The 144,179-nt window shown below is 43.4% G+C and overlaps 1 protein-coding gene across 2 annotated transcripts; it reads left to right on the top strand.

Annotated features, from left to right (window-relative positions):
- The first annotated feature begins 47,565 nt into the window (after window positions 1–47,565).
- Window positions 47,566–135,602, top strand: LOC143788576 (uncharacterized). 2 transcript variants are annotated; one of them, XR_013218671.1, is made up of 4 exons: window positions 47,566–47,829; window positions 55,530–55,635; window positions 102,773–102,921; window positions 135,466–135,602. XR_013218671.1 is itself a non-coding variant. In XM_077278355.1 (4 exons), the coding sequence occupies exons 1-4, from the start codon at window positions 55,375–55,377 to the stop codon at window positions 135,521–135,523; spliced, it is 318 nt and encodes a 105-aa protein (XP_077134470.1). In that variant the 5' UTR covers window positions 55,277–55,374; the 3' UTR covers window positions 135,524–135,602. The 2 variants fall into 2 exon arrangements, 1 of the variants encoding a protein (XP_077134470.1); XM_077278355.1 differs by lacking the exon at window positions 47,566–47,829 and adding an exon at window positions 55,277–55,379.
- Window positions 135,603–144,179: the final 8,577 nt, after the last annotated feature.

Raw genomic sequence — 144,179 nt, 5'->3', positions numbered from 1 at the left:
GCCCGCAGAGCATTCCATCAAAGTCTGCATTTCAAAACGTCACTACTTCCCTTCCGAACCCCGACGTGTGCCAAAACAGTGGTTTACCCCCACATATGGGGTATCATCGTACTCAGGAGAAACTGGACAACAACTTTTGGGGTCCAATTTCTCCTATTACCCTTGGGAAAATAAAAAATTGTGGGCTAAAAAATCATTTTTGAGAAAAGAAAAATTATTTTTTATTTTCATGGCTCTGCGTTATAAACTTCTGTGAAGCACTTGGGGGTTCAAAGTGCTCATCACACATCTAGATTAGTTCCTTGGGAGGTCTAGTTTCCAAAATGGGGTCACTTGTGGAGGAGCTCCAATGTTTAGGCACACAGGGGCTTTCCAAACGCGACATGGTGTCCGCTAACGATGGAGATAATTTTTCATTCAAAAAGTCAAATGGCGCTCCTTCCCTTCCGAGCCTTACCATGTGCCCAAACAGTGGTTTACCCCCATATGTGAGGTATCGGTGTACTCAGGAGAAATTGCCCAACAAAATTTAGGATCCATTTTATCCTGTTGCCCATGTGAAAATGAAAAAATTGAGGCTAAAATAATTTTTTTGTGAAAAAAAAGTACTTTTTCATTTTTACGGATCAATTTGTGAAGCACCTGGGGGTTTAAAGTGCTCACTATGCTTCTAGATAAGTTCCTTGGGGGGTCTAGTTTCCAAAATGTGGTCACTTGTGGGGGAGCTCCAATGTTTAGGCACACGGGGGCTCTCCAAACGCGACATGGTGTCTGCTAAAGATTGGAGCCAATTTTTCATTCAAAAAGTCAAATGGCGCTCCTTCCCTTCCGAGCCCTGCCGTGCGCCCAAACAGTGGTTTACCCCCACATATGAGGTACCAGCGTACTCAGGACAATTTGGACAACAATGTTCGTGGTCCAGTTTCTCCTTTTACCCTTGGGAAAATAAAAAATTGTTGCTAAAAGATCATTTTTGTGACTAAAAAGTTAAATGTTCATTTCTTCCTTCCATGTTGCTTCTGCTGCTGTGAAACACCTGAAGGGTTAATAAACGTCTTGAATGTGGTTTTGAGCACCTTGAGGGGTGCAGTTTTTAGAATGGTGTCACTTTTGGGTATTTTCAGCCATATAGAACCCTCAAACTGACTTCAAATGTGAGGTGGTCCCTAAAAAAATGGTTTTGTAAATTTTGTTGTAAAAATGAGAAATCACTGGTCAAATTTTAACCCTTATAACTTCCTAGCAAAAAAAAAATTTGGTTCCAAAATTGTGCTGATGTAAAGTAGACATGTGGGAAATGTTATTTATTAACTATTTTGTGTCACATAACTCTCTGGTTTAACAGAATAAAAATTCAAAATGTGAAAATTGCGAAATTTTCAAACTTTTTGCCAAATTTCCGTTTTTTTCACAAATAAACTCAGAAATTATCGACCTAAATTTACCACTAACATGAAGCCCAATATGTCACAAAAAAACAATCTCAGAATCGCTAGGATCCGTTGAAGCGTTCCTGAGTTATTACCTCATAAAGGGACACTGGTCAGAATTGCAAAAAACGGCAAGGTCATGAAGGGGTTAAATATTTTGGAAAATTAGTTTTTCATGATATTTTGCAATGAAAGAGATAAGAAAAATATTTCTAAATATTTTAAGGTAAATATAGTATTATAGCCTTTAGAGCAAACATGCATGTATGACCAGCCAGGCTACTAAAGTGTGCATGTTTATGGTTTAGAGATTTGTTGTATAAGTATTGGTTTATTATGGCATGTGTGACATTTTATGCTGGGAATCACTTATGACATTTGTAGGGCTACTGAGAACATAAATTTAGTGAGAAACAGACATGGACCACCAGCTAGTATCTGCTGTTCACAAAGCATCTGAGACCCTTCCACATGGAAGTAATTTCTTGGTCAGTGCTGACCTCATGTGAACTCGGAGGACAGAGGTGTGGAGCTCTGCGCTATCACCCTGATCGTTAGCACTCCAGACAAACACTTCCAGCTGTTCCCCGGCCTAGACAGACATTGGGCTGCCATGAGAAATATGTACAGATGACTGTTCCAATGGGAAAATGTACTCAGAGATGGGTTACACCTGAATAATAAATGTTGTAGTTTGGAATGAATTGATAGTGAGGCAGATGACTCATGGATGGATGGATGGATATGAAAGTCAAAAAAGGAGGAGCACTACAAAATTAGCTAACAAAAATACAGACTTTAATTAGCCCATGTGGCAAACTTTTGGATCAAAGTGAAACCCATAAAATCAGAGGTTTTCACATCTACCCAGGAATTCAGACTTCAGTCTTAGAGAGGTATTCACACTAGACACGTTAGCACCCATCAGTTTTGAGACCACCTTGTCGTTAGTTGATGGTCAGGCATGAATTGGACAAATTATGTGCTAAGCGTCTCACTTTTTTCTAGTATCGAGAAGCAGTATTGTTATTCATATTTCATATATTTCACATTGACATGCTGTAGCACTACAGAGTGCAACGTTTTTTGTTTATTGATGACGAGGAGGGCGTTTTGGAGCAGACGCCTCTTAATGAATCAGGCTAGGTGTGTAGTGGTGTGCGTCACTGTGCGCGCCTCGTCACAAGTCTTACTTCAGCCCCTACTAAAGTAAGATTTATGGCATAGTAAACGCCACTGCTCGTCATGAATTTGACAAGCTGGATTCTCCATGTCCCACCCCTGTTCTGCCCCTGCTCTGCATACTTTATCAAAGCTGGGACCAGAATAGCGTGAAGACACCGTAAGTTACACCAAGAGTTTGCACAAAAAATGTGACTTTTCAAAGCTTTTTTCATCCACTACTTTATCATTGATGACCTATCCTTAGGTCAGCAATGATTGATGACCTAATTGGTCGGGGTCTGACACACGGCACCCCCAATAATCAGCTATTCTTGGTGTCAGCAGCAGGATACACCGGCTGGAAATGATTATTATTACTATTATTATTATTAATTATTTTAGCGCCATTTATTCCATGGCGCTTTACATGTGAGGAGGGGTATACATAATAAAAACAAGTACAATAAGGAGGAGAGAGGACCCTGCCCGCGAGGGCTCACAATCTACAAGGGATGGGTGAGGATACAGTAGGTGAGGATAGAGCTGGTCATGCAGCAGTTTGGTGGATCGGTGGTTACTGCAGGTTGTAGACTTGTTGGAAGAGGTAGGTCTTCAGGTTTTTTTTATGGTTTCTATGGTAGGCGAGAGTCTGATATGTTGTGGTAGAGAGTTCCAGAGAAGGGGTGATGTGCAGGAAAAATCGGAAATTATGAAAGTGGGCCACTCTTCTGATTCAGGTTCCTCCTTCATCTGCTCAATAATGGAGCTGCTCCGTCTTCTAATATTGGCTGTGGCACGGTACTGCAATCCACCTACTATTGATTTGAAAAGGGCCGTATGTGCAGTACCTTGCCGTGGCCGCTATCAAAAGACGGAGCAGCTGCGCAATTGAGCGTTTCTGGACTGTGGCATCCACCACCGACACGGAGAACAGTTGATCGGCGGGGGGTGCCGGGTGTCCGGAGCCCAACCGATCAGACACTGATGACCTATCCTGAGGATATTTCATCAATGAAAAATAGTGGACAACCTCTTTACAAGTCTGTATGTTTGTTATTCAATTTAAAGTGCTATATCTCTTTTTTGGATTGTTATTTATGCAGAGGCTTTTGGTGACAGCCTTGGAGGCCTTGCATCCATTTCTGTTTTTAAGAATGCTGCTCCATTATTTTTCTATTTTCTTTCTAGATAGATATATAGATAGATAATAGATAGATAGATGATAGATAGATAGATAGATAGATAGATAGATAGATAGATGATAGATAGATGATAGATAGATAGATAGATAGATAGATAGATAGATAGATAGATGATAGATAGATAGATAGATAGATAGATAGATAGATAGATAGATAGATAGATAATAGATAGATAGATACCGGTAGATGATAGATAGATAGATAAATAATAGATAGATGATAGATAGATAGATAGATAGATAGATAGATAATAGACAGATGATAGATAGATAATATATAGATAGCTGATAGATAAATAATAGATAGATAGATAGATAGATAGATAGATAGATAGATAGATAGATAGATAATAGATAGATGAAAGATAGATAATAGATGATAGATAGATAGATAGATAAGATAGATAGATAGATAGATAGATAGATAGATAGATAGATAGATAGATAGATAGATAGATAGATAGATAGATGATAAACGGAATATCTCAGTCGGTAACTCGGGGTCCAGACTGGATCGTACAATCTATTTTAGTAATATATAATACCATTTTTCGTCACATAATACAACATGCCGCGCTCTTCTCCCCAATATCTGAAACCCCCCAGATATGAGGAACTCCATGAATGGCTACACTGTAACATGTACAGTCCCAGTATTCCTTCATGTATTTCTGAAATTACAGGGGTCAGGGGTCTGGGAGATCCCAATCTGTTCCCGTTCTGTCGTCTGGGTTTCTGCAGCTTTAACTGCAGCCTCGTAATTATTAAAAACAAATGAAAGTCTTTATAACGCCAGTTAAAATCCAGACACCGTTCCATAATTAGAAAATCATTTGCACCTTTGTTTAATGCAAGGAAAACTCTGCTGACTTTATTGCATAAGCATGGAAAAGTTTATATAATCGCAAAGCAAGAAATCACATTGGAAGGAAATGTCGTAAAGAATAAAAAGTAATCTTCTGGAGGAAAAATAAATTATCCACACTGTAACCAAGAAAAAGAAACTTTTCTCAATCACTGCTCTCCCGTGTTGGTATTGGCGAGCCGCTTAATCCTTTCAAGCAAACTGTAATTTCCAAATTAGATTACACATTATGTCATATTAGGTTTATATTAGAAAAGCAAATGGCGGTAACCCCTTCAGTGCCAACCACTTTCCTAAGGTACGGTAATGTCACTGGGTAGGGGGTGTAATGCTGAAAGCTTCAAGAAATGTGACTCCCCGCTGACCGAGCCGCCACTGAGGACCTGGCATTCTAGACCGGCTACCGCCATGAATTCTCTAGCACTGTTATTAGCTTACTTGGCGGATTTAGCGGTATTATTTCAGCACTGTATGGTGGTATGTACGTATATAGTGTGCCACTTAGTATTAGTTTTATTTGTGTCTGGCTGTGGCAGCAGAATTTTTTTAAAGCAATTTGTATGGCACTGTTATTTGGGCACCATAATGTCGTTCTTACTTGTAGCCAAATTAGCTTTCATGGGGTTCCTTCTTTGTATTCGGTATTGTTAAATTGAAGGCTTATCTTTATGATAGCTTTATGATCAGATCAATGGGGTCCGAATCCAGCACCTTCACTGATCAATGTGTCCTAAAATCAAACAATGCAGAAAGCAAAACAGCACCATGTAGTGGCCATTTTAGGTAGTGCAGCTCAGCCCCTATTCATTTCAATGGGAGCTGAGCTACAGTGTCCAAGAACAGCCACTACAAAGTGTACGGAAAGGCGATTTTCCTACTCTATGCAATGTTTAATTCTAACCAACGGCAGGACCTTCAAGCAGCTGGCGTATCGGACCCGCACTGATCTGATATCGATTACCTATTCTTCGGCTAGGCCATCAATATACAAGTTCTGTACAACCCCAATAATTATCATTAAAATGGTGTTAGTTTAGTTTATAAAATGCACCCTCTTGATTTTAAAGAGAAACTTTCACCAAATTTTTCATGTTGAACAGGACCTACGATGTAATAACGGAATAAAACTTTTCCTGTTGTGAAATTGGATTTTGGGCTCCCCCGGTGGCCACTGGTGGAATTGAACTGGTGTGCATCATCCTCTCTGTTCACCTGTTTCCATCAGGATGTGGGAGTCGCTATTTAGCCTTGCTCCTCTGTCACTTCCATGCCGGTCAACATCGTAATCAGAAGCCTTTCTGTGCATGTTCCTGCTGCTAGACAACTCCCAGCTAAGTTGGACTTAGTCCTTGTTTGTTTTTGCATTTTGTTCCAGTTCACAGCTGTAGTTTCGTTTCTGTGTCTGGAAAGCTCTTGTGATCTGAAATTGCCACTCTGATGTTATGAGTTAATACTAGAGTCTTAAAGTAATTTCAGGATGGTATTTTGATAGGGCTTTCAGCTGACCATGAAAGTGCCCTTTCTGTCTTCCTGCTATCTAGTAAGCGGACCTCAATTTTGCTAAACCTATTTTCATACTACGTTTGTCATTTCATCTAAAATCACCGCCAATATTTGTGGGGGCCTCTGTCTGCCTTTCGGGGAAATTTCTCTAGAGGTGAGCCAGGACTATATTTTCCTCTGCCAGGATTAGTTAGTCCTCCGGCCGGCGCTGGGCGTCTAGGGATAAAACGCAGGCTACGCTACCCGGCTACTGTTAGTTGTGCGGCAGGTTTAGTTCATGGTCAGTTTAGTTTCCATCCTTCCAAGAGCTAGTTCTTATGTTTGCTGGGCTATGTTCTCTTGCCATTGAGAACCATAACATTTTCCATTTTTATTTCTCTAATTTCGCCTCTCCGTTGCGGAGATATTAGCAATCAAAGCATTTAGCACTTAATGGGTTAACTTTTGTGAAGTCCAAGTTAGTGTTATTAGATAGGAATTCATACAAGGAGGAGAAGTACACGCCCCCAGTAAAAGCTATCTGATAACACCCACTTAGACTTAACTAAAGTTAACTCATTAGGTGCCGAACACTTTGATTGCTAATATCTCTGCAACAGGAGGCAAAATAAAAGAAGCAAAACAAAAAAATTTGATTCCGTTCTGCAGCAGCTATTACATTGAGTGTCCAGCTCAGCGTGAAACATTTTGAAAAAAAGTCCTCTTTAAGCGTTCATTAGGCAGCTGCCTACTTTGCCTCCCCTTCATATACTGTAGCCTGTTCGATACCACTGAGGAAGGAATCAATGTAGATTAATTCATCCCGTTAGTTAAATATTAGTAAAGAATACAATGTTACATATACAACACTGTATATTATTACATATTGCATATACGATACTGTGCAAAAGTCTTAGGCAGGCGTGGAAACAATTCTGCAGAGTAAGAATGATTTAAAAATAGAAGTGTTAATAGTTTATATTTATCAATTACCAAAATACAAAGAGAATGAACAAAATGCATAAATCCCATCCATATTTGGTGACCACCCTTTGCCTTCATCAATTCTTCTAGGTTCTTGTCACTTGCACAAAGTTTTTGTAGGACCTCGGCAGGGAGCTTGTTCCAAACATCTTGGAGAAACGACCCCAGATCTTCTGTGTATGAGGCTCGTGCAGATCCTTCTGTCTCTTCATGTGATCCCAGAGAGAATAGATGATGTGAGATCAGGGCTCTATGGGGGCCGGAGCACCACTTCCAGGACTCCTTGTTCTTAATGACATTGGCTGGATGTTTGGGGTCATTGTCTGGCTGCAGAATAAATTTGGAGCCAATAAGACGCCAATGTCATTAAGAAGAAAGTGGAGTCCTGGAAGTGATGGGCCAACCTCTGCAGAGTCCTGATCTCACATCATCCAGTCTATCTGGGATCACGTGCAGAAACTGAAGAATTTGCACAAGGGACATTCACAGAAGATCTGTGGTCGGTTCTCCAAGATGTTTGGAACAACCTCCTGTCGAGTTCTATCAAAATCCATGAAAGTGAAAAGACCGGTGAAGAATCGATGAAGAATTTGCATAAGGAACTTTCACAAAAGATCTGTGGTCGGTTCTCCATGATGTTTGGAACTACCTCCTGTCGAGTTCTATCAAAAACCATGAAAGTGACAAGACCGGTGAAGAACCGATGAAGAATTTGCCCAAGGAACTTTCACAAAAGATCTGTGGTCGGTTCTCCATGATGTTTGGAACAACCTCCTGTCGAGTTCCATCAAAAACCATGCAAGTGACAAGACCGGTGAAGAACCGATGAAGAATTTGCACAAGGAACTTTCACAAAAGATCTGTGGTTGGTTCTCCATGATGTTTGGAACAACCTCCTGTCAAGTTCCATAAAAAACTGTGCAAGTGACAAGTACCGATAAGAACTAATGAAGGCAAAGAGTGGTCACCAAATATTGTTGTGACTTAGATTTCTCCTTAGTTCATTCTTCATTTTGTTAATTGATAATAAACATTTTTTTCCGCACGTGCGTGAAGCTTTTCCATCACAATACTGTTCATATTATAGATTAATATTTTTTATTGTTCTTTTCTCTTTTTTTTTACTACATATAAATTCTGTAATAGTGAAACACACCCAGTTTAAATTTCCTATTTTCCTTGAAGGAAGCCCCGGCTTTCGTAAGTCTATGGACCGCAGAGTGTTACTCTTTTGAAATCACTTTTTTTATATTTATTTCTATTTTCCATCAATTAAAGCAATTCCTAAACACCACTCCACAATCCTGGGCAGACTTCACTTGCGGTCTGCTTTATGAAATCCCAAGTACTGTTTACTTAAATCACCATTTAATGCCAGACGTGGAGTTGGCCCACAACTCCTTTTCTTGCCTACAAAAGAGCCACAGAGTAGGAGATCCAGAGGGTTTTTCTGCTTAGCAACTGGAGCTTAAAGATATATATTTGTTTAGCATTAACACCAAGAAAATTAAGCTGTATTAACCGTCGAGTGGAAGGGAAGTATTACAGCAAGCATGACTTAACAATGCGCCTTATAAACAGCTCCACGTAGGGAGACGGACGGGGAGGGGAGAGAATGGAGTGTCAACCCGCAAGATTTTGGAGCAAAATGGAAATATTCGCCTCTCTTTTCCTGGCCGTTGGATTTCGTGATTTTTTTCTTTTTTTTTTTTCATTTTTTTATTTTTATTAATAATATAATACTGTAATTTACCAAGGAAAAAGTATAACTCAAACTGAAAATAGTCTGGGAAGGATATGACATAACACACAACACTATATTAACTGCAAGCTGAGAAGCTGATGTATTTTAGGAAAATCTAACACACTCTAGACTCATAAACATTTTACTGTATTATTGCACATGTTCGGCTCACTTTGTGCAAATAACCATTCCCTTCACATCTAATAAGTCTGCTTTACACGTATCTGGCCTTATAAAAACACTTAAAAGGCTCTTGTTTTGGATGCATTGATTAGCGGCTTTTTTTTTTTTTACGTGCGGCTGCCAATGTGCGGCGGAGTCAGGCCTTAATAGATTCTGTGTATTATTCCTGCCATGCATTAAATCAGCAGGTTGTACAGGTAGTCCCCGTATAACTTATGTTTCCTATATAATGTAGGGGCCAATTACACAAATCTTGTTTTAATGCCTCTTCTTGTGCGATGATGGAGCCTGGGCCACAGGGAGACAGACTGAGAAGCATACGGGTCATAGTTTTATCGGTTGAGTGCCAGGAGCTGCCCACTTTCTTATGGGTGCTTGATGGTGCGGATTAACTTATACCTGCATGAGGGTCTCTGGTTAAGGAGATATGCAAATAGCCTCTTTTAAGGAGACTTATTGCCCTACACTGGGAAATTAAATATGAAAAAACTCCTAGAAGAACATTGTATGGCCTATAAGTCTCCTTACTCTATCATGTCATGCATGTCACCCTCCACGAGGCTATTTTTTTATTAGGTTGAATACAAATTTGCCACTGTTTACTTTTTATAGCTTTATTGATGCACTGTTTATTGCTGGCTGCAGACTAAGTTCACTGAGAATCCATCAATTAACCCGTTAAAGCACCAAACATCAACATTCTGGGAGATAGAGACCAATACTGGGGGACCAGGACCCAAGATAAAGAGTGATGGGCAACTTGCACCAGGGTAGGAGTTCACTACTTGTGTTGAATGCATCTATCAAGGTCATTAATTCACCTAATGTCAATGAGATAATGGATCACTGGTGACTTTAAGTTTCATCAAGGCGACTGTTATGACCCCAATGGCGAGGGTCTCAGAGATATCAGCAAGTCTGCAAAGTACAAAAATCCAGCTCATAGGGCAGTGGTAACTGGGTTGACCATATATCTACTCCTAACGCCAACCCTAGAAGTAGCCGGAAAACATGCCTACGTTGGTCGCTAGATGTCTCGCGCCAGCCGGAGAGCTAACTACCCCTAGAAGAGGAAAACAAAGACCTCTCTTGCCTCCAGAGAAAGGACCCCAAAAGTAGGATACAAGCCCCCCACAAATAATAACGGTGAGGTAAGAGGAAATGACAAACACAGAGATGAACTAGGTTTAGCACAGAGAGGCCCACTTACTAATAGCAGAATATAGTAAGATAACTTATATGGTCAACAAAAACCCTATCAAAAATCCACGCTGGAGATTCAAGAACCCCCGAACCGTCTAACGGCCCGGGGGGAGAACACCAGCCACCCTAGAGCTTCCAGCAAGGTCAGGATACAGATAATATACAAGCTGGACAAAAATGCAAACAAAAACAAATAGCAAAAAGCAAGAAAGCAGACTTAGCTTAATCAAACAGGAACCAGGATAAGAAGACAAGAGCACTACAGATTAGCTCTGATATCAATGTTGCCAGGCATTGAACTGAAGGTCCAGGGAGCTTATATAGCAACACCCCTGACCTAACGACCCAGGTGAGCATAAAAGGAATGACTGACAAACCCAGAGTCAAATCACTAGTAGCCACTAGAGGGAGCCAAAAAGTAAATTCACAACAGTACCCCCCCCTTAGTGAGGGGTCACCGAACCCTCACCAAGACCACCAGGGCGATCAGGATGAGCGGCGTGAAAGGCACAAACTAAATCGGCCGCATGCACATCAGAGGCGACCACCCAGGAATTATCCTCCTGACCATAGCCCTTCCACTTGACCAGGTACTGAAGCCTCCGCCTGGAGAGACGAGAATCTAAGATCTTCTCCACCACGTACTCCAACTCGCCCTCAACCAACACCGGAGCAGGAGGCTCAGCAGAAGGAAACACAGGCACAACGTACCGCCGCAACAAGGACCTATGAAATACGTTGTGAATGGCAAACGACACCGGAAGATCCAGGCGAAAGGATACAGGATTAAGGATCTCCAATATCTTGTAAGGACCAATGAATCGAGGCTTAAATTTGGGAGAGGAGACCTTCATAGGAACAAATCGAGAAGACAGCCATACCAAATCCCCAACACGAAGTCGGGGACCCACACCGCGGCGGCGGTTGGCAAAACGCTGAGCCTTCTCCTGTGACAACTTCAAGTTGTCCACCACATGATTCCAGATCCGCTGCAACCTATCCACCACAGAATCCACCCCAGGACAGTCAGAAGGCTCCACATGTCCCGAGGAAAAACGAGGGTGGAAACCAGAGTTGCAGAAAAATGGCGAAACCAAGGTGGCAGAACTAGCCCGATTATTAAGGGCAAATTCAGCCAACGGCAAGAAGGTCACCCAATCATCCTGATCAGAAGAGACAAAACACCTCAAATACGCCTCCAGAGTCTGATTAGTTCGTTGCGTTTGTCCGTTAGTCTGTGGATGAAAAGCGAACGAAAACGACAAATCTATGCCCATCCTACCACAAAAGGATCGCCAGAACCTGGAAACAAACTGGGATCCTCTGTCCGACACAATATTCTCAGGAATGCCGTGCAAACGAACCACGTTCTGGAAGAACACAGGAACCAGATCAGAAGAGGAAGGCAGTTTGGGCAAAGGAACCAGATGGACCATCTTGGAGAAACGATCACATATCACCCAGATGACAGACATGCCCTGAGACACCGGAAGATCCGAAATGAAATCCATAGAGATGTGTGTCCAAGGTCTCTTCGGGACAGGCAAGGGCAAGAGCAACCCGCTGGCACGAGAACAGCAAGGCTTAGCTCGAGCACAAGTACCACAGGACTGCACAAATGACCGCACATCTCTTGACAAGGAAGGCCACCAAAAGGACCTGGCCACCAGATCTCTGGTGCCAAAAATTCCCGGGTGCCCTGCCAACACTGAGGAATGAACCTCAGAAATGACTCTGCTGGTCCATTTAGCAGGCACAAACAATCTGTCAGGTGGACAAGAGTCAGGCCTAGCAGCCTGAAATCTCTGCAACACACGTCGCAGATCTGGAGAAATAGCTGACAGGATAACTCCTTCCTTAAGAATACCCACAGGTTCAGCGACTCCAGGAGCATCAGGCACAAAGCTCCTAGACAGAGCATCGGCCTTCACATTCTTAGAACCTGGTAAATACGAAACCACAAAGTCAAAACGGGAGAAAAACAATGACCAGCGGGCCTGTCTAGGATTCAGGCGTTTAGCAGACTCGAGGTACATCAGATTTTTGTGATCAGTCAAGACCACCACACGATGCTTAGCACCCTCGAGCCAATGACGCCACTCCTCAAATGCCCACTTCATGGCCAACAACTCCCGATTGCCCACATCATAATTTCGCTCTGCCGGCGAAAACTTCCTAGAGAAAAAGGCACAAGGTCTCATAGTAGAGCAACCAGGGCCTCTCTGCGACAAAACGGCCCCTGCCCCAATCTCCGAAGCATCCACTTCAACCTGAAAGGGAAGTGAGACATCAGGCTGGCACAAAACAGGCGCTGAAGTAAACCGGCGCTTCAACTCCTGGAAAGCCTCCACGGCAGCAGGAGCCCAGTTAGCCACATCAGAGCCTTTCTTGGTCATATCCGTCAACGGTTTAACAACGCTAGAAAAATTTGCGATAAAACGACGGTAGAAGTTAGCAAAACCCAAGAACTTCTGAAGACTCTTAACTGACGAGGGTTGAGTCCAATCATGAATAGCTCGAACCTTGACTGGGTCCATCTCCACAGCAGAAGGGGAAAAAATGAACCCTAAAAAGGGAACCTTCTGTACACCAAAGAGACACTTTGAGCCTTTAACAAACAAAGAATTTTCACGCAAAATCTTGAAAACCATCCTGACCTGTTCCACATGCGAGTCCCAATCATCAGAAAAAACCAGAATATCATCCAGATAAACGATCAAAAATTTATCCAGATACTTCCGGAAAATGTCATGCATAAAGGACTGAAAAACTGAAGGTGCATTAGAGAGCCCAAATGGCATCACCAAGTACTCAAAATGACCTTCGGGCGTATTGAATGCGGTTTTCCATTCATCTCCTTGCTTAATGCGCACAAGGTTGTACGCACCACGAAGGTCTATCTTGGTGAACCACTTGGCACCTTTAATCCGGGCAAACAAGTCTGACAACAACGGCAAAGGATACTGAAATTTGACAGTGATCTTATTCAAAAGCCGATAGTCAATACAAGGCCTCAAAGATCCGTCCTTTTTAGCCACAAAAAAGAATCCCGCACCAAGAGGGGAAGAAGAAGGACGGATATGCCCCTTCTCCAGAGACTCCTTGATATATGAACGCATCGCGGTATGTTCAGGTACCGACAGATTAAACAGTCTTCCCTTAGGAAACTTACTGCCTGGAATCAAATTTATTGCACAGTCACATTCCCTATGAGGAGGCAATGCACATGACCTAGACTCGCTGAAGACATCCTGATAATCAGACAAATACGCCGGAACTTCCGAAGGCGTAGAAGTAGCAATAGACACGGGCAGGGAATCTCCATGAATTCCATGACAGCCCCAACTTGACACTGACATTGCCTTCCAGTCCAAGACTGGATTATGGGTCTGTAACCATGGCAACCCCAAAACAACCAAATCATGCATCTTATGCAGAACAAGAAAACGTATCACCTCCCGATGTTCAGGAGTCATGCACATGGTAACCTGTGTCCAAAACTGCGGCTTATTTTCTGCCAATGGCGTAGCGTCAATACCCCTAAGAGGGATAGGATTTTCTAATGGCTCAAGAACAAAACCGCAACGCTTGGCAAATGACAGATCCATAAGACTCAGGGCAGCACCTGAATCTACAAACGCCACGACAGGATACGATGACAGTGAGCAAATCAAAGTTACAGATAGAATGAACTTAGGTTGCAAATTACCAATGGCGACAGGACTAACAACCTTAGTAAGACGCTTAGAGCATGCTGAGATAACATGTGCAGAATCACCACAGTAGTAACACAAGCCATTCTGGCGTCTATGAATTTTCCGCTCATTTCTAGTCAGAATTCTATCACATTGCATTAAATCAGGTGCCTGTTCAGATAACACCATGAGGGAATTTGCGGTTTTGCGCTCCCGCAACCGCCGGTCAATTTGAATCGGCCAGGGCCATGGAATCATTCAGACCTGTGGGAATGGGAAAACCCACCATCACATTCTTAATGGCTTCAGAAAGGCCATTTCTAAAATTTGCAGCCAATGCACACTCGTTCCACTGGGTCAGCACGGACCATTTCCGAAATTTTTGGCAATACACCTCAGCCTCGTCCTGGCCCTGAGACATAGCCAGCAAGGCTTTTTCTGCCTGAATCTCAAGATTGGGTTCCTCATAAAGCAAACCGAGCGCCAGAAAAAACGCATCAATATCAGCCAATGCCGGATCTCCTGGCGCCAGCGAGAAAGCCCAATCCTGAGGGTCGCCCCGTAAAAAAGAAATAACAATTTTCACTTGCTGAGCGGAGTCTCCAGAGGAACAGGGTCTCAGGGACAAAAACAATTTACAATTATTCCTGAAATTTCTAAACTTAAATCGGTCTCCGGAAAACAGTTCAGGAATCGGTATCTTAGGTTCTGACATAGGATTTCTGGTAACATAATCTTGTATGCCCTGCACACGAGCAGCAAGCTGGTCCACACTTGTAATCAAGGTCTGGACATTCATGTCTGCAGCAATCACAAGCCACTCAAAGGTAAAGGGGAAAAGAAAAAAAAAAAAAAAATTGAGAGAGAGAAAAAAAACTCAGAACTTTCTTTCTTATAATCCCACTTCTGCAATGCATTTAACATTTAGTACTGGCCTGGCAAACTGTTATGACCCCAATGGCGAGGGTCTCAGAGATATCAGCAAGTCTGCAAAGTACAAAAATCCAGCTCATAGGGCAGTGGTAACTGGGTTGACCATATATCTACTCCTAACGCCAACCCTAGAAGTAGCCGGGGAACATGCCTACGTTGGTCGCTAGATGTCTCGCGCCAGCCGGAGAGCTAACTACCCCTAGAAGAGGAAAACAAAGACCTCTCTTGCCTCCAGAGAAAGGACCCCAAAAGTAGGATACAAGCCCCCCACAAATAATAACGGTGAGGTAAGAGGAAATGACAAACACAGAGATGAACTAGGTTTAGCACAGAGAGGCCCACTTACTAATAGCAGAATATAGTAAGATAACTTATATGGTCAACAAAAACCCTATCAAAAATCCACGCTGGAGATTCAAGAACCCCCGAACCGTCTAACGGCCCGGGGGGAGAACACCAGCCGCCCTAGAGCTTCCAGCAAGGTCAGGATACAGATAATATACAAGCTGGACAAAAATGCAAACAAAAACAAATAGCAAAAAGCAAGAAAGCAGACTTAGCTTAATCAAACAGGAACCAGGATAAGAAGACAAGAGCACTACAGATTAGCTCTGATATCAACGTTGCCAGGCATTGAACTGAAGGTCCAGGGAGCTTATATAGCAACACCCCTGACCTAACGACCCAGGTGAGCATAAAAGGAATGACTGACAAACCCAGAGTCAAATCACTAGTAGCCACTAGAGGGAGCCAAAAAGTAAATTCACAACAGGCGACCTTCTTACCCTTTAGTGCACCGTGACTCCACCTGAAATATTTACAATTGTTAGCCTAACAATCGCACCTGGGCTTTAGAGTCACATTGCATGGCCCACTCTTCCTAAGGGCAAAAGCACTGGATTGCATCCATTAATTTAAAGAGAAGTTGCCCCTCTACTGACATGTCTGTATTAGTAAGTGACTCTGTGATATAACAATTCTGGATCACCTTGTCTTAGAACTCTGTGCTGCACTCTTCCTTTGCTGTTCCTAAGAGAAAGTGATAAATATTTTGTAGACATGCGCAAATCAATTTGCAGGACCCTGGTCTTGTAGCTCCGTCAGTACTCTGTGGCAGCTGGGCGGGAACCATGCAAAACACTCACTTCCTCAGGGCCTCTTCGACTGCTATTTTGATAAGTCAATTTGGCACAACACGGCATATCACGTCAGGCCACAACAATGATGTCATGCCAGGCAGGCAAAAAAAAGGTCGGGTCCGAGATACCCGCAGGGACAATTAATTTTCCCAAGAGGCCGCATGAGAAGTGGTGGACGTGTGAGCTTAATTTTGCTTAATATTAATTCATGTTGATACCATTCCCACTATCCCCCCAGTTTATATACAGATGCAATGGTCAACCTTGGAGATTAGAAGGAGAGAACCATCACTACAATGCTGCTTAGCTTCATTTGATTTCTGTGGCCAGACAGGGATAGCCAGAGGGCTGGATGTGACTCGAGGGACACAGTTTCCTCAGGTCTGTTCTAAAGCAGTGATTGTTAAAATGGCACTATAATTTTAGTGCAACTCACAATAGTGCACCAGTGCAACAGGAAAACTTCACTTAGGACTTCATGTGAAGAACTTCACTTAGGACTTCATGTGAAGAACATTGTGATGGGCAGCAGCCTTAGCCTCAGGTACTAATCTTAACTCATGTGGCAGCAAAGTCTTAGGGGCTCTTAGGCCACGATCCCACGTTATGTAATTGGTCAGTATTTTACGTTTGTAAGCCAAAATCAAGAGTGAAGCAGTCAGAGGGAAAGTATAATAGAAACATGTTACCACTTCAGCATTTTTCAGCCACTCCTGGTTATGTCTTATGAATACCGATGTAAAATACTGAACAAGTATTCAATGTGTGAACTTGGCCTTATAGCTCCAAAACTTTGTTGTACATCCAACCAATGAGGAGTAATTACTAATCCCTGCGCCTCTTAAATACCATTAAAACTAATCACTATTAATCCTCTAGATGTCTACATCTTCTGGAAATAGGACTTTGTCGTTACTAGAGATGAGTGAATATATTCGACTGGAATTGAATAGTATTTGAATATTCCATCATTTGCATTCATCAAAATATGGAATTTTTGCAATTTGCTTCTTGGCCTAAAGCATTCATTTTTCTCGACCGTAAGAGACTTTCAAAAGGTTAAAAAATAAAATATTCCTTATGCTTAGGGCATACTTTTCCAGCCCCTCACCATCACTCATCCGGTCCTCATTGCATCATCTCATCCCCACTAGGGTTGAGCGAAACGGGTCGTTCATTTTCAAAAGTCGCCGACTTTTGGCTAAGTCGGCGTCTCATGAAACCCGATCCGACCCCTGTGCTTGTCGGCCATGCGGTACGCGACTTTCGCGCCAAAGTCGCGTTTCAATGACGCGAAAAGCGCCATTTCTCAGCCAATGAAGGTGAACGCAGAGTGTGGGCAGCGTGATGACATAGGTCCTGGTCCCCACCATCTTAGAGAAGGGCATTGCAGTGATTGGCTTGCTGTCTGCGGCGTCACAGGGGCTATAAAGGGGCGTTCCCGCCGACCGCCATCTTACTGCTGCTGATCTGAGCTTAGGGAGAGGTTGCTGCCGCTTCGTCAGAAGCAGGGATAGCGTTAGGCAGGGTCCACTAACCACCAAACCGCTTGTGCTGTAGCGATTTCCACTGTCCAACACCACCTTCGGTGTGCAGGGACAGTGGAAGCTATTTTTTTTTTTTTTTCCCTCAGCGCTGTAGCTCATTGGGCTGCCCTAGAAGGCTCCGTGATAGCTGTATTGCTGTGTGTACGCCACTGTGGAAACCAACTGCTTTTTTCAAAGCACATATCCTCTTGTTCCTTCCTTTCTGCACAGCTATCTTTTTTGTTTGTCCACACTTTTTATTTAATTTGTGCATCAGTCCACTCCTATTGCTGCCTGCCATACCTGGCTGAGATTACTGCAGGGAGATATTAATTGTAGGACAGTCCCTATTTTTTTTTTTGTTTTTTTTTGTGGAAGATTAAGATTGGCATTTGTGCTACAGTGCCATCCCTGTGTGTGCCATCTCTCACTGAGTGGGCCATAGAAAGCCTATTTATTTTTTTCCTTGATTTGTGTTCTAAAATCTACCTCAACACAAAAACACTACATCAATCAGTGGGAGAAAAATATTGGCCTCAGTCAGGGCTTGTGTGCCACTCCTGTGTGTGCCATCTCTCATTCAGTGGGCCATACAAAGCCTATTTATTTTTTTGGTTTTTTTTAATATTATTGGGTTTCTAAAGTCTCCGTGAAAAAAAAAAAAATACATAAAAAAACAGTGGGAGAGTAATATTGCCCTTTCAGCTTGTGTGCCAGTCTTGACTCCTGGGTGTGCCACCTCTCTCTCTCTAATTGTGGGCCATAGAAAGGCTATTTATTTTTTTGCTTTTTTTAATATTATTTGGTTTCTAAAGTCTCCCTGAAAAAAAAAAAAAATACATAAAAAAACAGTGGGAGAGTAATATTGCCCTTTCAGCTTGTGTGCCAGTCTTGACTCCTGGGTGTGCCACCTCTCTCTCTCTAATTGTGGGCCATAGAAAGCTTATTTATTTTTTTGCTTTTTTTAATATTATTTGGTTTCTAAAGTCTCCCTGAAAAAAAAAAAATACATAAAAAAACAGTGGGAGAGTAATATTGCCCTTTCAGCTTGTGTGCCAGTCTTGACTCCTGGGTGTGACACCTCTCTCTCTCTAATTGTGGGCCATAGAAAGCCTATTTATTTTTTTGCTTTGTTTAATATTATTTGGTTTCTAAAGTCTCCCTGAAAAAAAAAAAATACATAAAAAAACAGTGGGAGAGTAATATTGCCCTTTCAGCTTGTGTGCCAGTCTTGACTCCTGGGTGTGCCACCTCTCTCTCTCTAATTGTGGGCCATAGAAAGCCTATTTATTTTTTTGCTTTTTTTAATATTATTTGGTTTCTAAAGTCTCCCTGAAAAAAAAAAAAATACATAAAAAAACAGTGGGAGAGTAATATTGCCCTTTCAGCTTGTGTGCCAGTCTTGACTCCTGGGTGTGACACCTCTCTCTCTCTAATTGTGGGCCATAGAAAGCCTATTTATTTTTTTGCTTTGTTTAATATTATTTGGTTTCTAAAGTCTCCCTGAAAAAAAAAAAATACATAAAAAAACAGTGGGAGAGTAATATTGCCCTTTCAGCTTGTGTGCCAGTCTTGACTCCTGGGTGTGCCACCTCTCTCTCTCTAATTGTGGGCCATAGAAAGCCTATTTATTTTTTTGCTTTTTTTAATATTATTTGGTTTCTAAAGTCTCCCTGAAAAAAAAACCAATACATAAAAAAACAGTGGGAGAGTAATATTGCCCTTTCAGCTTGTGTGCCAGTCTTGACTCCTGGGTGTGCCACCTCTCTCTCTCTAATTGTGGGCCATAGAAAGCCTATTTATTTTTTTCCTAGATTTGTGTTCTAAAATCTACCTCAACACAAAAACACTACATCGATCAGTGGGAGAAAAATATTGGCCTCAGTCAGGGCTTGTGTGCCACTCCTGTGTGTGCCATCTCTCATTCAGTGGGCCATAGAAAGCCTATTTATTTTTTTGCTTTTTTTAATATTATTTGGTTTCTAAAGTCTCCCTGAAAAAAAAAATACATAAAAAAACAGTGGGAGAGTAATATTGCCCTTTCAGCTTGTGTGCCAGTCTTGACTCCTGGGTGTGCCACCTCTCTCTCTCTAATTGTGGGCCATAGAAAGCCTATTTATTTTTTTGCTTTGTTTAATATTATTTGGTTTCTAAAGTCTCCCTGAAAAAAAAAAAAAACATAAAAAAACAGTGGGAGAGTAATATTGCCCTTTCAGCTTGTGTGCCAGTCTTGACTCCTGGGTGTGCCACCTCTCTCTCTCTAATTGTGGGCCATAGAAAGCCTATTTATTTTTTTCCTAGATTTGTGTTCTAAAATCTACCTCAACACAAAAACAGTACATCAATCAGGGCGAGAAAAATATTGGCCTCAGTAAGGGCTTGTGTGCCACTCCTGTGTGTGCCATCTCTCATTCAGTGGGCCATACAAAGCCTATTTATTTTTTTGTTTTTTTTAATATTATTGGGTTTCTAAAGTCTCCCTGAAAAAAAAAAATACATAAAAAAACAGTGGGAGAGTAATATTGCCCTTTCAGCTTGTGTGCCAGTCTTGACTCCTGGGTGTGCCACCTCTCTCTCTCTAATTGTGGGCCATACAAAGGCTATTTTTTTTTTTTTTTATTATTATTATTAGTATTTGGTTTCTAAATTGTCCCTGAAAAAAACATTTTATCTTATTTGGTTTCTAAAGTCTCCCTGAGAAAAAAAAAAAAAAAATTAGGTGGGAGAATAATATTGACATTAGTGCTTGAGTGACAGTCCTGCGTGTGTGTCATCTCTGTGATTTTGTGCCACAGAAAACAGAGTGTGTAACATTGTGCCTGATTTTCCTTGTGGTCTCACCAACCTGTTAAGGGATATAGAAATCATACTGAAGTTATAGCTCACCGTGTAAGTTGTTTGACAGCAACAAATAAAGTTACTTTGGTTAATTTTTTAAAACAATGAGGAAGTCTGGTGCAAGAGGTCGTGGCCGTGGGCGTTCATTGTCAGCTGGTAATGATGGTAGTGGTAGTGGAGCATCAGGTGGTCGTGGGGATAAAAATATTCCACCTAAGTCTGGAGCTGTGGAGCCAGTTTCGTCGTCTGGCTACACAAGGCCTCGAACGCTCTCTTTTCTGGGAGTAGGAAAAACGCTTTTAAAGCCGGAGCAGCAACAGCATGTTTTGGCTTACATTGCAGACTCAGCCTCTAGCTCTTTTGCCTCCTCTTCTGAAACTGGTAAATGTAAAAGCAGCGCGTCGCTTGTGGATGTTCACGGTCAGGGACAAGTCGCTTCCTTGTCCTCCTCAGCAAAAACTACAACAAGAGAGAAGGATGCAGCAGGCGACACAACGGGTCACTCCATGGAGCTCTTTACACATACCGTCCCTGGCTTAGAAAGTGAAACACTTAACAGGCCATGCCCATTACAAGTAGATTCTGACATGGAGTGCACTGATGCACAGCCACAGCCAGAGTACTATGCTGCTCCTTTGACTCAGACCACCACATTGCCCTCTCAGGGTACTGATCCACAATCAGACCCTGATGAGACTATGTTGCCCCGCCACGAACGCTATACCACAGACCGACACAGTGACACAGACGAAGTTGCACACGAGCTCGAAGAGGAGGTAATAGATGACCCGGTTGTTGACCCCGATTGGCAGCCATTGGGGGAACAGGGTGCAGGCAGCAGTAGTTCAGAAGCGGAGGTGGAGGAGGGGCCGCAGCAGGAATCAACATCGCAACAGGTTCCATCTGCCGGGCCCATATCTGGCCCAAAACGCGTGTCAAAGCCAAAACCTGTTGGAGCACAGCGTTGCCATCCGGTTAAAGCTCAGTCTGCAATCCCTGAAAAGGGATCCGATGCTAGGAAGAGTGCAGTCTGGCATTTTTTTAAACAACATCCAATTGATCAGCGCAAAGTCATCTGTCAAAAATGTTCTACTAGCTTAAGCAGAGGTCAGAATCTGAAAAGTCTCAATACTAGTTGCATGCATAGACACTTAACCACCATGCATTTTCAAGCCTGGACTAACTACCAAACGTCCCTTAAGGTTGTAGCACCCTCGGCCAATGAAGCTAGTCATCAACGCAACATCCCTTCCGTCACTGTAAGGCCACCATTTTCCGCACCACCGGCAGTATCTGTGCAGGTTTCTTTGCCAGCCAAAAGCAGTCAGGGTCAGGGAATCACCAGTTTTGTAGGCGGAAATATTGCATCTAGGGCACCGGCGGAAACAATACCGTCTCCAACCGTCTCTCAGTCTGCCATGTCCACCGGCACACCCGCAAGTTCCACGATCTCCATCTCTCCAGTTCAGCTCACACTACATGAGACTCTGGTTAGAAAAAGGAAGTACTTATCCTCGCATCCGCGTACACAGGGTTTTAATGCCCACATAGCTAGACTAATCTCGTTAGAGATGATGCCCTACCGGTTAGTTGAAAGCGAAGCTTTCAAAGCCCTGATGGAGTACGCTGAACCACGATACGAGCTACCCAGTCGACACTTTTTTTCCAGAAAAGCCATCCCAGCCCTGCACCAGCATGTTAAACAGTGCATCGTCCATGCACTCAGGCAATCTGTGAGTACAAAGGTGCACCTGACTACAGATGCATGGACCAGTAGGCATGGCCAGGGACGTTATGTGTCCATCACGGCACACTGGGTGAATGTGGTGGATGCAGGGTCCACAGGGGACATCAATTTCGGGACAGTTGTGCCTAGCCCACGGTCTAGGAAACAGTTGGCTGTAGGCGTTCGCACCCCCTCCTCCTCCTCCTCCTCGTCCTCCTGCAGAAGCTACAGCTCTTCCACAGACCGCAGTCGGCCAACCACTCCATCGGCAGATGACACTGTTGCACACCAGTTGTCCCATTATGGGCCAGCTACTGGCAAGCGTCAGCAGGCTGTATTGGCTATGAAGTGTTTGGGCGACAACAGACACACCGCGGAAGTTCTGTCCGAGTTCTTGCAACAAGAAACGCAGTCGTGGCTGGGCACAGTAGATCTTGAGGCAGGCAAGGTAGTTAGTGATAACGGAAGGAATTTCATGGCTGCCATCTCCCTTTCCCAACTGAAACACATTCCTTGCCTGGCTCACACCTTAAACCTGGTGGTGCAGTGCTTATTGAAAACTTATCCTGGGTTCTCCGACCTGCTCCTCAAAGTGCGTGGACTTTGCTCACATATCCGACGTTCGCCTGTACACGCCAGCCGTATGCAGACCTATCAGCGGTCTTTGAACCTTCCCCAGCATCGCCTAATCATAGACGTTGCAACAAGGTGGAACTCAACACTGCACATGCTTCAGAGACTGTGCCAACAGAGGCGGGCTGTTATGTTTTTGTGGGAGGATACACATACACGGGCAGGCAGTAGGATGGCAGACATGGAGTTGTCAGGTGTGCAGTGGTCGAAGATACAAGACATGTGTCAAGTCCTTCAGTGTTTTGAGGAATGCACACGGCTGGTTAGTGCAGACAACGCCGTAATAAGCATGAGCATCCCCCTAATGCGTCTGCTGATGCAAAGTTTGATGCACATAAAGGAGCAGGCGTCTGCACCAGAGGAAGAGGAAAGCCTTGATGACAGTCAGCCATTGTCTGGTCAGGGCAGTGTACAGGACGAGGTAGCGGGCGAAGAGGAGGTGGAGGACGAGGAGGATGATGGGGATGAGTATATTTTTAATGCGGAACCTTTCCAGGGGGCACTGGAAATTGGTTGCGTGTCAAGGCCGGGTTCTGGTTTTTTGAGGGACACAAGTGACGTAGATTTGCCTGCAACTGCCCCTCACCCAATCACAACCGGAGATTTGACAACTGGAACTTTGGCCCACATGGCGGATTATGCCTTACGTATCCTAAAAAGGGACACACGCATTACGAAAATGATGAACGATGACGATTACTGGTTGGCCTGCCTCCTTGATCCATGCTATAAAGGCAAATTGCAAAATATTATGCCACATGAGAACTTGGAACTAATATTAGCAACCAAACAATCAACTCTTGTTGACCGTTTGCTTCAGGCATTCCCAGCACACAGCGCACGTGATCGTTCTCACACGAGCTCAAGGGGGCAACAGACTAGGAGTGTTAGGGGTGCACACATCAGAAGTGGCGTTGGACAGAGGGGTTTTCTGACCAGGTTGTGGAGTGATTTTGCTATGACCGCAGACAGGACAGGTACTGCTGCATCAATTGAAAGTGACAGGAGACAACATTTGTCCAGTATGGTTACTAACTATTTTTCATCCCTTATCGATGTTCTCCCTCAACCGTCATTCCCATTTGATTACTGGGCCTCAAAATTAGACACCTGGCCAGAATTGGCAGAATATGCATTGCAGGAGCTTGCTTGCCCGGCAGCAAGTGTCCTATCAGAAAGAGTATTCAGTGCTGCAGGTTCAATATTAACCGAAAAAAGGACTCGTCTGGCTACCCAAAATGTTGACGATCTAACATTCATTAAAATGAACCACAACTGGATTTCGAAATCTTTTGCCCCACCTTGCCCGGCCGACACCTAGCTTTCCTATGAAAAGCTCTTGCCTGTGGACTACTGTGAATTACTTTTCTAATGTCTAACTTGCTGCAGCTGATTGTCCAGCATACGACATGTTTACACCTCCCTAAATGGCCAAACTCCCCACACGGGGCCGTGGTATCGCGACTTGGCGCAAGCACCCGTGAGACTGCTGTTTGTCTGAAGAGGTGGGTGTACTCGCTTTTGGTCGACGGCATTGCTACTGGGTTCCTCATAGTACAATAAAGTGTCTCTGGCGGTGGTGGTGCGCACCCAACGTCAGACACACTGTTGTAACATGAGGGGCCTTGGGCCTGTAACGCCGGCCACAAGAGAGTTCACCCACCCCCAGGTCAAACATTGCTCTACCACTTCCACAGTTATCTCTCACACTTCCACCAATGTTAAGTCTATGCGCTGACATCCTTCCATACCTGCCACTGACAATACCATTGTGTTGACATGTATGATGGTACTTAACATAGTCAGGGGCAGTGTCCTCTATTTACCACAGTAAATACTTTGCGGAAAATTAGTAGGTCTGAAACAACGCAGAGGATCCCACCCCTGAACCTAATGATTGCACCCTTTAGTGTTTTTGTTTTGTTTTAATGCGAGACATTCACATTTAGTTGTTGTTTTGGACTACTAACTGGCAGACACTCATTACAATCGGCCTCCGTTGACCAGACCACTGCTGCCCGTGTACCCCTGTAACTAATAATAAAGTGCCTACAGCCAGCCCAATTTAATTATGTTAAGCCTTCGAAGCCTGTCTGCGGTCCCTCCTTCCACAAGGCCTCCACTGACCAGACCACTGCTGCCCGTGTACCCCTGTAACTAATAATAAAGTGCCTACAGCCAGCCCAATTTAATTATGTTAGGCCTTCGAAGCCTGTCTGCGGTCCCTCCTTCCACTAGGCCTCCACTGACCAGACCACTGCTGCCCGTGTACCCCTGTAACTAATAATAAAGTGCCTACAGCCAGCCCAATTTAATTATGTTAGGCCTTCGAAGCCTGTCTGCGGTCCCTCCTTCCACAAGGCCTCCACTGACCAGACCACTGCTGCCCGTGTACCCCTGTAACTAATAATAAAGTGCCTACAGCCAGCCCAATTTAATTATGTTAGGCCTTCGAAGCCTGTCTGCAGTCCCTCCTTCCACTAGGCCTCCACTGACCAGACCACTGCTGCCCGTGTACCCCTGTAACTAATAATAAAGTGCCTACAGCCAGCCCAATTTAATTATGTTAGGCCTTCGAAGCCTGTCTGCGGTCCCTCCTTCCACAAGGCCTCCACTGACCAGACCACTGCTGCCCGTGTACCCCTGTAACTAATAATAAAGTGCCTACAGCCAGCCCAATTTAATTATGTTAGGCCTTCGAAGCCTGTCTGCGGTCCCTCCTTCCACTAGGCCTCCACTGACCAGACCACTGCTGCCCGTGTACCCCTGTAACTAATAATAAAGTGCCTACAGCCAGCCCAATTTAATTATGTTAGGCCTTCGAAGCCTGTCTGCGGTCCCTCCTTCCACAAGGCCTCCACTGACCAGACCACTGCTGCCCGTGTACCCCTGTAACTAATAATAAAGTGCCTACAGCCAGCCCAATTTAATTATGTTAGGCCTTCGAAGCCTGTCTGCGGTCCCTCCTTCCACTAGGCCTCCACTGACCAGACCACTGCTGCCCGTGTACCCCTGTAACTAATAATAAAGTGCCTACAGCCAGCCCAATTTAATTATGTTAGGCCTTCGAAGCCTGTCTGCGGTCCCTCCTTCCACAAGGCCTCCACTGACCAGACCACTGCTGCCCGTGTACCCCTGTAACTAATAATAAAGTGCCTACAGCCAGCCCAATTTAATTATGTTAGGCCTTCGAAGCCTGTCTGCGGTCCCTCCTTCCACTAGGCCTCCACTGACCAGACCACTGCTGCCCGTGTACCCCTGTAACTAATAATAAAGTGCCTACAGCCAGCCCAATTTAATTATGTTAGGCCTTCGAAGCCTGTCGCGGGCCCTCCTTCCACAAGGCCTCCACTGACCAGACCACTGCTGCCCGTGTACCCCTGTAACTAATAATAAAGTGCCTACAGCCAGCCCAATTTAATTATGTTAGGCCTTCGAAGCCTGTCTGCGGTCCCTCCTTCCACTAGGCCTCCACTGACCAGACCACTGCTGCCCGTGTACCCCTGTAACTAATAATAAAGTGCCTACAGCCAGCCCAATTTAATTATGTTAGGCCTTCGAAGCCTGTCTGCGGTCCCTCCTTCCACAAGGCCTCCACTGACCAGACCACTGCTGCCCGTGTACCCCTGTAACTAATAATAAAGTGCCTACAGCCAGCCCAATTTAATTATGTTAGGCCTTCGAAGCCTGTCTGCGGTCCCTCCTTCCACTAGGCCTCCACTGACCAGACCACTGCTGCCCGTGTACCCCTGTAACTAATAATAAAGTGCCTACAGCCAGCCCAATTTAATTATGTTAGGCCTTCGAAGCCTGTCTGCGGTCCCTCCTTCCACAAGGCCTCCACTGACCAGACCACTGCTGCCCGTGTACCCCTGTAACTAATAATAAAGTGCCTACAGCCAGCCCAATTTAATTATGTTAGGCCTTCGAAGCCTGTCTGCGGTCCCTCCTTCCACTAGGCCTCCACTGACCAGACCACTGCTGCCCGTGTACCCCTGTAACTAATAATAAAGTGCCTACAGCCAGCCCAATTTAATTATGTTAGGCCTTCGAAGCCTGTCTGCGGTCCCTCCTTCCACAAGGCCTCCACTGACCAGACCACTGCTGCCCGTGTACCCCTGTAACTAATAATAAAGTGCCTACAGCCAGCCCAATTTAATTATGTTAGGCCTTCGAAGCCTGTCTGCGGTCCCTCCTTCCACTAGGCCTCCACTGACCAGACCACTGCTGCCCGTGTACCCCTGTAACTAATAATAAAGTGCCTACAGCCAGCCCAATTTAATTATGTTAGGCCTTCGAAGCCTGTCTGCGGTCCCTCCTTCCACAAGGCCTCCACTGACCAGACCACTGCTGCCCGTGTACCCCTGTAACTAATAATAAAGTGCCTACAGCCAGCCCAATTTAATTATGTTAGGCCTTCGAAGCCTGTCTGCGGTCCCTCCTTCCACTAGGCCTCCACTGACCAGACCACTGCTGCCCGTGTACCCCTGTAACTAATAATAAAGTGCCTACAGCCAGCCCAATTTAATTATGTTAGGCCTTCGAAGCCTGTCTGCGGTCCCTCCTTCCACAAGGCCTCCACTGACCAGACCACTGCTGCCCGTGTACCCCTGTAACTAATAATAAAGTGCCTACAGCCAGCCCAATTTAATTATGTTAGGCTTTCGAAGCCTGTCTGCGGTCCCTCCTTCCACTAGGCCTCCACTGACCAGACCACTGCTGCCCGTGTACCCCTGTAACTAATAATAAAGTGCCTACAGCCAGCCCAATTTAATTATGTTAGGCCTTCGAAGCCTGTCTGCGGTCCCTCCTTCCACTAGGCCTCCACTGACCAGACCACTGCTGCCCGTGTACCCCTGTAACTAATAATAAAGTGCCTACAGCCAGCCCAATTTAATTATGTTAGGCCTTCGAAGCCTGTCTGCGGTCCCTCCTTCCACTAGGCCTCCACTGACCAGACCACTGCTGCCCGTGTACCCCTGTAACTAATAATAAAGTGCCTACAGCCAGCCCAATTTAATTATGTTAGGCCTTCGAAGCCTGTCTGCGGTCCCTCCTTCCACAAGGCCTCCACTGACCAGACCACTGCTGCCCGTGTACCCCTGTAACTAATAATAAAGTGCCTACAGCCAGCCCAATTTAATTATGTTAGGCCTTCGAAGCCTGTCTGCGGTCCCTCCTTCCACTAGGCCTCCACTGACCAGACCACTGCTGCCCGTGTACCCCTGTAACTAATAATAAAGTGCCTACAGCCAGCCCAATTTAATTATGTTAGGCCTTCGAAGCCTGTCTGCGGTCCCTCCTTCCACAAGGCCTCCACTGACCAGACCACTGCTGCCCGTGTACCCCTGTAACTAATAATAAAGTGCCTACAGCCAGCCCAATTTAATTATGTTAGGCCTTCGAAGCCTGTCTGCGGTCCCTCCTTCCACTAGGCCTCCACTGACCAGACCACTGCTGCCCGTGTACCCCTGTAACTAATAATAAAGTGCCTACAGCCAGCCCAATTTAATTATGTTAGGCCTTCGAAGCCTGTCTGCGGTCCCTCCTTCCACAAGGCCTCCACTGACCAGACCACTGCTGCCCGTGTACCCCTGTAACTAATAATAAAGTGCCTACAGCCAGCCCAATTTAATTATGTTAGGCCTTCGAAGCCTGTCTGCGGTCCCTCCTTCCACTAGGCCTCCACTGACCAGACCACTGCTGCCCGTGTACCCCTGTAACTAATAATAAAGTGCCTACAGCCAGCCCAATTTAATTATGTTAGGCCTTCGAAGCCTGTCTGCGGTCCCTCCTTCCACAAGGCCTCCACTGACCAGACCACTGCTGCCCGTGTACCCCTGTAACTAATAATAAAGTGCCTACAGCCAGCCCAATTTAATTATGTTAGGCCTTCGAAGCCTGTCTGCGGTCCCTCCTTCCACAAGGCCTCCACTGACCAGACCACTGCTGCCCGTGTACCCCTGGAACCAATTATAAAGTGCATAGAGCCTATTTTTTAATTTAATTTAATATTAATAAAGCCAGGATGAACTACGATATACCACGCTATGAGCTACCCAGTTGACAATTCTTTTGCGAGAAAAGCCATCCCACCCCTCCACCTGCATGTTAAAGACCGCATTGTCCTTGCATTCTGTCAATTTGTCAGTCCAAAGGTATACCTGACAACAGACACATGGACCTGTAGGCCTGGCCACGGAAGGTTACGTGTCCTTTGTGGCTCAATGGGTTAATGTATTGGATGCATGGTCCACACAGGGGACAGCCTGCAAAGTCTGTCTGCAGTCCCTAATTCAAGTTGGCCTCAACTGAATAAAGCTGAGCTTCTACCTTCTGATTCTGATTAACTGCTGTTTTTAAAAAAATTGGCTTTTCCGTCCTTCTAAAGGTGTCTGCCCCTGCCTGGTGTTGTCCTCAACTGAATAAAGCTGAGCTTCAACCTTCAGTTCCAAACATACAACCAAAAACTGGTACAATACAAAAAGTGGCCTCCAGCTACAAAAACTTTCTCCTACAAGTAGTTAAATGACAGTTTTTTTTCCAGTGAAAACACAGATATGGCATCCAACGAGTGTTGTCCTGTCTCGTCTTCTTTATATTATTGCCAAGAAGCTGCAACTGAATAAAGCTGTGCTTCAACCTTCAGTTCCAAATTACCATTTTTAAAAATGCAATTGGCTGTTCCGGCCTACTAAAGGTGTCTGTCTGCCCCTGCCTGGTGTTGTCCTCAACTGAATAAAGCTGTGCTTCAACCTTCTGTTCCAAATTACCATTTTTAAAAATGCCATTGGCTGTTCCGGCCTACTAAAGGTGTCTGTCTGCCCCTGCCTGGTGTTGTCCTCAACTGAATAAAGCTGAGCTTCAACCTTCAGTTCCAAATTACCATTTTTAAAAATGCAATTGGCTGTTCCAGCCTACTAAAGGTGTCTGTCTGCCCCTGCCTGGTGTTGTCCTCAACTGAATAAAGCTGAGCTTCAACCTTCAGTTCCAAATTACCATTTTTAAAAATGCAATTGGCTGTTCCGGCCTACTAAAGGTGTCTGTCTGCCCCTGCCTGGTGTTGTCCTCAACTGAATAAAGCTGAGCTTCAACCTTCAGTTCCAAATTACCATTTTTAAAAATGCAATTGGCTGTTCCGGCCTACTAAAGGTGTCTGTCTGCCCCTGCCTGGTGTTGTCCTCAACTGAATAAAGCTGAGCTTCAACCTTCAGTTCCAAACATACAACAAAAAACTGGTACAATACAAAAAGTGGCCTCCAGCTACAAAAACTTTCTCCTACAAGTAGTTAACTGACAGTTTTTTTTCCAGTGAAAACACAGATATGGCATCCAACGAGTGTTGTCCTGTCTCATCTTCTTTATATTATTGCCAAGAAGCTGCAACTGAATAAAGCTGTGCTTCAACCTTCTGTTCCAAATTACCATTTTTAAAAATGCAATTGGCTGTTCCGGCCTACTAAAGGGGTCTGCCCCTGCCTGGTGTTGTCCTCAACTGAATAAAGCTGAGCTTCAACCTTCTGTTCCAAATTACCATTTTTAAAAATGCAATTGGCTGTTCCGGCCTACTAAAGGGGTCTGCCCCTGCCTGGTGTTGTCCTCAACTGAATAAAGCTGAGCTTCAACCTTCAGTTCCAAATTACCATTTTTAAAAATGCAATTGGCTGTTCCGGCCTACTAAAGGTGTCTGTCTGCCCCTGCCTGGTGTTGTCCTCAACTGAATAAAGCTGTGCTTCAACCTTCTGTTCCAAATTACCATTTTTAAAAATGCCATTGGCTGTTCCGGCCTACTAAAGGTGTCTGTCTGCCCCTGCCTGGTGTTGTCCTCAACTGAATAAAGCTGAGCTTCAACCTTCAGTTCCAAATTACCATTTTTAAAAATGCAATTGGCTGTTCCGGCCTACTAAAGGTGTCTGTCTGCCCCTGCCTGGTGTTGTCCTCAACTGAATAAAGCTGAGCTTCAACCTTCAGTTCCAAATTACCATTTTTAAAAATGCAATTGGCTGTTCCGGCCTACTAAAGGTGTCTGTCTGCCCCTGCCTGGTGTTGTCCTCAACTGAATTAAGCTGAGCTTCAACCTTCTGTTCCAAATTACCATTTTTAAAAATGCCATTGGCTGTTCCGGCCTACTAAAGGTGTCTGTCTGCCCCTGCCTGGTGTTGTCCTCAACTGAATAAAGCTGAGCTTCAACCTTCAGTTCCAAATTACCATTTTTAAAAATGCAATTGGCTGTTCCGGCCTACTAAAGGTGTCTGTCTGCCCCTGCCTGGTGTTGTCCTCAACTGAATAAAGCTGTGCTTCAACCTTCTGTTCCAAATTACCATTTTTAAAAATGCCAATGGCTGTTCCGGCCTACTAAAGGTGTCTGTCTGCCCCTGCCTGGTGTTGTCCTCAACTGAATAAAGCTGAGCTTCAACCTTCAGTTCCAAATTACCATTTTTAAAAATGCAATTGGCTGTTCCGGCCTACTAAAGGTGTCTGTCTGCCCCTGCCTGGTGTTGTCCTCAACTGAATAAAGCTGAGCTTTAACCTTCAGTTCCAAACATACAACAAAAAACTGGTACAATACAAAAAGTGGCCTCCAGCTACAAAAACTTTCTCCTACAAGTAGTTAACTGACAGTTTTTTTTCCAGTGAAAACACAGATATGGCATCCAACGAGTGTTGTCCTGTCTCGTCTTCTTTATATTATTGCCAAGAAGCTGCAACTGAATAAAGCTGTGCTTCAACCTTCTGTTCCAAATTACCATTTTTAAAAATGCAATTGGCTGTTCCGGCCTACTAAAGGTGTCTGTCTGCCCCTGCCTGGTGTTGTCCTCAACTGAATAAAGCTGAGCTTCAACCTTCAGTTCCAAATTACCATTTTTAAAAATGCAATTGGCTGTTCCGGCCTACTAAAGGTGTCTGTCTGCCCCTGCCTGGTGTTGTCCTCAACTGAATAAAGCTGAGCTTCAACCTTCAGTTCCAAATTACCATTTTTAAAAATGCAATTGGCTGTTCCGGCCTACTAAAGGTGTCTGTCTGCCCCTGCCTGGTGTTGTCCTCAACTGAATAAAGCTGAGCTTCAACCTTCTGTTCCAAATTACCATTTTTAAAAATGCAATTGGCTGTTCCGGCCTACTAAAGGGGTCTGCCCCTGCCTGGTGTTGTCCTCAACTGAATAAAGCTGAGCTTCAACCTTCAGTTCCAAATTACCATTTTTAAAAATGCAATTGGCTGTTCCGGCCTACTAAAGGTGTCTGTCTGCCCCTGCCTGGTGTTGTCCTCAACTGAATAAAGCTGTGCTTCAACCTTCTGTTCCAAATTACCATTTTTAAAAATGCCATTGGCTGTTCCGGCCTACTAAAGGTGTCTGTCTGCCCCTGCCTGGTGTTGTCCTCAACTGAATAAAGCTGAGCTTCAACCTTCAGTTCCAAATTACCATTTTTAAAAATGCAATTGGCTGTTCCGGCCTACTGAAGGTGTCTGTCTGCCCCTGCCTGGTGTTGTCCTCAACTGAATAAAGCTGAGCTTCAACCTTCAGTTCCAAATTACCATTTTTAAAAATGCAATTGGCTGTTCCGGCCTACTAAAGGGGTCTGCCCCTGCCTGGTGTTGTCCTCAACTGAATAAAGCTGAGCTTCAACCTTCAGTTCCAAATTACCATTTTTAAAAATGCAATTGGCTGTTCCGGCCTACTAAAGGTGTCTGTCTGCCCCTGCCTGGTGTTGTCCTCAACTGAATAAAGCTGTGCTTCAACCTTCTGTTCCAAATTACCATTTTTAAAAATGCCATTGGCTGTTCCGGCCTACTAAAGGTGTCTGTCTGCCCCTGCCTGGTGTTGTCCTCAACTGAATAAAGCTGAGCTTCAACCTTCAGTTCCAAATTACCATTTTTAAAAATGCAATTGGCTGTTCCGGCCTACTAAAGGTGTCTGTCTGCCCCTGCCTGGTGTTGTCCTCAACTGAATAAAGCTGAGCTTCAACCTTCAGTTCCAAATTACCATTTTTAAAAATGCAATTGGCTGTTCCGGCCTACTAAAGGTGTCTGCCCCTGCCTGGTGTTGTCCTCAACTGAATAAAGCTGAGCTTCTACCTTCTGCCTCTTATTAACTGCTGTTTTTTAAAAAAATTGGCTGTTCCGGCCTACTAAAGGTGTCTGTCTGCCCCTGCCTGGTGTTGTCCTCAACTGAACAAAGCTGAGCTTCCACATTCTGGCTTTCGCCCTATACTATCAGATATTAAACTGCATTTGGCCTACTAGTGTGGTTAGGCCCTTGAAACAGTGTCTGCTGCTCTTGGGTTTGCTACTCCACTGAACAAAGCAATGCCGCCTGTTTAGTCCTGTTACCAATTTTGAACTGCATTTAGCCTACTTTATTCTTTGGCCCTATATCTGTTTCCTCCTCATCCTGCCCATTGCCCAGCCACTGCTAGATGAGTCTGCTGGTACATTGACCTAGACCACTACATTCCCCTTATACTCTACACAGCCAGAATCTGACCCTGCTGAAAGTAAGGTTCCCCTTCCCGCATGTTATACCACCTTACACAGGGACAGAGAGGAAGGTGCAGATGAAAGTGCAGGTTCCTTCATCAGGTGGGGGGGCATACTCGTTGGCGACGTCACTGGCACAGGGCCCCTCAGAGTACGCAAAAGTGTCGCTGCTGGTGGGAGGCGCCCCCGCCATGCAAACACACCGCCGTACTTTGAGGGGCCCTGTGCCAGTGCCAATGCGAACGAGTGGGCCCCCCCTGCTTGCTCAGGATCACAGCACTTGCAACGTTGAAATACTTACCTTTCCCTTCAACACCGCCGTGACGTAGTCCGCATTTCCTGGGCCCACGAAAAACTTGAGCCAGCCCTACTCCCCCCACAACTTTTGCCAAATGACCCCCAATTCCCTATGCCCAACTATTATTATAAAGTTAATTAAGATTGACAAGCTTCAGAAACAAGAATGGATGTTTTTGGCATTAAAATGGGCACTGTAGGTGTTTTCCTGGCCTCCACTCACTGCCGACTATGCTTCCCCATTGACTTGCATTGGGTTTCGTGTTTCGGTCGATCCCCGACTTTTAGCGATAATCGGCCGACTGCACTCGACTCGACTCTGGACAAAATCGGGTTTCACAAAACCCGACTCGATCTTAAAAAAATGAAAGTCGCTCAACTCTAATCCCCACCGTAAGCGCTGAAATCGCTGGGCGTCTCACACTGAGCCTGAACTTCCAGCTCTGATGAAGCTCGAGGTGGTTCTGCGTATATGTGCGCAAGGTGACAGAGCAGAACCCTCCTTGAACTCAGAGTCAGATGTCCCAGTGTGAGAAGCTCGGAGATTTCAGCGCTTGCGGTGGGGATGAGATGATGCGACAAGGACCGGACTGGTGCTGGTGAGGAGCAGAGAGACCGGCGATTTGAGCAATGAGGTGAGCATATGGATTTTTTTGCTTCTTACAACTTATGCTTATGATGCTTTGAGGTCTATAGAGAGCCTAAAGGATATAAAAGGACATTACATTTTTGGAAAATGACTTGTCTACAAATCGGATTTACCGGAAAAAATCTGCAAAAACAGGCGAACTCGAATGTTTTCCATCCAAGAAAATGCAGAATACACACCCACGTTGATACCCATGAATTGACCTTCTTGGAGCATGTTTTTTTAGCAGCGTACAACTTCCAATTCTCCATTGAAGAAGTCTTGAAGAAAAGATAAGCAGCTACAACTAGTCTTCATGTGTGATCTAAAAAGAGACTGATAGAAACATTAACACTTTCCAACTTTTATAAGTAGTCAAGGGTTCAGATACTGTAGCATGGCATATAAAGTGTGGACTTGAACATTTTTTGCACAACCCCTTTTAATAGGTGACGCTCCACTTTCTGCCTCTGGAATGTGCATCTGGAGACCATGGCTTTATCTGAGATCCATGTTTAGGGAGGCTTTGGTGGTACCAGGGAGATGGAGACTTGGTAAATGAGCCACAAAGTAACAGGCTTTATCTCTGTCCATCTCCTTGAATGAAAACACTGGAAGTCATCCTGTCTTGCTGCAGATTCTGCTTACCGAAAATGACCCCATTGATATCCTAATAAAGAATTAAAATGATTAAAAAGTGCCAGCTAAATTATCTCTCTATCAGAAAAGGTATTCCCACTTTGCGAACAAACTTCGCACCTTTTTGGAAAATCACTAATGTTTAAAAATCTGCACATAAAAGTTCATCATAATTGGGTCCGAAAGGTTAGATCCATTATCAGTAAATATGGGTGACTGCAATTTAGCTCAATAGCAGGGAAAGTAATAAGCAGATATAACTTTAGGAAACTGCCTTTAATCTTCCAAAATTAAATAGCCAGAAGTGTAAATGCAGTACACACAACATCATGTGAGCGACCATCCGCCCTATGTCAGCTAATTAGCAGCTTTGTGAGATGTTCCATGGCTGAAAGGAAAGACTGAACTGTGGTGTGCAGAGGGGCAATTGTATCGACCATATTGACGGGCCGAATGAGAAGTGGAATCTAATTTATTATATATTGGAGAAAGTAAAATCTGTGACACCATCAAGCCAAGTGGCACAATAGAGAAAAAAAAACCTAATCAAAGTTGAGACCTCTGGGCAAGTACAGAGCAGGTTATGCCCTAAAATGACCAGCAAAATAAAAACATCAGCCTTACTGTTCAGTATCTGCCCATGGTGAATTTAGCATGCCTGAAACAGTGAAAGCGATTGTAGCTGTATCCGGAATCGGTGATCTCGGCAGTGGTCTGAGGCAGTGAAGGTAATTGTCATCCTCAAGTTCTGTTGTGCCCTGCATGTACAGGACACATTGTCCTGTGAGTGAGAAATAGTGGACAAATTAGGGTATGGTAACCTACAGTAAGAGGTGTATCGAATTAACTGCCTTGAACCCAAAGCTGAAGAGGTGTGCCATTTGTCGGGATGAGTTTCATAAAGAGACTGTTTTTGTTGTTTATTGTAACCATCAAGCTCAGAGCTTCAATAATAAAGTGTAAGTGCCAAGCTCATTGCCTAAGTAACGAAGTGAGTGTAACTGCCAAGCTCAGTGCCTCAGTAATAAAGGATAACTGCCAAGCTCATTGCCTAAGTAACGAAGTGAGTGTAACTGCCAAGCTCAGTGCCTCAGTAATAAAAGATAACTGCCAAGCTCATTGCCTAAGTAACAAAGTGAGTGTAACTGCCAAGCTCAGTGCCTCAGTAATAAAGGATAACTGCCAAGCTCATTGCCTAAGTAACGAAGTGAGTGTAACTGCCAAGCTCAGTGCCTCAGTAATAAAAGATAACTGCCAAGCTCATTGCCTAAGTAACAAAGTGAGTGTAACTGCCAAGCTCAGTGCCTCAGTAATAAAGTGTAACTGCCAAGCTCATTGCCTAAGTAATACAGTGAGTGTAACTGCCAAGCTCAGTGCCTCAGTAATAAAGGATAACTGCCAAGCTCATTGCCTAACTAATGAAGTGAGTGTAACTGCCAAGCTCAGTGCCTCAGTAATAAAGGATAACTGCCAAGCTCATTGCCTAAGTAACAAAGTGAGTGTAACTGCCAAGCTCAGTGCCTCAGTAATAAAGGATAACTGCCAAGCTCATTGCCTAAGTAACAAAGTGAGTGTAACCGCCAAGCTCAGTGCCTCAGTAATAAAGGATAACTGCCAAGCTCATTGCCTAAGTAACAAAGTGAGTGTAACTGCAAAGCTCAGTGCCTCAGTAATAAAGTGTAACTGCCAAGCTCATTGCCTAACTAATGAAGTGAGTGTAACTGCCAAGCTCAGTGCCTCAGTAACAAAGGATAACTGCCAAGCTCATTGCTTAAGTAACAAAGTGATTGTAATTGCCAAGCTCAGTGCCTCAGTAATAAAGTGTAACTGCTAAGCTCATTACCTAACTAACGAAGTGAGTGTAACTGCCAAGCTCAGTGCCTCAGTAATAAAGGATAACTGCCAAGCTCATTGCCTCAGTAATAAAGGATAGCTGCCAAGCTCATTGCCTCAGTAATAAAGGATAACTGCCAAGCTCAGTGCCTCAGTAATAAAGGATAACTACCAAGCTTATTGCCTCAGTAATAAAGGATAACTGCCAAGCTCATTGCCTAAGTAACAAAGTGAGTGTAACTGCCAAGCTCAGTGCCTCAGTAATAAAGGATAACTGCCAAGCTCATTGCCTAAGTAATGAAGTGAGTGTAACTGCAAAGCTCAGTGCCTCAGTAATAAAGTGTAAACTCGGTGTCTTAGACAATAAGCTTGACAGTTACACTTTATTACTGAGGCACAGAACTTGGAAGTTACACTTACTTCATTACTTAGTAATAATGTGTAACTGCCAAGCCCATTACCTAAGTAACGAACTAAGCGTAACTTCCAAGTTCAGTGCTTCAGTAATAAAGTGTAGCATGAATAATTATTGCTTATTCCAATGCAAATCGAATTAGGTTGTTTCAGCGCATTCCAGGCTTTTTTCAACAACATTGTTGAAAAATGCTGGGATGGGCCGAAATGTTCTAATTAGATTTGCATTGGAATAAATGATAACTATTCATTCAACACATGAGTGCTGGGATTTGCTTCCTTTTGAAATGCCTTTTCTTCATGAGTACCACACTTCAACACAGAGTGTCAACCTGCTATTTTCCATTTTTATATTAGTAATAAAGTGCAACTGCTAAGCTTATTGTCTGGACACTGAGTTTACACTTTATTACTGAGGCATTGAGCTTGGCAGTTACACTTACTTCGTTTGTTAGGCAATGAGCTTGTCAGTTACACTTTATTACTGAGAAATTGAGCTTGGCAGCTACCTTCACTTTGTTACTTAGTAATAAAGTGTAACTGACAAGCTCATTGCCTAAGTAGCAAAGTGAGTGTAGCTGCCAAGCTCAGTGCTTCAAGAATAAAGTGTAACTGGCAAGCTCATTGTCTAGGTAATTAAATAATTGTAACATCCAAGTTCAGCGCCTCAGTAATAAAGTGTAACTGCCAGGCTCAATGTCTAAGTAACATATTCGAACCTACATATAAATTGCCGAAAGAAGAGATCCAGAATATAATTAAAATATCCAATGCTTTATTAAATAGAATGTTATAAAAACCATAAATGTACAATACAATAAAGTGCAAGAGCACCCTAAGGCTACTTTCACACTAGCGTCGGGCTCGGCCCGTCGCAGTGCGTCGGGCCGAGGTCACCGACGCTAGCGTTGTCTCCGCCGCACAACGGGGGCAGCGTATGCATTTTTCCAGCGCATCCGCTGCCCCATTGTGAGGTGCGGGGAAGTGCGGGGAGGTGGGGGCGGAGTTCCGGCCTCGCATGCGCGGTCGGAAAAAGCGGACCGTCGGGAGCAAAAAACATTACAATGCAATGCGTCGCTAATGTTAGTCAATGGAGAAAAAACGCATCCTGCAAGCATTTTTGCAGGATGCGTTTTTTCTGCAAAACGACACATTGTGATGGATTGCAGTTAACGCTAGTGTGAAAGTAGCCTTACTAGGGAGGATGCTGGGTTATGACATGTAATACATAATTTTAAAGACCCGTGTCATTTATAAATCCATCACTCACCCACCCCAGACACGCCCCCGGGAAGAAGCTGGATGCGAAACACGCGTTGGGGTGAGGAAGGATGCTGTGGTGTGTGGCAACCATCTTTTCTGCCTCTGGTAATATGTATTATTTATTTCTTATACTACTGCATACTTAGGTAGCTTCTATTGAGCCAGATAGGTTGGATATGTTTGCCTGCCCACTTTCTCATGTCTTATCATTGAATAGTGAATACACTTGTCGCTGACACGGGTCTTTAAAATTATGTACTACATGTCATAACCCAGCATCCCCCCCAGTTTGGGCGCTCTTGCACTTTATTATTTTGTACATTTCTGGGTTTTATAACATTCTATTTAATAAAGCATTGGATATTTTAATTATATTCTGGATCTCTTTATATGTAAGTCCGAATATGTCGATTGTGTAATAAAGTCAGTGTAACTGCCAAGCTCAGTGCTGAAGCGTAACCTCCAAGCTCTGTATCATTGTTGTGTAACCAACAAGCTCTCTGCCTTTACATAGTGTGTAACAAGTGCTTAAAAGGTATCTTGATAACAAGGAAGCTATCACTTATACTACAGATAGGTGATGATAACTTCTAGACCAGTAGGAGTACAACCATTGAAACCCTCACCAGTCGCCAGTATGGGTGACTTTTAGCCTCCATCTAAATGGAGCCGCACTATGCATACTCAACTGTCGCTCCATTCATTATGTATGGAATGTCAGGAGATACCGTATTTTTCCGACTATAAGACGCACTTTTTTTCCGCCAAATTTGGGAGGAAAGTGTGGGTGCGTCTTATAGTACGGATATAGCATGTGGGGAGGGGGGCAGCAGCGAGTGGGATCGCACTGTTATCCCACTTCAGGATGTCCCCGCTGCCCGGAATCAGCTGCTGTGGAAACCACGTGGCCCCGCTGATTAAGTGCAGTGAATATTTATTAGCTGCTCCCCGCCCACCGATCAGCTGAGCGGTGAGCCGGGAGCAGCAAATGAATACTGCACTTAAGCAGCGACACACAGTTTCCCCAGCACTGATTCCGGGGAGAATCTGTGTGTCCGGGGGAGGAGGAGGCAGCAGCAGGGGCCAGGAGATCGCTGCCTACCTGCCTGTGCTGGACGCTGAGCTGTTTGTGGTGCACAGGGAGGACCTGTGTGCTGTCAGAAGTGGGCGGGCTGGAGCATCACATGGCAGCTCAGAGCCCTCCCTCTTCTGACATCATCACAGGTCCTTCAGACTCCCCACTAGAATCTGCAGCTTCCTCTTATGTCCTGCGCTGTGGAAAGGCAACAACAACAGGGAGGGCTCTGTGTGTGCAGCCATGGGAAGCTCCAGCTTTTACCTCACCACAGTGTGGCTAGCTGCCACAATTAAGAGGTCAGTCTTTACAAAACACAATAAAGCACTCTGCCACTCCTTTGGTGAACTATGACTCCCAGCATGTCATAGGATCTGCAGGACATGCAGGGAGTTATAGTTCTCCCATGGGATTTTAAAGCAGCACTCCAGTGTTATTTTGCAGTGCTGGAGTGGTGCTTTCACTATAAGCCCTGTGCACCCATTCTTAGGGCTCATTTCCACATGCGAGGCACACGTCCGTATCTCGCATGTGGAAACCAAGCTGTGGAGCCGGCACTCCAGAGCGGAGCGTGCGGCCGCATAGGAACACATGGAGCTGCACAGCTCCGCTCCAAAGTGCACTGCCGGCGCCAGAGCTTGGTTTCCACATGCGAGATATGGACGTATACTGGTCCCGCAGCTTCCAACATAATAACATACTATTATATATAATAACACCACATATAATGGTATGTTATTTATGTTATTAAATATTTTACCACATTTTTTTGCTTCAAATATTTTTTTCCCTATTTTCCACCTCTAAAACCTGGGTGCGCCTTATAGTCCGGTGCGTCCTATAGTCCGAAAAATACGGTAGATGATAATTAGTGGATAAGTAGGAACTTCTGTTTCCTTAATATCCGTTTAAGGAAAAAGTGCTGAAAAGAAAGAAGATACCTCCTGTAGATGTACTGTATATATTAACAACGCCATAGATGCCGCATTGTAAAACATTCCTGCAATTTCAGGCATTTAAAGATGAAGTAAGAATCTATCAAGACCGATTTCAAGCAGTAGACTGACATGTTAATGTACATATTCAGACCACGCTCACATCCATGTCTCACCTTTCCTGCATATGTTGTTTTAAGCAGATTAGTAGGAAAGTCTGCCCTGAAGACTTGCCCGTGTAATGAATGCCCACCTTCTGATGTTTGCAATCAGACTGCATAATATTATACAAAATATTCATCCGCCAGGCTGTAATTTGTATTTGATTAAAGGAAACCTGCCAGATGCCAGGAAAACACGTCTCACTTTGAATTGATTTTCTAGAGAAACTGTGGCACAATGCTTTTTTTTTTTCATCTGCGTAATGGAAAAAAAACTTTCCACAATGAAGAATAGCGTTTTGTTTATAGACAGTATATAGCGAGACTACTCTGTATAATAGGCTAATACCAGCAAGTAGCTTGAAGCTTGTGATACAGAACAAATGGGAATTTTACCTCCCACCCAAGGTCCGGGTTAAACTTCAACCTTTGCACTTCTACCGTTTGATTCCTATTAAAACTATATCAGTATGTCCTACATTTAGTGACTGCCATAAGGGCCGACTTCCAGCAAGGTGCTCGCAGCAGCCGAGAGAACTGACACTTTGGGCTCGTGCAGACCGCGATATTTTCGGTCCAAGGGCAATCCTAATAAACACACACTGATCGCACTCAGACCAATGTTATGATATGAGGCCGTTCACAGGTCCAATTTTTTCCAAGGAAGATGTCATACCATGCACAATTTGCATCGCAAGTCAATGAGTCCATGGAAAACATCGGAGCGCACTCAGATCACATCCGAGTGCAGTGCAATTTTCACAGACTGACACAATGGAGAAGATGGAGAAATATTTTGTGCATCTTTTATTATGCTTTGTTTATATACTGCTATCATATTCTGCAGCACTTTACAGACATTATCATCGCTGTCCCCGATGGGGCTCACAATCTATATTTCCTATCAGTATGTCTTTGGAATGTGGGAGGAAACCGGAGAACACGGAGGAAATCCACGCAAGCACGGGGAGAACATACAAACTCCTTGCACATGTTGTACTTGGTGGGATTTGAACCCAGGTCCCCAGCGCTGCAAGGCTACAATGCCAACCACTGAGCCACCGTGCTGCTCTTCATCCGAGAAAATCAGATCATACTATGATGCAAGTATGATTAGCATACTCAACCCAATTTTCTTGAATGAGAGAAAAAAATAGACTTATTGAAAGTGGTTGTGCTGATTTTCTTAACCAGCTCATGACCAGCATATTTTCACCTTTAAAAGGAACCTGTCACCCTCAAAATCGAAGGTGAGCTAAGCCCACCAGCTTCAGAGGATTATCTACAGCATTCTGTAATGCTGTAGATAAGCCCCCAATGTATCCTGTGAGATGAGAAAAAAAGAGGTTAGATTATATTCACCCAGGGGCGGTCCCCGTCCGGTTCTGGTCCGATGGGCGTCGCGGTCCGGTCTGGGGCCTCCAATCTTCTTACGATGACATCCTCCTCTTGTATTCACGCTGCGGCTCTGGCGCAGGCGTACTTTGTCTGCCCTGTTGAGGGCAGAGCAAAGTACTGCAGTGCGCAGGCGACGGGCCTCTCTGACCTTTCCCGGCACCTGCACACTGCAGTACTTTGCTCTGCCCTCAACAGGGCAAAGTACGCCTGCGCCGGAACCGGAGCATGAAGAGAAGAAGGGGACGTCATCGTAAGAAGATGGGAGGCGCCGGACCGAACCGCGACACCCATCGGACCATAACCGGACCCGGACTGCCCCTGGGTGAGTATAATCTAACCTCTTTTTCTCATCTTTCAGGATACATCGGGGGCTTATCTACAGCATTCCAGAATGCTGTAGATAAGCCCCTGATACTGGTGGGCTTAGCTCACCTTCGATTTTGGGGGAGACAGGTTCCCTTCAAGGCCCAAACCTATTAACGACATGTCACATAATTATACACTTTCTATTACCAGGCATAAATGTATTTTAAATTTGAGATTTTTTTTACTTAATACATTTTTCTAAAAGTTGTTGGACAGTCCCGCCTGGCACACCATATTCAAAGTATCAACTTCTGATAAGATGGATGAAAAAAAGCAAAAAATATCGCAAAGTGTGTAACTTTAACAACTTGTGCAAGTGAGCTAAATATCGCAATGTTCTATAAAATGCATATTACATTTTCTCATATTATTAACAAAGTTTGTAACTAAGACTTGGAAAATAAAAAATACAAGTCCATCCTGTTCAACCTTGTATTGTGGAAATTATTGAGGTTTGTCATAATTGGGAAAATTCTTTTTAAAAAAAATAAAATTTGAGGATAAAGTGTTAAATTTCCAGAAAGCCAAAGTCAAACGAGGTCTCCTTTACAGTCTTATAGTAGATACAATGCAGATAAGTAATTTTGTACACATCGTAATATACTCCAGCTGGACCAAACCATTTTTAAAGCTTTGTAAAAACTTATGAAAATTGGTTGAATTGTGATACTTGTGTTTAGTCATTGCCCGAAAAGTATGTGAGATGATAAAAGTTTGATAAAGAAGACTAAAAAAATGTGTACAATCTTATTAATATTTCTTTTTTATTCATCAGAGATTGAAACTTTTCTACTCATAAAATTGTATAGTACATTTTAGGTGTTCACCGTCAGGCACCTGAACTAACTCACTAATCAGCAACCCTAATATCTAGATGCTAAGAGGAATGTAGTGTCACGGAAAAGGTGGCCGGGAGCATTGTCTGTCTGGTCAGATCTATGTCATTAAAGTCATGGTATAATTTGCCGCAGAGTTTTCATCGGGACTGTTGGCTGGTGTTCATTAGTCGGATGTGTGCTTAAAATCATTGTCCCATAGCATGATCCAATTTCAAAGAGGTGGCCTCACATGACCTTTCTTAAATACCCTGATATTCACAGAAGTGCGTGAAGGATGAGTGTGAGGCATCGGGGTCAGGTGGCAAGAAAACAACCCCAAATCATCACCCCTTCACTAGATTTCTTGATGACCGGTATGAAGTTCTTGTGGTGATTCATTGTGTTTGGTTTGAGCCAAAGATTCCAAAACTTTGTTTTCTCAATGCAAAAAATATAATTTGAAAAGTCAAAATTTTCATTAAGTCATCCAAAAGAATGCTCGTTATTATTTGCTTTTCCATGATATTCATGATTAGAGATGAAAGAACCCGAGCTTAAACGTTCGGGGTTCACGCAAGACAGTTAGTGTCCAGTGCTAAATGCCGAATACTGACTTCTTCCGGAAGTCCGTTCCAATTTTCGGAGTTCTGGGGAAGTCCAGGAGGAGAGAGAGAGAGAATTTTCCAGCTCAAAGGCTAGGATCTTCTTTGTTTTCATTGGAGTTTGGATTCTGGTTCAAGTTCGGGTAAGGTTCAGGTACCCAAACTGAACTTTGAAAAAACGTTTGGGTATGGGACCAAAACCCGAACTTCCACGGGTCTGATTTTGATCATGATCAATGACAGCATTCACCACCTTTGACTGATGCCGGTCGGTCAGTGGCTGTAACTTGTATCCTATGTCTACTAAGTTTTTTGATCATCGTCTTATCTTTGAATACACATTGAATGGAAGTATGGTATCTAGAAGTGTTTTTGTAATAAAATATTAGATTTTAAGTTATATATTTAATGTTTAGGGCAGTGTCATTTACTTCAGCTTATATTTAATTTTCCAATTATTACATTTTTGTTTAGTTTGAAATATCAAAATCGAGCAACAATATTTGCCTTTACTCTCAACATGTCCATACAATTTGGATCTTTTGGCCAACTGCAATTTCTCCAGATTTTCCCATGTGCATGCATAAGCCGGCCAGTCAAAGTAAGCCTCTGCCAGTTACCACTGATTAGGCACTGCAATTCAACATGCAACTGATCTTTCTCCCACGACAGGGAGGATTTGTGATGTTCCTATATCTTAACCTCTTCCCGAAATGCTATTTTCCATTTTTTTTGTGATTTTCATTTCTTCCTTTCCTTCTTCCTAGAGTCATAACTTTTTAATTCTTTAATCTACATAGGCATATCAGTGCTTGTTTATTGCGGAAGAAATTGTACTTTTAAATGACGACATTCATTTTATCATGTGTAATGGAAAGTGGGAAAAAAATCCAAGTGGGGCAGAATTACAAGAAAAGCGCAATTCTACAGTTGTTTGTTTTTTATTTACAGTGTTCACTATACAATAAAAATTACTCAGCATTATGATTCTACAGGTCAGTACGATTAAGATGGTACAAAACATGCAGCACAACTTAGTTTAGCTGTGTCACATTCCAAACCCTTCTATCAGCTCAACTTATAAGCCAGGATGAACAATGTCGTAGATCCTACCAGATAAGGTGGTGATGCCCTACACAATTACATTCATAATTGTAACCATAGACAACGATTTGATTATAAATGTACCTTGATAGATGGCAATATATGTGTTTTAGTCTATTTTATGTCTGGCATTTTATACAGGAACCAAAAAGCTCAGGATGCACTGAGAAAGCTCAGTCCTTTTACACAACATTACCATACTCCGGCAGACATACTCCTCTGCCTCCACCCATTGACGTCCAGCCTTGTCTCCCACCCGGTTCACACATTGATAATTTAATGTTTTCTTTATAGTATATAGTTTTCTTGATTATTTTATGTAAATAAATTTCTGAAATGATTTCTATTTTTGTGATTCTACTCAAATTGAAAACAGAAGTAAACTTGTTTGTTTAGAATTTAAAGCAGTCTTTTGCCTTTTATTTTTCATCTACTCTACAGTAGATTTTTTGGGACAAAGAGGACAAATGTTTTGACCTTTGCACCAGCAATGTAATACTAGTGTCCACTTTCACCAAAAAAAGATTTACATTACTTTAAAGGGCTTGATAGGTATGTTCATAGGGCTATCTTTAGGACTCCATATATTTTGAACAATCCTAAAAACAGACGAATGATTTAGAACTTACCGGGCAAGCTCTTTAATGATATTGCAAATAAAAGAAGTATATTTTGCTTTTACACTAGTACCAGGTACCTCTCCATAATTTACAAATTACAAATAGCTGTCCATTACCATTTTGAATAATATTTTGATGTATGAATCGAATTTGAAACTAATAAAATTGTATGTAAGTTAGGCACACTATAAAATGTAACTACGGTACATAAAAAAAATGTGTATTCTAACAGCCAACAAACATATACAAGTGTCAAGCAAACATTTAATTGACCAGAAAACTATCTGGAACAGACGCTGAAAAATCTAAATTTCACAAAACAAAATAACTAGTTTCCCTTCAAACAGATGACAATGGTAAAAAGGCGATGTCACGCACATACCTAAAATAGGAAAACAAACGCAGGAAAACAGAAGCACACGAGGAACTCAAATCCAAGAACAATGGTCATCCAAAAGGGAAAGTGGTGGCTGCTTAATTACTATTGAGATTGGCTGGGTACAGCACCATCAGCATCTCCCATGAAAAACATGGTGAAGGCATCTCACCTGTGCTGGATCACTGGATGTGCGGCCAAGCCCAAATAGACAGGGTGACAATCAAAGTTTCTCCACTTCCAGGTTCATATTCTCCACTTCCAGGTCAGGATTCTCCACTTTTCCACATCCAGGTCCGGATTATCCACTTCTCAGCTTCCAGGTTCGGGTTCTCCACTTCTCCACTTCCAGGTCAGGATTCTCCACTTCTCCACTTCCAGGTCTGGGATCTCCACTTCTCAGCATCTAGGTCTGGGTTCTCATACCCATGAACATAGTTGTGGAGAACATAGGCAGCTTTGATGAACAGGTCTACTGTTGCACCACCCAACTGGCCCTCCACTTAATCACCAAGATCCCAAATTTGCACTCCACCAAGCAACGTACCCGGCTGAGTGATGGTTAGATGCTCTTTCCTGTGCATCTAATCTCACATGGGTATGGGCACAGCAGATAGGACAAAACTGTGAGAGCTTCATCCCCTAGCATGACCTAAGAGGTAAGATGTGTGAACCCTGGAAGAGGCTTGGGATGAGTAAGAGTCACCTGGTCTGAATTCTGATGTGAGTAGCACTATGGAGTCTCCAGTCCTCCCATAGCACCCAACATCGACAGCTACAAGCTTGCAAGTTTTATCATCCATGATTAAGGACTGGTTTACAGTCTGGAACGCGTAAGATCGCATATTACTGTCGGATGTACCTGGAGATGTCAATTTCCATTTCAATCGTCTTGGAATAAAGGTTATATTAGGATTTTCAGGATTTTTCTATTGGACGTTGCATCATCCACAGTGCTTGGATGATCCCTAGGTTTCACCTTCAATTTTCGTTTTTGCGCTTTTGTTTTATGCTCCTCTCTTACCAAAAGTAATTCTTCCTCCACAAGTAAGCATAATAAATAAATAAAACCTCTTTAGGAAAAAAATTGGTCAAAAAACTCCTAATGGGTACAGCAAAGTGGATGTCCCATAGATAGGAATAGGAAGAGTTCTTTGAGCATTTTAGGATACGTGCTCACGGCATCTTTTTCAGACAAATTCCCGAATTAGCGCAAAACCACTGCAATGAAAAAACGGCATTGCTGTCCACGTGTTTAAACTTTTGCAACTTTTTTAACCAATTCAGGGTTCAAAAACTTTTTAGCAGTTAAAGAGGACCTTTCACCCAACTTTTCATACTGAACGGGACTCGCGATATAACAGCGGCTGCAGAGCGGAATAAAATGTGTTTGTTTGTTTTTCTGTATCGTTTCGCCTTTACGTTGTGGAAATATTAGCAATCAAAGTATTGGCACGTAAGCCACAGCCACACACCGGTTAGGCCCAAATCATGTTAAATAAATACTTTTTTGGACGGGACTGTGTGTGGCTGCACTTTTGAACAGAACTGTTTCCTCGCACAGCTGTGACAAATATTTAAGAAACCTGATACCTCCAAGTCTAAAAATTATTCATCTGCAGGCCTCGCTGACTTTGATGGTCAACTGTTTTATTTGTAATTCTTTGACATTTTCCTTGTTTCCTTGCTTGGCCTGTGAACGTGAAATGGTTGTAAACACATGCAGCCTCGCTGGCCGCCTCGGGCACCGTCAGTTGTCAGACCTCCAACCATATTATGCTGGTGGGTCCTACTAAAGCACAGCGCTCTGGAAATGCCTGCGAACAGATTATTTGTTTGTTTTCGTTTCATCTGGCTTTGAATCGGCCGGAGCAGAGTTTCCCCCTCAGGGAAAAGCAAACTTTTGAAATAAATGCTTCAAGATTGTGCAAATGCCGCAGTAGTCCGTAAGATCTGTGTGTTCTGGGTCAAGGAAGGAAGAATATACACGTCAGTCAAGCAGGAGGTGCAAGATGCGTGGAAAATCCAAAATAACCATTTCACTGAACTACTTTGGAAATCTTCCGGGAAAACGTCAGGTATGAGCTCACAAAATCATCAAATGCCTGAAGATGGTGAAATAGGGATAATTAGTAATTTAATTACAAAAAAGATAGATAGATAGATAGATAGATAGATAGATAGATAGATGATAGATAGATAGATAGATAGATAGATAGATAGATAGATAGATAGATAGATGGATAGATATATATAGATAGATAATAGATAGATAGATAGATAGATAGATAGATAGATAGATAGATAGATAGATAATAGGTAGATAATGGATAGATAGATAGATAGATGGATGGATAGATATATAGATATATAATAGATAGATAGATAGATAGATAGATAGATAATAGATAGATAGATAGATAGATAGATATATAATAGATAGATAGATGATAGATAATAGATAGATAATAGGTAGATAATGGATAGATAGATAGATAGATAGATAGATAGATAGATAGATAGATAGATAATGGATAGATAATAGATAGATAATAGGTAGATAATGGATAGATAGATAGATAGATAGATAGATAGATAGATAGATAGATAGATAAATAGATAGATAGATAATAGATAGATAGATAGATAGATAGATAGATAGATAGATAATAGGTAGATAGATGATAGATGATAGATAGATAGATAGATAGATAGATAGATAGATAGATAGATAGATATAGATAGATAATGGATAGATAGATAATAGATATATACATAGATAATAGATAGATACATAGATAGATGATAGATAGATGATAGATAGATACATAGATAGATAATAGATAGATACTAGATAGATAGATAATAGATAATAGATAGATAATAGATAGACAATAGATAGATGATAGATAATAGGTAGATAGATAATAGATAGATAATAGATAGAAGATAGATAGATAGATAGATAGATAGATAGATAGATAGATAGATAATAGGTAGATAGATAGATAGATAGATAGATAGATATAGATAGATAATGGATAGATAGATAATAGATATATACATAGATAATAGATAGATACATAGATAGATGATAGATAGATGATAGATAGATACATAGATAGATAATAGATAGATACTAGATAGATAGATAATAGATAATAGATAGATAATAGATAGACAATAGATAGATGATAGATAATAGGTAGATAGATAATAGATAGATAATAGATAGATGATAGATAGATAGATAGATAGATAGATAGATAGATAGATAGATAGATAGATAGATAATAGGTAGATACCTAAATGTGAGTTATTACCGTACTAAATAAAGGAAATACAATTTATCAGTCAATTTTTGTACATTTTGGTTTCCTGAAGAGGTTTTACTTTTGACTGTAAAAACTCAAAAGTCTAAGAGTTGCATTGTGCACATAACCTTAGATCGGTTTATTCACAAAAAGCAGGAGTTATTCCGTTTTTATTGGATAGGGGATAAATTGCTGATCGCTAGGGGTCCAACTACTGGGACCATCCACAATCCCAAGAATGAAGTTCTAGAACTGTGAAAATGGAGCCATGCAGAATCTCATCTTAAGCCCCTTTTTTAGCCTCCTTTCTATTTCTTGTCCGTAGGACTGCTGGAGAGAGAAGACCACAGCACTCTACTTCTGACAGTCCCATGGACAATTAATGGAGAGGAGGACAAGCACGCGCAGCTCCTCTCCACTCGGGACCGGGCTCAGCAGAGCGTCGCTCTCGGGCTCTGGATCCCCGTTCTCACGATCCCTGGAGCTCTATGAGCAATCAGAGAGTTTCCCCCTATCCTATGAACCATGAATAGGGAGAAACGTGCAATGTTGTGAATATTCATACATGACTGTTTTAGAAATTGTAATTGCCATTCTTTAAATGCAATGCTAACAAGTTTCTAATTCATGATGGCCTATCCACAGGCCAGGGTCACTCCAACATATTTTCTCTCATCTGAGAGAATCAGGACAATTATGCTGGTCACACTCTGATCCAATTCTCTTGCATGAAGAGAAGATGGAAGAAAACCAATTCTCCATCTTCTCTATTCAACCAGTCCATGGAAACTGGACTGCAGTCAGATGTCATCCGAGTGCAGTCTGATGATTTACAGGGACTCATTGACTTGTAGGGAAAAGTGCGATCCTATAATCAGATCCAACTCGGTCATGCAGCAATTTTTTTTCCTAGGACAGCTCATTCTAAAGAAAATATCAGACATGTGCACGGCCCCATAAAATAACATTGGTCCGAGTGTGATCCCATGTTTTGTTGGACCGTATGGTCATGAGCACGAGCCCATAGGATAAGTAAAAGTCTGCTAGTCGATGCAGCAAAATAAAAACCTGACCCTCCATAGAGGCAGAGTCCGACAGATTAATCAGATTCCGACCTCCATGCCTTATTAGTCGTATCATGGACGTCTGCGTGAACATTAGTCCTTTTTAGTAGTAAAAGGCTGAGAAAATAAGGCAATCACTGAGCCGCATGAAGAAGCTGAATTCGCTCCAGCGGCCTCTGCAAAATAACAATATTTTTTTTATTATGGAAACCTAAATAAGTTTGTTTTTCAAATTAAACGTCAAAGATTTTCTCTTTTGTTCTTAAAAAAGTTTAATTAAATCCAAATATATCAGTCAACATGTGCGCTACACACAGCGGCCCTATTGTGGAGACAGGCTGTAATTATTTCTTATTATTTATATGGGGGGGGGGGAAGTTTCCTACATGAGGGATACAGGATTGTAATCATATTGCTACTCAAAAGTTACCCTACTCTTAGAGATCAAGGTGGCCATGTTTTTTAGATCTCTGTCCTCTTGGCAGACAGCAATGTCTCCTGACCTCTCAATACACAGGTACGCTCAACTTCTACAAGTGGAGGGAGGGTAATAAGCTGCTGTCACACATCTCCATCAGCGGTTGTCTCCTGTGAGAACAATGGATTGGGCATGTAGAAATTCAACATGCCTGATCCTTCTTTATCCCAACATCTGCTGCCAGTGGTAAAGTTAAAGGGGTTATCCTGGACTATATCTTTTTAACCATGGACATAAAATTAAGAGTCGGTTAGTTGCTATCTACCTGCCTGTTCTGCCAGAGCTGATCACGCCCCCTGACGAAGCCGACGCGAAACGCGCGTTGGGGCAACGGTGTGGATCCCTGTCTGACGCCAGTATATGGGTAAGAACTTGGAGGGTAATTTGTGACATTCATGACACTTTTGAGCCTGTGTACAGGGCTCACCAACTGTCTCCTACTTTTTTACTATACCCCCGGTTAATACCCTCTTACATCTGCACTGTGCACTTTATGGCGGTATAGGACGTCTTTTGTGATCCACACTAGTTCTTGGTTTGTGCTACCCGGTTTCTCTCTATCTGAATGAGTTGTATTTGCGTATTTATTGACTTGTATATATTTGAATTTTTGTGACCTTGTGATCTAATAAAATTGTGATTTATTTATCTATGGACATGTACTCCATTATTTTTTCTTGTTTATGGATCCAGAGCTGATCACTGCCCAGGACAATAACCTAACCAACTGCGGCTTCCAATGACATCACACCATCAGAGCAGTGGATTCTCTTCCTCTCTCCGCTTTTGATGGGGTGTGACTGCCGATGTCATGCTGATTGACTACCAGCTCCCCACTGCCTAACTGCGGGGAGCCATCAATCAGCATGACGTCGGCAGTCACGGCTCATCAACAGAGTGGCCCAGAACATCTCTGTTATCGTTGAGCAACTGAATTGCCATCTTGTGCGGTCAATAACCGATCTGTGCCGTCACCGGATAGACTAACCTGCCTGTTAGTCCTTAATAAACCCTTTAAGACACCCTCATACATATTATGGTGGGTTCAGCCTAAGTTTATCCCACATGTGTAGGAACGATTAGTTACTATATGGACCTGGCCACTGGCGGACGCAGACAGAAAAGGGCCCCTGTGTAAAAAAAAATATATGGGCCCCTTACAGTCCAAGAGCTCCCAAAAATGCTAAATTTAACTTGCTTTGGAGGTACAAATGGGCCCCTTACCTCTTGGGCCCTTGGTCGGCCGCACAGGTTGCACCAATGATATGTCCGTCCCTGGACCTGGCTTTATTTGGGAGATCCCAAATTATGGAAACTTTCATTAGGGTCTGTGATTAGGGTGGGTTCCCAGCATTGGGACCACCTTGTTTAGAAAAATAGCAATTCAGAACAAGAATAACCACTCAGCCTTTGCAGACCAGAATTTCCCCAACTCAGCAAAAAATTTACCAAAATTCTCTAGAGAATTTTTTTTAATCGAAAAGAAAAATCAAAGTTACCACTTTGATTTCTTACAGCAGTGAGGGACAATAAGCCAATTCCTTTAGTACTTTCCACTTTCCGTTTTCCCTCTAGTATGTATGGAAAAGAGGAGCAAGAATTCTAAAAAAGAAGATTAGGAGTTGGTGAGGAAAATTGTCAATGGGCAATAAAGGGGTTCTCCACCTAGGACAATCCCTACTTTTAGCCACATTCATCGACAATGAGTTGGTCACAAAGTATCAACATCCTGGGACCTTCAATATTCAGTTGAAGTCCATGGGAAATCTTGGTAGTGTTTGATTTCTCTGCAGCGCCACCACAGGAGAAATGAAGAATTACACAGCACTCATTTAAATCAATAGGGTTGTTTTTGAAAGGCTGGGCAGGATGGGTCCTCCAGAGTGAGATACTATCTTTGTTACTCTTTTCTCCAAGCTCAGTAGATGAAGGTCCTGAAGAGGGAACCTCCCCTCTCCCCATTAGGGTACATGAGCACAAATTCAACATTTCTTATCCTGATCCTCAAGGGCTTATGGGGCAATCTGAAACCCCGATCAAATGCGCCAAGGAAGCTTGCCCACCCTTAAACAACACAGGGTACAACTAGTGTAGCGTGAAAACTCTACAGATTTCTATAGAAACAGATTTCACAATACAAACTGCATACATTATTACATAAATCTCTTTGACCTGATGAGGCTGGTGTACTTGCAATAAAACATTATGTCAGAATAGCTGTATAATTCTTTACAATGAAGTACAGCCGTCTGACTGAAAGCACAGCTACTTGGAGAATATCAACTGAATTTCTTCCAGTAGCCGCCGGCTTTCAGTCAATGGGACATGCGTGGAGCGGCTATTGTCACCGCTCAGTACACAGTCTGTGGTAGCTGTAACCACGCTGCAGCACTTTGATTGACAGCTCGCTCTGCAGCGCATCTGTGCAGAGACAGCTGTCAACTAACGCGTCTGAGGGTGATTACAGCTGCCGCTCACAGTTCTGTCAGGATGACTGTAGCCACTGCAGGAACATCTCTATGACTGAAAGCCGGCGGCTCCTGGGAAGAATAAAGTTTATTTTCTCCTTTTTTAGTAAACAGCATTGTAACACTATGGCCCTGCAAGTTAACAGTATGAATAGTTTGGGGTATTTAATATTTAGATTTACTCTCAACCTAAATAGATGTACCCCTAAAGGTAGATAAATAGCATTTGGGGACGTGACATTTATTTTTTACAATTTTTTTTTCAGGCTCCCCAGAGAAACCTACAGAGGAAAAAATTACCCCAAAAAATCACTGTCCAACAGCGTCTTTAACCATAAGTTTTCATGCCATCACATCCACTTTGCTTGAACTGTTAAATGCAGAAGATTTTTTTGCAAAAAAAACTGCACTAGGGAAAAAAAAAAAATTACGCTATGTAGGGACATGACCACAGTAAAAGAAAAAAAACTGCTCCAAAAACGCATAAAAAAAGATGCAGCAAAAATCAGAGCAGATTGCTATTGCATATTTTGGTGCAAAAATAAATAGCAGGAAAAAACGCAGCATTTGGGGGGGAGTTTGCATCGAGGTCCTTGAGTTTCGCTGCCGCTGTTTTTCTTTTTCTTTTTTTCCCAAATTATATAAAATAAATGCATGCATCAAAAACTAACCTGCATCACAATACAGACGACCTACAATTTTCATAGAAAAAAAAGGCAAAAAGTTAGACTGGGCAGCACCTGGAGCATTACAATCACACACCGGGCTTATGGGATTAATTATTTTGCCTTTCCCCTTTATCTCTGTGTGCATCACATTATTCCATTTCAAAGAATTTGCAGCGAAACTTATACTTCATCCTTTAACAGCAAGAAAAAACACAGCTGAAGCTAATTACAGGCCGACCATATGCACCGGGTTAGGTAATAAATATGGGAGCACTGATATATGTAATGCTTTATTAAGCTATCTTTGATACAACAGCATGCATGGCAATTATGCCTGCAGGCTACCGAAGGCTACTCCGCATTTATCTGAGACCACCCAAAGAGCAAGACATGAGGGTCTCTGTACAAGAAAGTATATCTCTGGTTTAACACAGCCGGGGAACGGCAGAGCTTTGAGATCCCATCTTCTCAGTTCACAACCCTGGGAAAACCAAAGCGTCTTTATGCCGCAGCCCGTGTTTAGAGCCTTGTAAAACCCAATATTTTTATGCTAACAGATTCTAATGAACTTTTAATAAAATCATTATGTGGGATTTTTGACCCTAAACATTTATTTTACCGAGGAAAAGTAAAAAAAAAAAAGAAAAGTTGAAGAACTTCCATGAGTTATGAGGGCTGCAGTATAATAAAAGCCACAAAGGCCATTATGGGGGTTATTAGTGTAGAGCGGAGATGTCGAAGAAGTGGAGGAACCCAGCAGACCAGGGGAACAGTACAAAACGGTCATAAAACTCCAGTAAGGAAATGTACTAAGGCTGCAAGAAATGTTTCTGCAACAGATATCTCTTCGTTCTGCGGGGCTGACATGTGGACATTGCTAAAATGTTATTAGTGTAGAGCGGGGATGTCGAAGATGTGGAAGAACCCAGCAGACCAGGAGAACAGTACGAAACGGTCATAAAACTCCAGTAAGGAAATGTAGTAAGGCTGCAAGAAATGTAATTGCAACAGATATCTCTTCGTTCTGCGGGGCTGACATGTGGACATTGCTAAAATGTTATTAGTGTAGAGCGGGGATGTAGAAGACGTGGAGGAACCTAGCAGACCAGGAGAACAGTACAAAACGTCATAAAACTCCAGTAAGGGAATGTACTAAGATGGGCCCAGCAAAGCCTCGTTCCTGGGTTCCAGATCCCTGATCTCAGGATTGACGTAATATTTTAGGAGCAACCCTTAAGGACTCATGCCATACCCTTTAGAGCTGCACACAAATGACAGCTAATTTTAATGAAAACTAAAACCACAGCCGTGTATAGTGGCATTATTTGTATAATTGGGTAAAAAGATTGGAAAGACCTTGGTCTGTCATCCATGTCATTCCTCTGTGGCAGCCTTCCGGGGCCCTGTGACCTTCCTTTGTCGGCACACAAATGCCCCAGGGTTTCATGATGTCACTATGCGTTGAATGTCATAATGTTCCATCAGGCCCAGCCAGAGGTGCCCAGTATGTCAGCAGGCTGACTGAGGAAGCTGGCGAAACCCTGATGTGGCTGCTATGGAGTATTGACTTTTCCTCAACTACAATAATGTGAAATTGTAATTGCAGTATCACGTGGAAACTATTTGGCAGCATGATGTAAGCTTTTAATAACGAATAATAAGCAGATGGAGTAATATTTAGATACAACCGGATGGGGTTTTTTTTTCAGTAGGAGCAGATGTACGGAACAAACCTGTCTCGTCATAATAGCTATTGTCTTTCCCCACCCCTCATGATTTATTTCAGATTTTTAATTGGCTGGTACATTATTTATAAGGTGGCTTCTTCCCCCCTCCCCAAAACACCGCCTGATGAAGCAGGGCGAAACAGGCATCTGTCGAAAGCTGACCACGTAAGACTATATCTTCTTTTTGTAACTTATTTATTATTTGGCTTGGACTGTTATATATAAATTCTACCCGAACTGATATATTTATTTTTTCCAAATTTTGGTCTTCATAATATGGGTATAATATGAATAGTGTTTTATCTATAATGCTGTTTTATTTGAAAATGCTGGATAAGACCCACTGTGTCTAGGTGGCACCATATGTAATGTTATTTACCATTTACACTATATAGTTTTTAATAAATTCAATAATGTGTTTTTTTTAAACACTCTGGTTTGCTCTTTTATTTTGGGCTCGTATTCTTTATTGCCCTAGTCTATGTTACAGTTATTATTTTGATAGTGTATATTTTCCATCCCTACAGAGGCATGTTACTAAATATACATAGCATGGCAGTGGTAAAGTTAGCAGATGCTACATCTGTACTTTATATGACGGTATTACGTTGGTTGTATATGGCATTATTATCTTCTAACTATATGGCGATAACATATGGGCTTAATTTATGAGCAAAATTTAAATATCCCAAGAAGACAGGGATTATTTTGCTTGTTTCACAGTCTCCCAGTTTTGTAAAGCCGGTCTTGCCTATAGGTTTACAATGCAAACTTATAGTAAGCGCCTATAGGTCCATTGTACGGTGCCACGCTTCCTTCCTGCTGCAGAAAGTTTTCATCCTTGTGCCTTTTTCTTCTCTTCCCCTTCTTCCAAGAACTTATAACCCCCAGATATGCAATTACGAAGAGCTGATGTGTTCCAATGACAGCCAAGGAGATGTTGAAGGCCTCCATGGCTGCCATATTGGTACTCTTGTGTACCATGGGTCAGGCTTCATAGGAGATCATCGATATAGCTATATATTGCATTAATGTACAAGAAGCAATCACACAATTGGAAAGTTACATTCTCTAAGGGGACTAAAAAAAAAGGAAAGAGTAAAAAAAAACCTTAAAAAAATTTACAAATTTTAAAACAAACAAAATTTTGTATTACCCCTTTTTCTCAATACAAAAAAAAAGACATTAAAAATTCATATTTGATATTCACTTTGGTAAAAGTCTGATGTATCATAATATAAATTATGTATTCCGCAAAGCAAAAAAAATAAACATTTGGAACCCCCGGAATTGCTGCATTTCCACCCAAAAATAATGCAATAAAAATTGATCAAAACTTTGTAGCTACCCAAAAAAATTAGTAAAAAATAGAAGTTGTCACGCAAAAAGAAAACAAGCTGTCAATGGAAAAAATAAAACATTATGACTCCTGGAAGAAGAGGGAACACGAAAGTATGAAAATAAAAATTATCTGAAGCAAGAAAAAAAAATCACTGAGCAAATGTAACAATGAGTGACAATGTTATTGCAGCCTGTGACAGTAACAAGATAGTGCGGGGATGATGAGTGTGAATGGAGCTAAATATTGGAACAACACAAGAACCAAACTATGTGGACGTATTGTCGCCCCCTCATGTGAGTGTACATCGCAGCAGCTCTCGTCCAATCAGAATCCACAACTGGTGCGACTGTTACAACCAATAAACTGCCAGCGCCGGTCAATGATTAGCCTCATAAACCAGTATCTATTATTTTACAGCTTTTTCCACATTTCACTGGCAGTGAGTGTGACCTTGGATATTCAGCACATAGCTGAGCAGCCATATAACACTGAAGGCAGCACGTACTAGAGCAGATTACACCTATACATTGTACTGCGCTACACAAATAGATCACAGAAGGATAGATAAATGGGCAGACAGTGGCGCAACTAGAGTCTGATGGGCCCCAGTCCAAAAATTGGACCTGCGCCCCAATTGCATGTTGGTCAGATGTATGGGCCCTTGTATTTATTATTATACATTTATATAACGCCATTTATTCCATGGTCCTTTACATGTGAAAGGGGAAAATATAGACAAGCACAATAAACATGAGCAATACAAGGCACACACAAGTACAAAAGGAGAGAGGACCCTGTTATGTTGGGCTGGTGGTTAGGAGCACTAGAAATGACCAGATGAGCAAACTAGCAATACAGGACGAGCTCTGGGAAGTGGGAGCTCTGCTGACCGCAACCCCTAATCCTATCACAACAACTAGAAATAGCCGTGGAGCGTTCCTGACTCTGCCTAGACGCCTCTTCACAACCTAAGAGCTAACTACCCCTAAAGATAGAAAATACAGCCTACCTTGCCTCAGAGAAATTTCCCAAAGAAATAGGCAGCCCCCACATATATTGACTGTGAGTTAAGATGGAAGTCACAAACACAGGAATGAAATAGGTTTCAGCATAGGAGGCCAGACTTAACTAAAGGTATCTTTGCGGTCAGCATAAAAAACTAACAAAAAACCACGCAGAGTGTGCAAAAGAAACCACCGCACCGACTCACGGCGCGGTGGTGCCACTCTGCATCCCAGAGCTTCCAGCTAACAAGATTAAATCATAATAGCAAGCTGGACAAAAACACAGTGGTAACAAATAAGCTAGCAGGGACTTAGCTTTTGCTGAAGTAGACAGGTCATCTGAAAGATCCAAGAGAACTGAACCAGTACTAGGACATTGACAGCTGGCATCAAGTAACGATCTAAGTGGAGTTAAATAGAGCAGCCAGCCAAGGCCTGAACGAGATCAGCTGGAGAAGGAATCTCAGAACCAGCAGCTCCACTCACAGCCACCAGAGGGAGTTCATGAACAGAAGTCGCCGAAGTACCATTCATAACCACAGGAGGGAGCTCGAGAACAGAATTCACAACAGTACCCCCCCCTTGAGGAGGGGTCACCGAACCCTCACCAGAGCCCCCAGGCCGATCAGGACGAGCCAAATGAAAGGCATGAACAAGATCGGCAGCATGAACATCAGAGGCAACTACCCAGGAATTATCCTCCTGACCATAACCTTTCCACTTGACTAGGTACTGAAGTTTCCATCTCGAGATACGAGAATCCAAAATCTTCTCCACCACATACTCCAACTCCCCCTCAACCAACACCGGGGCAGGAGGATCAACGGAGGGAACCATAGGAGCCACATATCTCCGCAACAACGACCTATGGAACACATTATGGATGCCGAAAGAAGCTGGAAGGTCCAAACGAAATGACACAGGATTAATAATTTTAGAAATCTTATAAGGACCAATGAAATGAGGCTTAAACTTAGGAGACGAAACCTTCATAGGAACAAAAGGAGACGACAACCAAACCAAATCCCCAACACGAAGTCGGGGACCAACACAGCGACGGCGGTTAGCGAAACATTGAGCCTTCTCCTGGGACAATGTCAAATTGTCCACTACGTGAGTCCAAATTTGCTGCAACCTGTCCACCACAGAATCCACCCCAGGACAGTCCGAATGCTCAACCTGCCCTGAAGAAAAATGAGGGTGGAAACCAGAATTACAGAAAAAAGGCGAAACCAAAGTGGCCGAGTTGGCCCGATTATTAAGGGCGAACTCAGCCAAAGGCAAGAAGGACACCCAATCATCCTGATCAGCAGAAACAAAGCATCTCAGATATGTTTCCAAAGTCTGATTGGTTCGTTCGGTTTGGCCATTTGTCTGAGGATGGAAAGTTGAAGAAAAAGACAAATCAATGCCCATCTTAGCACAAAAGGACCGCCAAAATCTTGAAACAAACTGGGAACCTCTGTCCGACACAATGTTCTCCGGAATGCCATGTAAACGAACCACATGCTGGAAAAACAATGGAACCAAATCAGAGGAGGAAGGCAATTTAGGCAAAGGTACCAAATGGACCATCTTAGAGAAGCGATCACAAACCACCCAGATAACTGACATCCTCTGAGAGACAGGGAGATCTGAAATAAAATCCATGGAAATATGCGTCCAGGGCCTTTTCGGGACCGGCAAGGGCAAAAGCAACCCACTGGCACGAGAACAGCAGGGCTTAGCCCGAGCACAAGTCCCACAGGACTGCACAAAAGAACGCACATCTCGTGACAAGGAAGGCCACCAAAAGAATCTAGCCACCAAATCTCTGGTACCAAAGATTCCAGGATGACCAGCCAACACCGAACAATGAACCTCAGAGATAACTCTACTAGTCCATCTATCAGGGACAAACAGCTTCTCCGCTGGGCAACGGTCAGGTCTATCAGCCTGAAACTCCTGCAGCACCCGCCGCAAATCAGGGGAGATGGCAGACAAAATTACCCCCTCTTTGAGAATACCAGCCGGCTCAGAAACTCCCGGAGAATCAGGCACAAAACTCCTTGAAAGGGCATCAGCCTTCGCATTCTTAGAACCCGGAAGGTACGAAACCACAAAATTGAAGCGGGAGAAAAACAGCGACCATCGAGCCTGTCTAGGATTCAACCGCTTGGCAGACTCGAGATAAGTCAGATTCTTGTGATCCGTCAAGACCACCATGCGATGTTTGGCTCCCTCAAGCCAATGTCGCCACTCCTCAAACGCCCACTTCATAGCTAACAACTCTCGATTAGCCACATCATAATTGCGCTCAGCAGGCGAAAACTTTCTAGAAAAGAAAGCACATGGTTTCATCACAGAGCCATCAGAACCTCTTTGAGACAAAACAGCCCCTGCTCCAATCTCAGAAGCATCCACCTCAACCTGAAACGGGAGCGAAACATCTGGCTGACACAACACAGGAGCAGAAGAAAAATGACGCTTCAGCTCCTGAAAAGCCTCAACGGCCGAAGAGGACCAATTGACCACATCAGCACCTTTCTTGGTCAAATCAGTCAATGGTTTAACAACACTAGAAAAATTAGCGATGAAGCGATGGTAAAAATTAGCAAAGCCCAGAAATTTCTGAAGGCTCTTCACAGAAGTAGGCTGAGTCCAATCATAAATGGCCTGAACTTTAACAGGGTCCATCTCGATAGTAGAAGGGGAAAAAATGAAGCCCAAAAATAAAACCTTCTGAACTCCAAAGAGACATTTAGACCCCTTCACAAACAAGGAATGAGCACGAAGGACCTGGAACACCATTCTGACCTGCTTCACATGAGACTCCCAATCGTCCGAAAAGACCAAAATATCATCCAAATATACAATCATGAATCTCTCCAGGTACTTTCGGAAGATGTCATGCATAAAGGACTGAAACACAGATGGAGCATTAGAAAGCCCGAATGGCATCACCAAGTACTCAAAATGGCCCTCGGGCGTATTAAATGCTGTTTTCCATTCGTCGCCCCGTTTAATACGCATAAGATTATACGCCCCTCAAAGATCTATCTTGGTGAACCAGCTAGCTCCCTTAATCCGAGCAAACAAATCAGACAGTAGCGGCAAAGGGTACTGAAATTTGACGGTGATTTTATTAAGAAGGCGGTAATCTATACAAGGTCTCAGAGAACCATCCTTCTTGGCCACAAAAAAGAACCCTGCTCCCAACGGTGACGACGACGGGCGAATATGCCCTTTCTCCAAGGACTCCTTTATATAACTCCGCATTGCAGCGTGTTCTGGCACAGATAAATTGAACAGTCGGCCCTTCGGAAACTTACTACCAGGAATCAAATTAATAGCACAATCACAATCCCTATGAGGAGGTAGGGCACTGGATTTGGGCTCATCAAATACATCCCGGTAATCTGACAAGAACTCAGGGACTTCTGAAGGATGGGAAGACGAAATAGACAACAATGGGACATCCCCATGTACCCCTTGACAACCCCAACTGGATACAGACATTGATTTCCAATCCAATACAGGATTATGGACCTGTAGCCATGGCAAACCCAAAACGACTACATCATGCAGATTATGCAACACCAAAAAGCGAATATCCTCCTGATGTGCAGGAGCCATGCACATGGTCAATTGAGTCCAGTACTGAGGCTTATTCTTGGCCAAAGGTGTAGCATCAATTCCTCTCAATGGAATAGGACACTGCAAGGGCTCCAAGAAAAAACCACAGCGCCTGGCAAACTCCAAGTCCATCAAATTCAGGGCAGCGCCTGAATCCACAAATGCCATAACAGAATAGGACGACAAAGAGCAAATCAGAGTAACGGACAAAAGAAATTTTGGCTGTACCGTACCAATGGTGGCAGACCTAGCGAACCGTTAAGTGCGCTTAGGACAATCAGAGATAGCATGAGTGGAGTCACCACAGTAAAAACACAGCCCATTCTGACGTCTGTATTCTTGCCGTTCAGCTCTGGTCAAGGTCCTATCACATTGCATAGGCTCAGGCTTCTGCTCAGAAAACACCGCCAAATGGTGCACATTTTTGCGCTCACGTAAGCGTCGATCGATCTGAATGGCCAAGGACATAGACTCATTCAGACCAGCAGGCGTGGGAAATCCCACCATAACATCCTTAAGGGCTTCAGAAAGACCCTTTCTGAAAATTGCCGCCAGGGCACACTCATTCCACTGAGTAAGCACAGACCACTTTCTGAACTTCTGACAATATACCTCCACTTCATCCTGACCCTGACACAAAGCCAGCAAAATTTTCTCTGCCTGATCCACTGAATCTGGTTCATCATATAGCAATCCAAGCGCCAGAAAAAACGCATCAACATTACGCAATGCAGGATCTCCTGGCGCAAGGGAAAATGCCCAGTCTTGAGGGTCGCCACGTAGCAAAGAAATAATGATTTTAACTTGCTGAATGGGGTCACCAGAGGAGCGGGGTTTCAAAGCAAAAAACAGTCTACAATTATTTTTGAAATTCAGGAACTTAGATCTATCCCCAGAAAACAAATCAGGAATTGGAATTCTGGGTTCTAACATCGGGTTCTGAACTACATAATCTTGAATGCTTTGTACCCTTGCAGTGAGTTGATCCACACAAGAGGACAGACCTTGAATGTCCATATCAACACCTGTGTCCTGAACCACCCAGAGGTTAAGGGGAAAAGAAATACAAAACACACTGCAGAGAAAAAAAAATGGTCTCAGAACTTCTCTTATCCCTCTATTGAGATGCATTAACACTTTGTAGGCCAGCTGTACTGTTATGTTGGGCTGGTGGTTAGGAGCACTAGAAATGACCAGATGAGCAAACTAGCAATACAGGACGAGCTCTGGGAAGTGGGAGCTCTGCTGACCGCAACCCCTAATCCTATCACAACAACTAGAAATAGCCGTGGAGCGTTCCTGACTCTGCCTAGACGCCTCTACACAGCCTAAGAGCTAACTACCCCTAAAGATAGAAAATACAGCCTACCTTGCCTCAGAGAAATTTCCCAAAGAAATAGGCAGCCCCCACATATATTGACTGTGAGTTAAGATGGAAGTCACAAACACAGGAATGAAATAGGTTTCAGCATAGGAGGCCAGACTTAACTAAACAGACTGAAGATAGAAAAGGTATCTTTGCGGTCAGCATAAAAAACTAACAAAAAACCACGCAGAGTGTGCAAAAGAAACCACCGCACCGACTCACGGCACGGTGGTGCCACTCTGCATCCCAGAGCTTCCAGCTAACAAGATTAAATCATAATAGCAAGCTGGACAAAAACACAGTGGTAACAAATAAGCTAGCAGGGACTTAGCTTTTGCTGAAGTAGACAGGTCATCTGAAAGATCCAAGAGAACTGAACCAGTACTAGGACATTGACAGCTGGCATCAAGTAACGATCTAAGTGGAGTTAAATAGAGCAGCCAGCCAAGGCCTGAACGAGATCAGCTGGAGAAGGAATCTCAGAACCAGCAGCTCCACTCACAGCCACCAGAGGGAGTTCATGAACAGAACTCGCCGAAGTACCATTCATAACCACAGGAGGGAGCTCGAGAACAGAATTCACAACAGGACCCTGCCCGCGAGGGCTCACAGTCTGCAGGGGATGGGTGAGGATACACTAGGAGAGGGTAGAGCTGGTCGTGCGACGGTTCAGTAGACTGGGGATCACTGCAGGTTGTATGCTTGTCGGAAGAGGTGGGTCTTCAGGTTGCTTTTGAAGGTTTCTATGGTAGGTGAGAGTCTGATGTATTGGGGTAGAGAGTTCCAGAGTATGGGGGAAGCACGGGAGAAATCTTGTATGCGGTTGTGGGAAGAAGAGATGAGAGGGGAGTAGAGAAAGAGATCTTGTGAGGATCGAAGGTTGTGTGTGGGTAAGTACCGGGAGACGAGGTCACAGATGTATGGAGGAGACAAGTTGTGGATGGCTTTGTATGTCATAGTAAGGGTTTTGAACTGGAGTCTCTGGACAATAGGAAGCCAGTGAAGGGCTTGGCAGAGAGAGGCTGGGGAATAGTGGGGAGACAGGTGGATTAGTCAGGCAGCAGAGTGTAGGATGGATTGGAGTGGTGCCAGAGTGCTAGAGGGGAGGCCAGAGAGTAGGAGGTTGCAGTAATCGAGGCGAGAGATGATAAGGGCATGCAGTAGCGTTTTTGTGGTTTCATGGTCAAGGAATGCGCGGATCCAGGAAATATTTTTGAGTTTGAGATGGCAGGAGAAGGCAAGGGCTTGGATATGTGGCTTGAAAGATAGGGCAGAGTCGAGGATCACCCAGAGGCACCGAGCGTGCCGGACTGGGGAAAGTGGGCAGCCATTGACATTGATGGATAGGTCTGGTGGAAGGGTAGATTGAGATGGGGGAAAGATGATGAATTCTGTTTTGTCCATGTTCAGTTTTAGAAAGCGAGCAGAAAAGAAAGATGAAATAGCCGAGAGACATTGTGGGATTTTGATCAGTAAGGAGGTGAGGTCAGGTCCGGATAGGTAGAGCTGCGTGTCATCGGCGTAGAGGTGATACTGCAAACCGTGGGATTCTATGAGCTGTCCCAGGCCGAAGGTGTAGATGGAGAAGAGCAGGGGCCCTAGGACTGAGCCTTGGGGAACACCGACAGACAGGGGGGGAGGTGAGGAGTTGGTGTGGGGGAGGGAGACACTGAATGTTCAGTCTGCTAGATATGACGAGATCCAGGATAGGGCCAAGTCTGTGATGCCAAGAGATGAGAGAATCTGTAGCAGGAGGGAGTGGTCCACAGTGTCGAAGGCAGAAGACAGGTCCAGGAGAAGGAGGACAGAGTAGTGTCACTGTATCATTTTATATCCTATAAAGGTATGCCGCTATGTAATGATGTCCACATCCTGGTCCCTTTGTGTAATTATGTCCTCCCTCCTGGCTCCTTTATGTAAAAGTTTCCATCATCCTAACCCCTTCCTATATTAATGTCCCCCAACATGGGCCCCTTGCTGTAATAATGTCTCCCATCCTGGCTACTTTATTTAATAATGTCCATCATCCTGGGCCCCTTCTTGCATTAATGTTCCCCATTCTGGGCCCCTTGCTGTATTAAAGGGAACCTGTCACCTCGTTTTTTCGATATGAGATAAAAATATGGTTCAATAGAGCCTGAGATCTGCTTTACATCAGTACCTTTCATATCCCCCGATTCCCCACCTTTGCGGAGAAAATACCTTAGTAATCTCTCCGTTTTCGTATGTCAATCACCCCAGTCCGGTCCGATGGGCGTGGCCTATTCACCGTCTCTCTCCCCGCTCCTCGGCGTGTTTGACGTAACTAGATCTGTGAATAGCACAGATCCCGTTCAGTTTCTGCGTGTGCGCATTGAATTTGCCTCTAGCGCCTGCGCAGTATGCTTTGACCAACTGTGGGCAAAGCATGAAATCATTATAGCGCATGCGCAATAATGAGTTGTATGCTTTGCCCACTGTTGGGCAAAACATACTGCGCACGCGCGAGACGCCACTTGATTGCGCAGGCGCAGAAAACAACGCCAAAGCAGGAAAGATGATTCATAGAGCAAGGCAGGAGGTGGGGAGAAACGGCGATTAGGCCCCACCCATTGGACAGGACCGGGTGGGTGAATGACATAAGAAAACGGAGAGATTACTAAGGCATTTTCTCAGCAAAGGTGGGGAATCGGGGGATATGAAAGGTACTGATGTAAAGCAGAGCTCAGACCCTATTGAACCATATTTTTATCTCATATCGAAAAAACAGGGTGACAGGTTCCCTTTAATGTCCCCCATCCTGGCTCCTTTATTTAATAATGTCCACCATCCTGGGCCCCTTCCTGTATTAATGTCCCCCATTTTGGGCCCCTTGCTGTGTTAATGTCTTCCATCCTGGATCTTTTATTTAATTATGGCCTCCATCCTGGCCCCTTCCTGTATTAATGTCCCCCATCTTGAGCCCCTTCTTGTATTAATGTCCCCATCTTGGGCCTCTTTATTTAATGTCTCCTGTTATAATCTGGTGGCCTAGGAGCAGCATGAGACGTACTCTGGAAAAGGTGGTACCTGTACTGACCGCAGACCCTGAACTTAACACCGCAACTAGAAGTAGCCGTGGAATGTACCTATCACTCCCTAGACATCTCGACACAGCCGGAGGACTAATTACCCCTAGAGATAGAAAAGGGAAAACTATCTTGCCTCAGAGAAAATCCCCAAAGGATAGACAGCCCCCCACAAATATTGACTGTGAGAGGAGAGGGAAAAAACATACACAGACTGAAATCAGGATTTAGCAAAGGAGGCCACTTCTAGCTAAATAGAAAGGAAAGGACAGAGTACTATGTGGTCAGTATTAAAACACTAGAAAATCCACCACAGAAAATACAAAATCTCCACATCTAACTAAAGACATGGAGGGTATATCTGCATCTCCAGAGATACCAGCTTGGCTAACAAATCCTTATACAGACCAAGCTGGACAAGACAAAACATGGAAAATAACTTGAACGATCAGGCCCACAGCATGTGGACTGCAAAAAACAAAGCAGAACTTATCTTTGTTGAAATGAACAGCAAGCAAGAGAGACCAGGCAGGGAAGTGAATCCTCCAGGAAACAATGGACAACTGGCACTAACCAAAGGGTCTAGCAAGACTAAATAGCCCAGTCAGATTTGCAATAAGTGGACACACCTGATGAATGCTGCGATCCAAAGACAGCAGCGCTACCACTTATAACCACCGGAGGGAGCCCAAGAGAAGAATTCACAACAGTCTCCCACCTGGTCGCCTTTCTGGTATAAAGTCCCACATCCTGGGCCCTTCCTGAACATCACTAATTAAAATTATTATGGTGTCATCACTACCTAATATTATTAAGATGAAATAATGAGTGAATCAATTCAAGGCAAATTGAATTTCATCAGAATATCAAGCACAGCCATATCCTTATTGCTGCTTTGATTCATTCTTTGTAAGGCTGTGACGCTGATAAAAAAAAATGATGTATATATATTTTGCTGCTAATGGATCAGTAAAGCCACGGTTTTTCATTTTGATTTTTGGAGTGCTGCCCGTTTTTTTTATATATATATATATATATATATATATATATATATATATATATATATATATATATATGTTTTAAACTCACCTGTCCATCAGGGTCTGGTTTTCTCTCCTATCTTCAATCTTTGGCGCCATTGCCTCTAACTAGACTGTAGATGCTCAAGAGTGAATGAAGATGGAACAGAAGACCAGAACTTGAGAGAGTGAGCGAGCCAGCGGAGTTCTGAGCGGAGAACTTAAGGACAAAATTATGAGCAAAGTAATCATAATGTTTTCTTATTTTTTAACCCCTTCAATTATTATGTTCTGGGGTCTCAGAATACTGCATAATCGGCTACTAGCAGCAATTACACAAAGTATACGCAAATTGCATTTTTTTTACCAAATTTGAGTAAATCTGGATCATTAAATTACGGCAGATTCGCTCATCTCTAGTGACATCATATCCTAATTTAATTGTTTATTGTCTCCCCCTTTAAGCGTTTATATCTGATTGCCAAAGACTTTCTCACACTGGCCATAGGTATTGAATGATTGCAATAATCACAAAGTTAGACTTTTGGGGTAGGCAAGGAAAGTCAAGGAAGCCTAATACTTTGGTTAAAAGTTTTAAAAAGTTATTTGGCCTCTTCCTTTCTTCTCTTCAACATCAGAACAAACCATCGGTATATCATCCAAAACATGTATTATTGTGGCTAGTTGAAGGAATTCCTCCTTAGAATAACATCTTCCATCTATATGGTTTTGCCATTCTTACTCACTTGGCACAAAACTTTTATGAGTTGTGGGTTGAGCCCTTGATTGGCGCAATGTTGACATCTACCGTTTTATAATTCTCTTCTTATAATGTTTTTGTACTTTAGAACAACATGATAAAACAGGTGAGTCACTGTGCCAGGGTTATAAGCATGGGTTTCTTTCAGATCTGCTGAAATCATTCAGTTTCTCAGCAACTGTGATTGCCAGGAGTATGCACCAGCAAGTGCTTGATTTCCCTGCAGTGCCACCACAGGACAAATGAAGTATTACATGGTGGAATTTGTGCTGTCTGTTTGTCATCTCCTTCCACAGTCATTTTTCCAGCTTCCAAAAATGCTTCTATTATACCATATTTTTCGGACTATAAGATGCACCGGACCATAAGATGCACCCCAAATTTTCAGAAGGAAAGAAAAATAATATGTCAAAAAGTGGGGCCATCTTACAGCCATAATTCAACTTACCAGGGAAGGGATCGGCACAGGTGGAGGAGTGGTCACAGGGGTCGTTTGGTGGACCAGGCTAGTGCAGTGGCCTCCATGAAATCCCATCCCAGGCTGGTGTAGTGGTGGTGCTCTGTATTGCGGCGGTGCTTTGTGCAGTGGTGGTGCTCTGAAGGGTGACTGGGCTCTATGGGGTGGCTGCGCTCTATGGGGTGGCTGGGCTCTGTGGAGTGGCTTTGTTCTGTGGGGTGGCGCGGCTCTGTGGGGCGGCAGGGCTCTGTGGGGCGGCAACGCTCTTGGTGTGGTGGTGGTGGGGCTCCGCTGGAATTTTGTCAAAGCCCCCACAGCTCCGTTGCTGTGATGCGGTGGCTCCGGCAAAATAGCCGCCATGGGCAGCACATGCTCAGATTCAGATCTTGGCAACAAGATCTGAATTTGAGCATGCACTGCCCCTGCGGCCATTTTGCCGGAGGCCACCGCACCGCATCGCAGCAACGGATGTGCGGGGAGCCTCCAGGCTTTGACAAAATGCCGGCAGTGCCCCGCCACCCTCACAGAGCCCTGCCACCATCACCACACCACAGAGCGCCACCACACCATCCTGGGAAGGGAGGCTGCATCGGGACTGCCGTCACAGGGACTGCAGTCACAAGATTTGTAAGCATATTCGCACCATAAGACACACCCCCATTTGGGGGAAAAAAGTGCATCTTATGGTCCGGAAAATACAGCAGCACAATTTGGAAATTGAGATTTTGCACAATGATGTTGGTTTGTGTGAGTAAATTGTGTGTAACTGTACATTTTTCTAATGTGTCCGTGTTTGGTGTTGTTTAATAGGGATGAGCGAATCATCTGAAATTTGTTTTGGGCAGATTAGCTGGACTCAAAACAGTCTGAATCGAGAGTGGATCGATTTCCATCAAAATATGTGTATTGGGCCCTGAGGCCTCTCCGGATAAACATGGGGGTATAAAAAATATTAAAAAACACCTTATGCTCATTTGAGATGACCATTACCTGACTACTTACACCACTTCTGCTCTTGTACCTCTGAGCAGGTTCATTTCTTCTGCATTAAGATCTTTGGTTGCCCTTATACTGTCATGTGGGGCGACGCATGTCATTAGTGTCAATTACATACGTCTCCCATTGGGCCAAATGTTGCTCGGTCTGACATTGACTCCATATATTAGATCCGATCCATAGATCTCATAAAGGAAGGAATTGTAAGAAGTGGAAGGAATTCCGAAGATCTTCTCCAATATGATACATTTAGTCCGTTTTGACCTTCTTCTGAACTAAACCTGGAAGACAATGACTGCATTTACGTCTTGAGTTTTGCTCTTTGCTGACATGTGCTTGTTATGTGAACCACCACCCCCTGTAAGAAACACAAAATTAGCACCTGTTTGGTCAACTTAACCTTCAGTTTAACAGGACAAACATTCTTCCAATTTACGTGCTCAATGACAGTGCCATAAAGCATGCAGACAGAGTGTCTTGCCTGTCACTGATCTATTTACAGGCTGAAACAGAAAATGGACCCTACACCGCCTTTCAGTATTTCAGTAAGATAATCTGTTTTATGACCATCATTTCGCCATTCAATGGAGGTATATAACACATAACAGTATACTTAAAGTATATTATGCACGGCCAAACTGCTCGTAATATCCATATGTGTAATACAAACATAGACCTATAACTAAGTGTGTCCTGATCTTCTAACCGATGTCCATGCATTCAAATGGCGGCTCTTCTGCATACTTTTTTATTATGGGTGGATATACAGGGCTATAGTGTAGAAAATACCACTGAGGTTTTTGGGGGAGAGGATGGAGGCATGTAGTGAACACATGGTGGCCATCTAGTATGGAGTCATCCATAAAGGAAAGCACCATAGCCAATGAGATGTCACGAGATGCTGAGCTCAGTCATTGGCTGCAGCGGTGATACGCACCGTAAGTCATGACGTCGCCAATGCAGCAAGTAAGCACAACCTGGAGCAGAGATGAAAAGGCAGTTTTGTTTGTTTTTTCCTGAAATCTATTTTGTAGACTTTTGATTGAAAAGTACCTAGTTTAGAGCAGATTCCATCAGGAGCTGAGTTAAAGAAGTATAATAAATGCTCAAAAAACTAATCGTCTGACCGGCAAAGTGGGTTTCCCATAAATGTAATTAGGAAGAGTTTACCACAGAGGTTTTGAAGCAGTTTTTGAGGAGGATTTTGGAACGGATAGACTCATAAAAACTCATCAACTCCTGAAAAAAATGGGTATACATTGCTTTAAAGTGGACCAGTAATAAAGGTCCAGATTACTCATAGCCAAAGCAACATAATAATATAGTGCCAAAAGGCTAGTAAGAAAACAGCAGTTGCATCAGTTCAGTGATTGATCATGATTTTACTACCGATGGTGCAGGTGAGGATAGGCTGGGAAGCAATATCCCCATCAATACACCAGACTTATACACTACGCCCATGAAAAATTGGAGTAATTTTATGTACTCCTCAATTTTTGGAGTAAATGTTGTGAGACTTTTTTTGTGGTAAAAAAAGTTAGTGAATTGTTAAAGTGGACCTTTCACCAAATTGAATTGGATACACAATGTAAAAATGGACGCAGAACAGAAAACATTTTTTTTTTGTTATTTTGCCTGTCTGTTGCGAAGATATTAGCTTTTGAACTATTTGGCACCTAATGAGTTAACTTTTCTTAAGTCCAAGTGGGTGTTATCAGATAGCTTTCACTGGGGGAGGGAAGTGCACTTCTCCCTGTATGAGTTGCTATCTGATAACACCCACAAATGTTAAGTCATTAGCTGCCAAATACTTTGAGTGCTAACATCCCCGCAACGGAGAGATGAAATTAAAAAATAACAAAAATGTTTTATTACGCTCTGCAGCTGCTTTTACACCCTGTGTCCAGTTCAACATGGAAAATTTAGTGAAACATTCTTTTGTAAAAGCAAAAAGGAGGTTTTTTTAATATTGTTCAAACTTCATGAACCATGTGCCCCATTTTGAAGAATTTGTCGCCGAAAAAAAAAAATGAAAAGTGACTTTAAAAAAAATGAAAATCATAAATCAGGCCTTTAGTTCTTATAAATGCCACACGAGGGCAGCTTGGAAAGGTAATTCTGAACCAGCTCCTAGGAGTAGGATTCACGCAACCTGAGCAATCGCATTGCTACTTAGTATAAACTCTGTATAATTGTCCTTGAAATTGTTGTAATTCCTCAAAAATGCCGGATTCTAGCCGCCTGTGTCATTGTAATAGATTTGCATAAATGCAGAAAAGAAAGCATAAAAAAATGTAATGATACAGTAAAAAATGCACAAAGGACGAATGGTAGTCTCATCTGAGAATGGAGATTTCTTGGATAATAGTTTAGTATCAACAGTCTGAGATCAGTGACGAGCTTTACCAGATCAGTTCTGGGGTAGTATCAACCTTCAGGAAGGAACAACCATTTTTAGTTTTTGACAATACATTTTTTTTATTTCTTGGATTATTGATGTTAACTTTGCTGCTTTTCTGGGTTGAATTTCTTTTTTGTATAATTATTATTGACAGAATTTTCCCACTTTGCTAGAATTCTTCTTCATTTAAATTATCTAAAACAGTAATCCAATAGAGAGATAGAACAGTGGAAAGGAGACTTATGGGCCATGAAATTCTCCTCTGGGAAAGGCCTATACGTCTCCTTATGCACTCTCCACAATGACAAACATTCCCCCTTGGGTCCCTGGTTAAAGGCCTCTCACCTAGCTAAATCCGATCTCCTGCTTTGCACTGAAGAGAGGCAAACACCTCGAAACACATGCCTGCAAATGGAATTTCTGGTTTCACTTCTTATACTAAGTCATGTGGCCTGGGTCGTTAAAGTGTTGATATTGACAATTAGGATTGCTACAGCCAATAGATTGCACTAGAAATTAATTTCTCTGTCTCTCCGAATAATCTATTTGCGAAAAAAAACATATTGTTAGATTTTTATTAATTTTTCCATTACTGGTGCCAATAGTCTCATTATATTTTCATATCATTTTCCTTATTTTAAGGTAAAGTGGTCAAAGCTAGCACTGAAAGCCATACGCCAATCTATTTAGGGGGACAGCTGCCTTTATGTTTATTTTTTATTACATTTCCATTTTTTTACTGGTATTTTATTTTTGGCTTCTACCTTCAAGGTCAAAAATATTATTGAAGGACTTTATTAATGATGAAACACTATATAAAACTGCATATTAGCAGTAGAGATGAGTGGATTGGTTTGCAGGTAATCAAGTTGCAGTCGAATTTCTTAAAATTTGTCGTTCTCAAAAAAAAAAAACACTTGCCTATTTCCATGGCATCATTTCCCACACTGCTGAATAATCATAGAGCCGACAAATATCTTTTTTTGCTTGGCCAAGCGAGCCTCTCTATAATGGACTGCAGCTATGAAATATTACGGATTATCACACCTTGTACAGTGGTGGTCAATACTGGGGTCAACACAGATCAGTGGTTCCCTGTGCAGCACAGTTTGTAGGAGAGTCATTTTCCATTTTCAAAGTTAATGGATAAGTCTCTTTTTCTTCTATAGAGTGTAAGTTCTTATGGTCAGCAGGGTCCGCTCTCTCCTGTAGAGTATAAGCTCTTATGGTCAGTGGGGTCCTCTCTCTTCTGTAGAATGTAAGCTCTTATGGTCAGCATGGTCCTCTCTCTTCTGTAGAATGTAAGCTCTTATGGTCAGCGGGGTCCTCTCTCTCCTGTAGAGTGTAAGCTCTTATGGTCAGCGGGGTCCTCTCTCTCCTGTAGAGTGTAAGCTCTTATGGTCAGTGGGGTCCTCTCTCTCCTGTAGAGTGTAAGCTCTTATGGTCAGTGGGGTCCTCTCTCTCCTGTAGAGTGTAAGCTCTTATGGTCAGCGGGGTCCTCTCTCTTCTGTAGAGTGTAAGCTCTTATGGTCAGTGGAGTGTCCTCTCTCTCCTGTAGAGTGTAAGCTCTTATGGTCAGTGGGGTCCTCTCTCTCCTGTAGAGTGTAAGCTCTTATGGTCAGTGGGGTCCTCTCTCTCCTGTAGAGTGTAAGCTCTTATGGTCAGTGGGGTCCTCTCTCTCCTGTAGAGTGTAAGCTCTTATGGTCAGTGGGGTCCTCTCTCTCCTGTAGAGTGTAAGCTCTTATGGTCTGTGGGGTCCTCTCTCTCCTGTAGAGTGTAAGTTCTTATGGTCAGCGGGGTCCTCTCTCTCCTGTAGAGTGTAAGCTCTTATGGTCAGTGGGGTCCTCTCTCTCCTGTAGAGTGTAAGCTCTTATGGTCAGTGGGGTCCTCTCTCTCCTGTAGAGTGTAAGCTCTTATGGTCAGTGAGGTCCTCTGTCTCCTGTAGAGTGTAAGCTCTTATGGTCTGTGGGGTCCTCTCTCTCCTGTAGAGTGTAAGCTCTTATGGTCAGTGGGGTCCTCTCTCTCCTGTAGAGTGTAAGCTCTTATGGTCAGTGGGGTCCTCTCTCTCCTGTAGAGTGTAAGCTCTTATGGTCAGTGGGGTCCTCTCTCTCCTGTAGAGTGTAAGCTCTTATGGTCAGCGGGGTCCTCTCTCTCCTGTAGAGTGTAAGCTCTTATGGTCAGTGGAGTGTCCTCTCTCTCCTGTAGAGTGTAAGCTGTTATGGTCAGTGGGGTCCTCTCTCTCCTGTAGAGTGTAAGCTCTTATGGTCAGTGGGGTCCTCTCTCTCCTGTAGAGTGTAAGCTCTTATGGTCAGTGGGGTCCTCTCTCTCCTGTAGAGTGTAAGCTCTTATGGTCAGTGGGGTCCTCTCTCTCCTGTAGAGTGTAAGCTCTTATGGTCTGTGGGGTCCTCTCTCTCCTGTAGAGTGTAAGTTCTTATGGTCAGCGGGGTCCTCTCTCTCCTGTAGAGTGTAAGCTCTTATGGTCAGTGGGGTCCTCTCTCTCCTGTAGAGTGTAAGCTCTTATGGTCAGTGGGGTCCTCTCTCTCCTGTAGAGTGTAAGCTCTTATGGTCAGTGAGGTCCTCTGTCTCCTGTAGAGTGTAAGCTCTTATGGTCAGTGGGGTCCTCTCTCTCCTGTAGAGTGTAAGCTCTTATGGTCAGTGGGGTCCTCTCTCTCCTGTAGAGTGTAAGCTCTTATGGTCAGCGGGGTCCTCTCTCTTCTGTAGAGTGTAAGCTCTTATGGTCAGCGGGGTCCTCTCTCTCCTGTAGAGTGTAAGCTCTTATGGTCAGTGGAGTGTCCTCTCTCTCCTGTAGAGTGTAAGCTCTTATGGTCAGTGGGGTCCTTTCTCTCCTGTAGAGTGTAAGCTCTTTGGTCAGCAGGGTCCTCTCTCTCCTATAGAGTGTAAGCGTGTATGGTCCGCCTGGTCCTCTTCCCCCTGTAGAGTGTAAGATCACAACAGAACAACTTTTATCCAGCTCTTATTTCCTCTTTTTTCCTCTGCTCTCCCTGAACTGTAAACACTTTCTTCCCTCTCCACAATGTGAAGTTCTGGTACAACTCTCCCTTTCCCTGAAAAATTACAAAAATTTTGCAAATCTCTCATCAACAAAATGGATTTACAGATATATTGCAGCATTAATATTTTAGAAAACGTTTAATAAAGACTATTTAGAAAGTTGCTTAACTTTGCATTTAGGAAGCAAATGCAAAAAAAATAATTTCTGTGATAAGGGTATTTAGAGATGTCAGCTTCTAGGTTTTGGAAGTTCCTATGATAGTTCACAAAGGACAAAAGAGGGGGGAATATATTTCTTTATGGGGATTTTTGTTGGCTTATAACTGGAATTTGACTGTTGCTAGTTAAACAAGGTCAACAGTAATAATTGAAATTCCATCAATCAAATGTTGCGTTAGTGGACAATAGCAAATGCCACAAAAAATCAAGTGTTTTTTGAAGCGCTCGGCGCTACATAAAGCCTCTAAGGGTGGCAGATATATTAAATTGAGTATTTTAATTTTCTACAAGTTATTATAAGAGGTTGTAATTCTCTAAGTGTCTCGTACCATAGTCTGAAAATATAAATACTTAATGTATATTGAGAGCTCTACGCACAGTTCAGATGTTGTGATGAGATTCTAAGGCCAGTCACTCATTGTTGGATCTCCTCGTGTACCTGCATCGCTACTTATTGTGACTCGCATGTGATGAAGGACAGAGCTTCATTATGGATTATTGAATCTGTATTAACAATAAGACTACTCATGACTCGGGGAATTTCATCATAAAAGGAAGACTGGTCGCAAGATTCCTTGAAGATCAATGCTTGGATGAGCTGTTGAATGAGAGTTGTTCCATCTAAAGCTGTAAATTTGCAGCTACAAACTATTATCTATTAACAGATGTGAAATAATATACAGATGTGTTTAAAAGTTTACATACCCTGTCAGAATTTTTGCTTTTATGTCTTTTTTTCAGAGAATATGAATGATAACGCCAAAACTTTTTCTTCACTCATGGTTAGTGGTTGGGTGAAGCCATTTATTGTCAAACTACTGTGTTTTCTCTTTTTAAATCATAATGACAACCCAAAACATCCTAATGACCCTGATCAAAAGTTCACATACCCTGGTGATTTTGGCCTGGTAACATGCACAGAAGTTGACACAAATGGGTTTGAATGGCTACTAAAGGTAACATCCTCATCTGTAACCTGTTTGCTTGTAATTAGTGTGTGCATAAAAGCTGAGTGAGTTTCGGGGATCCAGACAGACTCTTGCATCTTTCATCCAGCCACTAACATTTCTGGATTATGAGTCATGAGGAAAGCAAAAGAATTGTCAACAGATCTATGTGAAAAGGTAGTTGAACTGTATAAAACAGGAAAGGGATACAAAAAGATATCCAAGGAATTGATAATGCCAGTCAGCAGGGTTAAAACTGTGATTAACAAATGAAAAATTAGGCGCTCTGTAAAAACAAAACCACGGTCAGGTAGACCAACAAAAATGTCATCCACAACTGCCAGGAAAATTGTTTGGGATGCAAAGAAAAACCCACAAATAGCATCAGCTGAAATACAGGACTCTGAAAACTAGCGGTATGGCTGTTTCAAGATGCACAGTAAGTAGGAACTTGAAGAAAAATTAGCTGAATGGTCAAGTCGCCAGAATAAAGCCATTACTGCGCAAATGCCACAAAGTATCTCGCCTACAATATGCAAAACAGCACAGAGACAAGCCTCAAAACTTCTGGAACAAGGTAATTTGGAGTGATGAGACCAAAATTGAACTTTTTGGCCGCAACCATAAGCGTTACATTTGGAGAGAGGTCAACAAGGCCTATGATGAAAGGAACACCATTCCTACTGTAAAGCACAGAGGTGAATCACTGATTTTTTGGGGACGTGTGAGCTACAAAAGCACAGGAAACTTGGTCAAAGTTGAAGAAAAGATTAATACAGCACGTTATCAGCAAATACTGGAGGCAAATTTGCATTCATCAGCCCGGAAGCTGTGCAAGGGATGTACTTGGACATTCCAACATGACAACGATCCAAAACACAAGGCCAAGTCGGCCTGTCATTGGCTACAGCTGAACCTACTGAAGGTTCTGGAGTGGCCATCTCAGTCTCCTGACATCAATATCATTGAGCCACTCTGGGGAAATCTCAAATGCGCCGTTCATGCTAGACAGCCCAGGAATTTTACAGGAATTGGAGGCTTTTGCTAAGAAGACTGGGCAGCTTTACCATCTGAGAAAATGAAGAACCTCATCCACAACTACCACAAAAGACTTCAAGCTGTCATTGATGTTAGAGGGGGCAATATACGGTATTAAGAAATGGGATCTGTGAACTCTTGATCAGGGTCATTTGGATGTTTTGGGTTGTCATTATGATTTAAGAAGAGAAAACACAGTAGTTTGACAATAAATGGCTTCACCCAACCACTAACCATGAGTGGAAAAAAGTTTTGGTGTTATCATTCATATTCTCTGAAAAAAGGCAAAGAAAGCAAAAATTCTGCTGGAGTATGTAATCTTTTGAGCACAGCTGTATCACAAACTAAGAATTAAATGGTTTTTCCATGAACAAAATTTAATTTTAATCAATAGATCTTGGAATAATAATAATGTCCACAATTGGATGTCAGCAGGATTGTGCTCAGTAACCTACACACACTGTCAGGTCGGCATCATTATACTGATTACAATGATACCTTTGTTAATGAAATCCGTCTTGTGGTTGTTGTTTAATCTTTATTTTCTGTTTTGAGTTAATGATATGCTCGTGCTCTGGGGTGGTTCTGTGGGGGGTCTTCATGTGGTGCTCTGCTTGGGTATTCATATGTAAAGCTTCTGACAGGTCAGTGATCCTTCAGTGACTTGCCCCCTAGTTTACAATGAAAGATGAACAGAAGGCTGGAACAACAGAAGACCTGAAGAACAGAGGACCAGAGAGTTGTGGCATTGGCGTAGGTGGTTCAAGAACAGACAAGCAAAGGGGTGGTGGGTTGGTTTGTGTTTCCTGACCCAAAAGAATCAAGAAAAATGTCTGCCATCCGGTCAACATTTTTTCAGAATTTGACCAACTTTAATCACCACAATTTGTGATTTGGTCAAAATCCAAATTTTGGGCAAAATTCATATGGAAATCGATTGATAATCTTTTGGCTCATCTCTAGTTATGACTCGAGTCTTGTGGATCAGTATTTTTACTTATTTCACATTAGCTTTCCTAATGTTGTGTTAAACAATCTCTCTGATTGTTCCTTGACAAGTTCTCCCGATTAGGATATATTTTCTTATGTCAACCAAGATGAGAACAGTGAAGACTTCAGACTCCAATCACAAGCAGTTTGTTGAATAAATCTGTTTTCTTTTCTTCAAACGACTAATGCAAATCCAGATAAGATCGATTCCAAAAAGGTGAATACAGTTAAGTGAATGATCCATGTAGAGCGAGCCTGGAATGTTTGGCTCTAGAAACACATGATACTATCTTAATGTGTGACATACTGCAAAAGTTTATATTACATTCGCTTTAAAGGAGATCAGTCTTAAGTGTTTAAAACGCAAAATGTCAAATATATGTATCTCCTACATCTTCGACGTTTCCCCCAGTCCAAATGCTTAGTAAAGCTTGATGAATTGGGGTGGGAAAAGCACATAGAGAAGGGGGGAAGAGGCATCAACTTATGACCTGACTTGATCGTATGTTTCAAAAACTTGTTATTTATCCCAATTAAAAAAAAAAAGACTGATCCGTATAGAAAATGTGCAGTTTCAGAAACAATAGTTAATTTAGAATAATGAACTCTAAAAAATGTGATAATTAGTGTGATAATATAAAACTCATTTATCCAAAAAGCTGTTGTTGGGGTTCTTTTTTTGCCTATATCAATCAGCTTCCATTAATTTAAGCCATTTTGGTAAAATAAAAGCTGCGCTGTGATTGGTTGATATAGGAATGTATGAGCGCTCCTTCAGTGTCCCATTAAAATATCATGACGCTCCATGAGGCCACCTTCCAAAAGTAGTAATGCCCCCTTTATTTTCGCTCCAGCCCCTCTCAAAAAAGAAATAAATAAAGCTTGTACCCACCTTAACTGAGCTCCTGAGTCTTCTCCTCTGCACAGAGCATGAGGCGGCATAGAATTTGCAATGCAGTGATGTCATGGTGTCATCTGTGCCGGAATGCTGACATCTTGTAGTATCCCGCAACCTACCCAACAAAGAGTGGTGGAACAAGGAGCCTATGTCTATGTCTAACTTTATTGACATCATGTTGATGACTACACGGCTCAACCAGAGGTATGATGCACCCAGCCAGAAGTCTTTGAAATTTTGAACCCCTAAGAGTTTTACTCTTTTGTTTCCCCTACCCCTATCGTTGCCTACGATCCAAAATATACTCGGACACCAGTGTTACACCATAAACAATACCAAGGCGCCAATAAAGTACTGGGAAGCCTCAGTGCAGAGCTTTAGGGAAGCTTTACTCACCCATGGTTAAGGCTTAGTTTTTTTTAATCTAGTATTGTATTTCAAAACAATGGCCAAGGAAATGTGGCAATTAACAGTGGAACAACATGCCTTCATGGTAGCATCTCTCTAGCTTTTTCCCTATATATTTACTCTTTTTTCCCCATTGTAAATAGGAAATGAAAAGATAAGGATTTCACCAGCGGATAACAGTAATCTATTATCCAAAAATGCATCTTTAGTCCAACCCCAAGGACAAAGTATAAAATCTTCCTTATTGAATATTGAGTAAAAACATGTTGTAACAAAGTAACATTCTAAATAAAATAAGGTATGGAGCGGACACGTTATAAGGTATGAATCCAATGCCTTTCAGATGGCTTATCCGCTCTCAATCATAGCATCATCACCTTTAGAAACAGGTAATCGAAAGAAAAATATTTCACTAGTAGGATGACGGTAATCTATTGATTACTTTGATTTGAAGAGATATGGTTCTGAAAACAGCCCATTTAAAGAGATCGTGTCATCTATATACATGTCACAACTACATTTTCTTTTTTGTAGTATTTTTTTAATTTTCAAATATACTTTTTTTTTATCGTATGTTGATTAGATGATTCTGGGGGTGGCCATCCTTCCTGAGATCTTGTAAACTGCACTTAGAGATATGTTTTTATATTATCTGGTATTGTGGACATGCTCTGTGACCTGCGCAGAGGTCATTGTGCAGAGAGGGGAGAGGATAGGTGTGACTATCACTTATTGTGAATGGTGGATCATGTGTTGTATATAATTTTACCAGTGATTATTATGAGATGACTGCTTATTTAAGACCAAGAAGTGTTAGCCTAATATAGTGCTCAGTGGCCATAGTGAAAACTGTAAGATTTCAGAATATTTTTTTTTATGAAAATATATATTTTTTAAGTTAAAGGCAGCCATAAGTTCATCTTATAGCCAAACATGTTGACTCAGAGGAAGTAAAAAACTTAATGAGGCAGACACTAACACGTCCATATTAGGGAATAAATGTCTTCCCAATTCCTCATATAGCAATCAGACTAGTTCCCTGGATTAGCTATAAGAAAAAATAAAAATAGAATAAATTCTCAAAAACTATTTTTAATACAAAAGTTGATTTAAACAATAAGTAATTTTCTGATGACACATTACCTTTAACCATTTATTTTTTTGTGCTTCAGTTTTTAACTCTCTTTATTCCAAAAGCTATAACCTATTTATTTTTCCATCAACATATTTTTTTATACAGGATGAGTTGCAATTTAAAATTGCACCAATCACTACTGTATATTATAGAATGTAGAGAAAAGTGGTAACAAAATTCTAAGTGGGGTGAAATGGTGAAAAAAAATGCAATTACGCCATTGTTCATTGGGCCTCGTTTTTACTATGTTCACAGTTTATGGAAAAATATGACCTGGAAACTTGATATTACATGTCAGAATAAATACAATGATACCAAATTTCTACACTTTTTTAAAAATTTTACTGCTTTAACCCCTTCCCGACCCATGACGCCACGTAGGCATCATGAAAACCCGTGCCAATCCGACCCATGACGCCTATGTGGCGTCATGGAATGATCGCGTCCCTGCAGAGGGGGTGAAAGGGTTAACTCCGATTTCACCCGATCTGCAGGGAGAGGGGGAGTGGTACTTCAGCCCAGGGGGGGTGGCTTCACCCCCCCGTGGCTACGATCGCTCTGATTGGCTGTTGAAAGTGAAACTGCCAATCAGAGCGATTTGTAATATTTCACCTAAAAAACTGGTGAAATATTACAATCCAGCCATGGCCGATGCTGCAATATCATCGGCCATGGCTGGAAATACTGAAGTGACCCCCCCACACCCACCGATCGCCCCCCCAAGCCACCGATCTGTCCCGTAGTCCCCTCCGTCCTGTGCTCCGCTCCCCCGTCCTCCTGTCCGCTCCCCCCGTGCTCCTATGTCACCCCCCCGTGCTCCGACGCCCCCCCCGTGCCCCGATCTCCCCCCCCCCTTATACTTACCGAGGCTCCCGGTGCCCGTCCGCCTCCTCCATGGGCGCCGCCTCCTTTCAAAATGGCGGGCGCATGCTCAGTGCGCCCGCCGAATCTGCCGGCCGATTCATTACAAAGTACATTTTGATCGCTGTGGTAGGTTCTATCACAGCGATCAAAATAAAAAAAATAATAAATAAACCCCCCTTTATCACCCCCATAGGTAGGGACAATAATAAAATAAAGAAAATATTTTTTTTTCTTTTTCCACTAGGGTTAGGGTTAGAACTAGGGTTAGAACTAGGGGTAGGGTTAGGGGTAGGGTTAGGGTTACGGGTACGGTTAGGGTTAGGGTTAGGGTTAGGGTTATGGCATGTGCACACAGTGCGGATTTGGCTGCGGATCCGCAGCGGATTGGCCGCGGATCCGCAGCGGATTGGCCGCGGATCCGCAGCGGATTGGCCGCGGATCCGCAGCGGATTGGCTGCTGCGAATTCGTAGCAGTTTTCCATCAGGTTTACAGTACCATGTACACCTATGGAAAACCAAATCCGCTGTGCCCATGGTGCGTAAAATTCCGTGCAGAAACGCTGCGTTGTATTTTCCGCAGCATGTCAATTCTTTGTGCGGATTCCGCAGCGTTTTACACCTGTTCCTCAATAGGAATCCGCAGGTGAAATCCGCACAAAAAAACACTGGAAATCTGCTGTAAATCCGCAGGTAAAACGCAGTGCCTTTTACCTGCAGATTTTTAAAAAATCGTGCGGAAAAATCTCACACGAATCCGCAACGTGGGCACATAGCCTTAAGGTACCTTCACACGAAGCGACGCTGCAGCGATAGCGACAACGATGCCGATCGCTGGAGCGTCACTGTTTGATCGCTGGGGAGCTGTCACACAGACCGCTCTCCAGCGACCAACGATGCCGAGGTCCCCGGGTAACCAGGGTAAACATCGGGTTACTAAGTGCAGGGCCGCGCTTAGTAACCCGATGTTTACCCTGGTTACCAGCGTAAAAGTAAAAAAAACAAACAGTACATACTCACCTGCGCGTCCCCCAGCGTCTGCTTCCTGACACTGACTGAGCTCCGGCCCTAACAGCACAGCGGTGACGTCACCGCTGTGCTTTCACTTTCACTTTAGGGCCGGCGTTCAGTAAGTGTCAGGAAGCAGACGCTGGGGGACGCGCAGGTGAGTATGTACTGTTTGTTTTTTTTACTTTTACGCTGGTAACCAGGGTAAACATCGGGTTACTAAGCGCGGCCCTGCACTTAGTAACCCGATGTTTACCCTGGTTACCAGTGTAAAACATCGCTGGTATCGTTGCTTTTGCTTTCAAACACAACGATTCACGGCGATCGGACGACCAAATAAAGTTCTGGACTTTATTCAGCGACCAGCGATATCACAGCAGGATCCTGATCGCTGCTGCTTGTCAAACTAAACGATATCACTAGCGAGGACGCTGCAACGTCACGGATCGCTATCGATATCGTTACAAAGTCGTTTCGTGTGAAGGTACCTTTAGGGTTAGGGTTGGAATTAGAGTTAGGGTTGGAATTAGGGCTAGGGTTGGAAATAGGGTTAAGATTAGGCTTGTGGTTAGGGTTACGGATAGGGTTAGGGGTGTGTTGGGGTTACAGTTGTGGTTAGGGTTGGGATTAGGGTTAGGGTTGGGATTAGGGTTAGGATTAGGGTTGGAATTAAGGTTACGGGTGTGTTGCGGTTAGGGTTGTGGTTAGGGGTGTGTTGGGGTTAGGGTTGTGATTAGGGTTATGGCTACAGTTGGGATTAGGATTAGGGGTGTGTTGGGGTAAGTGTTGAAGTTAGAATTGAGGGGTTTCCACTGTTTAGGCACATCAGGGGTCTCCAAACGCAACATGGCGCCACCATTGATTCCAGCCAATCTTGCGTTCAAAAAGTCAAATGGTGCTCCCTCCCTTCCAAGCCCCGACGTGCGCCCAAACAGTGGTTTACCCCCACATTTGGGGTACGAGCGTACTCAGGACAAACTGGGCAACAACTCTTGGGGTCCAATTTCTCCTGTTACCCTTGCAAAAATAAAAAATTACTTGCTAAAACATAATTTTTGAGGAAAGAACAATTATTTTTTATTTTCACGGCTCTGCGTTGTAAACTTCTGTGAAGCACTTGGGGGTTGAACGTGCTCATCACACATCTAGATAAGTTCCTTGGGGGGTCTAGTTTCCAAAATGGGGTCACTTGTGGGGTGTTTCTACTGTTTAGGCACATCAGGGGCTCTGCAAATGCAATGTGACGCCCACAGACCATTCCATCAAAGTCTGCATTTCAAATGTCACTACTTCCCTTCCGAGCCCTGACTTGTGCCCAAACAGTGGTTTACCCCCACATATGGGGTATCAGCGTACTCACAACAAACTGAGCAACAAATATTGGGGTCCAATTTCTCCTGTTACTCTTGTGAAAATAAAAAATTGCTTGCTAAAACATCTTTTTTGAGGAAAGAAAAATGATTTTTTATTTTCACGGCTCTGCGTTGTAAACTTCTGTGAAGCACTTGGGGGTTGAACGTGCTCACCACACATATAGATAAGTTCCTTGGGTGGTCTAGTTTCCAAAATGGGGTCACTTGTGGGGAGTTTCTACTGTTTAGGCATATCAGGGGCTCTGCAAACGTAACATGATGCCCGCAGACCATTCCATCAAAGTCTGCATTCCAAAACATCACTACTTCCCTTCCGAGCCCCGGCATGTGCCCAAACAGTGGTTTACCCCCATATATGGGGTATCAGCGTACTCAGGAGAAACTGGACAACAACTTTTGGGTCCAATTTCTCCTGTTACTCTTGCAAAAATAAAAAATTCTGGGCTAAAAAAATATTTTTGAGGAAAGGAAACACATTTATTATTTTCACGGCTCTGCGTTATAAACTTCTGTTAAGCACTTGGGGGTTCAAAGTGCTCACCACACATCTAGATAAGTTCCCTTGGGGGTCTAGTTTCCAAAATGGAGTCACTTTTGGGGAGTTCCTACTGTTTAGGCACATCAGGAGCTCTGCAAAAGGAACCTGACGCCCGCAGAGCATTCCATCAAAGTCTGCATTTCAAAATGTCACTACTTCCCTTCCGAACCCCGACGTGTGCCAAAACAGTGGTTTACCCCCACATATGGGGTATCAGCGTACTCAGGAGAAACTGGACAACAACTTTTGGGGTCCAATTTCTCCTGTTACCCTTGGGAAAATAAAAAATTGTGGGCTAAAAAATCATTTTTGAGAAAAGAAAAATTATTTTTTATTTTCATGGCTCTGCGTTATAAACTTCTGTGAAGCACTTGGGGGTTCAAAGTGCTCACCACACATCTAGATTAGTTCCTTGGGAGGTCTAGTTTCCAAAATGGGGTCACTTGTGCCGGAGCTCCAATGTTTAGGCACACAGGGGCTCTCCAAACGCGACATGGTGTCCGCTAATGATTGGAGCTAATTTTCCATTCAAAAAGCCAAATGGCGTGCCTTCCCTTCCGAGCCCTGCCGTGCGCCCAAACAGTGGTTTACCCCCACATATGGGGTATCATCATACTCAGGACAAACTGGACAACAACATTTGGGGTCCAATTTCTCCTATTACCCTTGGGAAAATAAAAAATTCTGGGCTAAAAATCATTTTTGAGGAAAGAAAAATTATTTTTTATTTTCACGGCTCTGCGTTATAAACTTCTGTGAAGCACCTGGGGGTTATAAGTGCTCACTATGCATCTAGATAAGTTCCTTGGGGGGTCTAGTTTCCAAAATGGGGTCACTTGTAGGGGATCTCCAATGTTTAGGCACACATGGGCTCTCCAAACGCGACATGGTGTCCGCTAACGATTGGAGCTAATTTTCCATTCAAAAAGTCAAATGGCACGCCTCCCCTTCCGAGCCTTGCCGTGCACCCAAACAGTGGTTTACCCCCACATATGAGGTATCGGCGTACTCAGGAGAAATTGCCCAACAAATTTTAGGATCCATTTTATCCTGTTGCCCATGTGAAATTGAAAGAATTGAGGCTAAAAGAAATTTTGTGTGAAAAAAAAGTACTTTTTCATTTTTGCGGATCAATTTGTGAAGCACCTGGGGGTTTAAAGTGCTCACTATGCCTCTAGATAAGTTCCTTGGGGGGTCTAGTATCCAAAATGGGGTCACTTGTGGAGGAGCTCCAATGTTTAGGCACACAGGGGCTTTCCAAACGCGACATGGTGTCCGCTAACGATGGAGATAATTTTTCATTCAAAAAGTCAAATGGCGCTCCTTCCCTTCCGAGCCTTACCATGTGCCCAAACAGTGGTTTACCCCCACATGTGAGGTATCGGTGTACTCAGGAGAAATTGCCCAACAAAATTTAGGATCCATTTTATCCTGTTGCCCATGTGAAAATGAAAAAATTGAGGCTAAAATAATTTTTTTGTGAAAAAAAAGTACTTTTTCATTTTTACGGATCAATTTGTGAAGCACCTGGGGGTTTAAAGTGCTCACTATGCTTCTAGATAAGTTCCTTGGGGGGTCTAGTTTCCAAAATGGGGTCACTTGTGGGGGAGCTCCAATGTTTAGGCACACGGGGGCTCTCCAAACGCGACATGGTGTCCGCTAAAGATTGGAGCCAATTTTTCATTCAAAAAGTCAAATGGCGCTCCTTCCCTTCCGAGCCCTGCCGTGCGCCCAAACAGTCGTTTACCCCCACATATGAGGTATCAGCGTACACAGGACAAATTGGACAACAATGTCCGTGGTCCAGTTTCTCCTTTTACCCTTGGGAAAATAAAAAAATTGTTGCTAAAAGATCATTTTTGTGACTAAAAAGTTAAATGTTCATTTTTTACATCCATGTTCCTTCTGCTGCTGTGAAACACCTGAAGGGTTAATAAACTTCTTGAATGTGGTTTTGAGCACCTTGAGGGGTGCAGTTTTTAGAATGGTGTCACTTTTGGGTATTTTCAGCCATATAGAATCCTCAAAATTACTTCAAATGTGAGGTGGTCCCTAAAAAAAATGGTTTTGTAAATTTTGTTGTAAAAATGAGAAATCACTGGTCAAATTTTAACCCTTATAACTTCCTAGCAAAAAAAAAATTTGTTTCCAAAATTGTGCTGATGTAAAGTAGACATGTGGGAAACGTTATTTATTAACTATTTTGTGTCACATAACTCTCTGGTTTAACAGAATAAAAATTCAAAATGTGAAAATTGCTAAATTTTCAAAATTTTCGCCAAATTTCAGTTTTTTTCCACAAATAAACTCAGAAATTATCGACCTAAATTTACCACTAACATGAAGCCCAATATGTCACGAAAAAACAATCTCAGAATCGCTAGGATCCGTTGAAGCGTTCCTGAGTTATTACCTCATAAAGGGACACTGGTCAGAATTGCAAAAAACGGCAAGGTCATTAAGGCCAAAATAGGCTGGGTCATGAAGGGGTTAAAAAAAAATGGGGATTTTTATTTTTGTCTTTTGATGTGTCTGTATGTCGGTTTGTTATTTTTAAGAAATGTTTAAGAAAAACTAAGATTATCCTATGAATCTCAGCCACCATGACGGTGGTGACCGGAGCTTTTAGTAAGATCCTAACTTCCACTGTAGGGAATCAACACCCTGCAATTGAGGCTCGGGGAATGGGAGATTAATGATCGTCCAAACGGAACTTGCACTGTTTCAAACCATTTAAACGCCGCTGTTCGAAATTGACAGTGACCACTAAATAGTAATACAGCAGCAATTGGAGTTAACTCTTGTTGCTGCTGTTACAAGCAGGAGCCAGAGGGTATCAGGTGTTTGCTGCAGCAGTGTTCTTTTGCAGCCGGAAGAAACCGACACGTAGCCTGATAGATGAGTATGTGTATTTTTTATTTTAGGAACCCCATATGTTCATTTTAAAAAACTCATCACTTGAACAATCCCTTTGAGTGTCAAAATTTTTCATTGGCATTGTTTACCATTGTACACGTATATAAAAAAGATCCCCAAATTTTTTTTTTTCAATGTCTTAGTGGCTATTTTTAAACGCATGTTTTAATCTGAGATTTGGTAGAAAACTCAATAAAGCGCTGGACGACCAAGGAGACAATCTGTGTTTCTTGCGCTTTTGTAATGGATGAATCACTAGCATTTTAAGGAGAGCTTTGATCCATCAGTCCCATCATTACTTTCACTGATGGACTTGTTAAATTTACTTACATTCTTCATCAAAGGCAACCAACGTAGATGAATACCGAAACCAGACGCGCGCCTTCCCAAAGGAAATGCCGCCACATGGGCTGTTTTCTTCCAGTGTGAAGAAAATAACCAGTTCTAATCCCGGTGCAAATCACTCTGACTTATGTCTCGGAGTTACAGCGCAGCAAAGTGACAGTTTCCCCCATTTTGCAGTAAATGGCTCATAGTGGAAACTGTTTTTCTTCCCACCTTGTAGAAATATCCCGATAGGGAAGACGAACATTATTTTTATACTTTACTTGTTAATGTTCCCCTGGTTGACACATGGTAATGGAAAGAACATTAAAACACATAGCCCTCGGCAGCAATAGCAAGAGAGGAAATGTTCTCTCTGCGGAGAATTTCTTTAATTTATATTACACCAATGGAAAAAAATAACCACACTGTGAACACTGAGAGAACAGTAAAACTAGATACATTCATCTCCGGAGTTACTGTCACTTCTTCACTGTTACATTCCCAATAAATTCACAATTCTATAGAGTCCTTTAATGGAACTCTTTGTTGATCAGGCCCTAAGTAATTACTCCAGGAAATTTAGAAATAAAGTGATAATTGGGTGTTATAATTCCCTTTGTCAATGGATATCTCCCTATACAGTCTGTTATTGTTCAATCGGAGATTACAGTATATGGACACACACCTTTGTGGAAGTGGAATGGAAAAAAATGTGGCCATACAATGGTGTGAAAAAGTGTTTGCCCCCTTCCAGATGTTCTATTCTTTTGTATGTTTGTCACACTTAAATGTTTCAGATCACCACACAAATGTAAATATCAGACAAAGATAACACAAGTAATCACAGAATGCAGTTTTTAAATGAAGGTCTATATTGTTAAGGGAAAAAGAAATCCAAACTTAAAAGGGCCTGTGAGAAAAAATTGATTGCCTCCCACCCTTAAAACATAAACTTACCATGGGTTATCACATCTTTGGGAAGCTGAGTTCAAATTCCCTAGCCACACACAGGCCTGATTATTGCCACATCTGTTTTCAATCAAGAAATCACTTAAATAGAACCTGCCTGACAAGGTGAAATAAACCAAAAGTTCCTGAAAAGCTAGACATCATACTGCAATCCAATGAAATTTTGGAACAAATGAGAAACAAAGTAGTTGAGATCTATTAGCCTTTGGGACTCAAGTGAACCACAGTGAAAGCCATAATCCACAAATGGCAAAATCATGGAACAGTGGTGAACTTTCCCAGGAGTAGCCGGCCGACCAAAAGTACTCCACGAGTGCAGCAATGCCTTATCCAAGAACTCACACAATACCCCCCAACAATATCCAAAGAACTGCAGGCCTCACTTGCCTCAGTTAAGGTTAGTGTTCATGACTCCACCATAAGAAAGAGACTGGGCAAAAATGGCCTGCATGGCAGAGTTCCATGGAGAAAATACTCTGTGGACTGACAAGACAAGAGTCGAACTTTTTGGAATGTGTATGTCCCATCATATCTGGAGTAGATGTAACTCAGCATTTTAGAAAAGAAACATCATACGGTGGTGGTGGTGGTGGTAGTAGTGTGATGGTCTGGGGCTGTTTTGCTGCTTTATAAAATGGAAGACTTGCTGTGGTAAATGGAACCATGAATTTTGCTGTCTACCAAAAAATCCTGAAGTAGAATGTCCGGCCATCTGTTTGTGACCTCAAGCTGAAGCACATTTTGGTTAATGTAGCAGAACAATGATCCAAAACACATCAGCAAGTCCACCTCTGAATGGCATAAGAAAAACAAAATTAAGACTTTGGAGTGACCTAGTCAAAGTCCTGAGCTTAATCTGGTTGAGATGCTGCGGCAGGATCTTTAAAAAGGCAGGTCGTGCTCGAAATCCCTCTGTCACGATTCACACCGTGACTGTCACCAATTGTCAAGATCCCTTAGCCGCTGCCCACAATATGTCACGGATTGGGGTGACTTTAGACCAGCAGACGGCTATCACATGTGCAGGGGGCTTATCTTAGTTATCCCTCCACTGCCACAATGTGATGAAAAAAAACACACACGAGGCTATTGACCTCTTGTTTCCAGCAGGGGCTTATTTTAGGTATCCCACTGCTCTTCAGTATACCATGAACTGCAGGGATTTGTGTATATCCCGCTTACAGTTCCACTTAAACCTTGCAGCTCTCTGGCGCCCCCCTTACTGTCAGGTCAGATTAGGTACTGCACCTAGGGTGATTAGTCGCCAGAAACGCTGCCTGCTATGTACTGGCTATTGGGTGCGCTGCAGCGACGCGATAACTACTCCCACTCAGGCAGGAACAATAATTATCAAGCCGCAGTCGCTACAGTGACCCCCAAAAGCCGGCACACGGTCGCTGCCACCAGCTCCAATTGAACGGGTCTGGAGCCAACCCCAAAACAGTAGCGTAAATTCCCTTCAAAGACAGGGTACGTTTTTAGAGCATGGAGAACGAACTAGTAATAAATATTATACCCCATAAATGATTTTTAGGCAGTGTTTATAAAATATTTTACAAAGATGTTACAAATGAGACAATTGCAAATATGTACAAGGTAATTATGAAAATAAAAGGATTAAAGGAAGAAAAGATAACACTCACATGTTCTTAGATCATTGCATTGCAGGCAACCACACGTCCCAGCTCATTGGGCGTGCTCAGGTCTGTCCAGGAAAAACTCCAAATCTGCCTCCTGAAAGTCTCCCAGCAACTTAAAACCTGCAGGCTGTGACCTCACAGAAAGGGCTGGCTTTTCCAACCCCTCCTACTTCTTCAGTATTACTCACTGGGCATTAAATATATCTGATGCCCGTAACTTCGCTACAGAACATAAAATAATCGCACCATACCCATCATTCATCTCGTAGTATCGTGGGCATTCCGATGAGATCAAATATGTCCTATTTGTCACGCACACTGACAGAGAAATCCCTACCTCTGTACCAGATGGAGCTAGAAACCTGTGTTTCGAGTGAGGGGTAGATCCATCGAGGAAAAATAAGAATATATATTTTCGTGTCCATAACTTAAACGGTTTGCATAATATCTTCCAAAAACAGAACAAAGAACTCCCATGCGTTCTAGAAGTTTCTCTACCAGTTCCTGCTAACACAAATTTCCCTTGCAGCTATGCCAGTCGTAAATACCTTTCGTCAATAAAACTCCCCCACAAGGCAAGCTCTTCTACACAGTTAGAAACACAGGGAAGGAAAGAGAACCAGAGAGAGGGGGGTTTAGCCCCCGCATGCTAGCAAGAAAACTAACTTATGATATTTCATACCATATCGTGACACCTCCCCCTTTTAGCGTGCGCTACGGCGGCAGAACCTCTCGGTATGCCTCCATGCGCACCTCCGTGGGTTCACCCTGGCGGGAGAGTCCATCTGCATTCCCATGCTCTTTGCCCGCTTTGTGTTTAATGGTGAAGTCAAATTGCTGAAGGGCAAGGCTCCAGCGTAGCAACCTGCCATTGGTTCCACACATGGTGCTTAGCCAGCGCAGAGGGTCGTGGTCGGTCACCACAGTGAAGGTGCGCCCGTACAAGTAGGGCTGCAAGCGCTGCAGGGCCCAGACTATGGCCAGGCACTCCTTCTCAATGGTGGAGTAGGCCACTTCCCTCGGCAAAAGTTTCCGGCTCAGGTACAACACGGGGTGCTCTTGGTCCTCCGAGTCAACCTGGCTGAGCACAGCACCAAGGCCAAACTCGCTGGCGTCGGTCTGTACCAAGAACGGTCGACTGCTGTCGACTGCTTTCAACACAGGGGCGTTGCACAGTGCGGTCTTCAACGCCTGGAAGGCCCCCTCACAGCCATCTGTCCAGTTGACGATGTGGGGTAGCCAGGGGTGGATTAAGGGTAGCCAGGGCCCCGGGCTGTTCAGACACTGTGGGCCCCTCACGTCACGTGACGGGGGGGGGGGTGTCATGTGACGGGGGGGGGGGTCATGTGACAGATTATTCCAGAAAAATGGCCGGGCCCTACTCTACTGTAACCTATTAAATATTTCTTAAAATCTGCAATATAATTTAGGTATATTTTGACCAATAATATCACATACAAGGAACAAATACCACCGCGCCATGACCAGACCACAAATTACAAACACAGTGATCGAATAATATCACATACAAGGAACAAATACCACCGCACCATGTCAAGACCACATATTACCACCACTTGGTGACCAAATAGCACATTCAAGGGACAAATACCACAACACCATTTCCAGACCACATATTACCACCACATAGTGACTGAATACTACAATACTGATCAGTAATAATAAAAAAAAAAAAACACAATACCATCACCATAAGTGCCAGTATTCACAGGAGATCTATACTTAGTATGCAGTGTCTGTGTAGAGGTAATACAGCGATCACTGGTGACATTATACACAGGAGCTCTGTATATAGTGTATAGGTAATACAGTGATCACTGGTGACATTGTACACAGGACCTCTGTATATAGTATAGTGTATAGTGTCAATGTATAGGTAACACTGACTCACCAATGTCGTCTCTAGGTGAAGTCCTTCATCTTTCATCCAGCACAGACCGCCGTCACTTCATCCAGCCAGGACTCGTTTCTGCAGGAAATAACACAGTTATCTCAAGCTCTGCTTGCAGAACACATTACTTAATTTTTCACAACTTCTACATTACATATGGAGAAAAAAAGGTGATATAGAGTCACTCTGCACAGTAACAGGACCGCCCCCCCCCCCCCATTTAAAACAGTATACTCAAAAAATAAAATAAATACATCACTGCAGTAATAATATCCCTTAATTAGCCCCTATGGTAATAACATTCCCCACCCTGGCCCCGTGTGTCTCATTCCTGGCTCCTGCCATATGTTCTCCCATCCTGCCCTCATGAGTATCCATTCTACCCCATGTGATCTCCCCATCCTGCCCCATCTGTCTCCATCGTATTCTCCTGCCCCATGATCCAATCCTGCCCCATGTCTTTCATTCTGCCCCGTCTCTACATTCTGCCCATGCCTCCAGTCCTGCCCCCAGTGTGTCCAGCAATCTGCCCCAGTGTGTCCAGCATATTACCCCCAGTGTGTAAAGCAATCTGCCCCAGTATGTCCAGCATATTGCCCCAGTAACCAGCAATCTGCCCCAGTGTGTCCAGCATTGCCCCAGACAGTGTCTCCAGCAATCTGCCCCAGTGTCTGACTCCAGCATATTGCCCCCAGACAGTGTGTTCAACAATCTGCCCCAGTATGTCCAGCATATTGCCCCAGTGTGTCCAGCATATTACCCCCAGTGTGTCCAGCAATCTGCCCCAGTGTGTCCAGCATATTACCCCCAGTGTGTCCAGCAATCTGCCCCAGTGTGTCCAGCATTGCCCCCAGTGTGTCCAGCAATCTGCCCCAGTGTGTCCAGCAATCTGCCCCAGTGTGTCCAATTGTGCAGCATTGCCCACAGTGTGTCCAGCATTGCCCCAGTGTCTCCACACATTGCCCCAGTGTGTCCAGCATTGCCCCCAGTGTCTCCAGCATTGCCCCCAGTGTCTCCAGCATTGCCCCCAGTGTCTCCAGCAATCTGCCCCCAGTGTCTCCAGCAATCTGCCCCCAGTGTCTCCAGCAATCTGCCCCCAGTGTCTCCAGCATTGCCCCCAGTGTCTCCACACATTGCCCCAGTGTCTCCACACATTGCCCCAGTGTCTCCAGCATTGCCCCCAGACAGTGTATTCAACAATATGCCCCAGTATGTCCAGCATATTGCCCTAGAGTATCCAGCATTGCCCCCAGTGTCTCCAGCAATCTGCCCCAGTGTCTCCAGCAATCTGCCCCAGTGTCTCCAGCTATCTGCCCCAGTGTCTCCAGCTATCTGCCCCAGTGTCTCCAGCTATCTGCCCCAGTGTCTCCAGCAATCTGCCCCAGTGTCTCCAGCAATCTGCCCCAGTGTCTCCAGCAATCTGCCCCAGTGTCTCCAGCAATCTGCCCCAGTGTCTCCTGCATTGCCCCCAATGTGTCCACAGTCCACCGTTAGCTTATAAAAAAAAAAAAAAACAGTCTCCTCACCTTACCAGCGCTCCATGCGGCGAGCTCCCTCCAGCAGCGCACACTCGCCGGCGACTGACAATGACGTCAGACGCCGGCGACGTGTAAGCTGCGGCCGACTTAAGCTGCCAGCCTCCAATTGGCTGGCTGGCGGCTGTTGTTAACTATTGAGGTGCGGGCGAGCGCCCGCACCTCAATAGGAAAGCGCCGCAGCGCCGGAAGGGGCCCGGTGAGCAGATGAGAAGGGGCCCGATGCGGACCCCCTCTCTCTGCCTACCGGGTCCGGGGGGCGGGGCCGCGGGGCACATAAATGCCGGCATTCAGTCACACTCCGGCGGATTATCAGAGGGTCAATCTGCGGTGGCCCAGGGCCCCCCCAAGCCACTGGGCCCTGGGCTACCGCCCATATTGGCCCTCTGTTAATCCGCCCCTGGGGGTAGCTTCTTCCTGGTGAGGTCCGTCAAAGGTTTTGCCAGGCTACTATAGTGCTGCACGAAGCGCCTATAGTACCCTGCAGTGCCCAGGAAGGACATCACCTGTTTCTTGTTCCTGGGAGTGGGCCAGTTCACGATCACGCCCACTTTGTCAGGCTCCGGTTTCAGGGTGCCTCCGTCTACCCGGTGTCCCAGGTAGTGAACCTCCCTCATGCCCATCTGGCACTTTCCGGGCTTGATAGTCAGGCCTGCTTGGTGAATTCGCCCGAGCACCTCCTCGAGATGCTGCAGGTGTTCATCCCAGGAGGGACTGAAGATGGCAATGTCATCTAAGTACGCCACAGCGTACTTCTCCAGTCCCTGAAGCAGGAGATTGACCATCCGCTGGAAAGTGGCAGGGGCATTCTTCATGCCGAAGGGCATGACCGTTGACTCGTACAGTCCAAAGGGGGTGATAAAGGCGGACTTCTCCTGCGCCTCGGGGCTCAGGGGAATCTGCCAGTATCCGCGACTCAGATCCATGATTGTCAGGTATTTTGCGCCAGCTAACTTCTCAAGCAGCTCCTCGATGCGCGGCATTGGGTGCGCGTCAGAGGCGGTAATGGCGTTGAGCCCCCTGTAGTCCACGCAGAACCGGGTGGTCCGGTCCTTCTTTGGCACGAGAACTACAGGTGAGGCCCACGCGCTCTTTGACCGTCGAATCACCCCCAGCTGCAACATCTCATCGATCTCCTGGCGCATAATCTGCTGCACCTGGTCAGAGATTCGATAGGGTGTTCGCCGTAGTGGGGCGTGATTCCCGGTGTCCACCTCGTGGATGGCTAACTCAGTCCTTCCAGGCCGGTTGGAGAACACGACCCGGAAGGGTTCCAGTGTGGTTTGCAACTGCAACCGCTGTGGTTCATCTAGCGAGGCGCTCACCTCCACGTCCTCAATGGACCCACGGGCCTTGGCTTGGGCCAGCATGTCAAGGAGGGTGTCTTCCTCCCCGTCTTCGGGTAAGCTGCAGACCGGTAGGACGAAAGGTTCACGTTCGCGATGAGCCTTCATCATGTTGACGTGAAAGGCCTTTCGCCTACCCCGAGTGTGGTCAAGCGTGACCACGTAGGTGACCGGGTTGAGCTGTTGGTGGACGACATACGGGCCCTCCCAGGCTGCCTGAAGCTTATCCGTTGGTACAGGAACCAGCACCCACACCTTTTGACCCACGTGGTAGGTCCGCTCCCGGGCGTTTTGGTCGTACCAGTGCTTCTGATCAGCCTGAGCCTGCGTCATGTTGTCATGCACCAACTGCGTCAAGGTCTGCATCTTGTCACGGAAGCGCATGACATACTCCACTATGGACACTTCAGAAGGGTTCGGCTCCTCTTCCCAGGATTCTCTTACCAACCCAAGGGGTCCCCGGACTCGCCTGCCGTACAGGAGCTCGAAGGGGGAGAACCCCGTCGAGGCCTGCGGAACCTCTCGATAAGCAAATAGCAGGTGTGGGAGGTACCGCTCCCAGTCGCGCCCTTGTGTCTCAACCAGCATGCGTAGCATCTGTTTGAGGGTACCATTGAAGCGTTCACACAAGCCATTGGTCTGTGGGTGATACGCACTCGATACCAGGTGCTTCACCTGCATTTTCTTACAGAGAGCCTCCATTAGGTGAGACATAAATTGGGTCCATCGATCAGTAAGCATTTCCCTGGGAAATCCTACCCGTGAAAAGATGGCCAACAGGGCATCCGCCACCTTATCTGCCCTAGTTGACGACAGAGCTACTGCCTCTGGGTACCGGGTAGCGTAGTCTACCACAGTAAGAATATATTGCTTTCCAGAGCTGCTGGGGACGGCCAGCGGGCCCACAATGTCCACCGCAATCCTCTGGAAAGGCTCCTCTATCACTGGCAAAGGGATCAGGGGAGCCTTAAGAGCAGGCCCCGCCTTCCCCACTCTTTGACAGGTGACACAGGAGCGGCAGTAGTTTGACACATCTGTCCCCATCTTAGGCCAATAGAAGTGTTGAGACAGCCGGGCCTTAGTTTTGCTGATACCCAAGTGTCCAGCTAGCGGGATCTCATGGGCAATCCGCAACAACTCACCCCGGAATTGCTGTGGGACGACCAGCTGTCTTTCCCTCAACCACTCCTTTTGTGATTCTCCGGGTACGGTCTCCCGGTACAACCTTCCTCCTTCCCAGAACACCTTCTCCTTATCAGTCTCGGAGAAGCGCGTCCCGGCGAGTTGTCTCAAACTCTCTAGGCTCGCATCTGTGTGCAGAGCGGCCTGAAACTCCTGGCTAGGGGAAGCCAGAAGCGATGTCAGGGTCCCTTCCCCACGGGAGCCCTCTGGGACCTGCACTGGGTCCACCTCTGGTTCAGTCACACTGATGACTGAGGAGGGTCCGGAAGGCAGACAGGTATCTGCGTTCCGGGCACTCTGACTGCGGGTGACAGCAGCTACGTAGGCTGTCTCCCCGGGGATTTCTACAGACCCAACAGCCGACGCTGCTATGGGCTCTACCTCCCCATCCACCCCCATTACCTCAGGAGCATTGCTACTTATGGGCCAGTTACCTTCCTCGGTGGCACTGGTCAATTGCATGGCATCACCTTGCTCACGGTTCCCATGTATCTCCCCATTTCTTGTAGCACCGACACTTGCCCCTGCTAGGGGTTCCTCAGCCGTCTCACTCCGCAGAGCGACGTGGCTGAGCACTCCTGTACCTATGGACACATCAACTTTCACAGAAACATCATTATCAGATACAGTTGGCACAGGTACAGCATTTTCACCATCAATCCTAGGGAAAAAATGGTTAGCAGATGCATCACTACAAGATAAAGCATGGTCAGGTAACACATGCGATTTTCCATCATCATCATCATCATCACCAGGGTTAACTTTACCCTCATTAGTAGATTGGGGAGGAGGGTCATCCACGAAGTATGCAACCAACCTCCCCAAATCAGTCCCCAACAAAACATCAGTGGGCAAATTATCAGACAGCCCCACTTCCTTCACCCCGCTCCCGGCACCCCAATCAATAAAAACCCGGGCCATCGGTAAGGGACAGCTGATGCCCCCAATCCCAGTGACAGTTAGGGTTTTCCCCGGAATGATTTCTTCAGGGGCCGCCAGTTCGGGTCGGATGAGGGTTCGTTCAGCCCCGGTGTCCTTGAGGCCTGTAGCAACACGACCTCCCACAGTGACGGGCTGTACGTTGTCACACACCCTCCCAACCACACCACCCACCAAAAGAACAGCTGCATTAGGCCCTGGGGCCTGGGATGAGGGGTTCTTCTGCTTGGCTGGACATTGGTGACTGAGGTGTCCAGTCTGCCTGCAGTGGTAACACTGGCGAAGTTCGGTGGTAGGTCTGGTGCTGTTGGCCACGGGGACAGGACCTCTGGTGTGTTGGCTGGCAGGGGTACTGGCGTTGGCTGCAGGCTTACCCCCTCTCCAGCTGGTGGTGACTGGCTTCCGCACTTCCGATCTACGGTTGGCCTCATAGGCATCGGCAATCTGCGCTGCTTTCGTCACGTCTTTGGGTTCTCTGTCCATCACAAACTGTCGCACCTCAGTTGGGCAAAGACGGAAGAACTGGTCTTTGATCATCAGGTCTCGCAGCTGTGCAAAGGTGGTCACTGACAGTCCTTGGGTCCACTGGTCAAAGTGGGTCCCCAGTCCATGCACCACATCACTGTAACTGTCGTGTGGGCCACGTTGGAGGGTCCGAAACTTTTTGCGGTACACCTCGGGTGTAAGCTGGTACTTAGCTATGAGAGCCTGCTTGATGGCCTCATAGTCACCATCTTGTTCTTGAGGGAGGGCAGCAAACGCCTCCAGAGCTTTTCCTCTCAGCCCTGGGGTCAGGTATCGTGCCCATTCTTGTGTAGGCAGCTGGTACTGTCTGCAGGCTTTCTCAAAGGCCCGCAGAAAAGTGTCCAAGTCCCCATCCTTTTCCATAACAGGAAAGTGGTCGGGCCGGGGCTTTGGTATCTGAGCGCTGCTGGGCTCACGACTGGACTGAGACGACCCCTGCATTTGCAGTTGGGCCATCTGCAGCTGGTACTCCCGCTCCGCTTGCCGCTCGGCTCGCTCCTGGTATTGCTGGATCAGCTGCAGACGTCTCTCCAGGTCATCTGCGGAGCATTGTTGCAGAGCCTGCTGCAGGAGGAGGTCTGCGCCCCCTTGGTTGCCAGTAGGGCCCGTATTCAGCGGTTGGACCTCTGCTGCAGCACCATGTTCACTTGTGCCGGCTTCTGCGGCCTCTGGGCTCTGTGGCCTGGCTTGGTCTGCTTCACATTGCACCAGTTCAGCGACCATTTGAGCCTTGGTTTTGTTTGTACAGTCAATCTGCTGTGACATGCACAAGGCCATAAGAGTGTCCTTGGACTGCTTCTTATAAAAGGTTTCTCCCAGCACAACCATGGTTGCCAAATAAAAGATAGGATAGAAAAACGAAGAGAAAGGGAAGGGATAATTACCAGTACACAATTGTCTCACAACTAATAAACACTGAGTTCTTTCTCCAAACTTATTTGCGCAGAGTTCTCGCAAGAACTTTCTGCAAGTTTTTAGTGAGAGGAATGATTGCTCAAACCAAATCACTAATGCTCTAATATCCCACCGCCTTGCCACCAATATGTCACGATTCACACCGTGACTGTCACCAATTGTCAAGATCCCTTAGCCGCTGCCCACAATATGTCACGGATTGGGGTGACTTTAGACCAGCAGACGGCTATCACATGTGCAGGGGGCTTATCTTAGTTATCCCTCCACTGCCACAATGTGATGAAAAAAAACACACACAAGGCTATTGACCTCTTGTTTCCAGCAGGGGCTTATTTTAGGTATCCCACTGCTCTTCAGTATACCATGAACTGCAGGGATTTGTGTATATCCTGCTTACAGTTCCACTTAAACCTTGCAGCTCTCTGGCGCCCCCCTTACTGTCAGGTCAGATTAGGTACTGCACCTAGGGTGATTAGTCGCCAGAAACGCTGCCTGCTATGTACTGGCTATTGGGTGCGCTGCAGCGATGCGATAACTACTCCCACTCAGGCAGGAACAATAATTATCAAGCCGCAGTCGCTACAGTGACCCCCAAAAGCCGGCACACGGTCGCTGCCACCAGCTCCAATTGAACGGGTCTGGAGCCAACCCCAAAACAGTAGCGTAAATTCCCTTCAAAGACAGGGTACGTTTTTAGAGCATGGAGAACGAACTAGTAATAAATATTATACCCCATAAATGATTTTTAGGCAGTGTTTATAAAATATTTTACAAAGATGTTACAAATGAGACAATTGCAAATATGTACAAGGTAATTATGAAAATAAAAGGATTAAAGGAAGAAAAGATAACACTCACATGTTCTTAGATCATTGCATTGCAGGCAACCACACGTCCCAGCTCATTGGGCGTGCTCAGGTCTGTCCAGGAAAAACTCCAAATCTGCCTCCTGAAAGTCTCCCAGCAACTTAAAACCTGCAGGCTGTGACCTCACAGAAAGGGCTGGCTTTTCCAACCCCTCCTACTTCTTCAGTATTACTCACTGGGCATTAAATATATCTGATGCCCGTAACTTCGCTACAGAACATAAAATAATCGCACCATACCCATCATTCATCTCGTAGTATCGTGGGCATTCCGATGAGATCAAATATGTCCTATTTGTCACGCACACTGACAGAGAAATCCCTACCTCTGTACCAGATGGAGCTAGAAACCTGTGTTTCGAGTGAGGGGTAGATCCATCGAGGAAAAATAAGAATATATATTTTCGTGTCCATAACTTAAACGGTTTGCATAATATCTTCCAAAAACAGAACAAAGAACTCCCATGCGTTCTAGAAGTTTCTCTACCAGTTCCTGCTAACACAAATTTCCCTTGCAGCTATGCCAGTCGTAAATACCTTTCGTCAATAAAACTCCCCCACAAGGCAAGCTCTTCTACACAGTTAGAAACACAGGGAAGGAAAGAGAACCAGAGAGAGGGGGGTTTAGCCCCCGCATGCTAGCAAGAAAACTAACTTATGATATTTCATACCATATCGTGACACCCTCCAAAGTGGCTAAATTACAACAATTCTCTAAAGAGGAGTGGGACAAAATTCCTCCAGAGCATTGTAAAAGACTCATTGCCAGTTATCGCAAACCCTTGATTGCAGTTGTTGCTGCTAAGGGTGGCCCAACCAGTTATTTGGTTTAGGGGGCAATCACTTTTTCACATAGGGCCCTTTTGGTTTGGATTCCTTTTTCCCTTAATAATAAAGAGTTTCTTTTATAAACTGGATTTTGCAATTACTTGTGTTATCTTTGTCTAATATTCACATTTGTTTGGTGATTTGAAACATGTAAGTGTGACGAACATGAAAAAGAATAGGAAATCAGGAAGGAAGAAACACTTTTTCACACCACTGTACAGTACTGGACCAAAATTTTTGGCAGCAGTAGAAAAAATGCTGCAGAATAAGAAGCTTTCAAATGAAACATGTCAATAGTTTATTTTTATCAGTTTACAAAATGCTAAACGAATGAAGAAGAGAGAAATCTAAATGCCATCAATATTTGGTAACCACCCTTTATCTTCATCAGTTCTTCTGGGAATACTTGGACCTACACAGATTTTGAAAGAACTAGTTTCAAACATCTTGGAGACCTAACCACAGATCATGCAAAGCTTTCCATTTCTTCTATGTCTAACTTGAAGAATTGATGCTATTTTAAAGGTAAAGGGCAGTGACCAAATATTGATAGGATTTCTATTTTCTTTTTTGTTCATTCACTTTTCATTTTGTCAATTGATAAAAAATAAGCTTCCATATTTTGCGGTTTATAAGACGCTCCGGGTTATAAGACGCACCCCAAATTTTGAGGAGAAAAATAGAAAAAAATATTTTTTAATAAAATGGTGGTGCTTCTTATAATCCATGCGTCTTATTGCTTACAGGGGGTGATGGCTGCGGTGAGGCGGGGGTCCCAGGGTCGCTCGTGAAGGAGGCTAGAGTGGAGCGTTGCCGCAGGATGGGATGAATGGGTGTTCCAAAGTGCGCCACGCCACTATAGGTGTCACGGCGGCAATGCTGTGCTGTGTCCCGGTGATGGTGCTGCTCTGTGTCCCCAGTGGCAGTGCTGCACGGTTTCCACTGTCCACGGTGGCGGTGCTGCACTGTGTCAATGGTTGCGGTGCGGAACTGCGCTGTGTCCCCGGTGCTGCGGTGGGCTCTGCCGACATTTTGTGAAAGGCCAGAGCCCCCGCCAGTTCTTCCATGGTTTTCTGACTCCTGTGCGGCGGTGGACTCTGGGAAAATGGCCGCCGGGAGACACCGAGATCTCTTCTCCCGAGATCCCGGTGCCGAGATCTCGATCTGCGCATGCGCCGCCTCCCGGCGGCCATTTTCCCGGTGTCCACCGCCATACAGGAGTCAGGAAACCATGGAAGAACCTGCGAGGGGCTCTGGGGTTTCACAAAATGTCGGTAGAGACCCCTGCAGCACCGCACCGCCACCGGGTACACAGCACAGCACTGCCACCGGGACACCAGCAGTGGCATGCCGATAAGGTATATCCACATTATAAGACGCACCCCCATTTTCCCCCCAAATTTGAGGGGGGAAAAGTGCATCTTATAATCCGAAAAATTTGGTATTTTAAAAAATAAATATAAATACATTAAAAATAAGCTATTTTTAAAGCATGCTTATTCTGCAGAACTATTTTCCTTATACTTTTCTATTGTATATTGCCATTTTGTCTATTTATAGTGTATTTTCATGGACATTTGTTAATTTATTTTTATGGTAAGATGAAACTTTAATGTAGATTATCCACCAAGGCAAACATTTACCCAATATAAAGTGTCATCCGTCTTCTCATGAAGTTTGCCAACCGCAGGAATGATGAGAAAGTCAACGCTTGCTTAGCGCATGAGATCTGCAATACTAAATCACAGTTTTATTGCTGGAGCTCCTACAAGTGGATAAGGATCCCACTGCCAAGCTTCATGTTTCCTGGACCACCCCTATCAGATACACATGACAACTGTTTACATTTCTTGGCTGGAGAACAAGACAGTCAGGCTAATAATTACAGTTGTAGGTCAGTCATTCACAGCGATCTTAATGCTCAATTAGTGTCCTTTATCAGAGGCATCCAAACAGCTGTCACTTAATGCATTACAAGGCGAGTCACCGCCAGCTGGAATGTTCTACGGCATTATTCGCCAGTCAACGCAAGATACAAATGACCAATCTTACGCATATGAGATGGTGGAGGAAATGGGTGAAGATAGATAGATAGATAGATAGATAGATAGATAGATAGATAGATAGATAGATAGATAGATAGATAGATAGATGGAACTTTTTTCCAGTGAATCAACCATTACATCGTGTGTCAGAGAGATCCGTAGTTTCACTTGTCTTACAGTAAAGAATGTATCATCCCACTGCTCAAACTGCAAAGAATCACCCTCTGTGATGACGATTAAACCTTCTTTGCTGTAAACGAAGAAGATGGCCCCTTGTCATCGATGCAGGATTAGGTGTAAAAAATATCATTATATAAATCTCTGTACTGTCCCTTCATATGTCTGTATATTATAATAAGATGGTTTCTAAGTTTTGATTTTTCCAAACTGAATAACTCCAAGTTTAATAATCTATCCAGGTATTGCAATTCACATTGCCTTAATTACCATGGTCGCTTTTCCCTGCACTTGCTCTAGTTCAGCTACATCCTTCTTATACGTTGCAGCCCAAAATGGTGTACAGTATTCTAAGTGTGGCCACACTAGTGACTTGTATAGAGATAAAACTATGCCCTTGTCCTGAGCATCTCTGACTCTTTTAGTGCATTCCAATAATTGTATATGCCTTAGCAGCAGCTGCCTGGCACTGGTTACTAAAGTGGAGCTTGCTGTCCACTGCTCCACTCAAGTTTTTTTCAGTGACGGTTTTACCTAATGTTTTATCATTTAGTTCGTAGTTTTATTTTCCAAAATCCCTCTAGAATATGTAATTATCTCCCTCTGTGTTATTTACCTTGCAGAATTTAGCAACTTCTGAAAACATTGAAATTTACTGTGTATGTTTTCTACAAGACAATTAATACATGTATCTGGAATTCTTTGCCCCAACTCGTCCGACTATCAACCACATTCGGATCCTTCAGATGGAACCTGAAAACCCATCTCTTCAGGAAAGCCTACAGCCTGCACTGACCCCGCTGCCTCCTCACCACTACCGGAGCTACCGCCTCACCAACACCAGAGCTCCTGCAACCCTCAACCTATTGTCTCCATCCCCACCATCCTGCAGAATGTAAGTCCGCAAGGGCAGGGTCCTCGCCCCTCTGTATCAGTCTGTAATTGTTAGTTTGCTTACTGTAAGTGATATCTGTAATTTGTATGTAACCCCTTCTCATGTACAGCACCATGGACTCAATGGTGCTATATAAATAAATAATAATTCTAATAATATAAAAAAGAAGAGGGCCCAATACTGATCTCTATGCTACTCCACTGTTAACTGTGACCCAGTTTGAGTGTGTTCCATTAATAACCACCCTCTGTTTCCTAGCACTTAGCCAGTAGTTAACACATTTAAACATATTTTCCGATAGATAGATAGATAGATAGATAGATAGATAGATAGATAGATAGATGGATAGATAGATAGATAGATTTAAAAAATTATTTACGGCATTATTTAAATTACAGAACTATAAAGAAACTATTTTGTACCATTTTGTGCTTAAAAACTGAAGAGTAAAAATGTTTTGTTTAAAGAATATGAATAAGTAGAAGTAGATTAGTTCATTATTCAATCTTAAGTGCAGACTAGAAGAAGATCTTGCTTCATTTGTTTTCTGTCTGCAACAAGTAAAGACTAAGTATTTCAACATGGCCGCTTTATAATTGGTTTTGTTTGCTTGGATGTTAGACTAAAGCCTTTTGGTTGGCAAATATCAGTCAATTTAGAACACAAAACAAAATTGCTAATTGATGCAATCCGCTTGTGGAAACTGGGTCCCAGCAATCTCCTGTCCTTGACCTGCCTCTCCGAGTTCTTTCCACATCCTGGCACACTCTGTAGGATGAACAAGTAGGATGGAAGAACTGGAAAGGAAGAAGAAGGAAAAAAAAAAAGCTCCAGTTTTCAGTTTTAAATTTAAGGAGGAAACAAATTATTCAAGAAGTGAACGTCTATCCTCGACGAGGAGACAACACATATAACATAGCTTACGCAACTTTCTTTGCTTCCATAGACAATTGATGAGAAGGGTACAGTATTTTAAAGTTTTTATTGTAAAATTTTTAAAAATTCACATTTACCCCGAAACACAGTGTCTGCAAACTGAGATTCTGGTTTTGGCATTTATCCTAAGTCATGTAACAAGGCTCGTTAAAGGGTCGACATTGACTTCTAGAATTGTACTTCCTATAGGTGGCACTAGAGTTCTAGTCCTCTTCCTGACTGAAGAGATTATTTGCAAAAAATTCACATCAAACTCTAAAACACTTCAATTCATCATCTATACATTACTCACTGGATTTTCAAGAAAAAGTGCTAAAAATGCTGAAACCTGAAATTTTTGTCTGGGAGACACCTTGCTGATGCATTATAACTACCTTGAGTGTATGACCAGTGACATGAAACTGTCTTCCACAACCTCACCCTTGTAGCAGAACTTGTCTGTTCCTCACCCAGTTTAAAGCCTCCAACACAGCTGTTTCTGTTCATGACTGTGTTTCAGTCGACATATTAAAACGATGATCATCATCGCCTGTTGGATATAATTGGCCACTCATACTGGCTTTGCCCAAATGTACCTAGAAGAACGGGTGCTGTTTGAAGGCAAAGAGCCGTCACACCAAATAGTGATTTAAATCTCCCTTTTCTTTATTCCCTTTGCATTTTATTAACTGATAAAAAAAACTATTAAAACCTTTAAGCACTCTTACTTTTCAGCATTTTTTCCGCCCTTGCACAGAACTATAGGTGTCATTATATATCATCCTTCATAAAGGGGAAATCTCTTGAAGTCAACATTTGTCCATCTGACCTGATAGGGCATGTGCACACCTGAGAGTGGGCTCTTTGTTAGGCATCCGTTGCCTGTGAGCCAAAATGAAGCGTTGCTCTAGATGTGGATCAAAGTCTGAGGAGTTAGTGCCAGTTCATGCATTATATTCAGCATATCTAGTGGTGGCAGGATATCTAATAGTAGTAATTGCCTTCGACTAGCCATCATTTTTGGAACTTTATGGCACTTACGACTATGGAAAGTACAAAAAGTAGTCAAACTATTCTCCTTATAGTTACAGTGATTCACAGATGTACTTAGATGCTGTAGTCATTGTCACCACAATTGGTATCCCAGCAATCATAATCACCCATAACTTGAAGTTAACTTTTGAAAATAATATTTAAAAAAATACATTGTGGTTTGGTCCTGATGAAGAGGTTTGGAAACTTTGAAACACGTTGACAAATGAACTGCATTCATCCTTCACCTTCGTGTGTGTTAGCATTTTTGTAACCTTCTGCAGCATGGATTTTAAACCACCATTCTCCTCATTCATTGCAAAAAAACACACAACAACAGAATTGATGTTTTTAACTTTCCCACCCCTAAAAAATATTAATAAATCAATGAACCAAAACAAGCCCCCACATGAAAGAAAAGTTAAAAAGTTATAGCTCGCAAAAAGAAGTGAAAAATGCAAAAGAAAATGGTAAAACAATGGCAGAATTGCACATTTTCTGCGCCCCCCCCAAAAAAAAATAAAAAAGCTAATTATTATCAATAATATGTACTCAAAAGGTGCTGTTGAGAAATGCACATTATCTTACAAAAAGCAAAACCTCAAATAGCAATGAAGAAAATGTCACAAAGGATTAAACATCCATCCTGAAGTGGGTGACTGTGATAGGAAGTGATGTAGGTGTTGACATCATTATTTGGAACAAAAAGGGTCATCACAAAAAACAATGGGGGTGATTCATTAAGATGTTTACGACAGAAATCTGAAGGAAACACTATGATAAGTCGCAATATTTTGGCGTAACTCGGCAGTTGTTCAAAAATATTGTGAGTTTTGGTGATTTAGCCAGTACCGACCAACTACGCCAATATGGACTTAATAAGGGTCATAAGGGGCATGATCAAGTCTTCATTAGTGCACTACGCCAGTCTTAATGAATTACTCCCAATGAGTTCAATGTTGTGTCTCCTTCATCAGTCGGGTGTTATAGTTGCACCAGTTACTGAAGCTTTGGGGGAGTCCTAAAAGTCCCCTTGTCCCATAAGACTAGATCAATGCTATTGAAGGCCATGATTCTTTGGGACCCAGTTGGAAATTTTGCATTGGGGCCCACAAGCTTCATGTTGTAACACCACTGCCATCATTCATATGTTGCTTTGTGGTGCCCTGAGATGACTGATAACTAATGTGGCCGCCATTATAGCTGTCAGGCTGGTTTCACACTTGCGTTTTGATCTGCAGCGTTTTTTAAAAAACGCATGTGGTGAAAAAACGCATGAAAACGCATGCTAACGGTGCGTTTTTTTTACGCATGCGTTTTTGCGCCAAAAAAAAAATTGTGGCAAAACGCGGCGTTTTCCCGCGTTTAGGCTACGTTCACATTTGCAGTCGGCACCGCAGCGTCGGGCACCGCAGCGTCGCCGCATGCGTCATGCGCCCCTATATTTAACATGGGGGCGCATGGACATGCGTCGCACTTGCGTTTTGCGCCGCATGCGTCCCTGCGGCGCCCACGTCCGGGCGCAGAGGACGCAGCAAGTTGCATTTTTGCTGCGTCCAAAATCAATGAAAAAAAGGACGCATGCGGCGCAAAACGCAGCGTTGTGCATGCGTTTTGCTGCGTTTTTGTTTGCGTTGTGCGTTGCGGCGCCGACGCTGCGGCGCACAACGCAAATGTGAACGTAGCCTAACATGCGTTTTTTCCCGCATTTGCGTTTTTGAAACGCATGCTGAGAAGTGTGTGACAGCTGCCAATCATCAAAATCAACTAGAAAATTCACTATTAATAGAATTAGCTAGGGCTAGGGTTAGGGTTAGGGTTAGGGTTAGGGTTAGGATCCCTAGGGTTAGGGTTAGGGGTAGCTTTTTATTACAATGTCCTGGTCACCAGGTCACTGATAAGCCACCCCCCACCATCAAGGTGATAAAGGGATCCAAACCCTAACCCTACCCCTAACCCTAACCATAACCCTAACCATAACCCTTGGGATCCTAACCCTAACCCTACCCCTAACCCTAACCCTACCGCTAACCATAACCCTAACCATAGGGATCCAAGCAATAACCCTAACCCTACCCCTACCCCTAACCCTACCCCTAACCATAACCCTAACCATAGGGATCCAAACAATAACCCTAACCCTACCCCTAACCCTAACCCTACCCCTAACTATAACCCTAACCCTACCCCTAACCCTAACCCTACCCCTAACCCTAACCCTACCCCTAACCCTAACCCTACCCCTAACCCTACCCCTAACCATAACCCTAACCATAGGGATCCTAACCCTAACCCTAACCATAACCCTAACCATAGGGATCCAAACCCTACCCCTAACCATAACCCTAACCATAACCCTTGGGATCCTAACCCTAACCCTAACCCTAACCCTAAGGGTTAGGATCCTAACCCTAACACTAAGGGTTAGGGTTAGGATCCCTAGGGTTAGGGTTAGGGTTAGAATCCCTAGGGTTACTAGGGATCCTAACCTTAGGGTTAGGGTTAGGGTTAGGGTTTGGATCCCTATGGTTAGGGTTAGGGTTTTCTTGTTTTTTGTGTTTTCTTGTGTTTTTCTATAAAAACGCATGCGTTTTTAATGCAAACGCATGTGCTTAAAAACGCATGCGTTTACATAGACAGCAATGCATTTTTTTGCCGCGAAAAAACGCATGCGTTTTTTTGCGGCAAAAAAACGCCGCTAGAAATTATTACAGGTTGCATTTCTGCAAATGAACGCACGCGTCAAAAAACGCATGCGTTGCCGAAAACACATCAAAACGCATGCGAAAAAACGCATGCGTTTTTAATGTTAAGTATAGGAAAAAACGCATGCGTTTTTTGCGTTTTTTTGCGCTAAAACGCAGCTTACAAAAACGCAAGTGTGAAACCAGCCTCAAATGTGTGGTAACCAAGTAACAGAATAGGAAACAAATCGCTGAATACTTAAAAAGGTCGTAGATAGCATGGGGCCCATGAAAAGATTAGATTGGTCTGCTTCCAACCTTTTTCCTACGAGGTGGTATTTGCCCAGGGCTTCCCTCTACAGAGTAATTCATTGTTAACAACAGTCACAAAGTTCCCGAAACTGTCCCAAATTTTTTAAAACGATCCAGAAAATTCAATCATACCATGGGCCAAAGCAGGCAGAGATGGTTCTGTGGCGGTCCTTGTGGTTGGCACCTAAACGTCTAACCTACGGTGTTAGAATGTAAGGAAAATGCATTTTTAGCAAATAAGGGTCATGAAAATATCTCAGAGAAAAAACAAAACTAACCTTTGGGTGACAAACCTCAACCTCAACTCCAAATGGGGGAGGCTATTTTGATCTTTGGACTTCATTTTCTCTCTGTAAATCTTGGACAGATTTACCATGTAGAAAAATTAGACGACATCCTCCATAAAAACTGTAACGTGGCCTTATTAGTTGCCACCCGGCTTTTTCCCAGATGACTCAAGGGAGACGTCTGTCATGGGAATTTTTTATTTTAGGGGAAATGCTCTTTGACCACATGTCCACTCGGCTACCAGCGGACAGTCTGAGGGAGGCCGGATGATTTGAAACAAATGTCTCTGTATTTGTGAAAAATAGTTTTCCTTGAGAAATCTTTTTTACGTGCCGGATACCCAGCTGTGGGGCAGAGCACATGTTTCAGGAAGCAGAAATTCAAAGAATTTCGACAAGAGGACTAAATAACTGTGGAGGAAAGAAGAGAGACCATCATGAAATATTGGAGTCCTATGGAGCTTTGTGTGCATTTTATGCCTTGTGCTCCGTTGCGGGGCAGTCTGAAACAGTGTGGCCGGCCGTATATAAACACATCATATGTTTTGACAGAGAGCTAGGGTGAAGCAGGGTGTCAGGGTAAAGCAGAGGGTAATAAAATCACTTTAGATTTATTTCTTCAAATTGGAAACTTCATGCTTACACCTGACTAAATCATCAAGTTGAAATCCAAGTCGGACTCCCACAGAAAACGCATGTAACCCAATCCCATCTTTGTTTAACATGGACCAATCAAACCAACCTAATGAATTCTGCAGATGTTCTCCGAACTCCTCATTTGGCTACAGCAATTCTATAGGGCTTAAGCCGACTGTCTTCTCTGCGCCCATCTCACTCAATCGGAAGTTGTCCAGGCTCGAGACGGCTATTCCTTTAGCTCGATGTCTCCATAAAAAATAGCGGCTGTTAACTATACAAGGAAAAATGTTTTCTACCTTTAACTATTTCATGACCAGAGGTAATTTGTGCCTTTATGGCCAGAGCAAAATTTCACATATTAGAAAGCAGCATATGACAAAAAAACATTTTTCCTCCATTTTTCAACCATTTTTCATCCTTGTGTCCATTTTTACCAGCAAAGTTAAGTTTCATCCATTTCTTTCATTTGCAAAAAAAAAAAAAAATTCTAAATTTCTCCTGCATGTTTATCATTAAAAAATGGATAGCATTCGGATGGCATCCTTGTGAGGTCCATTTTTTTAATTTTTTTAAAAGGGCTAGTTTGATATGTAGCGCAATTCAAAATTGGTTATACATGTCTTTGGAGCACCCTGTCAGGGCAAAGGGGTTACTCGGTACCAGGTCCTGCGATTCACAGGGGGATGTCACGGTGGCTGACCCGGTCCGTGGCCCTGGGACGTCCGTATAAAAGGGAAAGGTCTTTAAAGGGAATAAAGTTTGTGTTCGTGACGCCACCTGTGGTATTCGGTCAGGGTGACCGATGCTGCTTTAAGGGGTCCGCTGGGCTGATGTTATGGCAGCTAGATGGTATACCTTCCCACAGGTAAAGTATATCCCCAGGGCTTCCCAGTATGTAGATGGTAGAATCGTGAGAGGTTCAGTGAAGAACGAGGACACAGGTTTGCAGTCTCTTTTCCTTGTTTACTGTTGGTTTCAGCAGCCACAGTCCAGGGCACCAGATCACAGGGTAGGTAGAGTCCGGCCGGTTTGGAGGCAATTCCAGAGTCCCCTTGTCCAGGTGGAAATCAATAGCCTTCCCTTGCACTGTAGTGGTGTAGTCCCTTACTGCATAAGCTTCAAATAAGGTCCTCACAGATGTGGCATTTCTCTCTCTGCCCCCCGTAGTCAGATAGGACAAAACCGGTATGACTGGTGGCTTGAGGCGGTTCATAGGGACTCTAGCATGCCCCAGCCTCTGAGGGGTGCCACTGTGCCTCCTGGGTGTAGGTGCGGAGAGGTAACGTGCAATTAGCTGTCCTGCCGGTCTCTGAAGTAAGGCGTAGAGGTCCTTACTACCTCAGTGTTCCGCCTACCGGCGTTATCTGTGCCTCAGAACTAGGCAGGCTGCACGGGGCTGGTCCCCTTCTGGTATCTTCTCCTGTGCTTTGCTTTCCTGCACGCTCACTGCAACGTATTCTGCTTTCTGAAATGTCTTCTTCTGGGAGATGCAGCTCTTAGGGCATGCAAAGCTCCGTGGACCCTCTGTCCTCCTCAGACGGATGTCTGGAACTTTCTAACTTTCCCTACAGACTACCTGTTATATATATATGGGGAGTCACCTAGTAAATAGGATCAAAAGCTCCCCCTGGTGGCCTGGAGTGTGAATATCTTGCATGCTTGTGGTACCTGGATGCAGTTATCCTTCCTTGCCTCCAAAAGTAGCATCACTCTCCCCGAGAGGAAAGCAATGCCACTGTGACGACCAGGACCCTGGGGCGCCACATCTTCATCTTTTGTTTGTTTGTTTTTTTATGGACACTTTGGCTCAGATTCACTATTTGCATATTTTTATCACTTTCCTTTTTCAAAAAGTTTCCCTAATATTGCACCAAACCATAAACACTCTTCTTTATTTGTCTTTGACCCATTTTTCAACTTTTTTTTAGAGCAAAAAGTCGCATTTCATGCAGAATGGTGCAGGAATTGTCGCCAAAATACCTAATGTACATAAAAAATCACTCGAGTGGGGCACTGGAGGCACTTTTGCACCAAATTTTTAGACTTTTTAAAAAGTAGCATTTGACGAATATGCCGACAACATCAGGAAAAGCCACATTGATGTAAAAATCAGAAAAGTCACTGAACAGCAAGAGGCAACTTTAGAAAAGCGTCAAAATGTTTAATGAATTTGTCGCAAATTAAAAAGACACCATAATGAATCGAGAACTATGTGAACAATGCAGATTATAATGGGTGCATGTTCTATTCATGAAAAACATTCTAAAACCAGTGCATGAAAAATAGACGTCTAATTTAAGTCTTATAAATGGGATTTTTAATTTTTGTATTCAGTAAAAAAACATATTTTTCTGTGGAACACACAGAGCTTTTGATTTTCTCTATCTTTTTTGTTTTATAGCCTTCAATTAGTAATACATGGGCAGAAACAACCAAAAAAATGCTATTTCTTATTTTCATGATTTCTTTTTAACAAAATGAATCCCTTAATTCTCCTGTGCTTCAGATCTTTCAGAGGTTTCTTATGTGTCAGGGATTCATCGTCATTAGACCGAGTCCCAGCATCTAAACACATATTCAAGGTGGGGAGAAATGGGGCATAGAAAGTCATGGGGGAGCATAATGTGAAAAGGGGGCACAGTTATGGAAAAAAAATTTGGAAGGAATTTTGTCCAACTCTAGAGCTCAGTAACAGACAGACAAGAGTTACAAACTTCTAGCGAGAACGAGCTCACTGACAGTCTCTTAGTTCATCTCATTCTGCAGCCCGGAATATGCAGGGAAACAATGTAAAACTCAAACAATACAAAATGTTTAATGAACCCCAAAATTAAAATTATCCCCGAAGCTGTTTATATCATTTAATTATTCATAAGCATTGGATAATCAAACATGTAAAGTGAATTTGCAGCTTTTACTACACAGGGGATGATTACTTATGCAAACTACGTATTCCTTTATTTTTTTTTAAAGTTTGAAAAGTTTTGGTGCATTTAGGTTTGCATTAAATAGTATTCATAAGCGTCGTGTGAAATCCGGACAAACGTTTTAACATTCTTGGGGGATTGAATACTTTTGCACGTCACGATATATGCGACCATATTTACCTATTAGACAACACAAGCCAAGAATAGACTGTTTATGATGATGAATGTTGGCCGAGAAGCTCCTACGATGTGGTACAAGTTCCTCCACTATTTGGCGGTGGGGTCAGGCCTGTGCTATTTGTCAAACAAGCAAATAAACAAAGAGAGTATTTGTCTGTTTTGGCAGCTGGGGCGCAGCACTACAGCGCTCACACTACAGCGTTCAGTGTCACTTCTCGCAGAAAGTGATTCCCAAGGAAATTGGCCACAGCACAAGACGAGCTGCCCGGGAGATGTACGCCGGGGAACGTGCAGTGTTTGACATCCGATCTCACATTTTCTTTGTCTTTTTATCAAAATGTAATCACATTCTCGGTGCTCTGTTTTCCTTCTTCGTACGGGCGTGTAAACTATTGCATCAGCGCTATAATTAAAGCCCTATCATTGCCATCACTTTTTGGCCAGCCGTGAAAGTATTTCCTATGTATTCAGTAATTTTGGCAACTGTTGCTCCCTCTTGTATGTGACGAGTCGCGGCAGTTTAATGTGGAACACATATATTATTATTCCGCATTATCTACGCCTCTCAGGGTCCTGACAAATTTTAAACAAACATTGCAGGTGGTCAGACAACTGGGCCCAGCAGTTGGTGGACAGCGGCGGAGAGGACACACACTCATACAGTGGTATTATATGAGCTGATGGCTTTATTGGAATTGATACTGTCATGTGTACAGAGGAAGAAGTTGGAAACATTTTATTCACATTTCTATACATTGTGTCAGCAACTAGGAGAATGTATGATTTTTTTTTTCAGAGATACAAAATTCCAAAAAGTTTTTTAGTAGGTAGAAAATTTTTAGCAGTTTACATGAAATCCTTGCCCTTTAAGGATATTAGATCAGCGCCTATAGGGGTTGCCCACCAAAGACATACTGATAGGGAATTTAGATTGTGAGCCCCATCGGGGACAGCGATGATTATGTGTACAAACCTGTAAAGCGCTGCGTAATATGTTAGCGCTATATAAAAATAAAGATTATTATTATTATTATTATTATCATAACATGTTGCCTGTCTACAGGATAGTTGCTGCTTATTGAGTGTCCAACTACTGCAAAATCAGCCAATCGCAAAAATGAGTTCCCCGAGTATCCTATTGAAATGTGTTGAGGATTTACCTGGTGAGGTGGATTCTCTAAACTGTAGATCAGGGTGAGCAGCACGGATGTGATGGTACAGTGGAGCGGGTCTTAGATGGCATATGGATCAGCAAGGATCAAGACCACGGGGTATACTGGACGGCAAACAGAAAAGCAGAGCAGGAAGCATCAAATGAAGAAAAGCCAGATGTTTGGATATACAAGGGATCATAGGATGTGTAGTCAATCTGGTTACTTGCTTGCAGGGATGCAGTTGCACACAGGAGTAATACATGTATAGGAAATCTTGTAACTTGCTTGCAGAGATGCAGTTACACAAAGGAGTAATAGATGTGCAGTAGTGATGAGCGAGTATACTCGTTGCTTGGGTGGTCTCCGAGTATTTGTGAGTGCTCGGAGATTTAGTTTTTGTTGATGCAGCTGCATGATTTGCTACTGCTAAACAGCTTGAATACATGTGGGGATTCCCTCGCAACCAGGCAATCCCCACATGTACTCAGGCTGGCTAGCAGCTGCGTGGACAAAAACTAAATCTCCGAGCAGTCACAAATACTCAGAGACCACTCGAGCGTGCTCTGGAAAACCCGAGCAACGAGTATATTCGCTCATCACTAATGTGCAGGCAATCCGATAAGCACATTACGCCACTGGCAGGCATAGATAGAAAAGGACCCCTGTGCAAGAACAGTTTATGGCCCCTTTGGAGTCCAATAATCCATGAAAATGCAAAATTTGATACACTTTGGAGTTGGAAATGGGTCTCCTCACCTCCTGGGCCACTGTGCAGCTGCACAGGTTGCACCAATAGTATGTCCATCCACAGGGCCGTTTCTTCAACAGGGCGGGCAGGGCGGCCACACGGGGCGCCGTGGGGCCGGGGGGCGCAGGAGAGGCCTCGGGCCCCGGTGGTCCCCTGCCCGCTGCTGCTGCTGTTTAAGGGCTGTCAGGGGCGCGGATGCCGCGCTCAGTGCTGAGCGCGGGCGCGCCCTGCCCGAACTCAGCTGCAAATCTGACAGCTGAGCGGTCAGATCATCGCCTCGCGTCGCCGCGCCCCCCCCCCCGCACCGCACATAATGGTTGCGGCCACCTCGGCGCCGCCACTCACCTCCGCTCCGCGCTGGATGAACAGCGAGAATGAACAGCCAGGATGAGGCAGCTCGGCCACTCCCACACTGATAGCAGGGGCGCCGCGCTCTCGGCTGAGCACGGGCGCTCCCTGAGACAGTGATCAAAGAGCTAAGCACACACACTATCACTGTCAGACTAGGCTGCCTGGCTGTTGCCAATTTCAATGCTGGACAGGACAGGCTGCAGTCTAGTCTGACAGTGGTAGCAGTATAGCAAAAATGCCCACCCCCTGCCTATGGATTAGTCCTTCCCTTCCCAGCAGCCCCATTTAGCAGTCTGAGCGCGCTCAGACTCAGAGGGCAGAGGGCACTGACACACTGAACAGGTGAGGGGGTCTGAGGGATGGGATGGGTTGGGCTAGCCTTTTTTTTTGGATGGGGACCCCCACACCTGCCCCCCCCCCAACCACCCTTGGGGCATGCTGATTTGGCATGCCCCACAGCATGAAACCCGGGAGGGGGCCCAGCTGACTTACCTCATCTTTGGCAGTCTGGTGGCATCCTCACCCAGCGCACTCTTTGCACCAGACAAACATTTCAACATTCTGCTTGTATGATTGCATAACATAAAATGATATCTTTTACTGTCAAATTTTTGTCTTTTCTTTTTAAAGACCAGTTATAATGCCACCTCCTAAGCCTTCAGGAGCACAATTTCGAAAAAGAAAGCAAAAAAAGAAGAGTGAAGATGCAAAAGGTGCAAAATTAATGGCAATGTACTTGCAGACAGAAAGTGCAGTACCACACCCAGGATATGTTTCTTCAGAAATGGAACCACAAGGTTCAGGCTCTCAAAGTCTGAGCTACTTTTCACATGAAGAACGTGATCCCAAATCTGGAGATGAACATCACAAATCAAGAATGATGTCTTCAACACTGGAGTCTGAAACATCTTGTTCAATAAATACATCTGAAAATGAGCAGACTGCACCTAAACCTGCAGAGGCTGTTACAGCTGTGTCATCGCATGAGTCTGGAAGTACAAATGATGTTCTTTCTACAGACATTTCCGAAGATAACTCAGAGTGTTCAAATAAGGATGTCTTTACCTATAAAGATATAGCATTGTGGCCAAAACCAATCAAGGGTCAAGTAAAAGACCATATTGTCCTCCAAGGACCACAACCTCTGCCTGCCTCTGATTTCATATACCCCAGGGACAATGAAAAGCGTCATTTTTCCTCATTTTATGGATTCCTTGTGCTGCCAAATCGAGAGAAGGTACCCAGACGATGGCTACAATATTCTGTTTCTGCAGACAGAGTGTACTGCTTCTGCTGTAAGTTGTTTGATCACAATCCAAAATCCAAGCTTGGGACTATAGGCATCAGCAACTGGGCACATATTGGGGAATACCTATCTACACATGAATTGTCTGCTGCACATGTAAATTCACGTCATGCATGGATTGATGCACAGAATAATCTTAAAAAAAATACAGGAATTGATAAAGATTTGCAAACCCAGATTACACAGGAACATAACCGCTGGCGAGAAGTGTTGGAAAGAGTTATGGCAGTAACTGTATACCTGGCAACCAATAATTTAGCTTTTCGAGGATCGTCAAATACATTGTTTACACCAAATAATGGACATTTCCTTGGGCTTATAGAGCTTCTTGGAAAATTTGAACCAGTAATGAGAGATCATTTAAAACGAATTACTTCCCAGGAAATCCATACACATTACTGTGGAAATTTAATTCAAAATGAAATTATCTGCTTGATGGCCTCTCAGGTGAAGAAATGTATTCTAGAAAAAGCCAAAAGATCTAAGTATTTTTCAATAATGTTGGACTGCACACAAGATGCAGGTCACACTGAACAGTTGTCATACACCTTAAGATTTGTTGATATAGATGATGATCACGTAGCAATAAAGGAACATTTTATTGGCTATCGTCCTGCTACTGATACATCTGGGGAAAGTCTCGCCAATCTCCTTTTAGAAGAGATTAGTAAATGTGACCTGGACATGAACAATTGTCGAGGACAAGGATATGACAATGGTGCCAACATGATAGGCATGCAAAAAGGAGTTCAGGCTAGAATCTTAAAAAAATATCCTCGGGCATTTTTTAACCCCTGTGGATGCCATAGTTTAAACTTGGTTATAGGTGACGCTTCCAAATCATCGGTAAAATCTGTAAATCTGTTCGGTGTGTTACAAAGGCTTTATAACCTGTTTGCATCATCTTCTAAACGATGGTGTATAATAAGTGAACATGTGAAGCATCTTACGCTGAAGAAGGTATGTGCTACTCGTTGGGAATGCCGTGTTGAAAGCTTAAAGGCAGTACGCTATCAATATCCGGAAATTCACGAGGCTCTCCTAGATTTGGAGCAAAAGGTTGATGATCCCACTCTTGCTTCTGAAGCAAAGTCACTGTCAGTGATGTTGGAAGACTTTGCCTTTCTAATCACACTGGTAGTATGGTATGACCTTTTATTTCAGGTACAAATCGTAAGTAAATCTATGCAGTCAAAAAATATGGAGATGACTCGATGCAACGATTTGTTGAAGAAGTGTACCATATTTGTAAAAGAATATCGTGATTCTGGCTATGAATCTGCAAAGACCGTGGCCACTGAAATGGCTACAGACTTGGGCATCGAAGCTAAATTTACAATAAATAAAAGGCCCAGTAAAAAAAAAAAATTGTTTGACTATGAAAGTCAGGATGAGTTAATTACAGATGCAGAGCAACATTTTAAGATTTCTGTTTTCTACCCTCTTGTAGATAACATGGTTGCATCACTGGAGAGGCGTTTCTCACAACTGTCTGAGCATAATAAATGTTGGGGCTTTCTATACAACATTAAAGATTTGCCAGAAAAAGAACAACTTAAAAATATGTGCAAATCGTTGGAAAATATGCTAAGCCATACTGCAGAGGTAGACAAACTACAATGTGACATTGACGGCAATGAATTGCTGGAAGAATTAAAACATATTCAGCCAATGATTTCAAATTCTTCTATAACACCACTGGAGGTTTTGAAGCACATAAATTACACGCACTCTCATGACCTGTTTAAAAACATATGGATTGCCATGAGGATATTACTAACTATTCCGATTACAGTTGCAAGCAGTGAGAGAAGCTTTAGCAAACTGAAGCTGATAAAAACATATCTTCGTACCACAATGACAGATGAGAGGTTATCATCTCTTGCTATTTTATCAATAGAAAATGAACTGGCAGAAAAGCTGAATTATTCGGAAGCTATTAATGCTTTTGCAGCGGCTAAATCTAGAAGAGTCAGTTTCTCATAAATCTGCAACCTACAATTTTTAGGATCTGTTTCCAAAATAATTAATAGATATTATTTACCTACAACTTTGTTCTCACCGTTAATAATTAGCATACTTGTCCCTTTTCCCCAAGTTCTATATAAGTTAAAGGCAAATTATAATTTATTAAAAAAAGGGAAGATACAAGCCTGCTCTCTATTTATTACTCAAGCCCACAAAAATAATGTTTATTATTTTCGGTGCCGGGGGGGGGGGGGGGGGGGGGGGGGAGAAATTTCCTACTCTCGCCCTGTGTCATTTTTGGGCTAGAAACTGCCCTGTCCATCCATGCATTATACACAGGAACAGAAGAGCTACAAGTATAGGCAGCATGATAATAGCAGAGATGAGTAATAATCTGGTGCCTTGCTTGCAGAGGCTAAGATTTGGACTGCGGCAGTATTACCAGAGATTAGCTCATTGTCAGAAACCTTGTAGCAGGATAGTAGAGAGTGCACTAGCACCAGGATTAACATGACTGAGCTCTGAGGTAGTGGAAAACTGCTGGGTAACAGACAGGAGTTTGCTGGAAAGATGATTAGAAACCGGGCTGTAGCTTAGAGAAGTAGATAATGAAGCAAAGTGATGTAAAACATATTGCAGCTAGGAGCAATGCTTTCTAAATGCTAAGGCATGCACGGGTGTTGAGGTGGCTTTATGTTGAATACTCAAAATAATAATTTCAGCTAAAACACCTATCATGCCGGCAGAATGCTGACAGTATGAAAATCGGGACAATTCCAGGATATGTAAGACTGATATGTACGGTAAATCAAAAGCATCTGTAACTTGAGGGTGAGGACAGTAAGATCATACTTTTCTGGAGGTTTTGTGTGAATTACTATAATATGTCAACCCAAAAGAAGACATCTTATTTTATTTACACTTTTGGATGTCCAAGAATTAAGATTAAATAGTTTGCAATTTTATTTTATTGGATTTTATTTACACATTTCCATTCTGCATCCTACCGTAATATTGCATAACTACACCAAAATCTATAAAGCTGAGGGACTACCCAAATGGCAACTGTAATGGCCGCTATGGCAGCTGTCATCATTGGGGTCCTACTTTGGGGTTCATCAGCATTGAATGATATAGTTTCTGAATTAATTTATTACGGATTTTTTTTTTCTAATGGTCTTACATATATAATAAATACTATTACAATAATAATAATAATGATAAATAATAGTAATAAACATCATATACAAAGTATATATATAACACAGCTTTCTTACTGAATAAGACAGATAATCTGAACGGCACAAATCAATTGAATTCTCCTTTGTGCGCCAGTTTACATTCGCATCAATGGTGGAAAGTATTTTTCCATTTAAAGGAATCTGAAATAATTTTTGCAGGTTTCACTCAACAATGAGACTCTGGAGATCAGGGTAGTTCATTATTTCTTCTACGCTTTCTCATTGGCAGCACAAAGACATATTAAACCATTCTGCAGCTTTCTTACAATGTGTCAGTAATCATGCTTCAAGGATGAGGGAAAGGGCATATGTATCCATACAAAGAACCTAAACCAACAACACAAACTTATCTTCTTCATTTTTATAATGGAAGTCATTGAAGTTTCTACAAAAGGTGGTTAACTATTAAGATCTAGTAGATCTGACCTTTAGTTTGGCCCTACTTCCTTGTCCAGGACTATGAAATTTATGGTCTTTTCTTAGGATAAGACACATATTTTTGAGTGGTGTTAGAGCTCACCTGGTAAGATGGAGTCACAAAGTCACATATCGGCACCAACACATGGACCCAGGGAGTTGGCACTGCAGGTTAGAAGTTTGAGAACCTGAGAATCAGGCTATGCTTGACTGCAGACAAGAAAGTAAAGCAAGATCCATCCTAAGCCACAGAGCTTAAAAGACAGATGAAGAGGAAAACAGCATTTTTGTAGATTGTTAGATCTAAGGTGCAGTATCCACATTAAATTGTTGTGTAAAATGAACAGACTCCAATGCCAGTTTGTAATGTTTACAGCAGACAATAGGTTAACCAGCAAGTCACAGAAGCTTTAGATGCAAGTTGAAGTATCCACAGCAGATCGCAACATAATGTGAACAGACTGTAATATCAGTTTGCAGTGCTTACAGCAAATGATGGGTCAACCAGCAAGCCACAGAAAGTGTAGATGAAAAATGAAGTGTCCATAGCAGATTGCAATGTAATGTGAAAAGATTTTTAGTAAAGGTTTGCAATGTTTACAGCAGACAATAGGTTAACCAGCAAGTCACAGAAGCTTTAGATGCAAGTTGAAGTATCCACAGCAGATTGCAACATAATGTGCACAGACTCTAATATCAGTTAGTAATGCTTACAGCAAATAATGGGTCAACCAGCAAGCCCCAGAAAGTGTAGATGAAAGACGAAGTGTCCATAGCAGATTGCAATGTTATGTGAACAGACTTTAAGTAAAAGTTTGTATTGCTTACAGCAAACAATGGGTTAACCAGGAGGTCTTTTGGAGTCGTAGGTGTAAATTGAGGAAATCTCAAGAATATGAGGAGATGTTGGTAACAGGATAAACTGGAAGGTGGTAATCTCTAAACAAACAGCCACTGAAAACAGTGCAGTCTCAATATTCAGGGAGGTGTGTCAAAGTGAGTCAGTCTTAAGGCCCCGTCTCACATAGCGAGATCGCTAGCGAGATCGCTGCTGAGTCACAAGTTTTGTGACGCAACAGCGACCTCAGTAGCGATCTTGCTATGTGTGACACGTACCAGCGATCAGGCCCCTGCTGCGAGATCGCTGGTCGTGTCGGAACGGCCTGGACCTTTTTTTGGTCGTTGAGGTCCCGCTGACATCGCTGAATCGGTGTGTGTGACACGGATTCAGCGATGTCTTCACTGGTAACCAGGGTAAACATCGGGTTACTAAGCGCAGGGCCGCACTTAGTAACCCGATGTTTACCCTGGTTACCATCGTAAATGTAAAAAAAACCAAACAGTACATACTCACATTCCGGTGTCCGTCAGGTCCCTTGCCGTCTGCTTCCCGCACTGACTGAGATCCGGCCGTAAAGTGAAAGTACAGCACAGCGGTGACGTCACCGCTCTGCTGTTAGGGCCGGCGCTCAGTCAGTGCAGGAAGCGGACGCCGGGGGACGCGAAGGTGAGTATGTACTGTTTGGTTTTTTTACTTTTACGCTGGTAACCAGGGTAAACATCGGGTTACTAAGCACGGGCCTGCGCTTAGCAACCCGATGTTTACCCTGGTTACCCGGGGACCTCGGCATCGTTGGTCGCTGGAGAGCTGTCTGTGTGACAGCTCTCCAGCGACCACACAGCGATTAAACAGCGACGCTGCAGCGATCAGCATCGTTGTCTGTATCGCTGCAGCATCGCTGTGTGTGACGGGGCCTTTAAAAGGGTCCGGAAGATTATATCACTGAGCATAACAATATGTAGTGGCCATTCTTAGCAATGAAGCGCAACATCCTATTCACGTCAATGGGAGTTGTAGGATTTTAAAGGCTTTATTTGAAGGCTAAGGGTACCGTCTCACATAACGATTTACCAACGATCACGACCAGCGATACGACCTGGCCGTGATCATTGGTAAGTCGTTGTGTGGTCACTGGGGAGCTGTCACACAGACCGCTCTCCAGCGACCAACGATGCCGAAGGCCCCGGATAACCAGGGTAAACATCGGGTTACTAAGCGCAGGGCCGCGCTTAGTAACCCGATGTTTACCGTGGTTACCAGCGTAAAAGTAAAAAACAAACAAACCGTACATACTCACATTCCGGTGTCCTTCAGGTCCCTTGCCGTCTGCTTCCCGCTCTGACTGAGTGCCGCCGTAAAGTGAAAGCAGATCACAGCAGTGACGTCACCACTGTGCTCTGCTCCGGCCGGCAGACAGCCAGAGCGGGAAGCAGACGGCAAGGGACCTGACGGACACCGAAATGTGAGTATGTACGGTTTGTTTGTTTTTTACTTTTACGCTGGTAACCACGGTAAACATCGGGTTACTAAGCGCGGCCCTGCGCTTAGTAACCCGATGTTTACCCTGGTTACAAGCGAACGCATCGCTGGATCGCTGTCACACACAACGATCCAGCGATGACAGCGGGAGATCCAGCGACGAAAGAAAGTTCCAAACGATCTGCTACGACGTACGATTCTAAGCAGGATCCCTGATCGCTGCTGCATGTCAGACACAGCGATATCGTATGGATATCACTGGAACATCACGGATCGTACCGTCGTAGCGACAAAAGTGCCACTGTGAGACGGTACCCTAAGGGTTTTTTATAAATCCAAGAGAAAAGTCTCCTTCTCCATCATAAGATTGTTTCTAAGGTTGAATATCTCAGTACATAAAGAGCTGCAATGGAGACTGGTTGAAAGAATATGAAGCCAATGCGGCTCTGTAGTACAGAGCCATAAGACATCCATGCACTTGCATGTAGGCGCTAAATAATGTACATGAGACTATAGGTGCATACACTGGAGGTTAAGCATGTAAATAAGGTAATATATTTCTGTGAGTGTAGTGTGTAGATGAACTTTCTGCCTAAATAAGCTACAAGATTCAAATTGAGGGCCGAGACAACAAAACCAAACTTACTGAATGGATATATTAAACAAGCCAAGATAGGGTCATACAGTAGATCTGGTAACAAAACCAAGCTTATGGCATAGCTATAGTAGTAACCAAACCATGGCAACATCATGCATGGTTTCAGAAACAAATTTAGGACTAAAAATGCAAAGATGCAATACCAGATCCAAGACTAGACTATGGATACAGTAATAAAGCCAAGCTACTGCATAGATACAGAACAAGTTCCAAGACTAAACATAGATGTGAAGTAGTAATTAAAGATAGATTACTGCAAAGATATGGTACCAGAACAAAATTTGGTTCACAAATACTCTAAAAGAACCAAACTGATGACATATTGTAACAGCACCAAAACAAAAGCATATATAGAGCAAAAAATATATAGATTCAGTAACAGATTCAAGACTAGAACATAGATTTGGTAAGAGAACAAAGCTTAACACATAAATAAAGCAACTGAACCAAGACAATGTGATATACAGTATATGGTAATCAAACCAAGACAAAGTCATATATATGGTTACAGGTCATGTTTATAGCATAGATGCAATACCAGATTCTAGTATAGAGCAAGGATACAACAATAAGGCCTGGCTACTACACAGATACAGAACAATGCCATTCCTAATCATAGATATAGAAAAAAACACTATTGCTTAGACATGGTACCAGATCTAATCCTGATCCACAGATACTGTAAGTTCCAAGCTGACTGCATGTGGTACCAATGCCAAGTCAACAGCGTATATACACTCACTGGCCACTTTATTAGGTACACCTGTCCAACTTCTTGTTAACACTTAATTTCTAATCAGCCAATCACATGGCGGCAACTCAGTGCATTTAGGCATGTAGACATGGTCAAGACAATCTCCTGCAGTTCAAACCGAGCATCAGTATGGGGAAGAAAGGTGATTTGAGTGCCTTTGAACGTGGCATGGTTGTTGGTGCCAGAAGGGCTGGTCTGAGTATTTCAGAAACTGCTGATCTACTGGGATTTTCACGCACAACCATCTCTAGGGTTTACAGAGAATGGTCCGAAAAAGAAAAAAAATCCAGTGAGCGGCAGTTCTGTGGGCGGAAATGCCTTGTTGATGCCAGAGGTCAGAGGAGAATGGGCAGACTGGTTCGAGCTGATAGAAAGGCAACAGTGACTCAAATCGCCACCCGTTACAACCAAGGTAGGCCTAAGAGCATCTCTGAACGCACAGTGCGTCGAACTTTGAGGCAGATGGGCTACAGCAGCAGAAGACCACACCGGGTACCACTCCTTTCAGCTAAGAACAGGAAACTGAGGCTACAATTTGTACAAGCTCATCGAAATTGGACAGTAGAAGATTGGAAAAACGTTGCTTGGTCTGATGAGTCTCGATTTCTGCTGCGACATTCGGATGGTAGGGTCAGAATTTGGCGTAAACAACATGAAAGCATGGATCCATCCTGCCTTGTATGGAGCATCTTTGGGATGTGCAGCCGACAAATCTGCGGCAACTGTGTGATGCCATCATGTCAATATGGACCAAAATCTCTGAGGAATGCTTCCAGCACCTTGTTGAATCTATGCCACGAAGAATTGAGGCAGTTCTGAAGGCAAAAGGGGGTCCAACCCGTTACTAGCATGGTGTACCTAATAAAGTGGCCGGTGAGTGTATATTAACAAAAACAAGCTTAATGTATAGATACAGTTCCAGATCCAAGCCTGAATCATATAAAACAGTAACCGAAACACGCATGCTACACAGATGTAGAGTATATACAGTAGTTGAACAAAACTTACTGCATACTGTTGATATGGTGTAAAATAAGACTAGAGTATATACAGGTCCTTCTCAAAAAATTAGCATATAGTGTTAAATTTCATTATTTACCATAATGTAATGATTACAATTAAACTTTCATATATTATAGATTCATTATCCACCAACTGAAATTTGTCAGGTCTTTTATTGTTTTAATACTGATGATTTTGGCCTACAACTCCTGATAACCCAAAAAACCTGTCTCAATAAATTAGCATATCAAGAAAAGGTTCTCTAAACGACCTATTACCCTAATCTTCTGAATCAACTAATTAACTCTAAACACATGCAAAAGATACCTGAGGCTTTTAAAAACTCCCTGCCTGGTTCATTACTCAAAACCCCCATCATGGGTAAGACTAGCGACCTGACAGATGTCAAGAAGGCTATCATTGACACCCTCAAGCAAGAGGGTAAGACCCAGAAAGACATTTCTCAACAAATAGGCTGTTCCCAGAGTGCTGTATCAAGGCACCTCAATGGTAAGTCTGTTGGAAGGAAACAATGTGGCAGAAAACGCTGTACAACGAGAAGAGGTGACCGGACCCTGAGGAAGATTGTGGAGAAGGACCGATTCCAGACCTTGGTGAACCTGAGGAAGCAGTGGACTGAGTCTGGTGTGGAAACATCCAGAGCCACCGTGCACAGGCGTGTGCAGGAAATGGGCTACAGGTGCCGCATTCCCCAGGTAAAGCCACTTTTGAACCATAAACAGCGGCAGAAGCGCCTGACCTGGGCTACAGAGAAGCAGCACTGGACTGTTGCTAAGTGGTCCCAAGTACTTTTTTCTGATGAAAGCAAATTTTGCATGTCATTCGGAAATCAAGGTGCCAGAGTCTGGAGGAAGACTGGGGAGAAGGAAATGCCAAAATGCCTGAAGTCCAGTGTCAAGTACCCACAGTCAGTGATGGTGTGGGGTGCCATGTCAGCTGCTGGTGTTGGTCCACTGTGTTTCATCAAGGGCAGGGTCAATGCAGCTAGCTATCTGGAGATTTTGAAGCACTTCATGCTTCCATCGGCTGAAATGCTTTATGGAGATGAAGATTTCATTTTTCAGCACGACCTGGCACCTGCTCACAGTGCCAAAACCACTGGTAAATGGTTTACTGACCATGGTATTACTGTGCTCAATTGGCCTGCCAACTCTCCTGACCTGAACCCCATAGAGAATCTGTGGGATATTGTGAAGAGAAAGTTGAGAGACGCAAGACCCAACACTCTGGATGAGCTTAAGGCCGCTATTGAAGCATCCTGGGCCTCCATAACATCTCAGCAGTGTCACAGGCTGATTGCCTCCATGCCACGCCACATTGAAGCAGTCATTTCTGCCAAAGGATTCCCGACCAAGTATTGAGTGCATAACTGAACATTATTATTTGATGGTTTTTTTGTTTGTTATTAAAAAACACTTTTATTTGATTGGACGGTTGAAATATGCTAATTTATTGAGACAGGTTTTTTGGGTTATCAGGAGTTGTAGGCCAAAATCATCAGTATTAAAACAATAAAAGACCTGACAAATTTCAGTTGGTGGATAATGAATCTATAATATATGAAAGTTTAATTGTAATCATTACATTATGGTAAATAATGAAATTTAACACTATATGCTAATTTTTTGAGAAGGACCTGTATACCTTAATCAAAGCAGTGTTAGGGCATAGATACTGTACCAAACTCAAATTATAGCCGATACACAGCAACAGAACCAAGCAAACTGAACCAGATCTAAGAATAGAGCATAGATTATGTGACAGTATAAGCTATTGGACAAGATGCCAAAAAAACACGCTGACTTCATAAATAGATTGATATCTAGTAATTGTTGTCAAGCTGCACAATTCTACAAGAAAAAAATGTGACATGTGCACACTCTTGTGATAATAATACACCCCTTAGGAAATGTGTCTTCTGCTATGGTAAGGGAGGACACATGATTTATTTAGTAATATCTCATATAGGAAAAGTTCCATATACCACACTTCATCTGTGCAAATGTACAAATGTATGGAGCAATCATTAGTCTACATGACTATTGTAGGAAGTCTACGGATCAAGGACATTTGTAACGGTGAAATGGGTCATCCGACGTCATGGACATGTTATGCTATTTAATTGTAAAGTCATGTTATACAACACCAATAGCTTTTGTCTGCACACATAATCGTCCTTGGAAGGTAAAACCTTCACTTACTTATGAATTCTTGTGACTTACTTTTGACAAAACTTGACTTTAATACAAGACACACAGAAATAGCACGCATTATGTTATAGTATTGTTGAAGTATATACATGCTATGATTTAAAGGGATTGTCCCATGATAGACATGAATAACGTTCATCATAAGTAAACAGAATATTGTTCTACATCGTTACCATTGGGTATATATAATCATTTTTCTTATATATTGGAAGGAACAGGTTTTACGTGCACTTTTTTTTATCAATTGTTGCCTTTGCAAGTTGTCCATTATCTCTGTGTTCCTCCGTTTCCATCTTTTTATGTTTTTTAATGCTTCGCGTATTTTGGGTTTTTTTAACAAATCTATGTTGTCATTTTTAAAGGTATAAATAAACATTTTTATTTTGTATTCAATGTATGTGGCTTATTCATTTAATTATGGGTTTATAGATATTTCATTGGTTAGTGTTTCAGCTATATTGTTACATTGCATGCAAAAAATTTTCATGGTTTATTTAGTGGGTTATTACCTTCATTTGTAGGTTAAAATGTGACAGATGACCCTGCTCCTTATTCCTCACATTGACCTTTGCACATGCTCATTAGATGCTTCAATGCAGATGGTCTATTCAGTATGGCTAATGTACATGGGTTATTTCCTGGAACAACAGGAAGTTTAAGACTTAAAAGAAACCAGTAGGCCAGTGTAAAAATTGCAAAAAAAATTTTTATTAAAAAAAAATTAACATTAACACAAAAATCTGATTTTACCACTAAGTAATTTTCTAATTACACAGTCTCTTTAAGAATAAAGCCATAAGGGGCGTAAATTGTAACATAAAAGAAAATCTATAGAAAATTTAAACAGAGTTTGAAGTGAAATCCTAGACAAAATTTTAATATTTTACATTATGTAGCAGATTTTGATACATATTTGACATGAATATTAAAGTAGGCATTGAATTCCAAATCCGCACAATGGGTCAATTTCTGTGTAACTTTTTTTTTATCCAATGTGTGGATGAGATTTGGTAAAATTTCATTAACTTTTTTTGCTTGGACTGAAATACACTGTCAACTTGCAAATTCCACATGGAGAATCCGCTCTTTATCTGCCCTAGTGAACACCTTCTAATTGTTGACAAGTTGAGGAATAGAAGTAGACATAAGAGATCCGCAAAAAAAAACCTTAAATTAATTACAAATTATACAAGTTAAAATAATGATAAATAAGTTTTAGTGAGAATTAGTAAAAACATAAATTTAAAGACAATTTTTTGTGTCTGGAAGTTTTGGCTTTTATTTGGTGTTTGTATATGTCGCTAATATTACTAGAAATTAAATTATCGCAATGCAAGTGTGCAAGTGCTATGTGTCTGAACCGGACATTTGTCGGGAGGTATGTTGTTTGTGGCATTGTCTAAAGGCCCCGTCTCACTAAGCGATTTACCAACGATCACGACCAGCGATACGACCTGGCCGTGATCGTTGGTAAGTCGTTGTGTGGTCGCTGGGGAGCTGTCACACAGACCGCTCTCTCCAGCGACCAACGATCAGGGGAACGACTTCGGCATCGTTGAAACTGTCTTCAACGATGCCGAAGTCCCCCTGCAGCACCCGGGTAACCAGGGTAAACATCGGGTTACTAAGCGCAGGGCCGCGCTTAGTAACCCGATGTTTACCCTGGTTACCAAAAAAAACAAACAGTACATACTCACCATCTGATGTCCGTCAGGTCCCTTGCCGTCTGCTTCCTGCTCTGACTGAGATCCGGCCGTACAGTGAGAGCAGAGCGCAGCGGTGACGTCACTGCTGTGCTCTCACTTCTCACTGTACGGCCGGCAGTCAGTGAGAGCAGGAAGCAGACGGCAAGGGACCTGACGGACATCAGAAGGCGAGTATGTACTGTTTGTTTTTTTTTACATTTACGCTGGTAACCAGGGTAAACATCGGGTTACTAAGCGCGGCCCTGCGCTTAGTAACCCGATGTTTACCCTGGTTACCAGTGAAGACATCGCTGGATCGGTGTCACACACACCGATTCAGCGATGTCAGCGGGGCCTCAACGACCGAAAAAAGGTCCAGGCCATTCCGACACGACCAGCGATCTCGCAGCAGGGGCCTGATCGCTGGTACGTGTCACACATAGCGAGATCGCTACGGAGGTCGCTGTTGCGTCACAAAACTTGTGACTCAGCAGCGATCTCGCTAGCGATCTCGCTATGTGAGACGGGGCCTTAAGCCAGGGTGAATTATGCTCTTTTCAGATGGATACCTGGGCAATAAAGGAACAGGGCAGGAAGACAATTAATGCTTTGATTGTTGACAGAGGCTTTCGAGAAACCATGGATTGAAAGGAAAGCAAACATGGGGATCCTTGACCAAATCAAATCTGACCTTCCACTTGAGACACAATTACCAGATTTAAGCTTTATCCTAATTTATACATCCCTGCTCAATGGAAAAGACAATCCTTAAAAAATCAATTGAAAAGAAATAGACAAAAATCATAAATATATGTTAAGGAGCACAAAGAAGGCAAAACATCGAGGAGAAGCCGTTGATTACAACATCTCGAAAACACCTTAGGAAAGCCCTCAAAGAATATACTAAGATTATTAGACGAAATACATATTATGGGAAAATTGACCAAACTATCCAGTTATTGTAGGACCAGTTAAGTATATGGGGGAAACCTGACTTGCCCAATGGACTAAAGAAGAATCAGGCATGGCTAATTTTAAGGTTTCCAATCCTTTTTCCTGCAGATTATAAGCTGCTGGCAGAGGATTTTTGGCAGTGGCTTATATACTTCTCCTCATTGAAATGTATTGACTTAATAGAACATAATAGGACATGTAAATAACATATGCTGCTTAGTTATTACTATTTTGATCAGAAAAGCATAAAAGCCATCCCACCGCGACAAGGTGTAGTGTACCCAATAGGGTGTGCAAGTGTATCCACCTGAGCAGGTGTATGAAAAGTCAGGCTTGGGTCCTGTTCTACCCCCATCTATTTTGAGGACTGTTGACACCTAAAAAGGTTTAATACTAGAGATAGGACTATCCCGATTGGGTACACCTTGTCGCGGTGAGATGGCTTTTATGCTTTTTTATAACTAAGTATCCTGTATTATTAAGGTTTACTATTTATTTACTTACTACAGGGTATTTGCTCATTTTACTTTTATCTTAGGTTTTGTCTGCTAAATTGCCACAGTGCAGTGGCGTACTGCCAACGGTGGCAGCCTACATGGCCTCTATGGGGCCTGTGAGCAATGGGTCCTGATGCCAGCACTGGCACCAGCCCCCCACCCATCATCGCACGTTCAACTGTATTGGCCAATGCATTTGAAAGCAATAACTAAAGCGGAAGCCATCAGCTGACACGTCTTCCACCATCATTCTCTCGCTGCATTTTACTTCTGAGTGCATCGGGTTCAATGATGGCACTACACGGCGCCCGCTGAACTGACATGTGGGGGGCTTCAGAATGCTAACTGCAGAGACTGGAGCCACAGGGGAAAGAGAAGGAGAGGTGAATATTGTATTTTATTACATCAGTGATTTCATTATTGTGGCCATAATCCTGTATGGAGGCCTATAGACTGCATCATACCATATGGAGGACTATGGGAAGTGCATTATACTAGATGGAGGACTATGGGGAGTGTATTATACTATATAGAGGGCTATGGGAGTGTATTATGCTATATGAAGGAATATGGGGAGTGTATTATACTATATGGAGGACTATGAGGAGTGTATTATGTTATATGAAGGACTATGGGGAGTGTATTATACTATATGGAGGACTATGAGAAGTGTATTATGTTATATGAAGGACTATGGGGAGTGTATTATACTATATGGAGGACTATTGGGAGTGTATTATACTATATGGAGGACTATGGGGAGTGTATTATACTATATGAAGGACTATGAGAGTGTATTATACTATATGGAGGACTATGGGGGTGCATTATACTATATGAATGACTATGGGGAGCGGATTATACTATACTAGATTGTGGCCCGATTCTAATGCATCGGGTATTCTAGAATATGCATGTCCCCGTAGTATATGGACAATGATGATTCCAGAATTCGCAGCAGACTGTGCCCGTCGCTGATTGGTCGAGGCAACCTTTATGACATCATCATCGCCATGGCAACCATTATGACATCTACGTCGATACTGTGCCCGTCGCTGATTGGTCGAGGCCTGGCGGCCTCGACCAATCAGAGACGCGGGATTTCCAGGACAGACAGACAGACAGACAGACAGACAGACAGAAAGACAGACAGACAGACGGAAAAACTCTTAGACAATTATATATATAGATGGATGACTAAGGAGTGTATTATACTATAAGGAGGACTTTGAGGAATGCATTACACTATATGGAGGACTATGGGGGGTGCATTATACCATATGGATGACTAAGGGGTGCATTTACTATATGGAATGCAATATATGCACTATGTGTAAGGTTATATGAGGCAATTATAATATTTGGAGGACTATGTGGGAGCATTTATAATTTATGGTGTGGGTTATTATACTTTATGAAAGCAATTATATGGTGTAAAGGTTTGTGTTGGGGCAATTATACAGTAGAGAGGTGTGGGGGCCATTGTACCATATGTAGGCCCTTTATACTGCATGGAGGACTGTGTGGGGGTCACAGTTGGGGGATCATCCGGGGGAGCTGTATTGGAGTACAGTAGGATCATCATACTATGTCTGTGGAGGATACCGTGGAAGAATTCACTGTGAGGATATCAAGCAGTGTTTGTGGAGCACTTTAGTTGCCATCATACTTTATGGGTGCAAGAAAAGGGAAATCTAGGGCTTCAGTAGGAGGAAAATTGCTTTGTAAGGGCTTCAAACTTGTGAGAAATGCTTTTCTTTGACCCCACCAAATATTTTTTTCTTGGACGGGGGAGACCCAATGAGAATGTTTGCTATGGGGCCCCATGACCCCATGATTTCTATGTACGCCCCTGCTACAGTGTGAATGTGCACCTACACGTTACACTTAAACCAGCATATGTTCTGGCTCATTTCTTTGGTTCCAATCAACCTACAGAGTCTGGTGTTGAGTGGAGGAGGCAGATGCTCCAACCTGTGGAGGCAGTGACTTGTAAAGTGCTTTGTCACACTCAGAGCACTTTAAGTCTCATAAATTAAACCACATTTCTCGGGAATGCAGAAACAGATAGAATATATAAAGGTATTGATGGATTTAGCTTTCAAAGACCTACATGATCATATATGGGGGGGTTGATCTTACTGACAGATTATTTAAAACATTTCTAAGATAGTTACTATTGTGACATTGATGGCTCTTGATCTCTGACATTAGGAGGCCAAAGTCTAAATCAAAATAAATGGATACAGTTCACCAATGAGACATCATCTTATGCACCTGGCCCCAAAAACCATGGACCATATCCAGAAACTGTCAGTTTAGCACCAAAGGTTCAAATTCAAAGTCAGGTGGCATCATTATGCATTTGGCGCTGGTATAGCTCCAGCTCAGATCAAGGATGTTCCAGCTCAAAACACATAAGAAGTGTTGTCTTTCTGTAAGCAAAGGGCAATAAATAATAAACTATCCCGAGTAAGGAGGTGAGAGAGAGCCCACCAAGGTATGTTACCCCCCAAAAAAGAAAACCCCAGATATAACATCATGCACCACCCACTGGGTAGCTTTATTATTGGAAACCAATACAGCAGGAGCTATGAAGTCTAGACGAGAATTACCCAAATAGTCACAGTTTCTCTGGGAAATCGTAACAGAATATATGCACCTTATAAAGACTCCTTCCAAGAATGTTCAATACAAAACATATGTGTGGCTTAATGTGATATTTTGTCTCTCTCCTTTATTAAGTTAACCATCTTTGGCCTCGGTAAATGAACTGGACTCAGGCAACGGCACATGACAATAATCTCTCTTTACGATAAAGACTTAACCGCTTTTCACCATGTCAAGTGCTAACGTTTTTCCACAGTTTTCCCGATCATTACTTCTAAGATGAAGACATGACAGTTCTTGTGTAACAGCTTTATGGCCGCTCCCAGGGCACACATCAGGGTTGGTGTCTCACTCGAGGCTGCTTCCCATAAATACTGAATGTTTTGCACATGTGTAAATCCCGTTCGTAGGATCTTATGCCGACTTGCAGTTTCAAAGCTAATAAACACATTGAAGGGCAGTAATAAACCTATTTTCTCTGATGTACGGTAAATTACTAATATTTGGGGTTTATTGTGAAATAAAGCATAGAGAACACAAGGTAATGAAACAATGAGTAAAGTAAAAAGAGTTGCGCAATTTTGGATGGCTTAGAGCTCTCCTCTAGAAACAAGCTGAGACCCTCATAGATAATTAGCAAGTGTTTGCTTTCCCTGCAGCATCCCCACAGGAAAAAGAAGGAATTACATGGCCCACAATGTAATCAGTGAACTGGTGGTGTAATGTATAAGACATGATTGGTCCTCCAGAGCAGAAGACTATCTTTGACACCACTCTAGGGTTTGGCATATGGTTGAGGGACCTGAATAGGGTACATTATCTATGAGTTCCTAATTTGAAAATACATTTCTGAGCCACACATCCCTCATTACAGACCATGCCTTTCACAGTAGGTCACCAGAGTGATCAACTGGTTGAGTCCTTCTCATGGCAAACAGCAGATATTGCCAAGGAATTTCTCATCCAGCCAGGTGTTTTCAATACAGTGACCATAAATCTAGTATTACATGGTGGTGATTCAATTAAAAGGTTTCCATTGTAATATAAAGATATCTTGAGTCCTCCAGGTTCTTTGAAGGGGACCTCTTTATATGACTTCCATATGCCCTAGAAAAATGGACAGATGCATGTTGCAGTTATTGATTTTAATCAATAATGCCAGTGTAATGCCTAATTTCCACTGTGGTGGCACTGCAGGAAAATCTAACACTTCATACATGCTTACAACAGCTGATCACTGATCGGCGATTTCTTTATATTCTTGACACCCTTCTCACAAACAGGATTTTGTGATCAATGTAATTTGTTGTAAATACATGATTTTGCCCATTTCACCTGAATCTAGATTGTAAGCTCTTCGCTCCAAGCATTGATGTGTAAAAAATGTCTCCACTTCATCAGCACTTTGTAAAACAAATTCTTATCTTCTCCCTTTCTAATGTGATGAGCGTCCATTTGTGGCATCTTCTTGAGTTGCACCAAGTTGTTTTCTTATGGTTTGAACATAAGGAGCTGGTTAAAAACCAATAAATCAGGAGTGAAATGTGGATAACAACCATCTCAGTAAAATCAACATGGATAGTGTTCCCGCAGAGAAAATCCTGACAGGTCGGGGAAGCTGAAGCTCTCAGCAGCCAGATCTCTGACTTATAGGAAATATCTTTTTTTGTCTCTTTCCTGCTTTCATTTTTTTTCTTTTTGCAAAATTCCATTTCGCACCACAGGCTGACATTCCAGTCTTCACCTTTAGGATACATCTGACTTGTTGGTAATTTATTAAGAACTGAAGGTTTTTGGAAGTCTGGGAAACCTATAAATTACAGATCATCAGTTACTAAATATTATCCCTGAAAATGAATTTTAAAGTATTATTACTAATGTTATTAGTAGAAATGGGCAAACACATTGTTAGGGGTCGAGTTCCTGCCTCTGCACAGGGGGAATCTTGAGCCATCTCCGCTGCGGTCTCCCATTCTTATCCTGCCGCAGTGGAGCCTGCTCTGTGGAGGCATCGGTCCCAGCATCATGCTCAGTTTGACACTGTGCGAAGGGTTACTGCTGTCCTTCCAGCTTCTGCTATTGTGGCCAGTACTGGTCAGCAGCGAGCAGACGTCTTTGGGACTAAGTCCTACTTTTCCCTTTCTGAGCATGCCCAGGGTAAGATCTCTCATTGGAGATCAAGGGTCACATGCTCAGGTACTGCATTAAATCCTATTGGTCCTCTAGGAAGGTCCTGAAGGTGTTCAACGTCTGTGGCAGTCTCTCATTGGTCCTTCTAGGAAGGTCCTGTACTTGCTGCAGCTATAAGAAGTGAGCATGACCGCACGGCCATGCGCTAGTGTCAATTTATGTACGAGCTCAGCGCCAGTGTGGTCATGTTTGTGTGTGTATTCAGGGACCCGGCTGAAATAAGCCCCTAGAATGCTGGCACCTCCGGCGAGGAGTTTGGTGTGTGTGTATTCAGGGACCCGGCTGAAATAAGCCCCTAGAATGCTGGCACCTCCGGCGAGGAGTTTCATGTTTGTATTTGACTGCATGACCACCATCTGCTCTACTAAGTAGCTGTGTTCCTCTGTGAGCCAAACAGGGCACAGCGTTATCCTTGCTAACAGACTCTGTGAAGTAACAGAGTCTGTTTATATTACTAAATTGTACCGCCATATCTAGCTGCAGGTGCTTTCCTGCATGGTGGATCCCAGGTTGCGAACACACCAACTTCTTCTAATAAATATATATATTCGGTGCGTTCCGCCAACCCTAACACACATTTCCGTAGAATTTTGCAAATTTGGATTCTTCGGAATCTGAATTTTTTGTGATTCACTTTGTCGAATTCAGCAAAATGGGGGCAGACTGGTCCCCACTTTGCTGATTTGTACAGGGCCAGTGGTGGAAAAAAATAATACTCACCACGAAACCCACCTGTCCTGCCTCTACAGCCCTTGACCAGGTTCTCAACGCAGCTCCCTCTGGCCTCTTCTTTACTTCTGCACCGCACACAATGTCCTCCATCTTTTCTGTGCACCAGGGTTGAGAAGGCCTCCGATGTCAAGCTCTGACTAAGCCTCGGGCATCACTAAATCATGATGTGTCATGATGTCTGAGACCTACTTCTTGCAGGAAATCCCAGTACAGAGTAAAGCTAGGGAAAGGAGAACGTCAGTGAAGAAATAAAGAAGAGACCAGAGGGAGCTGCACGGCGAACCAGATAGGGAGCTGCAGCAGTGGGATAGGTAAGTATTATTTATTTTCCCACCCTTTGTTAATTATGTTTTGGGCTTAATAGAGCATAATTAGGAAAAATTCACATTGAATAAATTTGATGCAAATATTTTCCTTTCTGTGGTGCTCAAATAATCATATAATGTTCCAAGGTGCGTAAATGATATTGTCCAATCATTTTCAACAGAAAAAAAATCCGGGTGCCCAGATCATCAGAGGCAGTGATGCCCCTTTCTGTAGTTGACCAACCCCTAAGATCAATATATTTACATTTCCAAAGCGACAGCTACAAATCACTAAAGTTAATGTATATAAAAATCAGTGGTAATAGAAACTGTGGCAAGACGACCATTCTATGGTAATGCAACTTTTCTATTGACCTAAGAGAAGTATTCTTATTTGTAATTGCTCCTTCTCACCATAAATACCTAATAATTTTCTCTTACCTAGATCTCTCCTGACAAACCCAAAACAAGTTCTCCAAGAAGTGCAGAAAAAACCCACATAATTGTGATTAGTTAAATATACAGATGAAAACTACTCAAAGGCAGTTTATTGAGACAATGCTACATAATGTTAAATTTTGGCATTGGGAGTTGTGTGTTAGGTTGTAAGATGTGACCATTTGTGCAAGGCAGTAAAAATAAAGAAAAAATATAATAGGTATCGTCATGTCTGTAAAAGTCTGACCTATGAAAATGCTAATTAACCCATACAGTAATTGGCATAATAAAAAAAAAAATCTAAATTCATGTATTGTCACAACAATTTTCCTATTTCCCTATAAAATGCAATAAGACATGATCAAAACATCCATTGTACACTCAAATGATACAAAAAAATGACAATTCACCACACTAAACACACAGATCTGTCAATGGAAAAATAAACAAGTTCTAGGTCTCATTATTTTTTATACAAAATACTGATTTTTCTTACTTAGCAATATATGGAAAAAAAAATCTCTAGAAGTTCATGTTGCCAGGTCACTGTTATTAATGTAGCACACACTCAATCATGGGTAACAAAAAAAGGTAAGAACTACTGCAGGAAGATGCTGCACCCACACCCAACTGGTCCCTGTACAGCCTAGAAAGACCATAGCCACACAACATAAAAACACCACCTTGGACTCGGGTTCCTAAAAGGCCATCAAGGGGTTTCTCATACCTCCTGAGGGACAAGAGGGGAGGCGGCAACACACTGCCCAAAATAGGTGAGAAAAATTTGCAGGAAGATACAAAAACCCAGGATGAGAAAATAAAAACATGTTCATATGGGGTAGAAAAGCAAAGCTAAGACAAGCCAAAAGTAAAGGAAAAAAGTATAGCCTCCAAGAAACTTAAAGAGGTGAAAGGAAGAAGAACTGGCAAGGAAAACAGACTCACTGCAGTAATTCAACTGGTGTTTACCATGCAAAATAAACCTCTTAGCTGAAAGGCTGGAATTCTTAAATCCAGCTAGAAGTATAGCCAGCAATTAAGTGCAGTGAAGGACGAAGATATAAAACCCAACCCAGAATATGATAGGGCAGACCAAAATGAAAAAAGGAAAACACCTGCAGAGGAGCAAACCAAGAGGGGAACAAAGACAATTGGAACCCTCAGCATTTAGACAGAGAAGAAAATGCAATAGCTCTGCAGGCAAGGGAACCAACCACATAGCAACATGTCAGTGGATCGAATCCCCAAACCAAGCCATGACAACCACTTTTTCCGCAAAACAAACCCCCTAAAAACAATTTAAGAATGGCATTTTATCTCCATGTCATCCCATTTTTCACTAAATTATATGGTAAAGTAAATGGTGTGATTCAAAACTACAACTTATCCCACCAAAAAAAAAGTCCTTATAGAGATAGAGATGTAAAAATAAAAAAAAGTTGTGGCTGGGGAAGAAGTGAGGGAAAAAAGAAAAGCACAAAAACAAAAACAAAAGATGACATTCAAAAGCAAATTGCAAAGTAGAGATGAGTGTATCAAGCAAAATTCAAATTCATCTGTTCCGTCAGATTTTTTCCAGGAAATTCAATTTGCATAGAAGTTCTTGTCCCTTATTATTCTCTGGGGTCTCTCTCAAAATATACCATAATATGTAAAAAATTTAAAAATAATACTCACCTCCCTGCTCACCTCTACGGCCCCTCCACTCCTAACTATCACCCAACCAGTTTTCCTCACATCTCCTGAATTCCCATGAGCTAGCCTGGAACCTCCGGCTTTGATGAGGCTTGGGGCAGTTTTGAGCATAGAAGGTCACAACATTATGACGACACAACGTGTGCTGTGACTTTGCATATGCATCCACAGAACTGTCCCAGGCCTCATCAGAGCCAGAAGTCCTTGCCTAGCGTGAAGAGGCGCCGAGGTTCAGAAGATAAGACAAGGACCAGATGGGTGATGTCAGAAGCTGAGGGGCCGGTAAAGTGAGCTGTGAGAATAAAATAGGTGTTTTTATCAATTTGATGGCATTTTGTGGTCCATAAAAAAGTGCCCATTTTGCCGAATCCATGTGAAAGCAAATTTAAAAAAAAAATCTAAGTTTGGCCAAATGCAGATTTTTGTCAAATTAAATTGCACTCAAATTTATTTGCCCATATCTATGGTAAAGCAACACCTACATTGTATTGACTTAAAACAACTAAATTAGTGTCCTGGAGTGGTGATGAATGATTATATCATTCTCCAGACCTCAGTCCAGTGGAGGATCTTGGGTTAAAAATGAATGTTCACCACATATAAATTTTAGACCTATCAACAAGAAAACGTAGTTCTTTTAAAACATGCAAATGTCATCTAAGAGGTTCCCTACTTATGACCTCATCTATGAGCCAGAACGAATAGTTGCGGAGAGGGAACAGTCTGTCAATTGCAAGGGTAACCAGTGGTCTGCTGCAACCTGGAGATTTCAGAGTCTGAGTCCACGGCACACAGCTGATATCTAGGATAGATTCTTTAAGGTTCCACCATTTTACAGTATTTTGGCTTTATGCATTGACGGAATTATGGCTTGATACAAGTTCTGAGTTCTACCCATGTATTCCTTATATATGATACTGTATTATATAATATTTATTTAGGAAAAACCCAAAACTAGCTCAACAACTTACAAACTGTCCTCCGATGCCTTCTACTCACAGGATCATAAAGATAAATGACTGCAGAGTTTGTTGAAATGTGGACAGATGCTTGAGCTGTCAGAAGAACATTTGCAGGTCACTGCAGACATGAAGTCATCTTGGAGTACATACTGTATGGGGGGGCCACACGTTACCTTGAGAAGAAGGGCCACTCATAACACTGATTTATGGGATTGTTTCAGCCGGTAGTAATCTGTGCTTATATCCTAATGGGATGTGACTGCCCTTGTTTTGGGACGTATTGAGGGACCTGTTTATAAATCCCAGGAGGACAGTAAGTAACAAAGGAGAAGTTTACTGCCAGGAGGAGGTAACAGCGTAGGAGGGAATCATTGGCAGACTAATGTTTTCTTAACTTCAGCAGACATTGTGTTTGTATATTTTGCTGAGAACACATTTCTTTTATTTTCACTGGAATCCAACCCTAACATCAGTTAAGTGTTTTTATTTTTTCAATTCAAATAGTCATTTGTCACTGAGGTGTAATTATAACCTTAATTATTACCTTAAATAATTATGCCATACTCTGCTGCTCCTCACCTCCGCAGTCTTCAGCTTCTCCGGCAATCTTCCATGTCTGTGCTCATCAGATTCCCCTAATCCTTACCTCTGCACTCGTCAGCCTCCGCTGCTCTTTACCTCTGCACTCATCAGCCTCCGCTGCTCTTTACCTCTGAACTCATCAGCCTCCGCTGCTCTTTACCTCTGAACTCATCAGGCTCCACTACTTCTTACCGCTGTGCTCATCAGCCACCACTGCTCCTTACCTCTACACTCATCAGGCTCCAGTGCTTCTTACCTCTGCACTCATTTGACTCTGCTGCCCAATATCTCTGCACTAATTATCCTTTACTTCTCCCTACTTCTGTACTCAGTGGCTTCATTCTCATTCCCTTTTTTGCAATCTTTGTAAAGAAGAACACTGCCACCACTGTAGAATTCTTGCTGAGTCTTGCTCCCTTTCCTGGTCCCTTCCCACACACACACCCAGTGGTGATCCCCTTCCTCTAAAGGTGTCCTTTCTTGTCTCTTATTTACTAACAGCTAACCAAACAGGAAACTGCCAATCTGGTCTGTATTACTCCTTCCCAACTATGGGCCGGCCCTACAGTTAAACCTGTCACTGCTGACTAACGGTAACTACAGCCTCCAGGAGGATAGCACATACAATACAGTACATTTTCATACATTTAAATCAACAGGGGTTTCCAGATAGGTGTCATGCCATCTTTTCCACCTCTACACTCTCCCCTTCTTTAATAATGGCCGTCCACTGCCATCCAAGACCAATAACAAAAAAGGGGTTAATTCATACACAATAGCACACTTGGATCTGAAGTCTTGCTGTCTCAAGACATCTTCTTCACGGTCACTGTCATCTTCCCTGGTATCTGGTCCTTCTCTGTTAAGAACCCCAGAAGGAAATATATAACAAAGTCCCACACAGTGTCCACAGTCTTTGAAACTTACTGGACACGGTCCTTCTAGGTAAGAACCCAGGAAACATAATAGTCCATAAAAATCACAGTCTCTTTTTCTGAGGGTATTAGACTCTACCAGTTGCACCAGCGCTTGAAGTTTAGCAGAAAAAGTCACAGAAAAAGTGGCTACCTCTGCAGTTGCCTTGTATCGTTGGAAGCTTAACTGAGCCTATTGAACACATTCCTGCTGGGCTTTACTCCAGACAACCTCTTTTTCCCAGCCCTCAATGTCACTGGCTGTGGCTGGTCACATCACTCCCACCACGTAACAGCCCTTGCAACAATTTGCACTTGCCACTACTTCCCCCTCATGCAAGTTGTGCAGTTTCGGGGGCAGTTATATTTACGCTTCTGTTCACATGCAGAATCCACCGATCTATATTGAAGTTAACTACTTGACCCTTTGTCTGGGCATCTTCCGTGGCGAATTAGCGGGTTGCATCAGCTACTTCCAACCATCCCCTTATGAATATGTCAGCCCACCTCTATCACGTTGTCTTCGCCATATGCTCGTTCTCGCCAGAGGCTTCATGGCGGAGGGTCCATGAGGTCCTTTGACAGGCAGTGAGGAAAACTGTAGCCTACCCCAGTTTACCTTGACCTCCAGGGGATCCTCAGAGGGACCAGTGATTTCAGCTGTCAGAGCCTGTTCCTTTGTCTTGGACGTCCCCTAGTTGGAGCGACCCCAGCATGTGGTGTTGCACTATCAACATCTCCAGGGGATGGTACTACTAACATATCAGTGGGACTGGTTGCAGCAGTAGCTGGCACAGCAGCCCCTGAGGGTGGTACTGACAGGCTGGCCACCCCAAAGGGTATTACCACAGGTGTCCCAGTAGGCCACTCTGCTATTGTCCCTGGTAGACTCTCCCTTTGGCACCTGGCTCCAACACCACACACAGAGCTCTGACTGTGGGGTGGTAGCGCACTGCATCACACGCTGTGCCACAGCCGGTCATCCTTATGTGGTCCCTTCTGGGTGATGACTTCCCGCCATGGCTCCCGGCATCATAATCAGGGGCATTTCTTTGGACTCCTGCTCATCCCCAATTATGTCCATCTGCCATAACGATTTCATTCCTGTCTTTTCATGGTTCGCCATCTTCCTTCCTTCTGCACCATGCAATGCTTTCTCTTCGACGTCCGATAAGAAAATGGTGCAGGCTTCTCTCTGACTGCTTGCTTCCTGCTTATTTGGCTCCGTCTCTCCCAGGATTGGTATTCTGATACATCTACTGTGTCACACATCACTCTCGCTGACTCCACCTTTGTCCACACCTCCTGCGTTTGCCGTTCTTCACCCGATGGGCAGCACTTCATTTTGCATCACACCCTCCCTCGTTATGCACCTCTCATCTTGAGCCAGAAGCTGTCTGCAGAGCATAGCCCCTTCCGAGCCAATACTACAGTGGGCTGGACACATTTTTACACTCTCAGATGCCATTTACTCACACAATAGGCTGTCCTTCTTCTCAGCTCACCAGCCATCACCATTTTAGGACACATGATTCTGGCTGCCATGTTGAGCCATCAATATTCAGGCACCATCTAATTTACGCCACAGGTATTTTCCCCAAAAAAATTATCCTGCTAGCAACACCAAATGTAACATTTCGCGGGACAGTAGCCATGGGTGAAGTACTTGTGATGCCCAAGGGTCCTGGTCGTCACAGTGGCATTGCTTTCCCCTTGGGGAGAGTGATGTCACGCTTGGAAGCAATGAAGGATATCTTTCACCAGGTAATCACATACACACAACACATTCACACTCCAGGCCAGAAGGGGGAGCTCTAAACCTGGTTTAGGGTGAACTCCCCTATAAATACATTCTGGTCTGGAGGGAAGGAGAGATTTCAGGCAGACTGTCAGAGGACAGGGAAGAGGGCAGACAGATATGGAGTGTCAGAAGGTCTGAAGGGGCCATGTAGTCTGAGGTACTACAGCTCCTGGAGGAAGAGAACTGAAAGGGAAAGAACAAGCTTGTGGAAAGTGTGCAGGAGAGAAAGGGCACAGGAGAGTAATACCAGCGGAGCAGAGCAGTAAATTAGCTGCCTCCCTGGCTGGCGCATATTCCGGTAGCCGGAAGACCGAGGCCGTGCTGAACTCTAAGTGGCATAGCTGAAACCGGCAGGACAGCTGAACTTCAAGTTACCTGTCCGCCTTTACACCCAGGAGACACAGTGATACTTCTAGGGCCCGGGTCATGATAGAGACCCCATAAAAAGGCCTGCTTCACCTGTCATATGGGTTATGTCCTATCCTATATGGGCGACAGAGAAAAACTGTGAGGAATTTATCAGAAGCCATAGGCAGTAAGGGACTACAACACCACCGCGCTTTGAGGAAGGCTTTCATCTCCACCTGGTGAAGGGGACTCTGGATTCGCTTCCCAGCCGGCCGGACCCTGCCTGTCCTGTGATCTGGTGCCCTGGACTGTGGCTGCCTGAAGCTTCAGTAAACCAGGTAAAGAGACTGCAAACCTGTGTCCTCGTTCTTCACTGCACTTCTCACCATCTTCACTTACTCACCGGGAGCCGGGAGCACATACTTCACCTGTGGTAAGGTATACTATCTAGCTGCCATACCATCTCCCCAGAGGACCTCTTTAAGCAGCGTCGGTCCCTACTGACCGAACACCACAGGTGGCGTCATGAACATAAACTTTAATCAATACTCCTTTTACATGGTCGCCAAGGGCCACGGACCGGGTTGCCGCCGTGACACAGTCCCTTAAGTACTGGACCCAGTACCGAGTACCCCATGACCCTGGCGGGCATTCCATACTCATCTCCCATGCAGCGGCATGCTACAGAAACATGGGGTCCTGCTTGTGTGTGTGTGGTTGTTTTGCTGCTGCAGACACCTTCAGGTTCAGCTCTGCCATGATTTGTGTGGTGCCGGAGGAAACCAAACTAGCTTGTAAAAGTACAGTTCTTTTTACTGAACATCAAACTTATGTACAGAGAAATAAAACAAGAAATAAACTCGTTGTTTTCTTCTACAGAGTGCAGAGGCACATTCGCGGTGGTTATAGCCAGTGACACACTACTTGAAATGAACATTACTGTAGAGCTGCAGGTTAAGCTGAGGGCCTCCGTATTTCCAATGTAGACACCGAGGTCGATGTGTTTTGCTGTGACCACTACACCTCAACCACACTTCCTGGGAACAGCATAAGGAGCTTCTCTGACTGTCACCGTACTAAGTGTGCCCTAGCCTAGCTGACAATGTCTCACTGATGGCAGCTTCCAGGTCCGGCCAACACTAAGGACATTTCCTACACTCTCTTAAAGACGTTCTTGCTGTAGGTACCCCAACTTGCCTGCTTAAGGAGGAACACTGCTACCACTGTAGAATTCTTGTTACTAACAACTAACCAAAACAGGGACTGCCAAACTGATCTTTATTACTACTCCCTAACTGTGGCCGGCCCTACAGTTAACCCTGTCACCCCTGACTATCAGGAACTGCAGCCTCCAGGTGTATGACACATACAATACAGTACATTTTCATAAATGTAAAACAACCGGGGTTTCCAGAGAGGTGTTACGTCATCCTTTCCACCATTACAGGAGCAGGAGGAGACATGATTGGTGCAACCTGTTCAGCCACACGGGGGCCTAAGAGGTAAGGGGGCAAATGCCACCCCCAAAGCAGTTAGAAATGTGCATTATAATGAGCTATCGGATTGAAAAGGGCCCATATATTGTTTTTGCACCAAGGCCCCTTCGGTCTGTCTGTGTCTGCACATGAATAGGAGTATTACCAACATTCCCACAGTAAAAGGCAGTAATCATACATGTGCACTACCACTCCACAACTGGGCCCTAAGAGCTTTGTTCTTGGTGGGGGTCATTGTCTGCCAGATATCACCTGAAGTCCAACAGGTCCTTGCAAGGGAAAACAGTTATCTAGTAAGAAAAAAGCTAAATGCTCACAGGGTGCATTGGTGTGAGGAGAGCAACAGTGCAGCAAACTCAGAAATAGACTCGTCAAATATCTCATACTGACTATCTAGTTACCAAAAAAGGCTCAATGAGCCGAAACATTGTTATTATGCACATGGGAGAATAAATCACTGGGGGTTTTTTTCATCTGATCTATTGGAATGCTGACTATAATTCTGGATTTATCTATTTTTCTTTCTTTCCTTCTTTCTTAATAAAAAGATAATGGAAAAGCACAAAAGAATGAACAATAAAGGGTGCAAAGCCTCCCAAACTAAAAATCCAATTGAATCCAATTGTTACAATACATGAAGAAATAATAAAGAGAGAAAGCACTCCAAAAATTCTGCAAATGAAAAAAGTGGACTTTAATTAGCCCATGTTGTAGTGTTTCATTCTACAGAACCTTTCTCAAGCCCTTTTATCTATCTATTATCTATCATCTATTATCTATCTATTATCTATCAATCTATCTATTATCTATCTATTATCTATATATATTATCTATCTATCTATCTATCTATCATCTATCTATTATCTATCTATCTATCTATCTATTATCTATCATCTATTATCTTTCTATCTATTATCTGTCTA

Source organism: Ranitomeya variabilis, chromosome 8, assembly GCF_051348905.1.
Source record: "Ranitomeya variabilis isolate aRanVar5 chromosome 8, aRanVar5.hap1, whole genome shotgun sequence".
Taxonomy (NCBI): domain Eukaryota; kingdom Metazoa; phylum Chordata; class Amphibia; order Anura; family Dendrobatidae; genus Ranitomeya; species Ranitomeya variabilis.
The sequence above is the reverse complement of the archived record's forward strand: the minus strand, read 5'-3'. Positions and strand labels throughout refer to the sequence as shown.

Bases quoted from the DNA above. Each gene is read 5' to 3' on its own strand.
- LOC143788576 (XM_077278355.1), top strand. The intron at 55,636-102,772 runs GTAAGACTATAT...CGGATCCTTCAG, and splicing joins ATCTGTCGAAAGCTGACCAC to ATGGAACCTGAAAACCCATC. The intron at 102,922-135,465 runs GTAAGTCCGCAA...TCTCTTACCTAG, and splicing joins TCCCCACCATCCTGCAGAAT to ATCTCTCCTGACAAACCCAA.